At 36.3% G+C, this 144,179-nt stretch overlaps 7 protein-coding genes, 1 long non-coding RNA gene and 1 pseudogene across 10 annotated transcripts; 4 read left to right on the top strand and 5 right to left on the bottom strand.

The window, feature by feature from the left end:
• Nucleotides 1–27,818: 27,818 nt before the first annotated feature.
• On the top strand, nucleotides 27,819–30,436 carry LOC114287434 (putative serine/threonine-protein kinase). Its single transcript, XM_028230766.2, has 6 exons — nucleotides 27,819–28,202; nucleotides 28,305–28,420; nucleotides 28,680–28,896; nucleotides 29,038–29,275; nucleotides 29,380–29,530; nucleotides 29,816–30,436. Exons 1-6 carry the CDS (start codon nucleotides 28,127–28,129, stop codon nucleotides 30,140–30,142), a joined length of 1,125 nt encoding a protein of 374 aa, XP_028086567.1. The 5' UTR covers nucleotides 27,819–28,126; the 3' UTR covers nucleotides 30,143–30,436.
• A 5,418-nt stretch (nucleotides 30,437–35,854) lies between these two features.
• Nucleotides 35,855–44,024, bottom strand: LOC114287408 (serine/threonine-protein kinase-like protein CCR1). The gene is made up of 2 exons (XM_082919344.1): nucleotides 43,002–44,024; nucleotides 35,855–37,616 (listed from the first exon to the last, which is right to left on the bottom strand). The coding sequence occupies exons 1-2, from the start codon at nucleotides 43,875–43,877 to the stop codon at nucleotides 36,180–36,182; spliced, it is 2,313 nt and encodes a 770-aa protein (XP_082775470.1). The 5' UTR covers nucleotides 43,878–44,024; the 3' UTR covers nucleotides 35,855–36,179.
• Nucleotides 44,025–46,616: 2,592 nt separating this feature from the next.
• On the bottom strand, nucleotides 46,617–49,717 carry LOC114287407 (V-type proton ATPase subunit G1). 2 transcript variants are annotated; one of them, XM_028230740.2, is made up of 4 exons: nucleotides 49,584–49,717; nucleotides 48,047–48,148; nucleotides 47,267–47,367; nucleotides 46,617–46,951 (listed from the first exon to the last, which is right to left on the bottom strand). In XM_028230740.2, the coding sequence occupies exons 2-4, from the start codon at nucleotides 48,132–48,134 to the stop codon at nucleotides 46,808–46,810; spliced, it is 333 nt and encodes a 110-aa protein (XP_028086541.2). In that variant the 5' UTR covers nucleotides 48,135–48,148; nucleotides 49,584–49,717; the 3' UTR covers nucleotides 46,617–46,807. The 2 variants fall into 2 exon arrangements, with proteins under 2 accessions (XP_028086541.2, XP_028086542.2); XM_028230741.2 differs by having other exon boundaries at nucleotides 48,047–48,140; nucleotides 49,584–49,710.
• A 1,131-nt stretch (nucleotides 49,718–50,848) lies between these two features.
• Nucleotides 50,849–53,274, bottom strand: LOC114287406 (aquaporin PIP2-4). The gene is made up of 4 exons (XM_028230739.2): nucleotides 52,781–53,274; nucleotides 51,975–52,270; nucleotides 51,267–51,407; nucleotides 50,849–51,188 (listed from the first exon to the last, which is right to left on the bottom strand). The coding sequence occupies exons 1-4, from the start codon at nucleotides 53,088–53,090 to the stop codon at nucleotides 51,075–51,077; spliced, it is 861 nt and encodes a 286-aa protein (XP_028086540.2). The 5' UTR covers nucleotides 53,091–53,274; the 3' UTR covers nucleotides 50,849–51,074.
• Nucleotides 53,275–56,416: 3,142 nt separating this feature from the next.
• On the top strand, nucleotides 56,417–66,371 carry LOC114287404 (aquaporin PIP2-2-like; annotated as a pseudogene). Its single transcript, XR_014363635.1, has 4 exons — nucleotides 56,417–56,994; nucleotides 64,796–65,090; nucleotides 65,765–65,905; nucleotides 65,984–66,371. The product of XR_014363635.1 is annotated as an aquaporin PIP2-2-like (transcript).
• Nucleotides 66,372–72,939: 6,568 nt separating this feature from the next.
• LOC114277712 (uncharacterized) lies at nucleotides 72,940–77,892 on the bottom strand. Its single transcript, XR_014362980.1, has 5 exons — nucleotides 77,802–77,892; nucleotides 77,551–77,637; nucleotides 76,611–76,663; nucleotides 73,970–74,685; nucleotides 72,940–73,290 (listed from the first exon to the last, which is right to left on the bottom strand). It is a non-coding gene; the product is annotated as an uncharacterized LOC114277712 (long non-coding RNA).
• Nucleotides 77,893–107,872: 29,980 nt separating this feature from the next.
• LOC114287403 (large ribosomal subunit protein uL11) lies at nucleotides 107,873–108,736 on the bottom strand. Its single transcript, XM_028230736.2, has one exon. It carries the CDS (start codon nucleotides 108,591–108,593, stop codon nucleotides 108,093–108,095), a length of 501 nt encoding a protein of 166 aa, XP_028086537.1. The 5' UTR covers nucleotides 108,594–108,736; the 3' UTR covers nucleotides 107,873–108,092.
• A 9,942-nt stretch (nucleotides 108,737–118,678) lies between these two features.
• On the top strand, nucleotides 118,679–119,029 carry LOC145821382 (uncharacterized). Its single transcript, XM_082917893.1, has one exon. The coding sequence runs from the start codon at nucleotides 118,679–118,681 to the stop codon at nucleotides 119,027–119,029; it is 351 nt and encodes a 116-aa protein (XP_082774019.1).
• A 142-nt stretch (nucleotides 119,030–119,171) lies between these two features.
• On the top strand, nucleotides 119,172–121,862 carry LOC145821383 (uncharacterized). Its single transcript, XM_082917894.1, has 5 exons — nucleotides 119,172–119,307; nucleotides 119,588–119,821; nucleotides 119,906–121,115; nucleotides 121,276–121,331; nucleotides 121,612–121,862. The coding sequence occupies exons 1-5, from the start codon at nucleotides 119,172–119,174 to the stop codon at nucleotides 121,860–121,862; spliced, it is 1,887 nt and encodes a 628-aa protein (XP_082774020.1).
• The last annotated feature ends 22,317 nt before the right edge of the window (nucleotides 121,863–144,179 follow it).

The following is a 144,179-nucleotide window of genomic DNA, read 5'->3' on the forward strand; positions in this document are numbered from 1 at the left end:
TTCATTTATTCAAATCAACTCATAGATACAATCCCTTGTTATCCAAACAAATCCCAAACAAGGCTACAACTCATTTGTCAATACTTCAATAGCTATCATTTTTCAAACACTTAAATTTTCTTGTCATTTTACGGAACTCTCATCCGAGGGAATCGACACCCATATACATATATATTTATATAAGATTTCGGGACTTTCACCGTGGAGACTCCGGCCAACTTAATTTTCAATGAAGTCCATCCCCTATCTCCCCCCAAACAATGGAGTACATCCCCTATCTCCTCCCAAACAATGATACATATACAATGTATTTAAAAGCGGGTCATATACAATGACTACCAAAGTCCACACATTTAACAATTTAATCAAACTGTCATATTCAATGACACAATACATATGATTAGTTTCAATTTACCTAATCCTCATGCAGTTTCTCCAACAATCATAGCTATCCTCCACCGATAGCCCAAAACAGATATTTTTAAACAGATAAACAAATCTAACCAACAGATAGTTTGTCCAGTTTTTCATAGGTGAATGATTTATCAAATCCAATTACATCATTGATTTATACATCCTCCCAATTCCATATTTCCCAAATCAATTTCATTATTTCTACAAAATAATTATTTAACACAAATTAGGGTGATTCTCCATCTTTTACCAAATATCAATTACAAGTCAAAATTTCATCATTTCAACCTATATAATTCCATCTTCAATACCCTACATATATTTTCATGACCCAAAATAGAGAACCCCTCTTTCAAATCTTAAGCTCAAACCCTAGTTTAATCCAAATACCTCTAAATTCCACCATTTATATAAAATGACAAATACCTAGGTTAAAAATCATACTAAGGTATAGAATATCCCTACCTCAACGTTAGGAGAGCAAAGGAGAAGATGGAGACACTTCAAACACGCCGACATCACGATCTATTCGGATCAACACGAAGCCCTCAAGGTGCTCTACCTTTTTAACAAAGGGACTAGGGTTGAGAGACTCTCAAATCAAGGTGTATTTATATATAGAGAGAGTATTTTAGAGAGAGAATGAGCTGGGCTAGGGTTTTGGGTGAAAGAGATACAAAAAGTGATGTAGAAAAGCTCTGCTGTGAACTAATATACGTGACCTTTACTCGAGCGGAGGAGTTGTCGCTCGAGCGACCAGACACAACAAATGATCTTGCTCGAGCGCAAGAAGCATCGCTCGAACGTGGAATACAAAGCTTCAGGTCTGCCATAGACGCACACGCTTTTGAACGCAAAAAGCCTCGCTCGAGCGAAGAATATGAACCTTCAGGTATTTCTTAGACGCACACCCTTGCTCGAGCGAGCGCAGGAAGTCTCGCTCGAGCGAAGGAACAAATAACACTAGGCTCGCTCGAGCGAAGAATTTCATCCTTCCTAGAAAAGCTACGTTTGGGAGGAAACCTGAGAACTCCTAATCCTCACTCGAGCACAAGAAATCTCACTCGAGTGAAGGAGCAAGTTACAAAAGGCTCGCTCGAGCGCAAGAAGCCTCGCTCGGGCGAAGAAGCCAAAATCTCGGCAACAGCATTCTAGACCAATTAATGATCAACCTGTTCTAAACAAGCCCAACATGTTCCAAAACTCAAACACAAAGAGTCAAAGGAGAAAAAGAAGACATGGACACAATACTAAGCCACGAAACCCGAGTCCGAAATATAACAAAGGCCTGTGACAAAACCGAGATCGCTACTTAGAGTTAAAGTTAAACTTTGAAAAGTTTGAGTTTCGGCCGTGAAGGCAATTTTCGGATTAGTTTTTCCAATTCTGCACAGTGTGGCCAGAGCCCCCGCAAGCGCGGAAATCAAGTTGGTCTCGGTTTTCTCTTCGCTCCATTTTTCTACCTTTCGGGTCTCCATTTGCATACTTTTGAAGTGTTTTTCATGTGCATTTCATGTATTTAAATGAACCGCAAAAGGGAAAATATAGAATTGAATGGGTGAAAAACGAATAGGAATCGAATAAGTAAGCAACTAATTGATTGATTGAATTGTGTATTGAGTGTTTGTGCTTGAATTGTTTGTTTAGGTTATATGGCGCAATTTTAGTGCATCTAAGCACGTATATCGAGGAGCCCACTATGAGTAATACTATTGTAAAGATATGTTTAATCGTATTTATTTTTTGATTGATAAATTATATTGTTTTCTGAAATGATGCTTTTTATCGAGTAAATAATAATCCTATTTTCTGAACTGTATTTGTGGCATCCATAGCATATTGCTATTGTTATTGATATTGTTATCGTTATTATTACAGAGATCTCTGTTAGTTCCAAATTGTCTATTGTTTGATGGCCATCAATTGATTGTTCGGTCTTTAAGACCTATTGTATTGTTACTATTGGATGTACCACCTATGACTTATACGAATATGATTGATTGAATTGAACAATTGAACGATTGATTGACAAAAAGATATTGATTGAAAATGTTCTATTGATAATCGATTGCTTCAAATATTGTAAGGACATCATTCTTAACCTCTTTACATGGCTGTTATTCACTAGGCTTTAGCTCACTATTTATTATATATATGTAGGTGATCGAGCACCAGATCAAAGCTAGTGGCGTCGACTTAAACCCTTGTTTTGTCAAGCCAGCTATTGTACCTCATTGCAAGGTTCCGAACCAACTTGTGTCAAGGCTTTTTGGGTGGTTCAAATTCACCCATTTGATATTACTCAAGTGAAAAAAATGTTTTATGACTTTTGTTAATACTGTTTTTGATAACGATATTTAATTCCCTAACTTGTGTTTTGTTTTGTATATATGTGTTTTATGGATATAAGTGTTTGTGTATATAGCTATGTATATGAAAGTTTATTTCCATTTAGGTTCTCACAGCTCATTGGATGATGTATGTTATTATTGATTGGCTTTCGCTAGTCCCTTTATATTGTATTATTATCATTATTGTTAAACAGGCCTTTGGTAATCACAGATTTACGACGCTAAACTTATAGGGGTGGGTTTGGATCGTGACATATAGATTGTAAGTATTTAATGAAGTTTGAATAAGAAAATGAGTGTTTAGTTATATTGTTTAAGATTGTTCAAATCGTAAAATTATTTTTTTGTCCATTAGTTTAGACTTTCAATGTTACTCATTTGGATCAATTTTCTCTTATTAGATTACATAAACTAAAATCAAAAGCTTATTCTAAGGTCCCTCTCTCATTTTTAATAATAAAATAGATCCACAATATTATTTTGTGATGTCTAAGGTCCCTCAACCCACACTTATATATCACAGAGAAATTTAACTCTCCTAAATTGAACATCATTTCTCTCTCTCTCTCTCTCTCTCTCTCTCTCTCTCTCTCTCTCTCTCTCTCTCTCTCTCTTTTTACCAATTTCTCTATTCTCATATGGGAGACAACAAGCGCAAACGAGACCGAAAGCCCAAAACCGACTGCCTAAATACACCTGCTAGCAGAAGTGGATAGACCTCTTCAGAATAACGTGAAATTAAATAGAAAAAATAAACTTCTTATTTGTTATTTGGAAGGTTAGACACTAGTAAAGTATGGTTCTAGCAATGGTATTTTTTATGAGTCAATGACTGCAATCATCACATTTGCAAAATGCCTTTACACATAATTGGATGCCACACCACTCAGAACACATGCAGTCCTTGTCTTTGTGAGAATATCCTTGTGTTTTGGTTTTCTTCTTCCACCAACAGAAGGCTTGTTTCAGTCAATCTCATATTTGTAGATGCCATTAACACGATCAGAGGACACTCCAACTCTATCTCCATTGCACACATCTTACTACCGAGTTCAATTGTGGCTTTGATCATACTACTGAGTTCTAGAAGATATTATTTTCAATTTGTTTCACTATCTAAATGGTTTTTGAATTTTGTGAGTAGTTGGCTATTGTGTGAATTGTTGAATTGTTTTGACAGGTATAAATTTTAGAGTAGAATTGTTGGATAAGTTAAGACAGAGAGTTTCTTCACAGAGAAATTTGTGAAGAAAGTCAGAGAAATTCTCTATGAACAAAGTCAGAGAAATTTCAATTTTCTTTGAATAAAGTCAGAGATATTTCAATTTTCTGTGGTTTGAACCCAGAGTAATTTTTTGCACGTAATGAGCCAAATTTCTTTGGTTTGGAAAAAATTTCTCTAGAAAGGAGTTTCTTTAGAGAGAATTTCTTAGGGAACGAATTTTTCTGGAGAGTTTTTCTCTGGGAAGTTCAGAGAAATTCTCTGGATCGAATTTTCTCCAAATCAATTTGAGGGATTTTAAACATTATGAAAATATTGGATATCCTTTATGCTATAAAATCTTAATATCAGGTACCCTAAAAAAAAATCCTCCTTACTAAATAGATGAAATCAAAAATTAAAAAAATATCAATAATTTAGAGATATAAATTTTTTTTATCCTCTCTCTAAAAAAAGAGTTTTTTTATTATTTTATTATTTTCTTGTCAGAGAGAAACAAATGTCACTGATTTGGATTAATTGGCGCTGATTAGATTACATGAACTAAAATCAAAAGCTTACTATTGATGAAATCAAAAATTTTAAAAATATCAATAATTTAGAAATACAAATTTTTTTATCCTCTCTCTAAAAATAGAGTTTTTTATTATTTTATTATTTTCTTGTCAAAGCGAAACAAATTGCAACTTTTATTGAGAAGGAATTATGTGAGAGAAGGGAAAGTAAATTTCCAACACAAAGCGTGCAAATATATCTGTGATTGAGTGTAAATGAAAGATTGTAAGGTTGTAAATGTCATTTGCATTGAATTTTTTTTTTCTTGATTCTCCCACTTACATATAAATCTCGTTTAGAAACATATTATTTTAATAAATTTTTATTTTTTATAAAAATATATAAAAGAAATAAAAAGTGATGTGACAATATATAACTTTTTAAATTTTTTGTTTGTACTAAAATATGTAATCATAATCGCCCTTTTAACAAAGCATGGACAGATAGAGGATGAAAATAAAATAAAAATTAAAAATGAATAAGGGGACGGACAGAGTGTCAGAGGACAACAATTCATAAAGAAAAAGATCAAAACTTGTTTTACCCAACATTCATGGCTTATTAGAAAGTCCTTACATGGTTACATGGTAGTTTAAAAAAAATAATAAAAAAGTTATCAAAATTCAAAGTTATGCCCAGAAGTCAAAATCCATGGGCATGTGTTTATAAAGAATTCCACATATATACTTCCTTCTCCTCCTCCCTTATTCTCTCCCTTGTCTCTGTGAATCTAATTTTGCAGTTATACCCTCTCATACCCATATTCTTTAACATGGGAATTCATATGTCAAAACCCAGAATCTAGAAATTCAGACAGATCAAAATTACTATGAAGTTCTCTTTTCATTGCTCAAATTGCTTCTCCTCTACATCAGACTCCAATATTGTCAATAGAAGCAGAAAGGGTATATTCTAAATCATTAACAAATTAGAAGATCAATATTAATAAATATACGGGCAACAATACGATATATTTTAACAAAAACTATATTTAAAAAATTATTCAAAATTCAATGTGTGGATTGCCTTGTTTGATTAATGTGATTAACAGTGAAAGATTAATAATTTTATGAATTAATGTATGATTAGTCATCTAATTAAATTAGTGAGACAACCATTTATTTTATATTCATTTTGTTTTTGTTTTTCCTTTCATACTTGAAATTATAATCCCTAACCCCTCTCAACATTAAAAATTCGCCAATTTCGTCGAATTGGCAAACATGGGATTGTGAGCCCATGGACTAATAATTTCAATCCTATGTTATAATCATACTAATCAAACATGGCCCATAACACACTAAATTTAAATCTACACAATGTGTTTGTTTGGTGTAATTTTTTTCAAGCTAATAGCTAATAGCCGAACCAGAAATTAAAAGCACTTCTCTATCTTTTTCTGAATAATTATCTCTTTTCAATTTATTTAAATTATTTTTGGCACAACTATTTCGTATACCCATGATTTTTGCCACAGTCACTACAAGAAATAATACATTCGGCAACTAATTTTGCCGACTAAACTAAATTTAGTCGCCAAAGGTATATGCATTAGCTACTAAAAATTTGTTTGTTGCCAATGGTACACACATTAGCTACTAAACAATATTTGGTCGCCAAAGGTAGATGCATTAGCTACTAAAATTATTTGGTGGGCAAAAGTCCACTATTTAGCTACTAAAAATAAATTTAGTCGGTAATTGTCTTTACTTTTGGCAACTAATTATGTGTTAGTTGTTAAAAATATTATTTTGGGCGACAAAAAATGAAGTTGGTCGCTAATTGCACAATCTTTAGATATTATAAATTTATTTTATTGATATTTATTTCATTTTTGGCTACTAATTGTGTGTTAGTCGTGTAAAATCAACTTTTGGGCGACTAAATGTTATTTTGGTCTCTAAATCTGCAATCTTTACTGACTATAATTTAGTAGCCAAACGTGACAAAAATTTGTGGAAGGAATATTAAAATTTTCGTAGAAACATTAGCTAGCCTTAGAGTACAATGAGATTTGGAGTTGGAGCGTAGTGACAAACTCCATTTGTTATAATTTAACTTTCCTACTAACATTTAATATTCTAACTTGTGAGAACAAATTTAAGTTGTTTCTCACTAAAAAGGTGCACCAATCATTCTAATGCAACTTTTCAAAAAACAAAAATTATATTATAAGTTATACGAAACAACCTTAATATCTACCCACATTATTTATATGTAAGACTTGTGTTTTGTTTTGGTGATAAAAATTACAAAACTTATAACATTTACATAAATAGAGTTTTATATTCCAAATGACTGAATTGCCCTTTCTGGGGGGGATATGATCCTTTATATGACCAATTCAACCTAATCTATTTTAAGGTTTGTTGAATATGAATGTTTCATGGGTCTTGGGTCATTCAATGCAAATTCTCAAGGTTTGAAGGAACAAATTAGAAAAGGTCTTTACAATTAAGGTCAGAGACGGCTTCTTAAATTTGCACATTTTTGCTATGTTGGGTTTTGGATTTTTTTACTGGCTCTTTAGAAACTTCTTCTTGTATTCATTTTACAAAAACAAAAATGGTCTTACGGGTGAAATTACTTTTGTGGCCTCCAAGCCTTTTGAATTTACTTCCAATAATGAAAGCACCATCAAGTTTAAGGGGTTGCTTGGGTTTTGGATTTTTTTAGTGATTTTTTAAACTTTTTTCTGAGGTGAAAAAAGTTAATGTATCTGAGAATAAATTTTTTAATTGTATGAAAAATATGAATAACTAGTGATTGACTTATTTTTTAGTGATTTTTTAAGTTTTCTCTTTTTGGGTAACTTTTTAAACGTCTTTAACTTAAAGCCAAGTTGCCAAACAATTGATAAATGACTGTCTAGGCATTAACATAGCTGTGATAATGTTCTTGTCATGACTAATTGTCAAATTATAATGTTTGTAAATCACATAAAAGAGAAGAAATAAGTCATTCTTTTGGGATTGGAATTGAAAGTTTTAGTTGGGCAATTATATACACCAATTTTTATATTTTTTAAAAATGGAAATTACACTAACCTCCTTCAGGTTTGGTAAAAATATATTAAGTCCCACATTATTCAAAAAACAACACTAATCATTAAATTTATTTAATTTTAACACTCAACCATGTCACATACGACACTTTCTTTTTTATTTTCTTGCAATTTTTAGAATTATTCAATTTTAACTTTCAACTATGTCACATAAAGACATTTAAATAAATAATAATAATAATAAATAATATATTTTAATCTATTTTATTATATAGATATTGCAAGTATGATTTTTTTTAATAACTATTATACTTATTCAATCTTAACTCTTAATAATATCACATAAAATATTTTTTATTATATAAATGATGATTCTAGCATTATTGTAAGAGCACATCCAATAATGGCATTCTCATTGCCAAATTATGGCAATAAATAGTAAAAAATTATAGAATTATAGTAATAGTACTCCAATAGTCAGTTGGTACTTTGACAAAATCAAACACAAAAACTGGTATGTTCCTAAAAACACTAGTTTCTGTATTTGGTTCTACAAAAATAGAGGCCAGAGGGAAGGAGGGAGAGGTTTTGCTCAATGACAACTGCTAAAACTTGTGTCAAATTTGACACAAATTTTGACATTTGTCAAATTTAACAACTATTACAATCAACCATTAAAGTTCATTTTTTTATTTTTAACTGTCAAATTATAACAATAATAACTCGGATGACAAATAGTTAGATATCCTCTAATTATAATATTCTAGTTGATGTTTATGCCATCTAATTAATGTTATCTAATAGTTGGTCAATGTGTAGAAGAAACCAAGTTGATTGACAGGATTTTAATTTTCAGCCAGTAGCTCTTTTGCATCATCTTTTTATGCAGGAAAGGAAGTGACTTTCTCGAAGTTAGTTTTCCAAATTTATAGTGGGTCTGAATTCTTGTTTGAAGGGGTAATATTAATATAAATGGTCATATTTTTTATTTTTATTTTTATTTTTTTGAATTAGAAAAAAAGGTATTTTTTGGTAGCATAGTTACATCTCTTAAGCTTCGGTGTGTAGGTTAGATTTACCTCAACTCATATGAAGAGATTCACAACCAGAATAAAATGAGAATGCATCAATCTCCAACTCAGAAGGTAGAGTCACGCGCGGAGTACAACATGATCAGTTTCAACCATAAATAAGAAATGCTAGTTATGCCATTAGAAATTGAGTCTTACTCACTTGTGTAAAAGGCCAACACCTTCCACTCTACCACCACTCCGGTGGTATAAATGGCCATATCTAGAAATAGTATTTTTCACGCAATCAATCCTTGACAAGTTTTTCAAATTAGTAGGAGAGTTAGAAAATTTTTCTTAGGGGTAATCTTAAGATGAACGGTCATATGTAAGAATAGTATTTTATACTTGTAAAACAAACTAGAAAATGACTTAGAAATTGTAATCAAATGTCTATATTTAAAGTTATTATTGTGGGAGCACAGTATAAATAAATCTTAACCTTTGATTACAAATTTTACAAATTCTAGACATTTTTTTTTAGTTTATTTTTTTGGATTCTTAGAATTACTGTTTTTCCTACCCTTATCTTGTAAAGCTTAAGAGAAGAAATATATAGAGAAAAATAAGTATTTGATTCAATCATTTCATCAAACAAATAAACATATTACGGACTTGACCCATATATTCATCACTGGGGGTGTGCGCGGTGCGGGTCGGTACGGTTTGAGAGAAAAATAGAAACCGTATGGCGGGTGGTGGGTTGATAAAAGTGTCACTAGAATTTGTCATTTTTCTTATCAAAAACCGGCGGTTCGGTTGGCAAATAATGGCGGATTTGCCTTGGCGGTTCAGGCGGATTGACGATTTATAAAAAATATAATTCAAATTACAAAACTTAAATCAAAGAGTAAAAAAAAGACGAGAGATACTGTGATGTTAAGCATCTTGCGAAGCTTTCTTCTAATGCAGCAAGTGTAGCAACAACATGATAATATCAACGACTATGCCATTAGTTCATTACAAGCATCTGTGGAAGTTACAATGATCAAATACAATACATAAAATTAATATCATTCAGGGTTTACAATATATTGAAAATGCTTACTGTTGAAAAGTATTTAGATTGAAAAGTGAGCTGATGCAAGTTTGCAACATGGCCAGAAAAAAAAAAAAAGTGAATTGGAATCCAACTTTATTTTGGATTACTGACATCTTGAATTCCCTCGAGCAGTAATGTAATACTATATTCTAAGGTATAGAACAACAAGCAATCTTAAGTAAAAAAGAATTTTTAGAATCTTATAAAACATGATTTAATAGCGGTGCGGGTTGGTGCGGTTTGAAAGAAAAATAGAAACCGGCGGATTGATAAAAGTGTCACTAGAATTTACCATTTTTTTTACAAAAAATCGGCAGTTCGATTGGCAAATAATAACGAATTTGCCTTGGTGGTGCGGTTTGGTGCTGTTTTGGCAGTTCCGGCGGTTTCGACAGTATTATGCACACCCCTATTCATCACACACACACGAAAAAAAAAGGAGAAAAGAAAAGAAAAGCATAACAACAATCAATTGAAACCCAAAGCCTAAAGGGACTTTAAAGCAAAATAAAGAGAATTTACAACTTTACAACAATTTAAAACATTTATCAAGGCAATTTGTATAAGGTTTTTTTTCAGATTAACAAAAAAATGAGGGGCATGTGTAAATCAGGGAAATTGCAAATTAGTTGAAGCAATTCAAATTAATTACGACCTTCATAGAAGTGTAAACGAGTAAATATTATGAAAAAAGAAAAAAAAAAGTAAATGAGTACATATTAGTGTAAGAGTATCTCCAACGCTTACTCAGTTTTTTTTTATCAAATTTAAGTAAAACTTGATTTGATATGTTGTGCTCCAATCGTTTCATCGAATCTAGTCGATCGTCTACTTGGTCATTCGGCCGGTCGTCCGGTCTAGAGCAAATTTTTAACAAAACTTTTCCAAGCCAGTTATCTGTCCGGTTGTCCCGTTGGTCATCAACCTGGTTGACCGGCTAGTCATCAACCCGGTCGTCCACCAATGATCGTCTATAAAATTTGATGAAAGATTAAATATTTTTTTAATTTGATGAAAAATCTGACGTTACCCTCATTTGATATGAATTTAATGCCATGGTTGAAGCAGAACAAATGAACGTGTTTAGTCAAATTTCTGAGTAAGCGTCTCTAAGTGAAAATTATGGCAAGAGGCACAACTTTCACTTGCAACTCTTTAAAAAATAATTATTTAGAATTGTTTTGATTTATATACAATTTTCCTTATAAAAGTTTGAGAGGTACAAATTAAAAACCATTTTATAAACATTGATTGACCAATAGTTTTTATAAAGGATAAATTGCAAATACACCTTCTGAGATTTAATTAAAATATGAATCGTTCTCTGTAATTTTGAAAATTACATTCCATCCACTGAGGTTTTTAATTTCATAACAAATCGTCTATTTTATTAATAAATCGTCAAGTCAATTAATAATTTTTAATGATGTTAAAAATATGTTTTAATTAATAATTTAGGTAATTTTATTATTGTATAGGAAAACAATTATGAATTTTATTTTTTTAGTTAATTCTGTTAAATAAAAAATAATAACAAGAAGGTATTTGTAATTTTCCAAACTACAGGAAACAATCTGTATTTTAAGCAAACCTCAGGAGGTGTATTTGTAATTTACCCTTTTATAAAAGTGAGGGTAGCTTCCTTCTTGACCTTATGGAGAGAAATTATTCAGGCCTTATTTGGTTTGCTTTTGAGAAATAAATTTTGAAGAAAATTTTCTAAAATTTTGTTTGGTTTAGTAATTTTGAAAAAAAAAATCCAAAATCACTTTCTCTTTTCCACACATTAATCAATCACTTTTTCTCTCTTCTCTCTCATTCTCAATCACTTTTTCTCCAACACACATCTACTTAATTACAACAAAACATCAAATTATCCCAAATTCCTATACTCCAAAACTATTTCTAAAATATACAACTAAACAAACCAAAAAAATTTCTAAACTCTCTCACGAATTTTTTTTTTTGAAAATTTATCTCCCAAAACCAAACCAAACACACCCTCAATGTTTCTAAAACAGAGATGGGGTCACTGTTGTGCTAAAAGCACAGAAGTGACTGTTGTGCCTCAATTTGAGGTATATTATGAGCTTATTTTTATGATTCGAACCGTTCATTTTATAAGATTTATTGAGTAATTCATGCTTACTAAAAATCATAGTAATCGGATATCAATAACTATATGATCAAATTGCATATTTTTTATGCTATTTCTCAAAAGAAAAATTTATTGTTTATTTTTTTGGTTACGATCATATAGTTATTGATATCTGATTAATATGATTTTTGGTGGACATGTAGTATTCAACAAACCCTACAAAATGACTGGTTCGGATCATAAAAATAAGCCCATAATACATCTCAAATTGAGGCACAATAGTCACTGTTATGTCTTTAGCACAACAGTGACCCCATTTCCTTCTGGAACAAGTATAGGCGGTGCTTTAAATGAATCATTATTGGTTTAAATTATGAGATTCACCACTTTTATGTTAGAGTTGTAGGAGACAAAATGTTAAGTATCAATCTGTAAATGAAATAGAATATTGTTTAAGGAGTATGGAGGATCTTTATATACTTGTAATCAAATCATATAGAGTAATGCTAGAGGTCTCAAAAATTCTATCAAAAGTTTTATCAAATGTCTTACATGGGTGTAGGACCCGCACAATGTGCGTCGCACACCCATGTGAGACATTTGGTAGAACTTTTGGTAGAATTTTTGGGATCTCTAACATTTTTGTAGAAATAAACACTAATTTCCCTTACTCACTATTTGGTTGAAGAAAAATATGATTGTTTGGTTATAATGTAACACCCTAAAAATGCAAATCATAATTATCTGGAAGGGTTCAGGTTGTGTCCAGTCTGAGATTGGATTGGATAGTGCTGTTAGGCCTATGAAGGCCCACCATGGGCCCCATTTTGATAATCTGAACCATGAATGTGTAGAACTCGTTGAGTACTATATATTTGTAAAAAATCAAATTGATTGGATATCAATAGCTATGTGATCAAATTAGTTTTGTATTAAAAAGAATGGACGATGAACAAATTAATAGTTGACAAAAAATTATTTTGATCACATAGCTATCGATATCCGATCAACGTGATTTTTTACAAGCATAGAGTACTCAACGAGTTCTACACATTGAATAGTTCAGATTATCAAAACGGGACCCATGATGCGCTCCCACGGGCCCAACACTACCATCCAGTCCGATCTCGGACTGGACACAAGCTGCTCCCTATCTGGATTACCCATGTGTTAATTGCGGATTATATGATTTAATTTGTGTATATCTGTCCCAATTAAGAAATTATCTGATGAGAATACAACTTTGAAACTGAAATTGATGGCCGAAATGGGTTCAAAAATCGGATTGGAGCATATGGATATGTTAATTGAAATTTTTAGAATCATCTGGGAAATTTAATTAAAAATTGATTTCGTCTGATTCGTAAAATCATGTTTAGCTCTCATTACTTGTATTGAGTTTAGAGATGGATAATTAGAGCCTAATTCACATTAGTGAAATTAAATTTAGTGTAATTGAGACATAATATGTTGAGAATTAATTTAATTAAAGTGAATTTGTTATAATTTAATTCAAGTAATTAATTAGCCAAAAATATACTAAAGTATATAGAATAGGACTTGTTTTTCTAGTCACCCATTTAATAAGAAATATGAGAGGTAGTGGGCATTGTTGAGCCACACTTAGAAAGAGAGAGAGAGAGAGAGACACTTCTGGGGAGGGAATTCTAGAAGGAGAAAAGGAGAAAGAAAATAATTAAGGGAAATTAGGCTTGACATTCACAAATCAACCCTATAAAGTAAGAATTCTCTTCTAATTTCTTGAAATTGAGATGTTACACTCATGAATTTATGGAATTTAAGTTTAATTAAGAAATAATCAAGCTTAATCGGTGTTTTTATGGAGTAAAATGAAGTAGAATATATAAATGAACAAGGTAAGGAGGAAATTGTAAGGATTGAGCTCATATTACATGGTAGATTTGAAGAATTTAGTTCAATATTTTGACATGCATGGTTTCATTTCATGAAATTCTTGTTTAAACACTTTATTTTCTTACATGGTTTCTATGGCTCCTAAGGATTTCAAAAGAATTTCCTTATGGATTTTTAAGTTGAAGCTTCTAACTGTATATTTTATGTTTTTACAAGTTGATTGAAGTTTTGAGCTTTCAATTGGCAAATTGGGTTTGTTTTTGAAGTTGTGATTGTGTTTGAAGTTCAAAATTCATGTCCGTATCTTTAAGTTTTCTTGCATGGCTTAAAGAATTTTCCATGAAAGATGAATTTGGAACTCAAACAATATGTGTTCTATGATTTCATACTTTAATTAAAGTTTGTGCTCTTTTAACTGAAAATTTGGGTTTCGTTTTGAAATCATGATTTTTATTTGAAGTTGGGAATTCATGATTTCTTGCATAGATTTTATGATTTCAGAGAATATTTCTAGAAAATTTAGCTTGGTACTCTCAAATACATGTTTATGATTTTGATATAAACTTAAGTATTTTGACTCCTTGAATTGGAATTGGAATTTGTTTTAAGAGCTATAATTAGCATATGATTGTGGAGTTCTACAAGTTCAAAGTTATTTTAAGAATCTTTGGAGTTGAAATTATAACGCCCTCAAAATATGATGTAAATCAACCATTCATAAGATCCATAAATATAGTAGAAATACTATATTTTCCATTCATCTGAATCTACATTACAAAAGATGTTACATGCATTACACTTTCATAAATGTTCATCTTGAAACTATAGCATATAACTCTAACTGATAACAACAAAATAAATGCCCTACGGGCTTACATCTTTTCAGGACTTTGCTTGGTTACAACAAAAGAAGAGTCTAAGTCTCTATACAAGTAAAGCCCTCGACTCGAATAAACACTTAACATAAAAAGAAGAACAACAAAAGAGAGTCTTCAGCCCCCAAGTCCTCCCAAGTTATACCCTTGGAGGTGGCATGCCACATGTACCTGAAAATGGTTTCCCAAATAGAGTGAGCCAAAACCCAGTAGAGATATACTAACACAATGTATGAAATGTAACTAAGATATATACATTTGATAAATGTTCAACACTTAAAACTAACTGACCGCTTATTTTCAAGACCAAACAATAACGACATAAATGTTCCAAACCGTTTCCATTCATTTATTCAAATCAACTCATAGATACAATCCCTTGTTATCTAAACAAATCCCAAAGAAAGCTACAACTCATTTATCAATACTTCAATAGCTATCATTTTTCAAACACTTAAATTTTCTTACTATTTTACGAAACTCTCATTCGAGGGAATTGGCATCCATATATATATAAGATTTCGGGACTTTCATCGTGGACACTCCGGCCAGCTTAATTTTCAATGGAGTCCATCCCCTATCTCTTTCCAAACAATGGAGTACATCCCCTATCTCCTCCAAATAATGATACATATACAATATATTTAAAAGCGTGTCATATAAAATGACTATCAAAGTCCATACATTCAACAATTTAATCAAACTGTCATATTCAATGACACAATACATATGATTAGTTTCAATTTACCTAATTCTCATGCAGTTTCTATAACAATCATAGCTATCCTCCACCGATAGCTCAAAACAGATTTTTCTAAACAGATAAACAAATCTAACCAACAGATAGTTTGTCCAGTTTTCCATAGGTGAATGATTTATCAAATCCAATTACACCATTCATTTATACATCCTCCCAATTCCATATTTTCCAAATCAATTTCATTATTTCTACAAAATAATTATTTAACACAATTAGGGTGATTCTCCCCCTTTTACCAAATATCAATTACAAGTTAAAATTTCATTATTTCAACCCATATAATTCCATCTTCAATACCCTCCATATATTTTCATGACCCAAAATAGAAAACCCCTCTTTCAAATCTTAAGCTCAAACCCTAGTTTCATCCAAATACCTCCAAATTCCACCATTTATACAAAATGACAAATACCTCGGTTAGAAATCATACTAAGGTTGAGAGACTCCCAAATCAAGGTGTCTTTATAGAGAGAGAGAGAGAGAGAGAGAGAGAGAGAGAGTATTTTAGAGAGAGAAGGGGCTGGGCTAGGATTTTGGGTGAAAGAGATACAAAAAGTGATGTAGAAAAGCTCTGTTGCGAACTGATATATGCAACCTCCGCTCGAGCGAAGGAGTTGTCGCTCGAGCGACCAGACACAACAAATGATCTCATTCGAGTGCAAGAAACTTCGTTCGAGCGTGGAGTGTAAAGATTCAGGTCTGCCATAGACGCACACGCTCACTTGAGCGCAAGAAGCCTCGCTCAAGCGAAGAATATGAACCTTCAGGTATTTCTTAGACGCACACCCTCGCTCGAGTGCAGAAAGCCTCGCTCGAGCGAAGGAACAAATAACACTAGGCTCGCTCGAGCGCAAACAACCTCGCTCAAGTGAAGAACTTCATCATTCCCAGAAAAACTGTGCTTGGGAAGAAACTTGAGAACTCCTAATCCTCGCTCGAGCGAAAGAAATCTCGCTCGAGCGAAGAAGCAAGTTACACAAGGCTCACTCGAGCGCAAGAAGTCTCGCTCGAGCGAAAAAGTCAAAATCTAAATAACAACATTCTAGACCAATTAACGACCAACCTGTTCTAAACACCCCCAACATGTTCCAAAACTCAAACACAAAAAGTCAAAGGAGAAAAACAAGACATGGATACAATACTAAGCCACGAAACCCGAGTTCGGAATACAACAAAGGCCTGGGGCAAAATCGGGATCGCTATAACGTCTCCCCCTTAAAGAATTTTGTCTCTAAAATTTTAGTAGAAGTTTCAAAATCATGGTTATCCAATTCTCAAAATGATTACCATTTAACTCTCATCACCCTGACCTACCCACCAGTCATTCCATTTCTTTATAGGAGAACAAATCCACAATATATGCATAGCCCACCATAATTTACCAATATGCATATTCCAAAAATTTAACAAATTTCAATACATCTTCCTTATTTCCAAAACATATTCAATGTTTATGATATATTTACATTTCCAAAACTCAAACAACATATATAATGTTCAAACTAAATTTGCATTTCTGAAACATATTCAACATTTACAATACTTTCATAATCCAAAACATATACAATGTTTTTTTATAGCTCATAAACAAAACTAAAATTTTCAACACATACTCAAACATCAACAAATAGGTCCAGATATTTCTCTCAGACCTCTAATCCACACTCCCAAGTTGTTTCCTCAATCTTGTGATGTTTCGATAGTACCTTGACCAAGGGAATTGTCTTGCTTCGCAAGACTTGGTCCCGTCTATCCAAGACTCACACCGGTCTCTCCTCATATGTGGCATCATCTTTTACTTCTAAGTTGGTCCAATCCAATACATGCGATGGATCCGGCTCATATTTCCGAAGCATGCTAATATAAATCACGTCATGCACCCCGAAAAGTTATGGCGGTAACGCCAAACGGTAGGCAACCTCCTCAATCCGCTCAAGGATCTCAAAATGGCCAATAAATCAAGGGGATAACTTCTCACTCTTCCCAAACCTCATCAAACCCCGTCTAGGCAATATTTTCAAAAAGACATGATCACCCACTTCTAATGACAAGGGTCTCCTCCTATGGTCGGCATAACTCTTTTGACGACTCTAGATTGCAACCAACCCCTTACGAATAAGCGCCACTTTCTCCGTCGTTTCCGGAACCAACTCTAGACCCAACAAAGGCGTATCACCCACCTCGGCCCAACACACTAGAGATCTACAAGGTCGGCCATACAAGGCCTCAAACGGTGCCATGCCAATATTAGATTGGAAGTTGTTATTGTAGGCAAACTCCACTAAGGGTAGGTGTCTCTTCCACGACCCTTTAAAGTTAAGGACACAGGCTCGGAACATATCCTCAAAGATCTGAATAGTACGCTTGGACTGCTCGTCAGTCTGAGGATGGTAAGCGGTGTTAAAGGTCAGTCTAATGCCTAAGGCACTCTGCAAACTCTGCCACAATCGAGCAGTGAATAGCGATTCTCTATCTGAAACGATCGTTATAGGGACCCCATGTAACCTCACTATGTCCCGAATATACAAGTCAGCAAGGTAATCTACCGAATCTCTTACGCACAAAGGAATAAAGTGCGCCGACTTGGTCAACCGATCAACTACCACCCAAATGGCATTGCTACCCCGTTGAGTCCTCGGAAGACCCACAACAAAATCCATTGTGACATGCTCTTGTTTCCACTCAGTTATAAGCAAGGATTGTAACAAACCCGCTGGCCTTTGATGTTCGGCCTTCACTTGCTGACAAATAAGGCACTTCGATACAAACACTGCCACATCCTTCTTCATACCCCTCCACCAAAACTGGCGACTCAGATCATGATACATCTTTGTGCCTCCCGGGTGCATCGCACGGCGTGAATAGTGAAACTCTCAGAGTACTTCATCTCGGCAAGACTCCAGCACAAACATGCGGTTACGGTATCTCACACTCAGGTCAGAATACACGGTCAAACCCTTCTCTGTCTTCCCACTGGAGATATTCTCCCAGAGGGTTTCTATCCCAATGTCACCCTTCTGCGCTTCTAACACTCGGTTCACAAGTGTAGGTTGTGTAACCACAGAGAACAAGGCTACAAACTCAATAGTCAAATTCACCAAGGGCATCCAACATCTCTCATTCTTGGATAGCAATACAAGCTACACTATTGATGGATTTCTTACTTAGGGCATCGGCGACAACATTGGCCTTTCTTGGGTGATAATGTAACTCGAAATCATAATCTTCTATAAACTCTATCTATCTTCTCTGCCTCAAATTCAAGTCCTTCTGTGTAAACAGATATTTCAGACTCTTATGATCAGAAAACACCTCAAATCTCTCATCATACAGATGGTGCCTCCAAATCTTCAAGGCAAATATCACAGCTACTAACTCTAAGTCGTGAGTAGGGTAGTTCCTCTCGTGTGTTTTTAACTACCGTGAGCCATAGGTTACTAATTTCTCTTCTTACATCAATACACAACCCAAACCCTTTCGTGAGGCGTCACAATACACTGAATAACCCAATCCTCTCTCCAGAATAATCAAAACTGGAGCGGTGGTAAGTCTAACCTTAAGCTCATGGAACGACTTTTCACGAGTGTCACTCCACACAAATTTAACCCCTTTTCTCGTCAGCCTAGTCAAAGGCAAAGCTAATCTGAAGAAATCCTTCACAAACGGACAGTAATACCCGGCCAACCCCAAGAAACTACGAATCTCAAAAGCATTCTTAGGTTGTACCCAATCCTGAACTGCTTCAATTTTGAATGAATCTACAGTCACCCATTCCCCAGATACCACATAGCCTAAGAACTTAACCTCTCTTAGCCAGAACTCACACTTTCCGAACTTAGCATACAGCTCATGGGCTCTAAGCAACTCAAGCACCACTCGCAAGTGTTCATCGTGCTCCTCTTCATAAGGTGAGTAAATCAAGATGTCGTCTACGAAGACGACTACAAAACGGTCTAAAAACTCTCGAAAGATTCGGTTCATCAAGTCCATAAATACCGCTAGGGCATTGGTTAGCCCAAAAGACATGACAAGAAACTCATAATGGCCATATCGCGTACAGAATGCCGTCTTCGGGATATCCTCCTCTCTGACCCTCAACTGGTGGTAACCCAATCTTAGGTCTATCTTGGAGAAACAACAAGACCCTTTCAACTGATTAAACAGATTATCTATACGAGGCATAGGATACTTATTCTTAACCGTAACCCGGTTTAACTTTCGGTAATCAATACAAAATCGCAAGGTTCTATCTTTCTTTTTAGCAAAGAGGGTCGATGCTCCCCAAGGCGAAGTACTAGGGCGAATAAAACCCTTATTTAGTAATTCCTGGAGTTAAATCTTCAACTCACTCAACTCAGCTGCCGTAAACCAATACGACGCCATGGAAATCGGTGTCGTGCCAGGCACTAGATCAATAGAGAACTTGATCTCTCGGTGAGGTGGTAAACTAGTAAGATCCTCGGGAAAGACATCTGAATACTCACAAATCACTTTTGGCAACTTAACCCGGGCCTCATCACATTCACTACTCATAAAGCTAGCGAGAAAAAAACTAAGCTTGCTCTGCCTGCGCGGATCATACACCGGTGGTAAAACTCTATCAACCCAATCCCTTAAGAAATGAAAAAAATCATCGCTTAAGGTACATACAGTAACCCTATGACTGGAGCAATCTATAACAGCTCGGTATGACGATAACCAGACCATACCAAAAATAACATCAAAACCAAACATATCTATCAACACAAAAGAAAAGGGAAGCCAACGATCGGCGACCTCTATATCACAGCCCTGACACCCCTGATTTAGAACCATCTCATCTCTAACAGGTAACACAACACAAATAAGAGATACTAACTGCGCTAACTCCAACCCCAAAACAGATGCAAATGCAGACGAAATAAATAAATGGGATGCACCCGTATTAATCAACACATTAGCAACCGAGTTGCAAAACAAGAAGGTACCTCTCATAACAGATGGAGCTGGTACAAGATTTGGCGCAGTAACACCATACACGCGCCTCGTAGGTCTCTGATCTACCTGCTCACCTCTCGGAGCATAAAACTGCTGCACAAACTGAGCCGAAGAAGCTCCTTGATTGACCCTCGAGGTTTGCACTGACTGAGCTGGCTGGTGACTCTGTGTCTACCTCGAACTAAAAGCACCAGGTGTGCCACCCAACTATGGGCAAAACCTCTTCAAGTGCCCCACCTGCCCACACTGATAACAAGTGAGCGGCTGGCCTCTGCCTTGACTCTGGCTCTGAGAACAAGCAGAAGATGAAACTGCTCATTGCCCTCCTCCCTTCTGTGGGCAAGCTGGAAACTTGTAGCCCAACTGACCACATTCGTAACAGGTGATGCCTCATTGACCACCTCTCTCAAAACCCGAACTCGGCACTGGAAAGGTAGACCACGAATGCGCTCTCTGGGACTACTGAGGATTAGAACCCCTCTGCCTCTTACTGTTCCCCTAGCCGTCCTGACTCCTCATGGAGCCCCTCATTCTCTCATCCTCTACATGCATAATAGTCTCCAAATGGGCTGCAGCCTCCACAAGGCGCCCATAATCCCTAATCATGGATCCAACAACTCTAAACATGAGTCCGATCCTCAGTCTTTTATCGAACTCCAGGCAACGACGCTCCTCAGTCGCTATTAACTCCAGTGCAAACCTAGACAAGCTAGTAAAGGTGGCCTCAAACTCGGCCACTGGTGTATTTAGTTGCACTAACTTGGAGAATTGATCCCTCAACTTCTCCCTGACTATAGCAGGCAGGTACTTTTCCTGGAAGACATCAACAAAAGCTTTCCAAGTCTCTCCAATGCGCCCTCGCGCATACTTCCACCATTGACCCACGTCTCCCTTCAGTTGGAAGGACGCCAAGGTCATTGTCAAACCTCCATATTCGATGCCGAGCATCTCAAACGTCTTCGTCATCTGTTCTAACCACTCATCAGCCTTTAGTGGCTCCTTAGGATCTTCCAAAAACTCGTCCGGGTTGTACCGGAAGAACTCCCTTTTTAAAAAAAGACGGCCCAGCTTTAGCTACTTGGGCCTGGACTTGATTTTTAGCCTTGGGAATGTCTATAGATTCCTTGAAAGCTCCAGCCATCTCGCGAGCTAAGGCGCCCATGGCCTGCTGACGGACCGGTTTGACCACATTGGCCTGACCTATTCTTTCCTTTTGTGGCAAAATTTCATCCGGTATAGGCATCTCGTGCCTTCTAGGCCTACCACGCCTACCACCACGACCTCGTCCTGACATCCTAATAAAGGTAATAAAATAGATTAGTACATTTGCAAATGTGCCGAAGCTATCTCACTCACGTCCTAATATAATGGACAACTGTAATTCACTCCACATAAGCACATATACAAATTTCATTTCTGGATAATGACCGTCCCGTGGCGTTGCTAGAGTTTCAGTTAGAAACGACAGTGATCAAGTGCCTTTCCAACAAGACTTCCAGAAACCCATGGACCCGATCAACATCGCAAAAATTAAATCCCATACCCATATAGTCACATAAACATGTTATCATATAAGCACATAACATCATACTTAAGTCTCTAACAAGCGAGACAAACCCATTGTGGTACTAACCACTTCCCACGTACCCAAAGTATTCAAACCCGGTACGCTCTAATACCAAGTTGTAACACCCTCGAAATATGATGTAAATCAACCATTCATAAGATCCATAAATATAGTAGAAATACTATATTTTCCATTCATTTGAATCTACATTACAAAAGATGTTACATGCATTACACTTTCATAAATGTTCATCTTGAAACTATAGCATGTAACTCTAATTGATAACAACAAAATAAATGTCCTATGGGCTTACATCTTTCCAAGACTTCACTTGGTTACAACAAAAGAAGAGTCTAAGTCTCTATACAAGTAAAGCCCTCGGCTCGAATAAACACTTAACATAAAAAGAAGAACAACAAAAGAGAGTCTTCAGCCCCCAAGTCCTCCCAAGTTATACCCTTGGAGATGGCATGTCACCTGTACCTAAAAATGGTTTCCCAAGTAGAGTGAGCCAAAACCCAGTAGAGATATACTAACACAATGTATGAAATATAACTAAGATATATACATTTGATAAATGTTCAACACTTAAAACTAGCTGACTGCTTATTTTCAAAACCAAACAATAACGACATAAATGTTCTAAACCGTTTCCATTCATTTATTCAAATCAACTCATAGATACAATTCCTCGTTATCTAAACAAATCCCAAACAAGGCTACAACTCATTTATCAATACTTCAATAGCTATTATTTTTCAAGCACTTAAATTTTCTTGCCATTTTACGGAACTCTCATCCGAGGGAATCGACACTCATATATATATATATATATATATAAGATTTTGGGACTTTCACCTTGGAGACTCCAGCCAACTTAATTTTCAATGAAGTCCATCCCCTATCTCCCCCCAAACAATGGAGTACATCCCATATCTCCTCCCAAACAATAATACATATACAATGTATTTAAAAGCGTGTCATATACAATGACTACCAAAGTCCACACATTTAACAATTTAATCAAACTGTCATATTCAATGACACAATACATATGATTAGTTTCAATTTACCTAATTCTCATGCAATTTCTCCAACAATCATAGCTATCCTCCGTCGATAGCCCAAAACAAATATTTTTAAACAGATAAACAAATCTAACGAACAGATAGTTTGTCCAGTTTTTCATAGGTGAATGATTTATCAAATCCAATTACACCAATGATTTATACATCCTCCCAATTCCATATTTCCCAAATCAATTTCATTATTTCTACAAAATAATTATTTAACACAAATTAGGGTGATTCTCCATCTTTTACCAAATATCAATTACAAGTCAAAATTTCATCATTTCAACCTATATAATTCCATCTTCAATACCCTACATATATTTTCATGACCCAAAATAGAGAACCCCTCTTTCAAATCTTAACCTCAAACCTTAGTTTCATCCAAATACCTCTAAATTCCACCATTTATATAAAATGACAAATACCTTGGTTAAAAATCATACTAAGGTGTAGAATATCCCTACCTCAACATTAGGAGAGCAAAGGAGAAGGTGGAGACACTTCAAACACGCCGACATCGCGATCTATTCGGATCAACACGAAGCCCTCAAGGTGCTCTACTTTTTTAACAAAGGGACTAGGGTTGAGAGACTCCCAAATCAAGGTGTATTTATATATAGAAAGAGTATTTTAGAGAGAGAATGAGTTGGGCTAGGGTTTTGGGTGAAAGAGATACAAAAAGTGATGCAGAAAAGCTCTGTTGTGAATTGATATACGCGACCTTTGCTCGAGCGGAGGAGTTGTCGCTCGAGCGACCAGACATGACAAATGATCTCACTCGAGCGCAAAAAGCGTCGCTCGAGCGTGGAATGCAAAGCTTCGGGTCTACCATAGACGCACATGCTTTTGAGCGTAAGAAGCCTCGCTCGAGCGAAGAATATGAACCTTCAGGTATTTCTTAGATGCACACCCTTGCTCGAGCGCAGGAAGTCTCGCTCGAGCGAAGGAACAAATAACACTAGGCTCGCGCTCGAGCGAAGAACTTCATCCTTCCCAGAAAAGCTACGTCTGGAAGGAAACCTAAGAACTCCTAATCCTCGCTCGAGCACAAGAAATCTCGCTCGAGTGAAGGAGCAAGTTACAAAAGGCTCACTCGAGTGCAAGAAGCCTCGCTCGAGCGAAGAAGTCAAAATCTGGGCAACAACATTCTAGACCAATTAATGACCAACATGTTCTAAACACGCCCAACATGTTCCAAAACTCAAACACAAAGAGTCAAAGGAGAAAAAGAAGACATGGACACAACAAGCCACGAAACCCTAGTCCGGAATATAACAAAGGCCTGGGACAAAACCGGGATTGCTACTTAGAGTTAAGGTTAAACTTTGAAAAGTTTGAGTTTCGACCGTGAAGGCAATTTTCAGACTAGTTTTTCCAATTCCGCACAGTGTGGCCAGAGCCCCCGCAAGTGCAGAAATCAAGTTGGTCTCGGTTTTGTCTTCGCTCCATTTTTCTACCTTCCGGGTCTCCATTTGCATAGTTTTGAAGTGTTTTTCATATGCATTTCATGTATTTAAATGAACCACAAAAGTGAAAATATAGAATTGAATGGGTGAAAAACGAATAGGAATCGAATAAGTAAGCAACTAATTGATTGATTGAACTATGTATTGAGTGTTTGTGCTTGAATTGTTTGTTTAGGTTATATGCCGCAATTTTAGTGCATCTAAGCATGTATATCGAGGAGCCCACTATGAGTAATACTATTGTAAAGATATGTTTAATCGTATTTATTTTCTGATTGATAAATTATATTATTTTCTGAAATGATACTTTTTATCGATTAAATGATAATCCTATTTTCTGAACTGTATTTATGGCATCCATAGCATATTGTTATTGTTATTGATATTGTTATCGCTATTGTTACAGAGATCTCTGTTAGTTCCAATGTCTATTGTTTGATGGCCATCACTTGATTGTTCGGTCTTTAAGACCTATTGTATTGTTACTATTGGATGTACCACTTATGACTTATACGAATATGATTGATTGAATTGAACAATTGAACGATTGATTGACAAAAAGATATTGATTGAAAATGTCCTATTGATAATCGATTGTTTCAAATATTGTAAGGACATCATTCTTAACCTCTTTACACGGCTGTTATTCACTAGGCTCTAGCTCACTATTTACTATATATATGTAGGTGATCGAGCACCAGATCAAAGCTAGTGGCGTCGACTTGAACCCTTGTTTTGTCAAGCCAACTATTGTGCCTCATTGCAAGGTTCCGAACCAACTTGTGTCAAGGCTTTTTGGGTGGTTCAAATTCACCCCTTTGATATTACTCAAGTGAAAAAAATGTTTTATGACTTTTGTTAATACTATTTTTGATAACAATATTTAATTCCCTAACTTGTGTTTTGTTTTGTATATATGTGTTTTATGGATATAAGTGTTTGTATATATAGCTATGTATATGAAAGTTTATTTCCATTTAGGTTCTCACAGCTCATTGGATGATGTATGTTATTATTGATTGACTTCCGCTAGTCCCTTTATATTGTATTATTATCATTATGTTAAACAGGCCTTCGGTAATCACAGATTTACGACGCTAAACTTATAGGGGCGGGTTTGGATCGTGACATATAGAGTGTAAGTATTTAATGAAGTTTGAATAAGAAAATGAGTGTTTAGTTATATTGTTTAAGATTGTTCAAATCGTAAAATTATTTTTTTGTCCATTAGTTTAGACTTTCAATGTTACTCATTTGGATCAATTGTCTCTTATTAGATTACATGAACTAAAATCAAAAGCTTATTCTAAGGTCCCTCTCTCATTTTTAATAATAAAAGAGATCCACAATATTATTTTGTGATGTCTAAGGTCCCTCAACTCACACTTATATATCACGGAGAAATTTAACTCTCCTAAATTGAACATCATTTCTCTCTCTCTCTCTCTCTCTCTCTCTCTCTCTCTATTCTCATATGGGAGACAACAAGCGCAAACGAGACCGAAAGCCCAAAAACTGACTCCCCGAATACACCTGCTAGCAGAAGTGGATGGACCTCTTCAGAATAACGTGAAATTAAATAGAAAAAACAAACTTCTTATTTGTTATTTTGAAGGTTAGACACTAGTAAAGTATGGTTCTAGCAATGGTATTTTTTATGAGTCAATGACTGCAATCATCACATTTGCAAAATGCCTTTACACGTAATTGGATGCCACACCACTCAGAACACATGCAGTCCTTGTCTTTGTGACAATATCCTTGTGTTTTGGTTTTCTTCTTCCACCAACAGAAGGCTTGTTTCGGTCAATCTCATATTTGCAGATGCCATTAACACGATCAGAGGACACTCCAACTTTATCTCCATTGCACACATCTTACTACTGAGTTCAATTGTGGCTTTGATCATACTACTGAGTTCTAGAAGATATTATTTTCAATTTGTTTCTCTATTTAAATGGTCTTTGAATTTTGTGATTAGTTGGCTATTGTGTGAATTGTTGAATTGTTTTGACAGGTATAAATTTTAGAGTAGAATTGTTGGATAAGTTAAGACAGAGGCTTTCTTCACAGAAAATTTGTGAAGAAAGTCAGAGAAATTCTCTATGAACAAAGTCAGAGAAATTTTAATTTTCTTTGAACAAAGTCAGAGATATTTCAATTTTCTGTGGTTTGAACCCAGAGTAATTTTCTGCACGTAATGAGCCAAATTTCTTTGGTTTGGAAAAATTTTATCTAGAAAGGAATTTCTTTAGAGAGAATTTCTTAGGGAACGAATTTTTCTAGAGAGTTTTTCTCTGGGAAGTTCAGAGAAGTTCTCTGAATCGAATTTCCTCCAAATCGATTTGAGGGATTTTAAACATTATGAAAATATTGGATATCCTTCATGCTATAAAATCTTAATATCAGGTACCCTAAAAAAAATTCCTTCTTACTAAATAGATGAAATCAAAAATTAAAAAAATATCAATAATATAGAAATATAAATTTTTTTTATCCTCTCTCTGAAAAAGAGTTTTTTTATTATTTTATTATTTTCTTGTCAGAGGGAAACAAATGTCACTTATTAGGATTAATTGGCTCTGATTAGATTACATGAACTAAAATCAAAAGCTTACTATTGATGAAATCAAAAATTTTAAAAATATCAATAATTTAGAAATACAAATTTTTTTATCCTCTCTCTAAAAATAGAATTTTTTTATTATTTTATTATTTTCTTGTCAAATAAAACAAATTGCAACTTTTATCGAGAAGGAATTATGTGAGAGAAGGGAAAGTAAATTTCCAACACACAGCGTGCAAATATATCTGTGATTGAGTATTGTAAGGTTGTAAATGTCATTTGCAATCCTCATTTGTTGAATTTTTTTTTTTTTTTCCTTGATTCTCCAACTTACATATAAATTTCGTTTGGAACATATTATTTTAAGAAAAATGATTGGGAGCATTAATTAGTGCTTCCACTAATTAGGTAGTAGTGGGTCTTGCCATTAATGATGTGATGTTTTGGTCTTGGAATTGTATTATTATTATTATTATTATTTTACTTTTTTAATACCTATTAGTGGTGATGTTTTTAGTGGGATGAATCATTGTTGTTATTTTAATAAATTTTTATTTTTTACAAAAATATATAAAAGAAATAAAAAGTGATGTGACAATATATAACTTTTTAATTTTTTTTTTTACTAAAATATGTAATCATAATCCTCCTTTTAACAACAACAATGATAGAGACCACTAATTTTGGAGCTCTAAAAAGACCACTAATGACATAGCACTTAATAAAAAAAGAAAAAAAATACAGCACCAAGACCAAAATATCAAATTATTTCTAGTAAAGCCCACTATCACATCATTAATAATAGCACTAATTAATACTCTCACTCATTTTCTTTTTAACAAAGCATGGACAGATAGAGGATGAAAAAAAAAATAAAAATTAAAAATGAAAAAGGGAACGGACAGAGTGTCAGAGTACAACAATTCATAAAACTTGTTTTACCCAACATTCATGGCTTATAAGAAAGTCCTTACATGGTAGTTTAAAAAAAAAATTATCAAAATTCAAAGTTATGCCCAGAAGTCAAAATTCATGGGCATGTGTTTATGAAGAATTCCACATATATATACTTGCTTCTCTTCTCCCTTATTCTCTCCCCTGTCTCTGTGAATCTAATTTTGCAGTTATACCCTCTCATACCCATATTCTTTAACATGGGAATTGATATGTCAAAACCCACAATCTAGAAATTCAAACAGATCAAAATTACTATGAAGTTCTCTTTTCGTTGCTCAAATTGCTTCTCCTCTACATCAGACTCCAATATTGTCAATAGAAGCGGAGAGGGTATATTCTAAATCTTCCTCAAAAAAAAAAAAACAAAAACAAAAACAAAACTTCTTTATAATCTTTGTTTTGATGCTAATTATGTAGAAATCTTTGTACCAGGTGAACTGGGTTCTCAGGATTTCCGGGTATTCTCTTACAACGAATTGAAAGCTGCCTCTCATAATTTTCCTTCATCAAACAAGATTGGTGAGGGAGGTTTTGGATCTGTCTACAAGGTGATTGTGAAAATTACTTATTATCAGTGCAAGCTGCTCCTCTTTTTCTTTTTCTTTTTTTTAGGGTGGTGGGGTTAAAATCAGGGATTTACACGTACTGGGTAATTTCCAAAATGCTTCATAAGATTCGAACCCGTGACTTACGCTTGCTGAATTGCCTAACCCATTGACTGACTCATTGTGGTTTATGCAATGCATGTTGTTGTTCTTGTTGCTTTGTTTGTATTATTAACATTAGTTTTGGGTTTGGATTGTTAAGGGCCGGCTTGGAGATGGCACATTTGTGGCTATAAAAGTGCTTGCAGTTGAGCTCGAGTCGATGAGGGGGGAAAGAGAGTTCATATCTGAGTTATCTGCACTTTCTGATATCAAACATGAAAATCTTGTTAAACTTAGAGGATGTTGTGTCAATGGAGCTGAAAGATTTTTGGTTTATGATTACATGGAAAACAATAGTCTCTCCCACACCCTTCTTGGTAAGTTTAAATTCTAATGTATTATTCGTTTGTAATTATTCGTATGTAGAAAACAATTTTACAGTGATATCTACAGAAATGTAATCCCAGATTTTTGCTATAGAGATAAAAACAAATATAGTGTTTTTTTTTGGTTAATAGGTGGAGAGCAAAATAGGGTCAATTTTGGTTGGGCAAGGAGGAGGAAAGTCTCATTAGGGGTTGCTAGAGGACTAACCTATCTCCATGAGGAGGTTGAACCCCGTATCATACACCGTGATATTAAGGCAAGCAATATACTTCTTGATCAGGATTTTACACCTAAAGTCTCAGATTTCGGTCTGTCCAAGCTGTTTGGAGAGAATGCTTCTCATATTAGTACTCGTGTTGCTGGGACAATGTAAGTTGTTAAAACTCTTGTGACAAATGTTTTCCAGTAAACCTGTGTTGGGTTTTTGCCAATTGTGATGCTAACGTGGTTTCTTGCAATCATGAATGGCATAGAGGTTATCTTGCTCCAGAATATGCCATTAGCGGACGTTTGACACGAAAATCAGACATTTACAGTTTTGGAGTACTATTGTTGGAGATAGTCAGTGGTCGGTCAGTTGTGGATTTCGACTTGGAACGTGGAGAGCAGTACCTTGTTGACAAGGTAATTGAAGCAATATGTTCTGTTGTTGAATGACCTGAGCCTTAATGCCTAATTATTAATGCCAAACTATAGTAACTCAAGCCCCAAAGTGAAGGCACCTTAGATTACTCAACATGAATCAAGTTGGGGATGTTTTTGGCCCATCAAATTAAAAAAGTTATTGGCCTTCAATTTTAGATATCAGATAGTTGTGATGATTGGTTACTTTTTATTACAAGACAATGTTGTTCGCTTGGTATATTTATAGTAGTCCTGATGAAGACTTTTGCAAATGTGGAAGTGCAGGCATGGGAAATGTACAAGGCCAACAACCTTGTGGCACTGGTGGACCCTGTGCTAAATGGAGACTTCCCGGAAGAAGAAGCAATCCGATTCTTGAAAGTAGGCCTACTTTGTGTGCAAGAAACGTCGAGTCTACGGCCATCAATGTCAAGTGTGGTTAAAATGTTGACTAATGAGATTGACATCACCAACATTAAAATATCACAGCCGGGGCTTGTTGCTGATCTCATGGACGTTAAAATTGGAGGCCAAAGGCATTCTACACACAGCTTTTTCTCCAGGGGCTCCACCAGTATGAGCACAATGAGCCCCAGAAGCAGCTACGTCTAATTCACCAGATGTTTTGTGCCAGATTGATTAACAATTTATCGTTGGAAGAGAATGTGAACAATACAAACTGTACAGACTGGACCATTTGATGTTTAATCTAACGGATGGGAAGTGCAACAGATGATTAGCGGCTTAGTGCAGTAAGTGAGAATTGTAATTTTGTAATTCAGTTCCTTTTGTGAAATTTATGAATTTTGTGACAGTTGTACATATAGATTCATTATTTGTGAACTTGACCAAGTTACAGTTGCAATTTGATAGAATGAATACCATTTTGTGCTGTGTTGGAAGTTACATTTTTACAGTTGCATTGGCAGTTTTTTTTTTCCTCATTACTTCGACAATACTAATCAACTGATCATTAGCACATACATACATGATTGATGGTGTCTTTTTTTGAACCATTTTTGGGATCTAATTTGCCTGAATTATCACACTAAAAACTTATCATGGTTTAAACCTAAGAGGAGCCAAGGACACATTATGAGCAGAGATTAAATCAACATCTTTACAAAACAATAGTAAGTTAGAAACTGCTGTATGTGTATTGCAATGAAAGCTTGACTCCTAGGCTTGCTGACGCAACGGAATTATCACACAGAATTGGTTATCGTTCTGGTAGATGAAGAATCCTGAATGCATAGAAAGAAAGCCTTGAATCCACAAGGAAGAGAATAATTCTCAAGAGAAATTGAATATTATTGGTAAATGTTCTTTTGCCCTAAGGCATACATGATTACTTAGAATATGAAAAGCCCTAGTTCAATAAGGAAACAACCAATTGGATTAATTCCTGGCTAAGCATGAAATAATAAAAAGAACAGAAAAAGGCCAAAATGGAAAACTTGAGTTAAACCCAATCTCGGATACTAGAAAATACTAGGATCATGCCAAAACAGGTGGCACTAAAGATGGACATCCCAAAATAAAGATATTACTAAAACAAAACTTTCCATAAAGGGAAAAATTTTCAATCTGAGGGCCTAAACAAATGAATTGGTTAAAAATCCACCATGCCATCAGTCTTGTTTAAAACGTCATTTCCAATCAGTTACCAAATTTAAAGGGATTATGAACTCGTCAAAAATTTTACGTTTTTTCCCCTAATTTGATACCTTCTTTGACTTTTGCGGATCCAATTGTTCCATGAATTCTTCAGCTACTTGTTCTACATCGCTTGCACTGTTGCGCATCCAGATGCGGTGTTGTTTAAATATCAACACGTACTCATATATGTCCTGACCAAGATGGTCCTTGCTTTTAATTGTCTTTCATGTTCAACCCCTATCTGAGCATAACAAACTTTGATCCTTGAGGATCATTATACATAGTCAAACACAAGCACAGGCTAGATCAAGAACCCATGTTGAAGTAGAATATTTATAGTCAATATATATAAAGCTCATGGTTTATCTTTCTATGTGGAAAAAAACAAAAATGGAGGAAACATCATTAGTGGATCCTATTGATGGAATTAATATTTTAAAAAAATAAAATAAATAAATAAATAAATCCTCAAAATTGTGGGTCTTGACTCAGAATAACCAAGGTATGGAAACTACCAAGATTCAATGGCTCCTAAATTCTTCATTAAATCTTTGGAAAGTTGAAAAAAGAAAATCATTTTTTATTCCCCTTTGAATTAACAATAAGCAAGCATCGCATTGTAGAACAATGATGTGAAAAGTAGCATATGAAAGTGAGAGGCAGGGAAGGGAGGTCAATCCATCACATGATGGTCTAAACTTTTGGGTTAATTATACAGATACCCTTCAATTATAACAGAATATCACTTTACCCCTCAACTTTAATCACATATTCAAATTCATTAACTATAAAATTCACTTTCACTCCTGCAAAAGGTGTGCAATTAGTGATAGTTGAGGAAATGTTCATAATGTGTTGATTTAAAACATGTCTTCTATGAAATAGAGAGGATCAAAATCTCTTCTACTTATCAAAAACTTTAGTAGTGTGTTCCCTCAATCAACTCATGAGTATCCTGACCCAATAAAAAACGAGTTAAATTGAAGTACCATTACTTTGGTGATAGTGGCGCGTCACACTTGGTATCACCATTCTATTCAATACTTCAATCTCATTCAAATTATACCAGACTTCATTCATGCATATGTGAGAGAGAGGGAGGAGGATGAGAGTTAGCGAGTGCATGCACATAATCAATAGCATGCCATGCATGACTCCTCGCATGCCATCCACGAAGACCACCGGTTTACTGGTGGACTTAACAAATGGCATAGAGGGAGCCAAGCATTAGCATATATATATACAGACACACACAAAAGATGATTCGGTGCACGAGATTCCTGCTAAAGTGATTTTTGGGAAAACAAGAAATAAGGATAAGGAGATTTCGAAGAGCAACAACCTTCATACCTCTAATGGATAGCCTTGTGGCATTGCTTGAACTGGATAGCATAGCACAACTTAGGAACACATAGATATTGATTATGGCGACAATGGGAGTGTAGGGCAGTAGTACTAGTATATATGGAGGGTGGGTAGAGGGACTTGTAGCTGAAGGAAGTGATAATCAAATGGGTTTTTTTTCATGGCTCTGCCCCCATAACTCTTCCTTTTTCCTCCACTTTCTACTCGGACCCTAATCAACTAGCTTTTGAGTTGGCAAATTGGCATCGAAAGCAAAAACTGCTGAAGAAGAAGAAGCCATTTCTCAACTGAACTGCCCACCTCTTTTTCTAACATTCAATTTGTCTCTACACTCAGTGGAGCTAAGAGAGTATGGAGGAAGCTAGGGGGTGTTGTATTGGTAAAATGCCACCACAAGAGAGAGAGATGTCATGTTTTGAAGCAACCTGTGGTTTTTGGGATTTCACCTTCTCTTTTATGGATCAAATAGAGAGGCTTAACCCGCACAGGTAGCCTAGCAGTTAAGAGCCGTGGCAGACTTAGAAACTTTATAACAGAGAGGTTAAGGTAGGAGAAATTATTTAGACAGGGTAAAGGTAAAATTATTTAGATTTTAAAAGGGTCAAATAAAATTTATAAAGTTTTTAAGGGTCTAAATACTTTTATTTTTGTTTTTATAAATAGTCAAAATAATATAGGATTAATGGAAATTTTCAAAAGTTTGGGGCACCGGGCCCTGCACACTATGCATTCAAACTCTAGAGTGAACCATAAATTCGAAACAGTTTGGGTTCCACTTTCGCTGGTGTCTCTCAATTTAACCGATACCTATAATTTGTAAGTTATTACAAGTCAAGAACGACAACAACAACAAAAACAAAAAGACGGTTTTTTTTTTTAAAAAAAAAAATTATTATTATTATTCTTATGAAACTGACTTGTCTGCCAGCTTGGAAGATGAATGGATGACTTGGATGACCATCCCCGAAGAATTTCTTTCCTCTTTCTCTAAAGAAGATACAACTACTCTTTTCTCTTCCTTTGCTTTCCTCATCCATTATCTTTTCCTTACTTTACAATCTGTATTAGAAATTGTTAATTTTATTCTGCTAGATTCCATTTCAAATCACTTGTATATATACGGCACTTTATCCTCATTTCATTGGGGGTGTATATATATTTATTCAATTTATCTATTCTCTTATACAAAGCACAAATCTCAGAGTAGTTTTGAAAATTTATCACGTTATTTGTTCATTTTTTTTTTAAAAGAATGATCATATTGTTAATTGCTCTGATAAATAATTGTTGAAGTTTTCAAATTTAACTCATCTCCGTCATTTATTAATTTGTTAAAAAAATTTAAATATGAAATTATAAACATATCACATTTGCCTTCTCTATATGTATATATGTTTTGAATCGTTAACTGTTACAGAATTTTAATCTATACTTTGTAACTGTTACTGAATTTTAGTCTATACAGCTACTGCATTTTAAGATTTTAAAATGAGAACATTTATCACTCAACACTTTACAGGGTTGAATGGAATCCTTTTGTCAAAAGACAAAACGTGTAACCCCTCAAGAAGAATTGGCCCCCTCTTTGTGTTGGGATTTTTGCATAACCTGTACTCTCTCTCTCTCTCTCTCTCTCTCTCTCTCTCATATGTGCATGCACATGCTTCAATTGAAATGTTTGGATCATAAATTTAGATAAAAGAGTTGAAATGTTTGGATCATAAATTTAGATAAAAGTTTCGAGAAACGAAAGGAAAAAAAGAGAGAAATGTGAATGTAATACAAATTTTTATTTATTTTTTTGTCTTTTTTTAAATCATTAATCAAATTCATGATCCAAACGCAACCTAAGAAGCCCACCAAATGGATCGATGATGGGTGACTTTGGTATGAATTTAATGTAATTTAGGGAATTTCTTAATTTTTATTTTATTTATTTTATTTATTTTTGTGTGTGTGTATGTCAATCAGTAGGAGAATAATTACAAATATGAAAAATATAAAATTCTAGATATTGTTTAAGGTTATGAGGCCGCGATATATGTTATTGAATGGATTTTATTTATTTATTTTAGTTACTACTAGTGTTATTGAAACATATGTATCGTGTAGCATTGTATTACTTTTACGTATTGTATATGATATAATTCATTTAACATATTCATTAAGACTTATTTGGATGTGGTAGTCCCAAACATACTTGTTATATAATTTATTATCATGGTTCAAATATGTTTTCAGCTCAAATTAAGAGTTTAAACCTAACAATATTTATCGAGTCTAAACCTAACAATCTTTATCGGTAAATATTTTATTTTCTTCACCGGAATTAGATCCATGACAATAATTTAATTTATTGTAGTGAAAAGGAGTATAGGAGTCATTTTCTCTTGCAAACATCGTATTGGATTTTCTAAGAACATAATTCATGATTTTCCAATATGGTGATTGATAGTGAAAAAAGTTGTTAATGGGACCAAAATTGACAAAGAAGGTAAAAATTAATTAATCGTGTGATACATGTTGAATCATAATATGAAAGCATATATTAAATTTAACTCATCAACTATACGTGTCTGTATGATTTGTATCTTTCGCCACACGATACGATATAGATGGTACAATCCACACTATAATATTATGCAAACATGTATATATGATTTTTATTGTTTGAATAAATAAAAAAAATTAAAAAGGTGAAATTTATTTCCCTAATAATACCATAACAGAAGTAAAACATTATTAAGCATTACGGCAAAAGACTACTAAAGTTTACAATGATTGTCTAACCAACCAAAACCCTTTTTTTAAAGCTTGAGATTGTATAAAAGATAAGAGACTTTTGATGACATTTTTTTTTTTTTTTTTGGGTAAATACTTTTGATGACGAATTTTCGTGGGATGAGACTGTAAGATTAGTATAGAATGTTTGACAGCAAAGAAACATGGTCAGAAAGTTAGAGTGATTGAAAAGGGGCATCAAGATAAGCTTAAATAAAGCTGCATTTATTTCAATTCCAAATGTTTTCCTCTGCAAAAAGTATTTTAGTTATGATTTTGAGACTAATGTACTAGTAGTGATATTAGTTTTTACATCCTTACATGAATGGTAAGAAAATTTTAAAAAATAAAAATTAAAAAATCCCAACTTCATCATCACCTTCCCAAGACAAAATAGTTAAAGAACTAATCAAGACAAATATCATTTTCAGATAGATGAAGTAAACCCAAATTGTGAGAATTGTTGCTGTTATCAAATCATCATCATCATCATCATCATCATCATAAAAAATCAGAACATGGCTAAAAAAACTTCACTGAAATGTTATTCGCGACAAGCATGCTAGTAAACAAATTTAATGGACAAGTCCAAAGTTATTGTATAAGCTTCCAAAACATAACAAATGTAGGCTGGCAACAACAATTTTAACCTCATTCACTTTGTGACAAGAGGGGGAAAAAAAGCTAAACAATTTTTCTTCTTCTTCTTTTGTTTGGGAAGAGATGGGTGACTTAAGCAACGTGATGTACAAGAAGCTCATAGAAATGTGCAGCTGCAGAAGAGCATTACTCACCTAAAGCTAAGGTCTTATGTTTTTTTTTTTCAATCAATTTAATTTGGAATCTACAAGATCAATCCATCCTTCGCAAGTTGCTCCAAAGACGCTGCCACGACTGACATATCAGGACGCTCGCTAGGATTTTCCCTCACAGTGAGCTCCACTATATCAGCAAGTTCAAGTAAAGGATCGACGTTTCTTGGAAGAGCCACAAATCTATCAATCAGTGCAGCTGCCTTACCCTTTCTAATATGTGGCACTGCCCAGTCAACTATGCTGGGGGGCGTGCAATCTCTATCATAAGCTTTCCTCCCGCTAAGAATCTCCAGCAATACAATACCAAAGTTGTAAATATCATCTTTCATGTCTTGGTTAAGATCTTTCTCATTTGGAGCAAGAAGGCAAAAATCTGCAATTCGCGCACCCCAATCACTGTCCAAAAGAATATTTGAACTCTTAACATCACGATGGACAATTGGGGGCACGACTTTGTTGTGAAGGTACTCAAGCCCTTTTCCAGCCTGCATTGCAATCTTTAACTGGAGACTCCAATTAAGTGAAGAGAGACCCTCGTGGAGATGATCATGAAGTGTTCCATGAGGCATGAACTCGTAAACAAGCAATCTTTCCCCCATTTCGGTACAGTAACCTAACAAGTTCACAATATTGCTATGGCGGATATTGCAAAGGATTTCCAACTTCATTTCAAATTCCCAGCTGTTGATTTGAATTATTGTGGCTGCATTTGCTCTTTTTACTGCCACTTGCCTCCCATCTGCAAGGATGGCTTTGTAAACAAATCCGTAGCTTCCCCTGCCAAGCTCGTTGAACTCCTTGAATCCATTAGTCGCATCCTTTAGTTCTGAGAGCCTGAAAACTTCAATGATTGCAGGACACAGGACTGGTGGAGCAGCAAGATGCGGATCCATATTTGTGTCCTTTTCTAGCTCGGTTGTGCCAATGCAGAACACAAATTGTTTTTTCTTCCCTTTGTTTTTGGTGGGTAAAACACAACAACAGATTACAATCAGTATAAAACCAAAAGCAGAAGACCCAATTATCAGAACTAATTTATAAAATTGATGGTCATGCTTTCGCTGCTTTTCTGGTGACGATTGAAGGTGACAAGCATCCCAACAAGAACTGTTCTGGCAAAGAGAGCAAGCCGTGCATACTCTACTAGCATTCTCAGTACAAGAACTAGAAGGGAAAAACCCTTGAGTACAATTCGATCCACAAGGCGAACAAATCTTTAGATCTTTCCGAACACACAAGCTCGTAAGATCTGGCTCATTGAGAATGCTTGCATTGAATGAAAACATCCCTTCGCCACAAGAACGGGAAGTACATAGACCTGGACTACACAACTGCAATGGAGGATTATAATTTGGTTCAAATGATGAATTAGCAAACCAACAATCAAGTACCAAATCGTCTTCCCTAATACCACATGTAATAAATTCAGATGAACCAATAGCAAAAAACCCAGAACTTTTCGGTATGTGTTGAGTATCGGGGGCACACCAGGGAACTCAAACAAGCAATAACACACAAGTTTTAACGTGGTTCGGCGAGTCGCCTACGTCCACGGGCAGCGGATTCACTATATTGAACAAAATGGTAAGAATTACACACTCTCTGTAATTCTCTCTCTCTTTGCTCTCAACTCACACCTCTCAGCTCCAATTTCTAATATCTATATCCTCTCCCTCCCGTCTCTATTTATACACAAAGGAGTAGGTGGGAGAGCCTTCATTCTTGACTTTTGACATGGTTGGTGGCCACCAAGCTTGACTTGGTTGGTTGCCTTCCATTGTTGACATGAGGATCACCCCTTTCACATGGGGTGACCTCCATAATCTGTAGCCAATATTCAACAAATCTCCACCTTGGCGAGGATTCTCTTATCCAACATAGTGATCGATCAACACTGCCATGCACCCGAAGGTGCTTAGTTCCGAGAGATGTTGACCAAGTCCAAACAATGTTGGAACTTGATCCCAGAAACTACCTTTGTGAGCATATCGGCTGGATTATCTGCAGTACCAATCTTTTGAAGCAGAATATCCCCTTCATTCACTATTTCTCGGATGAAATGGAAACGGACATCAATGTGCTTGGTGCGGGCATGATGAACCTGGTTCTTTGCCAAACAAATGGCACTCTGACTGTCACAAAACACCTCAACGTGCTTCTGAACAATTCCCAAGTCTTCAATCAATCCATGTAGCCAAATAGCTTCCTTAAAGGCTTCCGTTACTGCCATGTACTCTGCCTCTTTAGTAGACAAAGCCACCGTTGACTGAAGTGTTGACCTCCAACTTACCGGCCCTTTAGCAAGCGTAAATAAATACCCTGTTGTTGACCGGCGTTTGTCTAAGTCACCAGCATAATCTGAGTCCACATATCCTTCCAAATTCTGCCCGAGTCGGTTATCTCTCTCGAACTTCAATCCCAGATTGACCGTGCCATGTATGTACCTTAGGATCCATTTCACTGCCTGCCAGTGATCTTTTCCTGGATCATGCATATACCTGCTTACCATACTCACAGCATGCGAGATGTCAGGCCGTGTACAAACCATAGCATACATTAATGCACCAACTGCATTTGCATATGGAACCTGTGCCATATGCTTCCGTTCTTCTTCTGTACGTGGAGACAACGAAGCACTAAGCTTGAAATGAGGGGCCAATGGTGTACTTACAGCTTTGGTTTTCCCATTGATGCCAAATCTGTCTAACACCTTTTTCAGATACTGGGTTTGTGTCAGACAAACCGTGCCCTTCTTCTTGTCTCTCTTGATCTCCATGCCAAGAACTTTCTTTGCTTCTCCCAAATCCTTCATTTCAAACTCCCTTGCTAACTGTGCCTTGAGTTTGTCAATCTCCACCTTGCTCGTAGATGCAATCAGCATATCATCTACATATAAGAGCAAATAGATGAAGGAACCGTCGGGAAGCTTACGGAAATATACACAATGATCAAATTGACTTCTTGTGTATTCTGTCTCCATCATGAACCGATCAAATCGCTTGTACCACTGTCTCGGGGATTGCTTCAATCCGTACAACGATTTGTTCAGCTTACAGGCCCAATTCTCTTTTTCAGCAATTTTGAAACCATCTGGCTGGGACATGTATATCTCCTCTTCAAGATCTCCATGTAAGAAGGCAGTTTTGACGTTGAGTTGGGCGAGCTCGAGATCAAACTGTGCAACCAAAGCTAACAAGATGCGAATAGACGTGTGCTTCACAACAGGTGAGAATACCTCATTGTAGTCTATTCCTTCCTTCTGAGCATAGCCTTTAGCTATCAATCTAGCTTTGAATCTGATGTTGTCTCTGCCTGGAATGCCTTCCTTCTTGGTGTAAACCCACTTACACCCAATTGCTTTCTTGCCTTTTGGAAGTTGCACCAACTCCCAAGTCTAGTTCTTGTGAAGTGACCCGATCTCTTCATCCATAGCTTCCTTCCATTTGACACTTTCTGCATTATGCACGGCTTCTTTGAAAGTGCACGGAACATTGTCTTCAATGATTGGAAGTGCATAGGCTACCATATCGGTCATCCAACTGGGTTTCTTAGTAACCCTTTTCCCTTTCCTGATTGCAATGGGTTCTGATTGTTGCGGAGCCTCTGGATCTTCATTTTCATCTGAACTCTCTTCAGAGCTATCCTCTGAGACTTCTTCAGGATGGTTGATTGGCTGACTAGTCTTTGTTGGAGTCTCAAACTCCACCTGCACTAACTTCTTCAATGCTTCCTCATTCTGTTGAGGATCTGATTGCTTCAGCATTGCAGACTCATCAAAGGTAACGTCTCTTCTGATGAGAACTTTCTTTGATTCAGGGCACCACAGTCTGTATCCCTTGACACCGTCACCGAAGCCCAAGAAGATGGCTTTCTTGGCTCTTGGATCCAACTTAGATTCTGTAACATGAAAATATGCTGGACATCCAAAGATACGTAACTGATCATAATCAGTAACTGGGACTCCTGACCATACCTCCATGGGAGTCTTCCCATCTAATGCTGCAGTAGGTAGTCTGTTGACAAGATGACGAGCATAGTTCAATGCCTCGCCCCAAAATGCCTTGCTCAATCCAGACTGTGACAGCATACACCGGACTTTCTCCACCAAAGTGCGGTTCATGCGTTCTGCAACTCCATTCTGCTACGGTGTTCCAGGAACTGTGAAATGTCTCACTATCCCTGCATTCTGGCAAACCTCAAAGAAGGGATCTGATGTATATTCTCCACCATTGTCAGATCTGAGCTTCTTGATCCGTCTGCCTGTTTGGGACTCAACATCCGAGGCATTAACAGTCAGAGGCAGAACAAATAACAGAAGAAATACAAGGCGAGGAAAGTCTCGCTCAAAATCCAGAGGGAAACCTTCAGACAAAAGACGTCTTGCAAAAGACGAGTGTGCAGCTTGTCACGAGAAGGGACATTGGGCAAAAGATTGTCCAAATAAAGACAAGACAGAAGAGAAGGTGAATATTGCACGAGATGGAGATAATGATGAAGGAGGAGCCTTCACAGTTTCATCATATGGCCAGTCGGATGAATGGATAATAGATTCCGGATGTTCATTCCATATGTGTCCTAACAAGCAGTGGTTCTCGAGCTTACGAGAGTTCGATGGAGGAGTTGTGCTGATGGGCAACGACCAAGCTTGCCAGACAAAGGGGATTGGAACAATTAAACTGAAGATCCATGATGGAACAATCAGAATTCTTGAAGATGTACGGTATGTACCAGATCTAACCAAGAATCTCATCTCAGTGGGAGTTTTAGACTCCAAAGGTTACAGAGTAACCATGGAAGGTGAAGTCCTTAAAGTTGTTCGAGGAGCATTGGTTGCAATGAAGGGTACTCGACAGGGAAATTTATATTTCCTAGATGGCTCTACAGTCACAAGGAGAGTGGCTGTCTCCACCAGCTCAGAAGATGATGCATCTGACACTTCCAAACTTTGGCACATGCGCCTAGGGCATGTCGGTGAGAAGGCTTTACAAGGGTTGGTAAAGCAAGGCCTGTTGAAAGGCGCCAAGATGGGGAAGCTTGAGTTCTGCGAGCATTGTGTATTGGGCAAGCAAACAAGAATCAAGTTTGGTACTGCAATTCACCGTACCAAAGGGATTCTAGACTACGTCCACACCGACGTATGGGGTCCTTCCAAGACTGCTTCGTTGGGAGGTAAACACTACTTTGTGTCGTTCATTGATGATTTCTCTAGAAGAGTTTGGATTTATACAATGAAACACAAAGATGAAGTCTTAGACATCTTTCTTATCAGACAAACCGTGCCCTTCTTCTTGTCTCTCTTGATCTCCATGCCAAGAACTTTCTTTGCTTCTCCCAAATCCTTCATTTCAAACTCCCTTGCTAACTGTGCCTTGAGTTTGTCAATCTCCACCTTGCTCGTAGATGCAATCAGCATATCATCTACATATAAGAGCAAATAGATGAAGGAACCGTCGGGAAGCTTACGGAAATATACACAATGATCAAATTGACTTCTTGTGTATTCTGTCTCCATCATGAACCGATCAAATCGCTTGTACCACTGTCTCGGGGATTGCTTCAATCCGTACAACGATTTGTTCAGCTTACAGGCCCAATTCTCTTTTCCAGCAATTTTGAAACCATCTGGCTGGGACATGTATATCTCCTCTTCAAGATCTCCATGTAAGAAGGCAGTTTTGACGTCGAGTTGGGCGAGCTCGAGATCAAACTGTGCAACCAAAGCTAACAAGATGCGAATAGACGTGTGCTTCACAACAGGTGAGAATACCTCATTGTAGTCTATTCCTTCCTTCTGAGCATAGCCTTTAGCTATCAATCTAGCTTTGAATCTGATGTTGTCTCTGCCTGGAATGCCTTCCTTCTTGGTGTAAACCCACTTACACCCAATTGCTTTCTTGCCTTTTGGAAGTTGCACCAACTCCCAACGAAGCAGTCTTGGAAGGATATGTGGACTCAGATTATGCTGGTGACTTAGACAAACGCCGGTCAACAACAGGGTATTTATTTACGCTTGCTAAAGGGCCGGTAAGTTGGAGGTCAACGCTTCAGTCAACGGTGGCTTTGTCTACTACAGAGGCAGAGTACATGGCAGTAACGGAAGCCTTTAAGGAAGCTATTTGGCTACATGGATTGATTGAAGACTTGGGAATTGTTCAGAAGCACGTTGAGGTGTTTTGTGACAGTCAGAGTGCCATTTGTTTGGCAAAGAACCAGGTTCATCATGCCCGCACCAAGCACATTGATGTCCGTTTCCATTTCATCCGAGAAATAGTGAATGAAGGGGATATTCTGCTTCAAAAGATTGGTACTGCAGATAATCCGGCCGATATGCTCACAAAGGTAGTTTCTGGGATCAAGTTCCAACATTGTTTGGACTTGGTCAACATCTCTCGGAACTAAGCACCTTCGGGTGCATGGCAGTGTTGATCGATCACTATGTTGGATAAGAGAATCCTCGCCAAGGTGGAGATTTGTTGAATATTGGCTACAGATTCTGGAGGTCACCCCATGTGAAAGGGGTGATCCTCATGTCAACAATGGAAGGCAACCAACCAAGTCAAGCTTGGTGGCCACCAACCATGTCAAAAGTCAAGAATGAAGGCTTTCCCACCTACTCCTTTGTGTATAAATAGAGACGGGAGGGAGAGGATATAGATATCAGAAATTGGAGCTGAGAGGTGTGAGTTGAGAGCAAAGAGAGAGAGAATTACAGAGAGTGTGTAATTCTTACCATTTTGTTCAATATAGTGAATCCGCTGCCCGTGGACGTAGGCGACTCGCCGAACCACGTTAAAACTTGTGTGTTATTGCTTGTTTGAGTTTCCTGGTGTGCCCCCGATACTCAACAGTATGGAGGATGAATTAAAGCTCCCCCAACAATCAACCCCATGATCATCCTCTCGAATCCCACAAAAATGTTTTGCGCCAGCTGCCAATGACACGAATCGAGTTCCAACAGGAGGATTGAGAAATGAATCAGCATTGCCCCAACACTTGACCTCACCAGAAACTTCAAAAACACCACAAAGAGAACCAATCCCTGAAGCTAAGGCTTTGAAATTATCTGAAACCCCAGAAAGTTCTAAACTTGCAGAGTTTGGTCCCCAACAAACTAACCCACCTTCTCTAACACCACCACAAGAAAACCCATCACCAGAAACAACTTTCTTGAAAGCAAGTGTACTAACATTGCGATCATAAAACACAGTACTCTGTTTTGAACTCAAACTTTTATTCGAATTCCTAACAATGTCCCAACAATCAACAGTACCCGAATCGTTATCCGAATAATAAGGACCTCTAATTGCACACACATGATTCTTACCAGCAGCGATATGTAAATAAGCAGTGGTTTTGAAGATCCGAGGGACGAGATCGGTGCTCGAACTGTTCGAGTTCCAGCAAAACGCCTGCGAAGTGTTCGCTAAAATGCCGCACATAAATCCATCGCCGCCAGAGAGAGCCACCATCGGAGGGATATCGGAGTAATCAAGAGATGGGTTTTGCGAAGATGAAAATGAAGATCTTGTGGCATTCTTGCCCCAGCAGATGAGGGCTTGTTTGCCGCTGGCATCGATGGCGCAGAAGAAGCTATCATCGCCGCCAAATGCGGCAGAGATTGGCCCCATTGAGCCGAACCCAGATGCGAATCTTGCGAATGTGAGGAGGAGGAGGAGGAGAGGTGGAAATTGAGAGAACCCAAAAAGGGTTTTGGGAATTGTGGTCATGTTTTGATGATTGGGATGTGATGGATTCGAATCAGTACTGTCATGAGAAGAAGATAGTTGTTGTTGGTGTTTGTGCTCTGCTTTGAAGAAGTTGGAATGATTGCTGTGATGGTGGTGATGAGAGTGAACGTGTTTGTGTTGCTATTTTTACAGTTTTTGATGGACCGTTACAAGTAGAAAGCACCGCCCTTGTTAATAGACCCAGAAAGAGAGAAAGAGAACAGCACAGTCACGGCTGTTTACAATCATTAGGTTACTAATCATTGTATGCACTTTCATGGATATGACTAGTGGGGATTTTACGCGACAACGCTGCTCGGTTGAGCTACGAGGTAAACAGCTAAGCAAGATACACAGGCGGCGTTTAGACAGTCGTCACATTTGTCCGGTCAAGTGTTTAAATGTTGGGACGGCCAAGTTCCAATGAACGATGGATGAAGTGAGAGATAAGTAGACAATAGTTGAATAACACTTACCACTCAAGAAAAATATGACATAATCTTACCTAAGACCAAGTACGGTGAGAAAATAATTGCACAATACTCTCAATGGTGAAGTCTGAAGGTATAGAAGAATTACCAAACTCCAAGAAGTACGTATGCAATCAGAAAAAATAACACTTACATTGTATTAATAGTTCAACATGGGATATTGAGGCTTATTTTGGCAATTAGAAATAAAAATGAGTTTATTGTTTTATTTAAGTCATATTAACTCTTTATTTTATTTATTTATTTATTTATTGTACATTCAAAAAAAAATTAAATTTTTTTTTTTTTTTCTCTCAAAATAAGTGTAAATAAAGTATCGGAGTCTTTCAGGTTCACTACACCAACCAACAAAGGCGCACGTGTTGGTTGTTGTAGGTCATAAGAAAGCACATTAACATTGTTATTACTGTTCTCATTAGTTTATTTAGTGTGATTCAATTTTCCATATGCAATAATCATTTTCCTTAAAGGATTGTCTCTGATTTACTAAAGTAAACTAAAACATGCGGAATGATCCGTTGAGTCTACGACAGGTTTTACTCGGGTAATTTGGATTAGTTATTTTGTAAATAATGTACATAGATCATTTATATATAAATATATAAATAAATAAATAAGATTCGACAGTCATAATAACATGATTTTATCATTTTATTTTTTAAAAAAATATTTATGAATATTAAATTAGTCTATTTTTCATTATTATTTATAAATGGTAAGTGATTTGAGCATTCTTAAAAAAAAAAAATTGATACATGTAGCTCTCTTATTTGAGTTTTTAATGAGGCATATTGGCTTTTTTGCTATCATTTAAAAAAAAATTGAATGATGGTATACTATTTTGATTAGAAAAAAACACTTTTCTCGTGATAATATAAACCAAAAGAGTACTGACTTTTATCATAAAATATGGTACACTTACAAAAATTAGAACTTAGATTCTCCTCAGTCCATTGTGGACTGGACCATGTAGTTCAGATATATGACATTTATTACGAGTTCTGTTTCGATAATCTAAATCATTCAATATGTAAAGTTCATCGAGTATTTCATTCATGAAAAAAATCACATTGATCGGATATCGATAGCTACTTAATCGGATTATATTTTTGTCAATAATTTATTTTAAAAATTATATTTGCAGTTGAATCAAATATGATTTTTTTTTATTCAAGAAAAATAAAATAAAATATGATTTGATCACGTGGCTATCGATACCCAATTAATGTAATTTTTTACAGAGATGAAATAATCAACAAGTTCTACACATTGAATTATTCAGATTATCGAAACAGAACTTGTGGTATGCCCCCATAGGGCCATGGGCCCTCTTGTACTGAAAAGAAGCTGACTGTTTCAATTAATAAATGATTGCATATTGTTTTGGTTAGAAAAACTATTTTTTCTCATTGTAGTATCATTGCCAAAGAATATTGGATTTTATCGCACTACGTAGTTTTAGGGGTGGTTTGTGATGTCCTAAATGAGTGTATTTTTTGGCTTTTTATAAAATGATGTGTGGAAAAATAGAGAGAAGATGTTGATTGATGTGATCTAAAAAAGATAAATAGATAAAAAGATGAACTAAAATAAGTTATGCCAAACAAGACTTAAATTTCAAACATTTCTTGAAGAACCTCCAACGTAATCATCCACCATTGTTAAATTTATTTTTATTTATTTAATATTATTATTATTTTTTTATGACGATGAACCTCTAAAGAATAAATTCTGAGACACTAGTGAGAATTGAATCTCGAATGTCTAGATGTACAGTTTATTCCGGGATCCAACGCTTTGACGGTAGGTGGCAACATATGTTTAATCTATCACTCTATCCATTCAATTATATTTATATGGTGGATAAAATGCACCTCTAGTTCTAAAAAATATGTTCCTTGTTACTTTAGGCTTCAAAAATTTAATTTTGTTAATTTTATTTTTGAAAGTTTCAATTTAAGTTAAATTAATCCAATTTCAAATGATCACCTAAATCGTTGACAACAAATATACCTATAGTCGTGTTTTGCAACATTTTGGTCTCGAGAATTTTCAATTTTGTCACTTTAATCAAGAAACATAGCTTTTAGTGTTTAAGAATAGGTAAATTGTATAACTTTTTGTTTATGATTTAGATAACCATCTAATTAGATCAATTTACTTTATTTTTGCTATAACTAAGCAAGGCTTTTGTTTACAATAAGCAAAACAATTAGAATAACAAGAGATTGCTCCAATATCCACAACATTTATTTGTGACCAAAAAAAAAAAAATTAATTCCTTTGGCAAAGCCCAGTGCAAAATCCACAAAATAAATGCTTCAAGAATGTCGATAGAAACTAATATACCAATAGCATTCGATGCAAAATAATCATCCGATCATATTCGATCATATCCTAAATAGAGAATGACACTAATGTAACAAACCATCAAGAAGCTTAGACTTTAACAGTTGTAACATGGTTCAAAAGCATGTGAGACACATCCCGAGATATTTTCCCAGCCTCGGTTTTCAAGTGATGGATCTTCCCATCTGTCTCTTGTTTGAGGCGCTTGACGTTGGCACCTGAATCTCCGCTGCTCTGTTTTTATGACCATTTGGACAATTCAAAAGGCTGAATTAGCACACCCATAACAGTTTGTGGAGTCCATGAATTCATTGTTTGATGTATGAAATTTTTACTAAAATTTTCAAAGCAAACATCAGATAACAATTGCTAACCGAGTCATGAACACACAAGACTATGATTAAGTTCACCAATTGTTGTTTGATGTTAGCAATTCTCAAAATTTTGCAAGGCAAACATAAAATTGGTGGGAACAATTGATGGAAGGTGAGACTCAGAATGCTTAGTAAATATAGATCTACACAAAGTGATTTACGAATGTATGTTTACCTCGGTGACTTTTCTTTGAAACTCGAGTTCCATTTGGGATCGGTATTCAGCTACCTCCTTTTCAACCTCTTCTTTGGCTTGTTTTAGTCTAGCCATTTTTTCTTAAGACAGAAGACCAAAGTCATTAGCAAATAAGTTTCAGAAATCATTCATCAATCATCATGCAGTATTAAGGTATAACTATTTAAAAAATAAATAAATAAATAAACTGAACTTTTACTATTTATAATATTCTTGTATGCTTAGCAGGTAGTATGTTTTAGTAGTCAGATTACAGCGCAGGCCAATGTCTCTCCATAGATTCGAACCTGAAATCTAACACTCCTTGGCACCTAAGTGCCCTCTCCATGACCACTTGGGCAATTGCCGGGGGTCATTGTATTGTTACTAGTACGATAGTATCTAAAACTGGGAATTGTTGACACTTGCACTATGTGCATGAAACCACTGATTTCAAGAGAATGACATACACTGAAGATGAGAAAATTAGATAGAAGTCATTGAACAACTTCACCCCGTAAGGTATGATCCCAAAGCTTGAAAACAATAAATGTGCTAAATCTATCAGCACCCTGTATTTTTTGTTTTAAGAACATACTTCCATAAGACAAAAGGAAAAGATTTTTAAGAAGTCTGTTAATCCTTGTATTGAAGAGTCCTATTAAGTGTATATACAAGAACCATCCCATAGATGTATATTCTTGTCTAAATTTATATATAATTATAAACTGACTCAAATAAAAATCGAATAGGAATCAAGTGAGGGAAATCGCAGTTTACCACTTCTGGCAGCATTGACAATTTGCTGAGCTTCTTGTTCAGCAGCTAGCAGTCTTTGAATTCCACCTTTACTCCTATTAGTATTCATACTTCACTGCAGTTCTACATGGAATTTCAAAATAATAGTTAATATCAGGATAGAACCAAATGCAACAAAGAAATGTGTATGGATCAAACAGTCAGTAGTCCAACATGTTTAGTTGAACATTTTCTTAGTAATTCAAGTTAATCACAAAACTACGAATAAGCACTCTAGGTCACATATCCAAACTATTATGAAATTGAAATTGTAATAATTCGTGCATAGTTAGTACTCTAGTTTTTCAAATTTTTATCAAATTAACATATTCCCTAAAAAAATAAGTAAACTGACAATTAATATTCACTAATATCTAATTCCTAAAGAATGATTTTCACTATTCTTTGAGCTCATGTATAATATAACATTAAAAATTATAATTTCTTGACGAATGTTGTCTATACCCATATCTTATTTTTTTAAAAAAATTTGTCTTATCGTTGTATCCGTATCTATATCCATGCTTCATAAAAAATCTAAGGAGGAGACTCCTAGAAATTCTTCCAAATTAGTCTCCCTGGCATTATAACAGAGAAAGCCTTATTATGCAAAAAAGGAGGAGGAGAATCTATATTTCCTCCATTCACTCCTTCAGAATATGGCATAAAAAAGTATGAGGATTTGATTTTAAATCCACAATAATCTCAAGGCTTGTTTGATTGGGTGAATTATACTATAGGATGAGGATTATAAATCCATGGGACTCGCATTCAATTATTTGATTGCAAATTTTATTATTCAGATTAGATTCTAATGGCAATTCCATCCAACAAAATTGACAAATTTTTCAATCCTACAACTAATAACGCAAAACATACATATAGTTAAGATTATATATTTCCATATCTATTGCAAAAAAAAAAATGTGGACAAGAGGAAATTATGTATCTCACTAATCCAGATGAATAACCAATCCTACACTACTCTAATCTCATGGATTGTTAATCTCCTCACCATTAATCGTGCTAATCAAACAAGCCCTCAGTTCTCAAGATCCAATCATCTGTGCACAAACCCCACAAAGAAATCTTTCTAAGCATTGTTAATTCCCTATCGATTCCTACCCGTTCTCCAAATCAATTGAAACCTATAATTTAAAACAAAATTTGAAAAAAAGGCTGAGAATTGAACTCGGCGAACAAAAAGGAATTGAAAGCAACAAAAACCAAATTCAAAACCCATATAAAAAATAATAATAAACACATTAAATAAAATCAAACCCTTTCAAATTGGTCCACTAATTTACCTTATCTTCCATTATTAATCACCACCTATTTTTGTACAGTCAAAAAAGGTTTTTTATTTTTTTATTTTCAGGAGATCCAAGAAACAAACTAAAAGGATTTGATTGATTAAGCAATAATGGTAAGATGGATACAAAGATAAAAACACAACAACACAAAGTGAAGACGAGATTGAATAGAGAATGAGAGAGAAAGTTGGGTTTGAAAGAAGTACCTGGGAAGGCTGCAGGGTCGGTGAAGATTCAAAGGAAAGAGGATACAACGGAGAGAGAGAGAGACGAGGACGACGAGAGATACTGCTTTTACCCTCCTTTGCTTTGTTTGTTGTCAACCCTTTTTCAACTAGAACTCGAATCTGTTGATAATGACGTCCAAACGTCGTCGTTTATTGTTGCCAATAATCTGTCGTTTTGCTTGGTTTTGATATCAACTATTCTAAACCTTTGTTTGGGATCTTTTTAATTATTTTAGTCTCAGACTTAAGAATGTCGTACTTAAGAATCTCATTTAGAATAGATTTTTTTTTTATTTTTATTTTTATGAGAGAAAAAATAAAATAAAATAATTATAATTTAAATTTAATATTTTTTATCTTGAGACTGAAAATAATTTATATTTTTGTGACTATTTTAGTCTCAACCCACCCTCACCTAACTTCCCAAACCAGTGCTAAAATTTTATTAATTTTTTATCATTTTTTTTTTAAAAGGTCTTCTCTTATCTAAATTTTTCTTTTCATTAAATTTGATAAAAATATATCTATATATATATTTCCAATACTTTATCTTTCTAAGTTTTCATTAAATTCTAATTTGATAAAGATTTAATGAATTCTCAATTTGATGAAAATATTTCTTTCTTGATTTGATGAACATTTATAAATAGATTAAAAATAATTTTTATCACTTTTTCATCAAATTTAAATTTAGTAGAAAAAAAATTAAAAATCAGAGATACTCTAATGTTGTTACCATTATCGAATTTACCAATTCCTTGTATTTATTCGCAATTATAGATGCCAACGAATGAGAGAGATGAGTAATTTCAGTGATTGAGATTTTTAGTATGCCAATTTTTTATTTTTATTTTTCATTGTGTTATTTTAGAACTATAATAGTGTTATTTTTTTAAAGATAGGGATACAACAATATTATTTATTCAAATTTATTATTTTAAAATAATACGAGTGCGAGTGTCACATGTTATGTGTTGTTTTTTATCTATCAACCATCACTCATTTTTACTTTAAAAAAAATATAAAAAATCACTCATTCTTGAACAACTATTTACTTAAATAATGTTTTTAATTTATAATTTAAGTCAAAAGTTTTATTTAAATAATGTTTTAATTTATATTGATTTATTTAAATTCAATTAGCTCTCACACACTCAATTTGTTAAACGACACCTATGTGTTCAGTGTTGATTTTGTGTCTAAAATATTTTTTAAATAATTAGAATTATAGTATAGATACAAAATGAAACAAAGAACCAGATGATTATTTTATTAATGCTTAGAATACCATCAACAAAATAAAAGCAAAACATAGTAAACAACAACATTTGGGCACAACAAAAACAAGTGCCAACACAATTAACACACCTTCCTCACCAACACTTATTTACAACTTTCCCATAATTCCAATTCCCCTCTTGCAAAGATTACATTGAAAGTCCTCATAGAATTCCCATAACAAAATGCACATTAAGTAGTGCTCCTGAAAGATCCCAGAGCTTTAACCGCCGCCGCTCTCAAGATGTACTGGTGGTAGAACGCGGCTATGGCTGCACCAATGAACGGTCCGACCCAGAAGATCCATTGTCAACAATACATTTAACATGAGGGATATCGGGATTGATCACTAGAACAAACATGAAAGCTGAGTTATATACATACCTGATCATCCCAGGCTTTTTGTTTGCCATAGATCACAGCAGCCCCAAAGCTTCGTGCTGGGTTAATGCCAGTGCCGGTGATTGGGATCGTGGCCAAGTGAACCATGAACACCGCGAATCCAATAGGGAGGGGTGCCAAAACCTATATTGCAAAAGAGAAACATGTCACTATGATGAACTTCAATTGACAATTTTTTTGTTCTTCAATCACTATAATAATCTTGTGACATTGCTAATATTTGGGAGAGTATATAGTTATTTTTGGACCTATATTTCAATCCTTTAAATTACATATATCTTTTTTGAAAAAAGACCCAGACCTCCTTTTTCCCCCACCCCTTGACCCCCTCTTGATTTGATTGATCAGATTTTCTTTTTTTTTGTTTTGTTTTTTCCTTCTCTTCCAATCACCACCCGCCACGTATGTGTGCGGTGGTAGAGGTGGTGATTGGAGGGGATCTCTATCAAAGCCCATCTTTTTTATGTTCATTGTACAAAAATCCAATGACAAAGTCTAACATAAAGGGGCTTTTTGGTTAGCTTGATATTTAGTAGTCTAAGACCAATCTAGCACGCTGACATGGATCTTTGTTTCTTTTAAAAAATTTCACAATTTCGTTGTTTTACATAATTTCTTATTTTTTTATTTTGAAAGTGAAAATTTGCGTAGTTTCAACTCGAAACAGATAAATTGCATAGTGATACGTACAGGTACATGAGAATCTCGGGCGTTTCTCTTGGGATCTGTGGCAGAGAAGACGGTGTAAACAAGAACAAAGGTACCGATAATCTCAGCTGCGAGTCCAGTGCCGGTGCTATACCCAACAGAGAGCTCGTTGGCTCCACCACCATAATTGACATAGTAGGCCTTTTGGAATGACTTCACCAACCCACATCCACAGATGGCCCCCAAACACTGAGCCACCATGTACATGATGGCCCGGGCCAGAGACACCTTCCTAGCCAAGAACAACCCAAAAGTCACAGCCGGGTTAATATGCCCTCCTGCACATTTCCACCAAAACAATCATCTTTTGTTTTTTGGTTACATTCACCAAAACAATCATCAACATCGCCAAACTAAGCATAACAAAATCTCATTAAAAAAAACACATAAAAACCATTAAGGCCAATTACACTTTCGGTTTAAAAATATTAGTCTTGTCTCATTTTGGTCGGTTAACATTTAACAAACATAATTTCTCGTCTTTGGTAGCGGGTCAAAGGTTTTGGAAACCTTAGTCCAAAAATTAAAATGAGGCCTTAATTTATTAGGCTTTCAAGAAATTTTGGACTTTCAATAATAGAAATTTTTTTAGGATTTTCTTAATAAGGCTTAGACGACAGACTAAGTGACCTAATGATTGAGTCACCGTTATTAAACCAAGTAGGCTAATGATTGAGCTACCGTTTTCGTCCCTAAAACTTCAATAAATTACTAATAATTATTGCGATTTTAACATTTTGTAGAACAATTGTTTCAGTATGACAGTCTTGAAAGGGTAGCGTACTCACCAGAGATGCCGGCAGTGCAGTAAACTAGGACGAAGATCATGCCACCGAAGGACCAAGCGATGCCGAGGATGCCGACCCCGCCGCACTGGTCGGTAGTCTTGGTAGGGTGAGTTTGGGTCTTGTAACCAATCACAGTCAAGACAGTAATGTAGAGGAACAAGAGTGTTGCAATGAACTCGGCGATTATGGCCCTGTAGAATGACCACTTTGTCAATTCCTCGGAGTCGATCAGCGGCACTGGTGGTGGGTCTTGATAGTCCTTGGATGTGAACTCGCCACCATGCTGGCCGACTTCAATGTCCTTTGCCATTTCTCTTTGTTTTGTGTGTGTGTGTGTGTGTGTGTGTGTATGAGAGTGAGAGAGAGAGAAAGAGAGAGAGAGAGAGAGAAACTGTGTGAGAGTGATGTGTTTTTGGTGTTGTTGAGAAGAGAGAGTCGCTTCCGTGTGTGCTTTGAGAAGTGAACTTAAGTGGGTATTTATGGGGAGGCCTGACATTGGTGAAGCCAAATTGTGTTCTGCCGCCCCATTTTGATTTGGAAAATTTTAGAATTCTTTCACTTTCAATGATTAATGACCCAAAAAAGATTTGTTCACATAAAAATATTAAGAAAATAACTGTGTAGTTGAGAGATTTTATTCATATATTTTTGTGAATGAATTTTATGTACCTAGTTTTGTTGTAAATAACACCTTTCATAATTGTCATGCTTTTTCTATTGTAAAAAATATTTTGGTTCCTTATTACAATTTTATTTATTATTCTTATGAATCATATTTAATTATGTCGTGTGTAATTTTCTTTCTTTCTTTTTTTCTTTTTCTTTTTTTTAAGGGCTGGTTTGGGGTGTCCTAAAAAAGTGCACTTTTTATCTTTTTGGACTAAAAAAGTTGAGAAAAAAATATGGAGGTTTGGGTTAACTTTTTGACTTTTTATAGAAAAATGTGTATTAAAAAATTGTATAAAAAAAGTGTGTAAGAGATGATTAGAGAGAGGTGGCCCCAGCCGTACAACCGGCTGGAGTGAATTGGGGTTGGAAATTATTGGCTAATTTTTGTACAAAGCATTGGACGGTTTTGTTTGGCCCGTGAGGGTCATCACGGGTCCCATTTTAATAATCTGAACCGTTCAATGTGTGTAACTCGTCGAACACTATGTACCAATAAAAAATCACGTTAATCGGATATCGATAGCTATCTGATCAAATTTATTTATTTTTCAATCATTAATTATAACACCATCCATTTGTTGTACATAACTGATTTGATCATATAGTTATCGATATCCGATCAATTTGATTTTTTGCAGACATATAGTACTTGACGATTTCTACATATTGAACGGTTCAGATTATCAAAACGGGACCCGTGATGACCTCCATGGGACGAACAACGGTGTGTGTAAAAACCACACCCAATCATTTCTTTTTCCTCCACTGCCGCACACAGCACTGCCGCACGGTGAATAGTGATTTTGAAGACAATTGATTTTTTAATTTTTTTTTTTTTTTGGTAAATAGTGATATATTTTTAGATTTTGGAATAACTTTTTGACTTTTTGACTTATATAGGATAAGCCAAATCAGCCCTTAATGAGAGAATATATAAAGGAAAAGTTAATTTTATCAAAAACTAACAAAGTCACAATCGAGACATCATTGTTAAAATATAACAATTTATTAGTAAATGTAACAATAACTAACAATTTAAATATTAAATCATTGGGGATGTTTTTAATCTAAATTAATCGACATAATCACCAACTAATTAGGTCTTGTTTATTGGTTTTTTTTAATTTATTTTTATTTTTATAGGTTATAGATTTTATGATGTTGTTAGTATATTATCATATGATGGCTGTTAGCAATTTATATAGGCTTGGTTTGGGAAGTAGGTTGGCTTTTTGGCTTTTTGGCTTTTTTGGTTATTTTAGCCTGGGCTAAAAAGCTTGGTTTGGGAAGGGCTTTTTGGCTTTTTGGCTTTTTTGACTTTTTTTGTGAGAGAAGAATGTAATGATTATAGGTTGGATATGATGTTTTGTTTGTTATGGCTAAAATAGCCTATTTTGTTTTTTGTGGCTAAAATAGCCAAAAAAACCTGAAAACCATCTTGCCAAACAAAGGCATAATTAAATTCGCACTGCCCTATTAAAAAAAAAAAAAAATTACCATCATCAAGAGAAATTGCTTTAATTTATACTAAAATTTAAATTAGAATATTTTATTTATTTTTTTAATTGTGTGATGTATACTATAAATTGTGGATGAAACAGTGACACGTGTCATAATAAATGAGTGGTGATGAACGACAAGTCATTTCATCAAGAACCGACCATGAACCATCCATTTATCACCATTGACATTCATCAAATGAACAGCAACATAAAAAACACGTTGCGCTACCATCACCACCGTCCACGCCGAACTCACACAGTCCCACTCCACATCCACCGTGCAAGGATTTCCTCTTTACTCTCCTCTTTAACTTCTTACTTAATGAGTTATTAGGTTTATTTTTTTGGTCTAATTTTGATAGTTTATACTGTTCGTATTTTAAAATTTATCATATATATCATATTTTTAAAAAATTAAATTAATTGAATATCGAAAAAATTAAAAATTGTTTATTAAAAAAATTTAATAAACAACTTTATTATTTAATAAAACTTTTAATTTATCTAATTTTTGATATCTGATCGATTTAATTTTTTACAATTATAATATATATAACAAATTTTAAAATATAAATTGTTAAGATCATCAAAATTAGATTAAAAAATTGGTTCAATAACCCATTAAGCCTCCGTTTGGGAAGTGGGTTGGCTTTTTGACTTTTTGGCTTTTTTTACTATTTTAGCCTGGGCTAAAAAGCTTAGTTTGGGAAGGACTTTTTGGCTTTTTGGCTTTTTTGACTTTTTTTGTGAGAGAAAAATGTAATGATTATAGGTTGGATGTGATATTTTGTTTGTTATGACTAAAATAGCCTATTTTATTTTTTGTGGCTAAAATAACAAAAAAATTTGAAAAAACCCTGCCAAACACAGGCTAAATAAAAAGTTAAGTAGAAAAGTCAAAGAGACATCTTACTCACATCCACCACCTACTTTGAAAACCCTAACCACTCACGTCCTGCCACGTCTATCCAACTCGGCCCCACCTTCCCTCCATAACCCTACACCCAAATGCTTATCTCAAATTTCTCAATTTAATTTCCTAGACTCGACACCCATAATTTTTTGCGAAATTTTTTTTATAGTTTTTTTTTAAAAAAATTAAATTTTAAATTTTACTTTATTAAAACCAAAAATAAAAAATTAAATAAAAAAAATTTCACTAAAAAAATGAAAAAGGTCAACTTGACTTTTTAAATTTTTTTTTTAATTTTTAGTAGACTTGTTTTAGATTTTAGTTTTTTTTTAATAATTTTTTAGTTTCAGACAAACCTAAAAGGTCAAAAAAAAAATACCAAATATATATATTTTTTTTACCAAAAAAAAAAAAATCAATAAAGACCAACCTAAAAATTGAACCATTTTTAAGCCTGTGAATTCGTTATAAGTATACTTATTGCCATTATCTAATTCATTCATCTCCTAAATGTATTAAATAAACTAAATATTTGAGAGAAGCCTCTTCATTGATTTTTTAAGCCTGTGAACCATAGCTCCACCGCGACCAAGGAGAGGATTCAAACTCAGTGGCAGAAGCCTCTTCTCCTTTTCACTTCCACCCCGAAAAAAAAAAAAACAAACAAACAAACAAACTAGCCTGTCCAATGTTAGACCTCCACCTATAAATACTCCCTTTAGCCCACCCTCAAAGTACACACTCAACGGCTCTCTCTTCTCAACACCCATAACACTCTCTCTCTCTCTCTCTCTCTCTCTCTCAAAACAAAGAGAAATGGCGAAGGACATTGAAGTTGGCGAGCACGGCAGAGATTTCACATCCAAGGACTACCAAGACCCACCGCCAATACCGCTGATTGACGCCGAGGAATTGAGAAAGTGGTCATTCTACAGGGCAATAATCACCGAGTTCATTGCGACACTCTTGTTCCTCTACATTACTGTATTGACTGTGACTAGTTACAAGACCCAAATGACCCAATCTAAGACTACCGACCAGCACGGCGACGCCGGCATCCTCGGCATCACTTGGTCCTTCAGCGGCATGATCTTTGTCCTTGTTCACTGCACCGCCAGCATCTCTAGTGAGTAGAGTACCTTTTCAAGACTGTTATATTGTGACAATTGTTTTACAAATGTTGAAATTACAATAATAATAAGCAATTTAATGAATTTTTATTGAAAAAATATTCATGTTATTAAAAATGTTATAAGAGCCAAAATGCATATTTTAAACCAAAAGTGTAATTAGCCTCACTGGTTTTTATATGCTTTTTACGAGATTTTGTTATGCTTAATTTGGTATGTTGATTGTTAGTATATATTATATACATTAGCTGTAAGTTGTAGAGGATGTAAAGACACACTTTCATTATTATGTCTACATAGTGCATAGCTTTAATTATGTTGTCTATTTCTTCTTTCGGTTCTCCTCTCTATAAATGAGAATCATCTTCACCTTGTAAACATATACTGAATATGACAAATACTCTTCATTCAGTCTCTCTCTCTCTCTACCAAACTTACATGGTATCAGAGCCCAGTTCTACACTCCTGGCATTTTTTATTTTTGGTGCTTAGTCCCGTACACAATGGCACTACACCACCCTGCTTGGAATCATCTCACGATTCCAACGGCACCACCCTCATCACCAGAATCACCATTACGCGCCATCACGCGCCGCTTTTGTGTTCGGCACGTCTCAGCTTCCACTATCACTCGCACACGCGCCATTCACCCACTCCTCTGTTGCTTGCTCACGTCAACATCTGACGTCAGCCATGTGCTTGCGTGCATCGCACCTACTGTTGTGCGCTTTACGTGTGCCGTTTTGCTATTTTACACCCGCGTGCGCCGTTCTGCTACGGTACGCCACGCGCCCTTCCTGTTATTGTGCATCGCTGACGTCATTTCCTCTCTGCTGACGTCATCTCTGCACAACAGCTCCTTTTCTAGCTATTTTCAACCTTCCGGACTCACTGGTACGCTCTGTTTTACCAAATTTTGCTCCTACAGGCCTGCTCCTATATATTTAGTCTTACTCCACTTTTAATATGGATCGCCATAATGCCTCCCATCCAATTTCTGTTCTTCTTAATGGTTCCAATTATGTACTGTGGGCCCAAGCCATGTCTTCCTTCCTTAAAGGATGGAAACTTTGGCGTATTATCACCGGAGATGTGACCAAACCGGTGAAAGAGGACGCTGAACCTACTGCCACATATGCAGACCAACTCGAAGATTGGGACAGTAAGAACTAGCAGATCATTACTTGGCTTTGGAATACCTCTGTTCCCTCTATTAGTCTTCAGTTTGGCCGTTTTCAACTTGACTCTGTTTCTGATCTTGCTAAAGACATTTGGGATTTTTTGAGAGATCGATACCAGACTACCAGTCTTGCCCATTAGTATCAACTTCAGAGTCAACTTCACCGCATGCATCAAGAATCTAGTCGATCTACTAATGACTTTCTTTCTCAAATGTATTATGTTTGGGACCAGCTTGCTCTCTCAGAACCGACATGGCCTCACCGAGAAGATACTGCTTTATTCACTACCTATCGTAATCAGCAGCGATTGGTCCACTTTCTCATGGCTCTCGCTTTCTCTTTTGAGCCCGTGCGTGCCTCTCTTCTTCATCGCCTTCCATTGCCCACTCTTGCTGAGGAGACTCGTCTTGGTACTCTCCAGACTCATTATGTGGACTCTGTTCTTGCCACTCCTCAGTCACGGACCTCACCGACCGAACGGTCTACTATTTGCATCTATTGTCAGAATCGGGGCCTTCATTCTACTCATCTTTTGGTTCATTACCCTGTCCGATCCTGTCGATATTGCAAAAAACTTGGTCCTAGTCATCTGCAGCAGGATTGTTTTTGCAATCCATCCCGGTCATCTTCCACTAGCCACTCCTCTCGTGGTGGCTCTTTTAGGGGGAGCTCTCATCGTCAGTTTAATCGCACTGCTGCTGCTGCCTCTGAGGATTTCTTTAAGTCTCCTGCTCCGTCTGCCCTTGTTTTTTCTCAAACTAATGTTGAGGCCATGTTCAAACAGCTTCTCTCCACCTCTGGTACACCTCCTCCTACTGCTTTGTCTGTGACTCCAGGTAACTCTTCTTGGTATTTTGACTCCGCCTGTTGTAATTATATGACTTCCAGCTCTACTATATTCTCTTACATCTCTCCCTCTACTCATCTTCCCTCCATTCATATTGCTGATGGTTTTCTCATGTCTGTCAGTCATGTTGGGACTGTTTCCACATCTCAATTATCTTTACTTCAAGTTTATCATATCTCTGCTTTAACCTTAAACCTTATCTCTATTAGTCAATTATGTGAGCTTGGTCTAATCGTCACATTTTCTACTAATGGTTGTTTGGTGCAGGACCCTCAGACAAGACAGACTATTAGGATCGGCCATAAGCATGGACGTCTCTATGAACTCATTCAACTTCATGTTCCGGACTCCCCACAGATCGCTGCATCTGCTTCCTCTTTATCTCCTTTTCATCTTTGGCATTGTTGCTTAGGACATCTTTTTGTTAGTCGCTTAAAGTCTTTGGTTTCTAATGGTCAATTAGGTCATGTACTTCACGATACTTTTGATTGTATACCCTGTCAACTTGCAAAACAACATGTTTTATCATTCAATAAAAGTATTTCTGTTTCTCGTGCTCCTTTTGATCTCATGCATTCAGATATTTGGGGCCGATCCCCTACTACTACCATGGGGGGATCTCGTTATTTTGTTATTTTTATTGATGATTATTCACGGTTTACTTGGCTTTTTATCATGAAAACTCGATTTGAACTTAAACATCTTTATTATAGCTTTGCCAAAATGGTCCACACCCAATTTTCAAAATCTATTAAAAATTTTCTCTCTGACAATGCTATGGAATATTGGGATACCGATTTCCTTTCCTTTCTTCAGAGTCATGGTACTCAGCGTCATTGTTCCTGTGTTGGCACGTTCCAACAAAATAGACATGCTGAACGGAAACATAGACATATTCTTGACACTACTCATGCTCTCCTTCTCTCGTCTTCCTGTCCTGAAAACTTTTGGGGGAGAAGCTGCCCTTACTGCTGTGTACACTATCAATTGTGTTCCTTCCGCTGTCATCCATAATCAAACTCCCTTTGAACATCTACGTGGCACTCCCCCTCCATACACAAATCTTCGGGTTTTTGGCTCTGTCTGCTTTATTCTGCTTCAATCCTATGAGCACACCAAGCTTGAACCTCGTTCTCGTCTTTGCTGCTTTCTTGGATATGGGATTGAACATAAAGGCTTTCATTGTTGGGATCCTCTCTCTAAGCGTCTTCGTATCTCCCGCTATGTAGATCTCTAGGAGCACAAAATGTTTTCCTCTCTCTCCTCCTTTCACTTACCCGCACTCTCTACTCCGATCATATTTACTAATCCTTCCCTAGATCTCTTCTCTAATAACTTTGATACAGATTCCTCCTTCATCGAGACACCCTTGTTGATCCTTGATCCCGTCCAGACTGTTTTCCCTAATGGTCCATCTCTCATTGCACCTTCTTGTCACGACTCAAACCCGCCTCTATGGGTTTAGCATCACAACCGGCCAGTAATCCGTGAGTACCGAAGGCCTGTTTAACAGTAATAACAGTAATACAGAGTAAAGGGGCTGGCGGAAGCCAAAACAATAAATAAAAGATGTCCAATGAGCTGTGACAATCTGAATGCAAAAAGATTTTTTTGAACATATTCACATTGAAAACCAAAACAGTATATAGACATTCAGGTTAGGGACCAAATCCCTACCATAACAGTACAATGCAAGTCTTAAATAGTACAACAAAACGGAGACAGAAGAGTGAGCTAAGACACCCCAAAAAGACTTAGCTTGAACAGACTCGGAACCTCGAAGTGAGGCACAAAGGTTGGCTTGACAAAAGGGAGTTAAACCGACGCATCTAGCTCCGGTCCGGTGCCTGAACACCTACATATAAATATAAACAGTGAGCTAAAACCTAGTGAATAACATATGCGTAAAGGGGTTAAGAATGAATGTCCTTTCAGTATTTAAACAGTCATATCAATCACTTAGAAACCATAACTGTTATTTGTTGTACATCCAATAGCAAAACAGTACAGTAGGTCTTAACAAACCGAACAGTCAATTGATAGCTATCATAACAGTAACAATAGTGGTTCCAAAAATGGGAACCGACAGAGATCTCTGTGTCAGTAGCAGTAACAATACAGTAACAATAAATTGCTATGGATGCCACGAATACAGTTTACAAACAGGACAAATATTCATTCATTAAATAATAACGTTTCAGTAAGCAGAACAGTTGATCATTCAGAAAATAATCATAATTGAACATATCTTTACAACATTGTTACTCACAGAGCACTGGGCTATAAGCAGCTAATCAGCGTCCTCGGATGCCAACCCTACACAGTTACAGAACGAACACACACTAAGTTACACACTTGGGAATCAACAACTTAGTCCTTATCTTGACTCGGTGTGGTTCTACATCAATATTCTCAATAAGATGCCTTAAACATAGCCTAGGAATGCCTCGGATGGAAAGAGGATGCAAAGATGCACTTTAAAACACTTTTCAAAATTTTCAGAAAACAGGGGTCTCGCTCGAGTGTGGCTTTCCACGCTCGAGCGGACATGCAAACAAAGGAGCTCCGCTCGAGCATGACTTCCTTCGTTCGAGCGGACTGCAAACTTCATGAAAAGTACTGGATGCATGCAATTCACGCTCAACGGACGCTCGACCTCCGCTCGAGCGTGAGACTCAGCTCCTCGCTCGAGCGTGAACTTTCTCGCTCGAGCGGACTGTAAAACACATGAACTTCTAGGCATATGTATTTCACGCTCGAGTGTGACTTTCTACGCTCAAGCGGAGATACACGACTCAGAGTATACGCTCGAGCGTGAAGTCCTACGCTCGAGCGTGGGTCCAAAATCTAAAATTTCCAGATTCATCCCCAAGCACAAAACTCAACTTTAAAAGCCTCAAATTCGATCATTTTGGGCCAATTTTCTGAAAAACACTTTAAACCCATAATATAACATGTGTTGAAGATCAATTTGAAAAATCAAAGCCCAAAGGTAAGTCAATTAAACACAAATTTCAAATAACCTTCAAGAACAAGATGTACATTTAACATGCATGTATTCAATTGAGTTCAAAGTTTCTAAAACATGATCAAACGAGTCAATCCCTCCAAAATCATGATGAATTCATGAACTACAACTAGAAAATGGACATGCATGTGACGATTCTTTAAAAACAACCTCAAATTCCAAGAACGTGTACATGCATGCATGAATTAGCTACTCAAATCAACTCTTTAAGTCAATTCTTGACTTAGATCACCAATTTTACCATGGGCCATGCAAGTAACAACTTAAATACACAATTGAGAGGATGAATTCCTTACCTAGGTTTTGAATTCCAAGTATTGAAGCTTCAATTACACAATCTCTCTTCAATTTCTCCTAAGTTCCAAGCCAAACTTTGTTGAATTAATTCTTTCCTTCCAATTCTCTCTCTCTCGCACGTTTGGTCTCAAAGATGAAATGGATGGAATATCAAACATGAGTGAAGTAGAAAAAGAATGGTCTTGAATCAAGCCACTAAGTGGCAATTGTGTAAATATTGCAACTAATGTAATTTAATTTTATTTAATTTAATTTAATCATACCAAATCACATTTCAATTAAATCCACCATAAAATCATATAAATTCTAATTAGTATAAAATACCAATCAATTTCAGATTCGGCCGCCAATAAGACCTTCAATTCGCAATTCAAAGTTAAAACGTGAACAGATCAATCAATGGCAAATAGATAGAAAATGCAATTAAGGTAGCATACTCATGCAATCAGTTCAGAATTTCGGTCCAATCAATTACTTATCATGCTTAATCAGAGATTAGCACTAATCAGAGGTGAGGGTTGTCACACTTCTAGTCCGTCTCCTCCTTCTTCGCCAGCTCTTCCCCTACCGATCCTCTCACGGGTCGGCAGCACCGGGTAACTCAACCACCTATTCATCTTCGTGATTATATTGTTGGGTCTGCTGTCTTTTCTACTTATGAACCTACCTCCTATCGTGAGGCTTGTACTAATCCTCTTTGGCAGCAAGCTATAACTGATAAACTTCAGGCTTTGGACAAAACTCATATTTGGGATGTTGTTGATCCTCCTCCTGGCAAGATTGCAATAGGCTACAAATGGGTCTACAAAATCAAAACTCATTCTGATGGCTCTATTGAGCGCTACAAAGCTTGTCTTGTTGCCAAGGGTTTCAACCAGGAATATAGCATTGATTATGAGGAGACCTTCTACTCTGTTACTTGACTTACCTCTGCTCGCAGTTTGCTTGCTATTGCTGCTGCTTGCCACTGGGAGCTCTTTCAGATGGATGTCAAGAATGCCTTCCTTAATGGTAATCTTCTTGAGGAGGTCTACATGCAACCTCCACCTGGGTCTACTTATCCAACTCATAAGGTTTGCAAACTACAGCGTGCCCCCTATGGTCTCAAGCAAGCACCCCGCGCTTGGTTTGCTAAGTTTAGTTCTATCATTCATGACTTCGGGTTCACCTCTAGCTGCTATGACTCTGCTTTATTTATACGGACTACTCTTCATGGTACCTCTCTTCTCCTTCTTTATGTGGATGATATGATTATCGCTGGTAATGATGCAGCTGGTATTCTTTACCTCAAACGTTTTCTCCACCGTCAGTTTGAGATAAAGGACCTTGGTACTCTTAACTACTTCTTAGACCTTGAAGTCTCCCATGATTCTACTGGTTCCTATTTGTCCCAGGCCAAATATGTATCTGATCTTCTGGCTCGTGCTGGTCTTACTGATTGCAAAACTACCTCTACTCCAGTTGATCCTCAGATTCGTCTCACTTCTCTTGATGAGGATCTCCTCTCTGATGCTACTCTTTATCGCCAGCTAGTCGGTAGTCTTGTCTATCTCACTATGACTCGTCCTGACATTGCCTATGTTGTTCACATTGTTAGTCAGTACATGTCGGCTCCTCGCACTCTCCATTATACTGCTCTACTCTGTATTCTTCGCTACCTTAAAGACACTCTGTTCCATGGTCTTCACTACTCTGCTTCCTCCTCTCTTGAACTGTGTGCCTTTTATGATGATGATTAGGCTGGGGATCCTACGGATCGACACTCTACCACGGGTTTCTGTTTCTTTTTAGGGGATTCTCTTCTTACTTTGCGCAGCAAGAAATAATCCCTCACTGCCCGCTCTAGTACCGAAGCTGAATACCGAGCTCTTATTGATACTACTCAGGAACTTCTCTAGCTTCGCTGGCTCCTTAATAATATGGGTGTTTCTTCTTCTGGTGCTACCTCTCTCTATTGTGACAATCAAAGTGACATTCAGATTGCTCACAATGATGTTTTTCATGATCGCACCAAGCATATTAAGATTGATTGTCATTTCATTCGACAGCATGTTACACGTGGTACTGTTCTTCTTCTCCCTATTGATTTTGCTGATTAACCTGCTGATATTTTCACCAAGGCTCATCCTCATGGGCGCTTCAGTGATCTCGTTTCCAAACTCAACTTGGTGGATGCCTACCCTCCTTGAGTTTGTGGGGAGATGTTAATATATATTATATACATTAGCTGTAAGCTGTAAAGGATGTAAAGACACATTTTCATTATTATGTCTACATAGTGCATAGCTTTAATTATGTTGTTTATTTCTTCTTTCGGTTCTCCTCTCTATAAATGAGATTCATCTTCACCTTGTAAACATATACTGAATATAACAAATACACTTCATTCAGTCTCTCTCTCTCTACCAAACTTACATTGATGATGGTTTTGGTGGAAATGTATGCAAGAGGACATATTAACCCGGCTGTGACTCTTGGGTTGTTCTTGGCTCGGAAGGTGTCTTTGGTCTGAGCCATCATGTACATGGTGGCTCAGTGCTTAGGGGCCATTTGTGGATGTGGGTTGGTGAAGTCATTCCAAAAGGCGTACTATGTCAATTATGGAGGTGGAGCCAACGAGCTCTCTGCTGGGTACAATACCGATACAGGACTCGCAGCTGAGATTATCGGTACCTTTGTCCTTGTTTACACAGTCTTCTCTGCCACAGATCCCAAAAGAAATGTCCGAGATTCTCATGTCCCTGTAAGTATTGTTAAAATTATCTAATTTTAACATTTATTATAATCATAAAAAATTGATACAGAGTACTAACACCTTGAACAATTGAAAATTATTTGGTAAATGTTTGGATTACTATTGTACGAGGTATGCGTGGTTCTTCCAATCAATAAAGCTGAGTAAAAATGGATGAATGAAGTTGACTTTGTTTTTCACGTTTCACTGTCTATCGATTTAGATGGTCAAGTCAACACTCCTGAAATTTCTCAATTTCAAAACTCCGGAATTTCTCTTTTTCGAACTGAAATTGTGAAAATTTTCACTTTCAAAATAAAGAAGTATAGAATTATGTTTATAAAATAATGTGATTTTTTTTAAAATTTGTCAGTTTCAAAGGATCATGTCAACATTTAGATTCGCTAGGGACTACTAAAAAAATCAATCTAACCAAAAAGCCCCTCTATGTTAGGTTCTGTCATTGGATTTTAGTACAGTGAACATAAAAAAGGCAGATCAATTCTAAATGCACCAGAAAATTGGGGATTGTGTTGGGAAAGGAGATAATTTTTGCATCAGAAACCAAATTGTTCACTAATTGTTAGCAGTTTCACAAAATTAAAGTGACTGTAGATTATAAAGAACAAAAAAATTTGTCAATTGAAGTTCATTCGATGACATGCTTGTCTTTTGAATTAAAGGTTTTGGCACCACTCCCTATTGGATTCGCGGTGTTCATGGTTCACTTGGCCACGATCCCGATCACTGGCACTGGCATTAACCCAGCACGAAGCTTCGGCGCTGCTGTGATCTATGGCAAACAAAGAGCCTGGGCTGATCAGGTATGTATATAACTCAGCTTTCATGTTTGTTCTAGTGATCAATCCCGACATCATTCATGTTAAATTTATTGTTGACAGTGGATCTTCTGGGTCGGACCGTTCATTGGTGCAGCCATTGTTGCCTTCTACCACCAGTACATCCTTAGAGCGGCGGCGGTTAAAGCTCTGGGATCTTTCAGGAGCACTGCCTAATGTGCATTTTGTTATGGAAATTCATTGAGGAATTCAATGTAATCTTTGCAAGAGGGAATTGGAATTTTGGGAAAGTTGTAAATAGGTGTTGGTGAGGAGGGTGTGATAATTGTGTTGGGATTGTGGTTCTGGGTTGGCACTTGTTTTTGTTGTGCCCAAATGTTGTTTGTCTGCTCTATTGTCCTTTTCTCCTTCTTTGCAAGTTTTCCTTTGTTGTTGCATCATGGTATTCTAAGCAAGCATTAATATAATAAATCATCTAGTGCTTTTGTCATTTTGTATCTATGCTATAATTCTTATTATTTTAGAGTTAACCAACCATTGAAGAAAAATTTCACTATCTCAACAAAGATAATGTATTACTTATATTCCTGAGGAGGTAATCAAGTTGGTAACGGGTTTACTCTTCACATGTCCAAGTTCGGTTCAACTCTAAATGATCTCTTTTGTTTGTTCGGATCATGTAATTAGGGAATGTCGCTTAATTCTCGAATTTATACTCATGTAGTGGGTTCAAGGACATGTTTTACTCAATTTTAAAAAATAAAAATAAAAATATATATTGGTTATACATACCCAATCTCTAAACATAAACCAATCTCTAAACATAAACAATTGATTGAAGATGAGGGGGAAAAAATCAAAATAGATCCCAAGCTCATTCACTTATCACTAGAAAGAACTTGAAAAAGCTTTTCTTTGAACCTAAAAGCTTCTTAGTTAGTTAAGTTACAAACTTACAATTCATCTTCCCCCACACTACTATATTGACGATGTCTCAACATCAGACTTCATCGAAGATATGCCTTCACCAACTTCAAGTGTTATTGCCATGAAGCCTATGAACACTATCGCCGATTAGAAATGCCTTCATGAAGATATGTCTTTGTTAAAAGTTGTCTTCATCGTTCAAAAATCTTCCTCTGTTTTAGCAAGATTGTCATTCAATATGAGGAGCACTAAAAGATAACCTTCAATATATTTCACAATAAAAAAGAAAAAATTGTCTATAAATTGAGTAGGCATGCATTTCTCATGTCCTTTATGTATAAGAAAAATTGGTTTTGAGGATTTTATGCATTAAAAAATATGAGTTACCCTTTTACTGTTAGAATTTACCATAATATATCATCACCTACCACCTCCACTCAACTCACCTACCACACACACTCACCTACTCCCCAATCCTCTCCTATCCTCTCCTATATAATTAGTACCTCACCATCTGTAATTTACACATCAATACATCAATCAATATCAATAAGATATCAATCAATAATATACATCAGTTTATTTTACATGGTATCAGAGCAAGGTTAAGAAGTTAATAATTCTGCTTCACCGGCGGGCGGCAGCCTCGCCTTGGCCGCCCGCCGGACCTCTACACATGCCTTCACTCCATCTCTTCCCTCTCTCCGTCAGTATTGCAGCCTGCTCACGCTTCGCCGCCGCCACCTCCGCCGCAGCTGATTTTGTTTTGTAGTCACTGGGTGCTGCAACGTGTATGTATTAGATGTTTTGCTCACAGCAGTACCAACATCAGTTTCATTTCCAGCAGGACGAGCCCCCAATGAAGCCCGTTTTTCAGTTGCCAGAGCAAATGGCCGTGGAACAGTGTGATTTGTTCGAGCATTACCGGAACCAGGTTTGGATGCAGGTTTCGCAGAAGATTTAGAATTCTTCTTTTCATCCTTTCTTGTCTGATCTTCAAATTTCATCTTCTCATAGTCATCGTTGCAATTTGAGCTCAGTACAATTTCCTCCTTACATTTTTCAACTTGACAGAGTTCAGAAATCTCTACAGATTTTTCAGCAGTGCATTCCTTTACTTCGAACTCTTTAACTTCTGCATTCTCTTCCGACACCTGCGGTTCTGGATCTCCATTAATACGCTCATATGACTTTGCGTTTGTTAAGTCTCTCTCTCGCTCACTCTCAAGTCGGCTATTTTTGGTGTTTTCGACTCGGTTACTGTACCGCTGCTTTCCTCTCTCTTATCCTCCTTTCTTTTCCTTTTGTTTTTTTTAATCACACCGCCCAACCTTTCTTTTCATTATTCTAACTTCTAATTTCTTTACTCACACCCACCCACCACCCATCATCACTTTTTTTTTCTTGTAATATGCTGTCTCCCCTCCTTTTGGTATTACTGAGACCCATCCTCTACTCCACTTTCTTTTTCATCTTTTTTCCATTATTATTATTATTATTATTATTATTAAAAAAAAAAAAAAAAACAAACAAACAAACCAAAAAAAAAAAAAAACAAAAAAAAAAACAAAAAAAAAAAAAAGAAAGAAGAAAAAGGCAGAAGATGAACTGCACACCCAACTCATTTTATTCATGTCGGGGCTCACCCCGATCACCATTTTACACCAAAAAAATAAATAAATAAATAAATAAATAAAAAAAAAAACAAAAATTTCAACCACACACACCCACACCCACAGTGGGATTTTTCTTCTCTACTCTGCTGCAGGTCTCTTCTTCTTGCCTCCGTCCTGAGCGGGCCTTGACGGTGTTGCCTCCGTGCTTCCTAGGCCACCAAGCAAGTTGCCTCCTGCCTGCTCCTCCACTGCAGTATATGGCGGCCCTCCAAATCGGAACATCACGGTGGTCTTCCGTTTCAGCTCCTTATTTTCTGCTTTCAGCACACTTATCTCTGCTCGCGCATCCTTATACATGCGTTGGAGCAGAGCCAGTTGGCCGTTCAAATGCTGCACCTCATTTGTTCTACTCTGCAGCCGGTTCGACAAATTTGTAACCGCAGTCATGGTTTCCACACATGACTTCAGTGTATATTGATTGGCTTCAATATCTGTTTGCCCTGCCATTTTTTGCTCCACAGACCGCATCGGAAAGTTCAACGGAGCAAAACCAGCGGTGTTTGGTTGAGGTTCACTGGCCACCGCACCAGTTATCTCTCTTGTTGACTCGTTGAGGTCGGGAAAAAGAGTGAGCAGACTCCGGGAAGATGAAGCCATTTTTCTGGGCTACAAAGTGTTCCACAGTTTCTCTCTCCGAAGAGGCAGAGTTTTTCAGAGAAGGGTTGGTTTCAGAGGTTTCAGAATGGTATGCCTCAGCCTCAGCCTTCGTCTTGGTTAAATAGGCAAGGCAGCCACGCGTATCGCGTGCCCCTTGCCGCCAGACGACAAATGGGCACGCCAACCAAGGCACTCACGTGCCTCGCCATCATGTCCGGCACACCTTTTGATAAAGTGGGCACGCCTTTTGATGGCACGCCTTTTGACAACATTGGGCACACCTTTTGAGGGTGCAACTTTTTCAACGGTCCGACATGACCCCATAAACTGTCCCGACATTTGATTCCGGTTAGCATCTAGTGTCCTCTACAATGTTATGACACCACCATACAGTGTCCTCTACACCGTTATGACACCCCCTCCAGTGTCCTCTACACCGTTATGACACCCCCCTACAGTGTCCTCTACCCGTTATGACACCACCATCCAGTGTCCTCTACACCGTTATGGCACACCCATCCAGTGTCCTCTACCACGTTATGGCACCACCTTTCAGAGTCTTCACCAACGGTCTGACACGACCATACCGTGTCCCCTATCTTCTTTTTTTTTATTATTATTTTTATGTATTTTCTTGTTTTGTAAACTCTCTCCAAACTCAAGTTGGTTAGTTCCTATCCTCCTTGAGTTTGCGGGGGGCTGTTAGAATTTACCATAATATATCATCACCTACCACCTCCACTCAACTCACCTACCACACACACTCACCTACTCCCCAATCCTCTCCTATCCTCTCCTATATAATTAGTACCTCACCATCTGTAATTTACACATCAATACATCAATCAATATCAATAAGATATCAATCAATAATATACATCAGTTTATTTTACATTTACTATAGAAAACTATGTTAAGCAATTTTCAACGTTTTTTTATTTTTATTTTTTATTTTTTATTTTTGAAGTTGAAAAGATAATTTTTAAAATAATTTCAAATGACATATTGAGTTGAGTATAAAGGATGAACCTTGAAGATGGCTTCCTTTCACTTGATGATTTTAAAATAATATTCTACATCATTTCTGAGTTAACAATTATTTAGTTATTTGACAAAAATTTAAAATAAAAAAAAAAGAAAAAATAATATTAAATCCCGTCATTTCAATCAATAAAAATTTATAATTTTTCTTAATTATTGAAATGGACAAAAAGGTAGTCATGGTGAATAGTGAGCCACGTGTAAATTAGACATGATACATTGTAGTGGTTGGTGGTCTTTTGGATCATTGCTGGGCTTTCAATCATTGACCATTGACCATATGTGAACTCTATGCTCATCAATTGTAGCCCAATCAATATATAGATCTGTTTGTTTTTAGCCCAATTGTGTAATTGCTAGGAAACTCTTGATAAATTATAAACATATTTTTTAAAACTTGTTAAAAATATAGATTATTCTCTGTAATTTTAAAAATTATAAATACTTTTTTTATTTGAATTTTTTATTTAATAAAATTAATAAAAAATAAAATTTTTAACGACTCTTATGTACAATAATAAAAGAGCAATGCTACATCTACGGAATTTTAGTTTGCCTAAATCGTCTAAATTTGTGCATAAGGGTCATCCAGCCAGTCATCTAACAACAAGGGTGATAGTCGTGATTGATAAGGGTTGCACTAGTCATCCAGGTGGTTGTTCGGGAGTCGACTGACATGCACAAATTCAGCGATTCAGACAAATTCAAATTTAATGAATAAATCATTTTCGATAATAAAATTATCTAAATTGGTAATTGAAATATTTATTTAACTTAATAATTTATTAATAAAATAAGTCATTTATTATGTAATTAAAATTTTAAAAAATATATAATATAATTTTTAAAATTACATAAGATAATCTATAAGATAATCTATATTTGAAGTAAATTTCAAAAAATATACTCTTATATGCTTTCAATATGATTGTGTTGGGCCCTTTTGGATGAGCACCTCCCGACATTTATTATAAAAAAAAAAAAAAAAAGGGAAAAAGAAAAGAGAAGTACATATTTACCTTTTTTTGTTTCCACCGACAATCTATTATTTATTTTGAAAAAAATATTTTTACCAAACACATATATATTGTGTTAGTTTTTAATCTACTTTAGATCTAATCATGTGATAGAAAAATATATAATAAAGAGATAGTTTGTGACAAAAACATAATGATGGAGGATTCATCAATTTCTTCTAAACCGAATCAAGGATTTAGAAAAGGTTTTATGAAGGGAAAGATAAAATAATGAGAAAAGTTCATAAATTAAAAGTCAATTTTATTTTAATTTTTTTTACTTTTTCCTTCTCTTTTTTTTTATTTTTTATTTTTTATTTTTTTTAAAAAAAAATCCTACAAACAGCCTCAATTCACCTATAACACAAATTCCACACATACAAACAAGGAAGAGAGAATTATCCAAAGAAGTGGACACAAAAAAGACTGTATTGTATTGATAAATTTTACAACACAGCAAGGCCTGTATTGCTCCAGAACCCAAAAACAAAAAACATGATAAAAGCCTAACTTGGAATACCAAATGGTCTCTCTCTGCTTTTAGTCTTAATAATGGAATTACACCATGAACAGACCAGCAGAAGCCCTACAAATTAGCTCAATTAACTCTACAAATTCTCGGCAGAGTCCTCGGAGTCGTCGTGGTCCTCTTCGGGAATAGTCTCCAACTTGGGAGAATTGGAAATCTTAATGGGAGAAATGACGAGTGAAGGCGCAGCCTCAATCCAGGATGAGTATTTCAAATCTTTGATCGAGTTCGCCATTGAATTGATAATAGAATGACTTTCTGGTGTGGGTTGAGGAGGAAAGAGAATCATGTATGGATCTGAAGAAATTAGATAACAAAATTGAGTATTCTGTGGAGTTGAATTTGATTGAGGAGTAGAGTGAGGAGATGAGGAAGAGAGACTACTATTTGTTTGCAGTATTGTTGTGGTTGTTGTGAGTGACAAACAGACTTAGCTAGTTGGGTCTTTATAATGGGGGCTTGCTTGGTTTGATTGAGGGCTACGAAGCATGTGACCGGTGGCATCGCGGAAACTCACTCGGCAATAATTTAAAAATAATAATAATAGATAGAGTAAATCAGATTTTGTATCTCTACTCTCTGTATTAAATTTCACTTTGATTATTACATATGAAATTATAATGGTCAATCTTTTATATTTTTTGTTAAATTTTATTTTGATTTCTACACATGAAATCGTGATAGTTAATCATCTGTACTTTTACTCAAATCCCACTTTGATCCTTATACAAGTGTCAATATTTTTCTTTTGTTATTTCATTTTTAAATCTTTAATAAAATCCAGTCATGTGACAAAAATGTGATAATCAACCCTTTGTACTTTTACTCAAATCCCACTTTGATCCTTACACAAGTGTCAATATCTCTCTTTTGTTATTTCATTTTTTAATTTTTAATAAAATCCAATCATGTGACAAAAATGTGACTACGAAATGAGGGCAAGAGAGGAAAATCATTCATATTTCTTACAATACACTTTGTCCTACGTGATAAGTACATGAGAGTTATATAATACGATATATATATATACTAGTGTATGCCCGTGCCTAAAGGCACGGTGTAAATAATATTTTGTTTGAATAATTTTCATATGTCATTCTCTCTTAAGCTAGGAACACTGAGAATCAAGTATACCTAATCTGTTTTCCCATGACATACAAAAAATGAATAGATAACATACATTTGAGCAAGGGAATCCCCTCTATTATAAACACAACTTCAAATAAAAAGAACAACAAAATGGTGTTCTCCCTTTGGAGCACACCATGCCAATACGAAAATAGTATTATTGATCAAAATCTAAATAACAAACACCTCCAAATGTTCACCTCTCAAACCAAACCAAATTTATATAAGTTTACACAACGTTAATCTATCATAATCTTTAACTTTATACAACGCCAATCATTTTCAAAGTTTGTCAACGACAAAACCAAAAATAGTGTAAATTCTGCCCTCGAGATTGCTGCTCACTCGAGATACAGGAAAATCAGGGGTTATATCTTAAAATTTTTCCACTAATATCCAAAAGGAAAAAAAAAATGGAATGAGAATCTTTGGCTTTACCAATGTTGATCCTCTTATTCCAGCTGCAGCATGTGAGAGCATAGCAAATGGTGTCATCTGTTTGACGAAATGTTGAAGAAGACAATGAAAATAAAGTTCTTGGCAATTGAAACATAAGAACTATCAATGATAAAGCAGCAACCAATGTCCAAAGGAAGATTAAGAACATGAAAATGCACATTCTGCTGCAATCACACATAAATAAATTGATATTCATGGGATTCCTTAATTTGGGTAAATTCTCAAAGACTTTGAACATATCCATAATATCTTCTCTTTTTAAATGAAAGATAGAAAAGGAAAAGAAAAGACAAATAAAAACAACATCGTAATGTTTAACTATGACAAATTATGCACATTTTCTAACATGCGTATAAAAAGGTTAAGGCTTTCAAGTCAAACAAAATTGTAAGCACTCTTAGCATATATCTACTAAAGCTATGCAAGTGGTGCAATATGGTAACATGCCATAATAATATTGCCTTTCAGGTGTTTAAATTTAACAGTTTCTATAAGATATTAGGGAGAAAGTTGGGTTGTTTACAAAAGTATCAAATGGAATAAAAAAATAAAGGCGAGGCCAATGCTTTCAATCAGCTAAGCAGTCTTAACATGTAGATAAAGAAACATATTCATGTGTTTTCATATTCATGTATGGTAATGTCCATGCACTACATATTGAAAAAATGGTAATGTCTTTGCACCGTCTATGTTCTATACTTTTTAAAGGATTTACCTTCTCAATTTTTTGATATCTTGATGAGCCCTTCCATCTTTATGCCAGTTTCCATGCAACTTTTGATCTAGGATCAAACTCTTCTTTTGTTCAACCAGTTGACCATGCAGGAATTTAGACACTAATTTCAGCACCACTTCTGATCTATAGTTTGGGAAACATGAATTGCTAACAACTTGAACGTTAAGAAGCACCACCAAAGTTGAGGCTTTAGGCGCAAGCCCACAAAGTGTTCAAGCCATGCAAGGAGATTAGTGGGACTGGACTTCATCATGTTCCACCGACATGTAATGGGAATAAGGTAAATCTTTATACAGAATTGCAAATACTAAAGTAGATTATTAGAGGGATCCTTAAATATGCCATATCAGAAGCAAATGATTACAGCAAGAGAGGAGAGATCAATTATACATACCAGTTTTTGTATGACAGATAACAACTATCATAATCAAAATCCTCATTTGTAAGTGAACTGAATTTTATATTTCGTGAAGCTCCTTTCCAAAATGCACTCGCAAGTAATGGAAAAATAAATAAATAAAATTAAAAATTAAAAATAAAATAAAATAAAAAATGAAATAAAAGGACATGGATGATCACAGCAAGAGAGGAGTGATCAACTATACATACCAATTTTGGTATGACAGATAACAACTTCCACAATCAAAGTCCTCACTTGTAAGTGAACTGAATTTTATATTTCATGAAGCTCCTTTCTAAAATGCACTTGCAAGTAATGGAAAAATAAATAAATAAATAAAATTAAAAATTAAATGATATAAAATAAAATAAAAAATGAAATAAAAGGACAGACTGCACGGTGTAAATAATATTAAGATTAAAATGCAGTTATAAAAATATATTTAACAGACTGTACTTTACAATTCCAAACAAATCAAATATAAAAAAAAAAATTAAATATCAAATAATGCACACCAACCAATGCTCTGCAATTTAAACGAAATTAAAATTAAAATGCACACCAGTTAGTGCTACTGTTGCCAATCAAATTATAACTACATAAGAAAATTTTAATTGCTCATAATTTTTTGGCTTGGTAATTGACTGTCAACTGCTCATAATTTTTTGATGATACATTTTCCTTTTTATTCCATTATGATGATACATTTTCCTTTTTATTTTCAACATGTGTACATGTAGAATAACCTTTAAAAGGAAAATCACTTTATAACTATTATTACATTTTTAGGAATCACCAAGTTGATGGTCCTCCAAAGTGATTATGAGGCCAAATATGATGTTTTCATAATCCTGTTTCATATGTCATACTGATTCAACATTACAGTTTCATATATATCTATATACAAACATACACGCACAAGTCACTGTTGGAAACCTTATTCATATCCAAATGCATGTAATGTGAAGCACATAATGATTTAGTCGAAGATTCAAATGGCTCTCTCTCTAAACTCCAAAAAACTAACTAATTCTCTTAGTCAAAAGATATCAGACAATTATATTATTCAATATACCATATGAACAGGCAAATAAATCAAATCTGCATGATTTACAAAATATGGATGCTAACATCCATCACAACTTCTTGCATAAAAAATTTTATGCAATAGACAACAATAAAGGAAGATGGGAAGCAAAAATGTCAAAAAAACATGTAGTTAAAGTATAATGTCAAAAAAATTTCAAAAGAGAAAAAAGGAAGTTCATAGAGATACACATATAAAATCCAAAAATCATGCCACCTAAAACATAAAATACAAAATGTCATATTAAAGTATTAAATTCGGATGAGAAAAATTTGAACACACATATGAATATATATCTACATGTGGAAATTAGAAACGTCAAAAAAAAAAGCGCACATTAACTACAATCAGAAATAATACTGAAACAAAACACTCGAGTTGCCTCCACTCCTAAATACTTGATGTAGGCAGCATGAAATCTTTCCCACCCCATTCAACATGCAAAACTCTACTGTTCTTAAATCTTTTCCACCCCATTTAACATGCAAAACTACACTCCAATGTAATAAACTAAAAAAATTCCTTAGTATATTTTGTATAAGGATTGGTGAGAAATACGTATAAGGATGGGTGAGAAATATGTATTATTTTGCCCGTGCAATAAAAATAATTATACTAATATACTATCCATTTTATTTTTAGAGATATTAGAACCATTATACTATACACATTTTAATATACTATCCCATGTTAATATACTATCCATAGAACCATTATACTATACCCATTTTAATTCTAATAAATCTAGAGAAATATCCATTTTAATAGAATTATTATATTTTCAAATACTGAATTAATATTTCTCACCCATCCTTAATTATGTTTATCATCATTCAATATGTTCTAGATGTATAAGATATTGAATGTCTCTAATATTGTAGAGTATAGTCAGATATTGAATGTTTCTCTAATATTAGTATAATGTTTCTCTAATATGGTCCCAAATTCTACTTAATCGAGTGTGCTACTGGATATAGATCTAATGTCAAGACCCATGCCTGACAACACAAAAAAGTAAAACAATTACATATTAGTTTAAGGTTTAGAAATACCAATCCAAATAAATTGAAAGCTACGTAAATAAAAAATGAAAAAGAAACATAACAAAGAGAAGATTGTGAAGATCATCAAACCTGCAAGAGCTTCGAAGCAGAATTCAAAAACTCAGAACTAAACCCATTGCTAACTGAAAGAAGTCAGTAATTCCCTCAATTACTCAATTACTCTCTAGAATGTTTAACCAAATATAAAAACACATCTCACAATTTGAACACACACATACTCTATACTAACTATTAATAAAAAAAATTTAACTTATACAAATATGTTATTAATCAATCAATAAAAACAAATAATCAAAAAGAGAAACAACCTCGTGAGAAGCTCAAACAATAAATTTCATATGTACGCAACCACCAAACAATAAACCAGAAACAGAAATGATGATAAACAAAAACATCAATTCCACCAACAAATAACAATTTATCCAACTAAAACTTGAAGCATAGAGAAGCATAGAGAGAAAGAGAGAGAGAGAGAGAGGGACAGAGTTCACAAAAAAAGTTTACGAAAAAAGTAGTAGTTAAAGGTTGTTACATAGTTATGTGAAGAGATAATTCATCAAACACCTTATAAGCATAAGCCAAGATTAATCCCATCTGTATCATCTACTTACGTTAGGTAAAAATGGTGATTTCCAAGAAGTTACATGTAATAAAATATAGAAACAGAAATTTATGACAATCCATAATCAGCCATGACCTTTTCCTATTAATTACTCATTATATTTTCCTATTGATTACTCAATTTTGTAATAGCAATGATTCTCAAATTTTTTATGGATAACAGGAAACTTTACACAACTTTGCCCCCAAATAAATATATACTATTTGAAATAGTTAATAGTAAATAAAATATTCATAAAACATGCAGATGAGATGTGCCATCAAATTTTTTCTTTGTTTTTTTCTTAAATAATTACAAAATTTATACAAAAATTTTAAAAAAAAATTTAAATAAACAATCTGAGGTGTATTTTGATACTTCAAAAATAAATAATAAATAAATAAATACCATTAACAGCCCAAACGATTTTTCGGTGGAAAGAAGTGGCCAATCAATCCTTTGCGGGCTCTGTCTTCCACATATTTTGTTGCATTCCTATTGAAAAAAATAATAATATATCAAAACAATTTGAATATATAATCAAAGCCCAATCCCATACGATTTGTAAGATTTGGCCTCTGTTAGTCTGTTACTCTTTACTTTGGTATCTCTCCCGAATAACTACACAAAATATATAATCAAAGCCACAAAATAAATACCATTAACAGCCCAAATGATTTGTCCGTGGAAAGAAGTGGCCACTCAGTCCTTTGCGGGCTCTGTCTTCCACATATTTTGTTGCATTCCTACTGAAAAAATTAATAATATATCAAAACAATTTGAATATATAATCAAAGACCAATCCCATACGATTTGTAAGATTTGGCCTCTGTTAGTCTGTTACTCTTTAGTTTGGTATCTCTCCCAAATCACTACACAAAATATATAATCAAAGCCACAAAATATATGATAAAACCAAATCATCAAACCCAGCTGAGTAATTATCAAAGCCCAAACAAAAATAACACCAAATCCACTTGAGTGATGTTGCAACCTGAGCTACTGAGTTGCCGAAGTGGTTGGAGTGATGTTGGAACAGAGCTGCTGTCGGATTGAACGACAGTCGGAGTGAGCTCTGATGAAGGCAGAGATCGAAATGGGGACAGAGAGAAATGGGTGCAGAGAGGGAGTTTCAAATTTGAAATCAGTTGGGCGGGAACCATCATTTAATCTCAGCAGTTAGATGTTGATTAGGTACCTTAACCATGATACAAAATGTATCTCTTGAACATTTTATTAAGAGAATTGGGTACAAACAAAACTACTTCCATAAAAATTCTCTTTTTTCTGGCAATAACAAACAAAATTGGGTACAAACAATTCAACATAATTTGAAACACATCAACTATACATAAACACAATTACAAACTAATCGAAACCCAAAATGGAATTGAAGTCACTATTTTTCGGAAACAGAGAGCTCTGAAACCGAAATGGTATTTTTCGGAGAATGATTTCTAGGGTTTGAGAGAGAGAGAAAGAGGAGAGGAGCAAACAGAGGAGCGAACTTGGTGAGCAATCGAAGCATAGTTTCGTAGTTCTCAATCAGATCAATTGAAAACCCTACCAAAACACTGAAGTGGGGAAAAAAACTCAAAAGTTCCAACAAACTAAAAAATGAGTACTCTGTTATACCTAAAAAACACAGTTTCGTAGAGCAATCCAAATACCTAAAAAACCCTAATTAACAAATCAATTTAAGGTTTAGAAAAACAAAAATCAAAATGAGTACTCTGTTATACGATCAAAGCCCCAACTCTTCTGGATATATGATCAAAGCCACAAAACTATACTGAAATCGAAAAGGGTTGTACGGGAATCTTACCTTGCGATGAACAGGAGCGTGACGAATGAGGAAGAGGAGGAGCGTCGGTAGCGAAGTGGATGGGGGTCGATGAAGAGAATTGAAATCGAACGGTTGATGAAGAGGAGCGTGACGAAGAAGGAGCATCGGTAGCGAAGAGGGTGGGGTATTTTGCTTCTGTCGAAGAACAGAGAGTGACAGAGAGAGAGAGAGAGAGAGAAAGAGAGAGAGGGACGATGGAGATGATGGGGTCAGACGTGGGTATATCATTTGAACCAATCTGAACCGTAGATATAAACTTAAGATTCATCTCGCCCGTTAATATCAAATGTATCTCACATACATTTTGATACATTTTTCAAAAAGCCTCTTGCCTTATTATATAGATATATATATATAAATATTCGTATAGTAAAAATTGAGACAAAATGGCAAGAAAGTAGAACTTTTGAAATTAAAAAAATGCGACAAAAAAATCAAAAAGAAAGAAAGATGAATAGACAAAGTTTCATGATTTCAATTTATGCAAAACCTTAATTCATCTTCTTATTTGTTCACAATTTACATTTTATTTTAGTCTAATGCAATCATATTTTAATATAAATTTTGGGATAAAGTGTATATTGATAAAAAAATATTGATAATTTTCCTTTCTTATCTTCATGTCGCAATCACATTCTTATTATATAACTAAATTCTATTAAAGATGTAAATAATAAAGTAACAGAAAATTGGACATTAATACTTGTGTAAAAACCAAAGCAAGATTTTATTAAAAGTACACGGAATTGACTATCACAATTTCATGTGTAAAGATTAAAGTGAGATTTGATTAAAAATTTAAGAAATTAACTGTCATAATTTTATATATAGAAATTAAAATAAAATTTAATAGTAAGTGTAAGGATGCAAAATATAATTTATTCGAATAAATAAATAAATAAAAGTAGAAGATGGGGAATGTGGAAGGTGTGCTCATCATGGGCGAAGATGGGCACGCAGATGTTGATATTTGACGAACCACTGTTTCTACCATACACGTGTCCATATGGGACTCAGTCTTATATATTTAAATCAGTGATATTTTTGGGAACATTGTAAATTAGTGATATTTTTATATATTTAATTATTAAAATTGATAAAATTTTATCACTGTTTTGTAATCTTTTTTTTTTTATAAACATGGATTAAAGTGCAATTTTTCCCATGATTTTCTAACTTTTTTACTTTTATTAATAATGTTATATATAAATTAAAACATATTAAATATGAGTAAATATGATAGATCTTATTTACATGTTTGCTCATTTTTGTTAGATAGTTAAGAAATAAAATTAGACAGTGAAAGAAAAATTATCCTCTCTATAAAATCTTTCTTGATGGAAGTTTGATATACAAAAAATACTTGTACTACACATACGCATGAGAGACTTACATTCCATGAAAATATAATGTTGTTACACTCCCAATTATTTGAAATTTTCCCAAAGAATAGCTCCCCTTTTTTTTTTCTTTTTTTTTTTCAACTAATCAAGGATGGATCCGGGGGGGGGGGACGTTCCAAAAATTTGAAAAATATTATTTTAAAATAATTTAAAATTATAGGAGTTCGCATCCCTAATTTTTTTTTAGATAATTTCAAAATTATATAGAGTAGTCCCCAATTTTTTAAACTATTTGGAAGCTTTGTTTTTTTGAATTATTTAACATATATAATAATCTATTTTAAATTTCATGTATTTGTATTTTTTAAATTAAGTCACGATGAAAGCAAAATTTTAGAAACTTTAGTGGGTCAAAGTGTAAAATATGAAATTTTACATATATATATATATATAAGCTTGCTGGAGAAGCTTTAAACACTAAGATTAAAATAAAGTAAAGAAAACAACTGATCTGTTCTGCGAAAGAGAGAGGCGTAAACAGACGAGCGATATGGAGTGCAACCGTGGATATCTCTTCGAATCAGACGAAATTATCTGATATTCACAAACGAAGAGTAAGGAATTGCATTGTGGTTTGACAAAAAAATAAGTTATGAATCTGAAAGGATATCAAGAGACAACCTCGATTCCATGCCTGGAAAGCTTGACAGCAAACGCCTAGCCCTTGCTCTCAAGAAGGTAATCAAATTAGCTCTCAACTGTAATATTCTCATATTTGATCTTTGTGGCTTTGGGGGGATTAAAGTTATATGGGTTTGCTTTAATTTGTTGATTTTGGATGCTTAGAGTGAAGGGTATTAAATAAATTTGCATACAGTTGGCTCAATTGTGAGATAGTGATGAATTGAGCTTTTATTATACTCATATTTCTATCTTTGTTGGTTGAAGTTTCAATAATTTATGTCTGAGATTAATTGGGATTTATGCAATATGTTTTCTTTTTTTTCTTCAGTATGGTATTTTGTAACTTTGAACATGGGTGCCCCATTTGATTGTTAGTTTTTTATTCAAATACAATTATTATTTATGTCTAAGAATTAATGGGCTTATTTGAGGTGATTTTTTTCATATTTATGTTTGTTGATTGAAGTTTTAATCCTTCTAGCTTGAGATTGATTGGGAGTCAAGGAGATTTTTCTTATGTATGTTTGTTTCCAGTAAAGGGTGTTCTGTAAATTTGAATATGGGTGGTCCAATTGTCTTCTAGTTTGTGATTCAGGTATAGTTGTTAAGTTAATCATGGCGACCAAAAAAATTGATTCGTTCTTTAAGAAAAGAGGTTCTAAAAATATCGTTCAAAGTTCCACCAATAATGTTCAAACTTCAACTCCTCTGAAACAACGTCCTTCTAAACTTCCAAGAGTCGAATCTAAAGATGTTGATACATCTTGTTTGGTGAGGGATCCGGGGTTGCGTTAAGAAATATGGGATTACCCGGTATCTGAACGTAATGAGATCAGACATGCTTATATCACATCCGGGCCATATCAACCCAAGGCTCCGAACAATCAACCTTTTGAAACTGATAAGCATGGGCGTCGTTTTTTAGATTCTTGGTACAAGTTATTTCCGGATTGGTTGGAATACTCTCCAACAAAAAATCGTACATTTTGCCTTCCATGTTTTCTTTTTACTAAGCCAACTGGACGCCCTGGATCTAGTGCTTTTACAGTCGAGGAATTTTCTTCTTGGAAGAAAGTCAATGAAGGGAAGAATTGTCCTTTGTTATCGCATATGGACAAGGATCCTAACTCATCGCATAGAGTTGCTGTCAAATGTTGTTGTGATTTAACAAATCAAGCGCAACATATTAAGGCAATTGTTGAAAAACAAGCTTCCATACAAATTGCTAGAAATTGTTTGCGATTGAAGACCTCGATAGATGTGATTAAATGGTTAACTTTCCAAGCCTGCGCTTTTAGAGGTCGTGATGAACGCCACGAATCTAACAACCGAGGGAATGTTATTGAGTTGATAAAGCTCTTGGCTTCTTATAATGAGGATGTGGCAGTAGTGGTTTTGAAAAATGCACCTCAAAATGCTTCCTATCATTCCCATGGGATTCAAAAGCAGATTCTTAGTATTTTCTCTAATAAGATACAAAAATTCATTCGTGAGGAGATTAATGATGGGAATTTTTGCATTCTAGTTGATGAATCTGAAGATGAATCGAAAAGAGAGCAAATGGCAATTGTTTTGAGATTTGTTGATAAATATGGTTTTATAAAAGAGCGTTTCTTTGACATAGTTCATGTGTTAGATACCACGTCGGCAACTTTGAAAGAAAAATTTGTATTGTCCTTTCTCATCATAACCTTAGTGTGCAAAATATTCGTAGTCAGAGATATAATGGTGCCAGTAACATGTCTGGAGAATGGACTGGGTTGCAGGCTCTATTTTGTGCTGAGTGTCCATTCGCATATTATGTTCATTGCTTTGCTCATCGGCTCCAATTGGCTTTAGTATGAGCATCTAAACAAGTTATATCTATCAATCAATTTTTATCTTACTTGACTCGAGCAATTAATATAGTTGGCTCATCTTGCAAAAGACATGATTAATTAAGAGCTGCTCAGGCTGCAGATATTGCTGAAAAGCTTACCAGTGATGATGAATTCGAGACTAGTAAAGGAAAAATCAGATCGAAACATTGAAACGGGCTGGAGATACTCTATGGGGTTCTCATTTGGGTTCCATTTGTAGTTTGATAAACATGTTCAGTGCTACTTGTACAGTCCCAAGAAACATAATTAATGATGGAAGTAAATCGAATCAACGAGCTGAGGCAGATGGAGTTTATGATTCCATTACATCTTTTGAGTTTGTCTTCATCTTACATCTTATGAGGGATATCATGGAGATTACTGATGATCTTTGCCAAGCTTTGCAAAGTAAATCTCAAGATATATTAAATGCAATGCATTTGGTGTCTACAACGATGATACTTACTCAAAAATTTAGAGAAAATGGATGGGTTCCATTGTTAGAGAAAATTAAATTATTTTCTAATGATCATGGTATACAGATTCCTGATATGAGTTGTCCTTATAAAAGAGGCCGAGGTCGGTCTCGTTCTAAAAGAGATCAGCTCACCATGGAACATCATTTTCGAGTTGATATTTTTATGGTTACAGTTGATTCCCAGCTACAAAAATTAAACAATAGGTTTAAGAAAGATGTAATGGAATTGCTTGTTCTTAGCTCAGCTTTGGATCCTAGGGATAGTTATAAATCATTCAACATTAAGGATATTTGCAAACTTGCAAATAAATTTTATCCCATGGATTTCTCCGAGCAAGAAAAATTGCATTTGAAGTATCAGTTGGAAAACTATAAGCTTGATATTTCCATACTTCCCGAGTTTCAGAAGCTGTCAACCATTTCTAAGTTGTGTCAAATGTTGGCAAAAACAAAAATGTTGACAAGTTATCCTCTTATTGATAGATTGATCCGTCTTGTGTTGACTTTACCTGTTTCAACTGCTAAATCGGAACGTGCATTTTTAGCTATGAAACTCGTTAAGTCTAAATTACGCAATAGGATGGAAAATGGTTTTCTGGTTAGTTACTTGATTACGTACATTGAAAAAGACATTGCTCGAGGGTTTGAGGTAGACTCTATCATCCATGGTTTTGATATTATGAAAGAGCGTCGAGCTCAATTGAAGATGCCTAATTTTAGTAAATAAATGCATGTAGAAATAGTTACTACTTTTTATAAGCGAATATGGGCAAATAGATATCGATATCCGATGAACGTGATTTTTTACAGGCATATAGTACTCGACGAGTTCTACACATTGAACGGTTCAGATTATCAAAACGGGACCCGTGGTGGGCCCCCACAGGGCCAATAGAACGGTCCAGTCCGATCCCGGACTGGACAGAAGCCATACCCTTTTGTTAAATCTCACTTTAGTCTCTACGGTGATAATCAACCCTCTGTACTTTTACTCAAATTCCACTTTGATCCTTACGTAAGTGTCAATATCTCTCTTTTGTTATTTCGTTTTTAAATCTTTAACAAAATCTAGTCATGTGACAAAAATGTGACTACGAAATGAGGATAAAAGAGAAAAATCATCCATATTTGTTACTAATACATTTTGCATATGCAAGTTATATAATATAATATAATATAATATAATATATATATATATATATATATATTCGTATGGTAAAAATTGAGACAAAATGACAAGAAAGTAAAACTTTTGAAATTAAAAAAAAATGTGACAAAGATATCAAAGAGAAAGAAAGATGAATAGACAGAGTTTCGTGATTTCAATTTATGCAAAACCTTAATTCATCTTCTTAATTGTTCACAATTTACATTTTGTGGGGAAGTGGTTTGGAAATGCTCTTCCGGTCTTGGGGGACACTTGTGATCCTCAGCTAGTTACCTGAAAAGGAATGAACACTCCGGTCGGGGGTGCCTAAATTAGCACTCCGACGGATAAGTCAGTGCATACTCTCTTGATTACTTGTATCTTAAGTTAAGTTCACTTGTTCTCACATACCTTTCTCTGACTGATGGTCTCGTATTTATAGTGTTCTCTTTGGGCCTTAGGGCCAGGATCATTCTTGATCCTTTACATGTACTTCTACTCGGCCTTTGTTCTATTGGCTGGAGTGCCGGTTATTTTATTCGGCTCTTCGATTGACTAAGATCAGTGCCGAATAGAGGTTACGTTCTGGACCGGACGGATCCATTTGTCCCTATTGATCCAGTTAAATTCGGCTCCCACAATTGCCCCCTAAACACCCTACTAGCATCAGTTAGTCGGCGTGTTTGGCTTCTAGCCTGGGAAGTCAAAAATTCGGCGGTTAACCCTCTTCCCAATGCATGTCAGAACGCGTACACGCTTTTTGGTCATTGTAACGCTTTCATACCCCTTTGTACACTACCTCCATTTAATGTGATTTGAAATTGTCTTTTCGAATGTATGTTTTGAATACTCAAAGATATTTGGTTCGCCTTCTAGTGCAACTCCTTCACTTCGCGGCTTCTGCAACTCCTTGTTTCTCGTTTTTCCCTTCGCCCCTGTTAGTTTTCTTCTCCTTCACTTTCGATCCGGCTTCCTTGTTTGCTTTTAGTTTTCCATAATCCTTGTGTTAGCCAAGATAGTGAAACATCTGAAGGAGCTCCTATCAGCGGATCGAATCTCCAGCTTTCGTCGCCATTTTTTCATCCCCGATGACGTCCATTTGTCACTTTTGGCAAACAGCACCACTGATATGAAGAGGGATGACGAGAGCACAATCGTCTTTCCCCTTCTGTCAATTGCTGAGGGAGGAGTCCGCTTTCCCCTTCATCCATTTTTTAGGGCTGTTCAACGATACTGGGGTCTAATTCCTTCCCAGCCCAACGTGAATTTCTTTCATATCATAATGGAAATTGTAAAGCTAAATCGGCATCTTAGGATTAATTTAGGTATACCCGCCGTTCGGCATTGTTATGTCCTAGCCAAATCTACTGGCTGGCTAAGACGCTACTTTTTTAGAGCCAAGGATACTGATCATCACTTAGTGACGATGCTTACCAGCTCTGGCAAGCGAGTCGATGACGTGATGGTCGTCATCCGCGACAATTGGAAATTCGGCGAAGGTGAAGATCGCCTAGACCGTATGCCAAGGCGAAAAGGTGAACCAGGTGGCCGATTAGATCACTTTTATTTCTGTTATTTCCATATCTGAATTCGACCTTATATACATCTAATCGCTTTGTTTATGCAGGAAGCGACTTGAAGAAAATGTTGGTCTCAAACGACAATGCTATACTTGCAGAAATCAAAAACGCACTACAGTTTGTTGGCCATCCCAACCTTCAAAAACAAGGGAGGGCCGCCCATATTTTTCTGCGCCGACTTACACGACATTTTCGGCAGTAGACAACATTACGATCTCGAAAGGTGACAACTATCTTACGGCCCTTATCTTCCCCAGCTTAAAAAACTTGGGACAGATTGGTTTAGAAGCATCCGATTCGGAACAAGTAGAAGAACAAGGGGCCGAACCAATCGCCGAGGACCCGAACCAGTTGGCGGCGGAGATTGACGAAGCTCTTAATTCGGCCTTTGAGGAAGCTGGACTCAACTCGTCCGACCCTCCGTCCACACCAGGCCAAGGGGATGTCTCCTTTGAAGATATTTTTACGAATTTGGGAGACCTTCCCGGCACTTATTCTGAGGGCATGGCTGGGCAAAGCCTCACGCAGTTGGCACGAAAAAAAAGCCGAACGCATGGCCGTCCGACGGAAAGTCGAGGCCACCCGTTCTGGACCTACCCCGACTAAATCTTCCAAACCCATTATAGTGGAAGAAATGGCTCAAGTTCATGCAGCCGAGACGGAGAAGGATGCCGAGAGGCCGATGACAGAAGAACGACTGATTTCAGAAGATTGGGGAGGAAAACGTACCACCGAGAGCGAGGCCGGCTCCGAGGAGGGCCCCGCTAACAAACGGCCACGCTTAGAGGAGTCGGGTGTGGTTGCTCCTTTCGTTGTCGAACCAAAGATAAAAAACATGCCGATCTCCTCTGAAGCGTCGGCTTTGAAAGATCCGGCTGTGGCTCTGAGTTTGGCTGCATCGGTCTCCTTGCCGGCTGAGAAGGTAACCTTTTGTGCCGAACCAAATTTTGTAGCAATAGCATTAGCTGCCCAGTCGGCCCTTCTGGTATGTGACTTGATCTTTTTTATGCCTTGTTTGGTTTGGTTTGCATACGATATTTCTTGGTATGTGACGATCTTATCTCCTTGTTTTGCAGACAGTTGGAAGGATAGTCGAACTAGGCCGCCGCCAGTACGATGCCATTGAAAGAATTGACCGCTTGAAGTCAAAAACTGAAGGTGAGAGGAGTAGGGCCGAGTTCGAGGCAGCGAGAGCCACAATGGACAGTGCGAGAGTCAAAACTGAGAATGAGAGGGCTCGGACTGCTGACCAGCTCAGATTCGACGTCGAGGAGAGGGCAAACCCGAGCCAAGAATCGCTCAAGTTAGCCAAGGAGGCGCTTGCCAAGGTGGAGGCCGAGTTAGAAGAGTTGAAGAAGGCCAAGGAAAAAGCCGACTCTGAGGCTTCTGCGACATTCGAGGCTGGAAAAAGCGCCGCCCTTGAAAACTACGTAGAAGAAGTCCCCAAATTTGAGAATCGGGGATTCAAACACGAGTGGCTCAAAGCCCTTGCTGTCGCTGGAGTTACATTGGCCATGTCAATTCCATACGAGCAAGTGGACGTTAAGCCGCTTGAGTCTGATCCCGAGGCTTGATTTGGGAGACATTTTAGTTTTATTAAGTATTTTCAATTTCAATGTATGTTTTTGTTTAGTAGATTTCTGTTAGTTCAAGGTAATTTTCATGTATAAATTAGTTACTATCTGTGCTCAATTTATTAATGAAAATTTCCTTGTAATTTCACTATTAGTTGTACGCAGTTTTTGATATTAATGAAGAGTTTTACTTTTCACTACTTTGGATAAAATGATTACTGTCTGTTGTGCATGCTAACTATCGATCCGATAGGAAGTAGGATCATGAGATGAGTAAATTAAATATCCCACTGCATAGTTGCCGATTAGATAACAGTGTAACTTGGCAATTAATTTAACCTTAATTTAACTGAACAAGTAAATCGACTCAAGGCCCAGTCGTATGGCCGATCGGATTAATAAATCTACCCCTGCCCTAGCTAATGTATGAACTCCGAAAGCCGAATAGGACTAGTTGACGAAGTGGCTACGGCACAAATCGAACGGCATTGGGCTTAGGTATTTGGCCTATCAAATTAATAAATCTACCCTTACCCCAGCCAATGTATGAACTTCGAAAGCCGAATAGGACTAGTTCATAGAGTGGCTGCGGCACAAATCGATCGGCATTGGGCTTGGGTATTTGGCCGATCAGATTAATAAATCTGCCTCAGCCCCAGCCCCAGCCAATGTATGAATTCCGAAAGCCGAATAGGACTAGTTCATGGAGTGGTTGCGACAACAATCGATCGGCATTGGGCTTAGGTATTTGGCCGATCAGATTAATAAATCTGCTCCTGCCCCTGCCCCTACCCCAGCCAATGTATGAACTCCGAAAGCTGAATAGGACTAGTTCATGGAGTGGCTGCGGCACAAATCGATCGGCATTGGGCTTGGGTATTTGGCCAATTAGATTAATAAATCTGCCCCTACCCCAGCCAATGTATGAACTCCAAAAGCCGAATAGGACTAGTTCATAGAGTGGCTGCGGCACAAATCGATCAGCATTGGGCTTAGGCATTTGGCCGATCAGATTAATAAATCTGCCCTTGCCCCAGCCAATGTATAAACTCTAAAAGTCGAATAGGACTAGTTCATGGAGTGGTTGCGGCACAAATCGATCGGCATTGGGCTTAGGTATTTGGCCGATCAGATTAATAAATATGCCCTGCCCCAGCCAATGTATGAACTCCGAAAGCTGAATAGGACTATTTTATGGAGTGGTTGCGGCACAAATCGATCGGCATTGGGCCTAGGTATTTGGCCAATCAGATTAATAAATCTGCCCCTGCCCCAGCCAATGTATGAACTCCGAAAGCCGAATAGGACTAGTTTATGGAGTGAGTTCGGCACAAAACCTGCCCCCAGCCAATGTATGAACTCCGAAAGCCGTGTAGGACTTCTAAATCGGAATGAATCAGTAATGTTGAATATTGGTGGTTACTGGAGTGCGCGCATTGATGATGTCGCCTCGGGAGTGGGGTGCACTCCTGAGTGATTAAAAAGGGGTTGAGCGCTTCCATTTGGGTTTCATAAAGCAACTCGATTTTGCTCGTCTTTCGTGGCCGGGAAAGTGTGAATGTCAACCAAACTTTTCTTTAATAGTAAGGGAGAAGGCAGGACTTTGGCGGAGCTGGACTCATCAATGAATCGAGGTGGCGAGCTGCCCTGTACGGGAGGTAGGGCATCTGCAGAGCACGAGAGGTGCCACTCTCCGCGTCGACGAAGCCGAAGAAGAAGAAGTGCCAGCGGGGGAGCTCCCCTCGTTCGCGAAGTGAGGCCAGTGGACCACCACGCCCATTGAGCTTTTCTATTTTCGTTGGGAACAGACCGATGACAGAGGCAGATTCCATCATCCGGGACGCGAACGTGGCGGTCGAATTTGCACGACAGATTTTTTCGCCGGAAGTACAGCAATCGATGGTTGGTCGACCTAACTTCGAGGTGTTTCGAGAGGGCATTCATGGGATGGTGAAAGGGCTGTACACCGCCTATGAAATCAGCATGTGGCTTCGTGCTACGTGACGAGAAATAGAGAAGGATAAACGCATTCGAAGCTTGGAAGCTCACGTGAAAGCGGCTGAGCGCGAGCTAAGGAAGGTCAAGGCCGCTCAGATACAACCAGCCGGACAGGCTAACCCAATCATGGAAGAAAAAGTGACCCAGCGGCTCATCAGTACCGTACTTGCCGATCGTGATACGGCGAGCCTGTTTGCAATAGAGTCCGCGAAGGGGAGGGCCTATGAAAAAGGCTTCCATGAAGGCCGGAAAGTAGGGATACAGAAGACCAGGGAGACGCTCGCTGAGGAAGTTTGCCGATGTGAAAATCGTGGATTTAAACATGGTTGGATCAAGGCACTTCAAGCCGAGGAAGCTCTCTGAGCAGCGGGCGTTAATTCGGCGTTCCCGCTATACCAACGTGATCTCTTCCCCTTTTCCGCCTTCGAAGTTGAGAAGAGTGAAAATGAAGGAGATGCTGGACAATAATAGACATTGTAACGCTCAAACGCAGATTGCGTGCAAGATTATGTAATCATCGTCTAATTGAATAAAATGTTTTATTTTAAATGTTTGTATTTCATTCTGAATTTTTACATGCTTAATTAGGCATCCCATTTCGAATGTTGGCATGTTTTGTTTTGTTCATGCGGTTGGACCGGCCCAAGTCAGCTAATTGTTTCATTTTGAATGTTTATATGCTTTGATGTGTAAATGGTTTTTGCCGGCTCAACTTAACGGAGCATCCCACTTTGATGTGTAAATGTTTCATGTTTTAATCTTCGCGGTGAAGAGCGCTCTGAATTCGGAAAATTATTCAGCCCATGAGCGTTATGGACTGATGGGCTCCGAATTCGGACTCTATTTGGCCAGTCAAATCCGAAGGCTTAACCGGCCGAAAGGCGTCATACGTCGATGGCGCTACAAATTTAGAGCCTTATGCAGAGGCTTAACCTGCCGAAAGGCGTCATGCGCTGACAGGGCTCCGAATCTGAAGACGCCAATCGTGATATCCACAAAAGGCGCTCCGAATCCGGAGGCTTTATCAGCCCAAAGGCGTCATGCGTCGATGGGGCTCCGAATCCGAAGACTTTATTTGGCCAATCGTGATATCTACAAAAGGGGCGCTCCGAATCCGGAGGCTTTATTTGGCCAATCGTGATATCTACGAAGGGCGCTTCGAATCCGGAGGCTTTATCGGTCCAAAGGCGTCATGCGCCGATAGGGCTCCGAATCCAAAGACTATTTGGCCAATCGTGATATCTACGAAGAGCGCTCCAAATCCGAAGGATTTATCGGCCCAAAGGCGTCATGTGCCGATGGAACTCCGAATCCAGAGACTTTATTTGGCTAATCGTGATATCCACGAAGGGCGCTCCGAATCCGAAGGCTTTATTTGGCCAATTGTGATATCCACGAAGGGCACTCTAAATTCGGAGGCTTTATCGGCCCAAAGGCGTCAGGCGCCGATGGGGCTCCAAATCCAGAGACTTTATTTGGCCAATCGTGATATCCACGAAGGGCGCTCCGAATCCGGAGGCTTTATTGGCCCAAATGCGTTATGCGCCGATGGGGCTCCGAATCTGGAGACTTTGAACGGAAAAATTTTGAACTGGATTTCGCAGTGAGTAAACAGGAATATTTGCATTACAAAACTGGAATGTGTACATGGTAAGCCATTCAAAACTAGTATCATTCCCCACAGGTTGGGTTTAATGATAGAATTTACGCAAGTGCGTTGAATTCCAAGGCCGTGGCAAACTCTTTCCAGACATGTCTTTAAGCCGATATGCCCCTACTCCCGCGATCGAATCGACCTGATAGGGGCTGTCCCAGTTAGGACCCAATTTTTCATCAGCTGGTTTCCTGGCAGCTATGAGTACTTTCTTCAGAACCAACTCTCCTGGTGTGTAGCGCTGCAGCTGGATATGTTGATTATACGACTTAGCAGGCTGCTGCTGATACCGCGCCATGGATGCAAGGGCACGATCTGTTCGTTCTTCAATCAGAATCAAATCCAAGGCCAACATCATGTCGTTTTGGCCCATATCAAAGACTTTCGATTTCAAGGTTGGAAGGCCGATCTCCAAGGGTATGATTGCCTGGGTTCTAAAGCATAGATCCAACGGCGTCTCCCTAGTAAATTGCCTCGGCGTAGTTCGATGAGCCCACAACACACTCGGCAATTCTTCGACCCATTCGCCTTTAGCTTTCTCCAGCCTTTTCCTGATGCCGTCTAAGATGGATTTGTTAGAGGCTTCAGCTTGACCATTGCTTTGTGGATAAGCCGGCGTGGAAAAGTAAGGCCGGATATCATACTTGCTGCACAACTCTCGGTAGACGCCACAATCAAACTAGGTGCCGTTGTCTGAAATGAGTGCTCTTGGAATACCGAATCGTGTTATGATATTTCTCCAAATGAAACGCTTCACGTCGGTATCTCAGATGTGCGTTAGTGCCTCCGCTTCTACCCATTTTGTAAAATAATGTATCGCGATAATCAAAAATCAGTTGTTACCCGGGGCACGAGGCAGTGGTCCGACGATGTCAAGTCCCCATTGGGCGAATGGCCAAGTACTGGTTATGGAGCTTAACTCTTCAGCAGGTAGGTGGGTCAAAGGAGAGAACTTCTGGCACTATTCACACTTTTTCATGTAACATTCGGCATCGGCTCTCATTGTCAGCCAGTAATACCCCTGTGTCATGGCTCGATGAGCCAAAGAGCGCCCGCCAGAATGGGTGCCACAACTGCCTTCATGTATTTCAGTCAAAAGCTCTTCGACTTTGTCCGAATGCACGCATTTCAAGTATAGACCAGAATGGGATTTCTTGTAAAGCTTTCCTTGCGGATCTAAGTAGTATCGCAGGGCTTTGTTTCGCAGCTTGTGCGCTTTTTTCTTTTTCTCTGGGAGCTGTTTGGAAGACAAGAATGCAGTAATGGGATCCATCCAACTTGGTCCAAATTCTATAACGTTGACCTGGACTTCCCCCGAAGGGCCAATGCTCGGCTCCAGGATGAAACCTACTTCGATGGTCCGTTTAATTTCTGAGGTAATGGCAGAGGCTAGGCAAGCCAGGGCATCTGCATGTGTGTTCTGATCACGTGTTATCTGATTCAATTCATGATGGTCAAATTTTGCCAGCAAGGAGTTAGTCGTTTTCATGTAAACTGCCATACGGTCATTTCTTGCCGTGTACTCCCCCTTTAGCTGATTGATCACCAGTTTTGAATCCCAAAATACAAGCAAACACCGAGCACCTAGAAGATATGCATTACGCAAACCGGTTCAAGGGACTTTGTATTTGGCTTCGTTATTTGATGCTTCGAAGCCAAGCTTGACGGCCTGCTCAATTATTGCGCCATCAGGAGCCATGATTACTACTCCGGCTCCACTGCCCCCGTTGATTGGATGATCCATCACAGTACAACTGCCAAATGTCCCCAACATAAATTCTCCAGTTCGGCTTAGGTCAAATTTCATCAGGCTTGAAGTCGGTAAGACCCCTTGTGAATTCGGCATCAAAGTCGGCAAACACCTGTCCCTTGATTGAGGTTCTAGATAGAAACTGAATATCGTACTGGCCGAGTTCAAGAGCCCACTTTAAAATGCGTCCTGATGCTTCTGCACTTCGTAGTACTGATCGGAGGGGGTAATCTGTTAGCACCCCGATACTATGCTCCTGGAAGTAATGCATCAGTTTTCTTGCTGCCATGACAAGGGCCAAAATGAGTTTTTCCAATGGAAGGTAGCTTGTTTCGGCGTCAACCATTGCTTTGCTCACATAATACACTGGCCGCTGCTCCCCAGTTCTTCCTTTATCAGTACGGCACTGACGGCCCGGTCGGAAATTGCCAAATACAAAATGAGCGGGTCACCTGCCGAAGGTGTTGTCAAGAGTGGATCGGAGGTAGGTTTTGAGACCGTTGAACGTGGATTTATACTCAGCGGACCATTCAAAAGCCTTGCCCTGCCGTAGTGTATGAAAGAATTGTCGGCAGCGCTCTGGAGACCGACTGATGAACCTGTTAAGTGCCACGGCCATCCCCATTAACTTTTGAACCTCTTTTACTGAACGAGGGGAGCCGAGTTCCAAGATTGCTGTGATTTGTCTCGGGTTGGCTTCGATTCCTCGGTGGTTGACAATGTAACCCAAGAACTTGCCAGAGCTGATCCCAAACGCACATTTGGAAGCATTCAGCTTCATTTTGTTTGCGTAAGATGCCGAATGTCTCTTCCAGATCGGCTAGATGGGTTTGCTCTTCTTTGGACTTGACCACCATGTCATCAATGTACACTTCCATAGTGTGGCCGAGTTTCTCCTTGAACATGGTAGTGACCAGTCTTTGGTAAGTTACCCCTACATTCTTCAACCCAAAAGGCATAACCTTATAGAGTAGGTTCCTTTTGGGGTGAGGAATGCAGTTTTGTCTTGGTCCTCCGGATGCATGGCGATTTGATAGTAGCCTCTGCAAGCATCGAGAAAGCTCATACGCTAATGGCGTGCCTTCGCATCTACAAGTTGGTCAATTCTGGGTAGGGGAAAACAATCCTTGGGATAGGCTTTATTTAGGTCCGTGAAATCAACACACACTCGCCAAGTCTCATTTTTCTTCTTCACAACCACAGTATTAGAGAGCCACGTAGGGTAGTTCACTTCCCTGATTGCCCCGGCGTCAAGCAACCTATCAACCTCTTCAAGAACAGTGACAGTGTGATATGCGGCTAACCGTCGGCTTTTCTGAATTATCAGCTTACATTTAGGGTCAACATTCAGATGATGCTGCGAAACAGACGGATCTATACCCGGCATCTCATATAGAGTTTGTGCAAAGACATCAAGGTTGCTGAGTAGGAAGGAAATTAGCTGCTGTCTATCGGCTTAATTCAGGGAGGCGCCGACCATGAAGAACATGTTTGGGTTTTCGTCGATTTCAACTCGATTTAGGGTTTCCGTGGCCTTTTCACTCGGGAGGTACCCAACATCATCGAGGCTCTCCCGATCTGGTACCTCAATGGAATTCACTTGCAACTCCTTTGGCGTCTTCCCAACAAGGAGATAGCATGCTTGTGTCGACTTCTGTAAACCACGGATTTGCTCAATACCGCGCTCTATCGGAAAGCGAAGCAGCTGATGATAAGTGCTTGGCACAACCTGCATAGTATGCAACCAAGTTGGCCCCATGATGAGATTATACGGCGATGACAGCTTGACAACCAAGAATTCCACATCTACTGTTCGGGAGCCCGCTCGAACGGGTAATGTGATTTTCCCCAACGGGTATTCTGGATTGGCGTTGAAGCCGAATAGTGGATAAGGAGCTGGACAGAGATCCGATTCGGAGAAACCGAGTTTGATGAATGTCTTGTAGTACATAACTGTCGATGTGCTCCCCGGATCAATGAGTACGCGCTCAACGGTGAATCGGTTTACGCATAACTCGATTACCAAGGGATCTATGTGAGAGAGTGTCACTCCGGCCAAATCTGAATCATCAAAAGCAATGCATGCAGCTTCATGGGGCCGTTTAGCTGGAGTGAGTTAATTTTGAGGGTCGGGATTCGACTGAATCGTGTGCACTGCGGACAATATTGGCAGGCTGTATATCATGTGAATCACGCCGAGCGGAGGAGAGTCCTGTCTTAAGGCTATTGCTTTGGTTGAGCTTCCTTTTCGGATAAACTGTTGTAGCCGATCATCTTGTACCAATTCCTTCAATTGATCTTTCAATGCGTAACAACTCTCAGTATCATGGCCGTGATCTTTGTGATACTCGCACCGCCTATCCCGTCGTCTGGTTTCGGGAGGTCCTACCATTTTGGACGGCCATTTGAAGAACGGAAGGTGTTGGATTTTGGACATAACCGCGCTGATCGGCTCTGACAACTCTGTATATTTCTTATCGGCACGCCTTGTGCGCTTGCCATCGACTTGCAGTTGTTCATTTGCACGATGGGGAGATTGGTCGTTTGATCGGCGAGAATCCTGTCTCTTGTCTCGTGTAGCCCGATGTCGCAGTTCAGGGCTCTGAGGTGGTAAAGAGTTTAACGGCTGAGCAATTGCAGAAGGAGCTGTCTTGTTGGTCACGTTCCCAGCTTTAACCTGCAAGGCTTCATCTTCTACTTTACGGTATTCCTCAACTTTCTTTATCAACAACCAGACTGTTTTGGGGGGCCGTTTGGTCAAAGAGCTGCCGAGGGTACTGTCAGGATGCAATCCCATCTTGAAGGCGGTAATGGCCATGGAGTCATTGCAAGCATCATCTACCAGATTAAAACACTCCCAATACCGTGCCGAATACGCACAAAGGGTTTCCCCCAGTTGAATCTGCATTGCCCAGAGGGAGTCGGCTTGCTTTGGCTGGACTTCATTAGTGATAAACCTTGCCCTGAAGGATTTTTTGAGCTGGTGAAAGCTCTTGATCGAAGTCGGCTCCAATTTATAATACCACCTGACAGCCAGTGGTCCCAAACTACTCGGAAATATTCTGCACATGAGAGCCTCGTCGTTTGCATGCAGCGTCATAGCTTGCTTGTAATGGCAGATGTGATCGGTGGGGTATGATTTATCGTCGTACAAGGTGAATGACAGTGCTTTGAATTTCTTGGGTAGCACTGCCCTTGTAATCCGTCGTACAAAGGGATCGTACTGGTCTTCGTCTGAACTGTTTCTTCTTCGCTTATGCCTTATACGTGGACTTTTTTCAGAGGAACTGGTAGTTTCGGGTCGTCCCTTCTTCTTAGACTCCGGGGATAATGAGTCAGAGTCGCTATCAGGGCCTTCTTGTCAGGTTCGAGGCCATCGACCACCTGTCCTCAGAGGTCGTTCCGGCTCTGGGCGGACAGCTTGGTTGGACTTCGCCACTTCCAAGGCCAAATCTTGACGGAGACGTTCGTTTTTAGCGATCATGTTCTCCAACCTCTGTTCGTTTTGCTTTGCTTGTTCCATGATCGCTTGCATTGTCTCATGTTGTGACGTCGAGGGTGAGGCGAAGTTCAGGGCGTATCTGACGGCGATAGTCTTCGGTCCAAGCATGTTTGTTAGAGTGAGGTCGTCTCTCTGTGTGGATTCATCAGTGACTATCGGAGGGTCATCCGTTACGCCCGCCATGGATGTATTTGAGTATTCTTACAGACAGCGCCAGTTGTGGGGAAGTGGTTTGGATATACTCTTCCGGTCCTTGGGGACGCTTGTGATCCTCAGCTAGTCACTTGAAAATGAATGAACACTCCGGTCGGGGGTGCCTGAATTAGCACTCCGACGGATAAGTCAGTATATACTCTCTTGATTACTTGTATCTTAAGTTAAGTTCACTAGTTCTCACATACCTTTCTCTGACTGATGGTCCCGTATTTATAGTGTTCTCTTTGGGCCTTAGGGCCAAGCCCATCCTTAATCCTTTACATGTACTTCTACTCGGTCTTTGTTCTACTGGCTAGAGTGCCGGTTATTTTATTCGGCTCTTCGATTGACTATGATTAGTGCCGAATAGAGGTTACGTTCGGAACCGAACGGGTCCATTCCTCCCTATTGATCCAGTTAAATTTGGCTCCCACACATTTTATTTTAGTCTAATATAGCCACATTTTAATATAAATTTTGGGATAAAGTGTATATTGTGGAAAATGTTAATAATTTTCCTTGATAAAGTGTATATTGTGGAAAATGTTAATAATTTTCCCTTCTTACTTTCATGTTGTAATCACACTCTTATCATATAACTAAATTCGATTAAAAATGTAAACAATAGAGTAACAGAAAATTAGACATTGATACTTGTGTAGGAACCAAAGTAAGATTGAACCAAAAGCATACGAGATTGACTATCACAATTTCATATGTGAGGATTAAAATGAGATTTGACCAAAAATATAAGGAGTTAACTATTATAATTTTATATATAGAAATTAAAGTAAAATTAAATAGTAATGTAAGGATACAAAATGTAATTTATCCAAATAAATAAATAAATAAAAGTAGAAGATGGGGAATGTGAAAGGTGTGCTCATCATGGAGATGGGAACGCAGATGTTGATATTTGACCAACCACTGTTTCTACCATACACGTGTCCATATGGGACTCAATCTTAAATATTTAAATCAGTGATATTTTTGAGAACATTGTAAATCAGTGATAGTTTTATATATTTAATTATTAAAATTGATAAAATTTTATCACTGTTTTGTAATTTTTTTTTTTTTGAAAACATGGATTAAAGTGCAATTTTTCCTATGATTTTCTAACTTTTTTTACTTTTATTAATAATGTTATATATAAATTAAAACACATTAAATATGAGTAAATATGAAAGATTTTATTTACATGTTTGCTTATTTTTGTAAAATTAGACAGCGAAAGAAAAATTAACCTCACGATAAAATCTTTCTTGATGGAAGTTTGATACACAAAAAATACTTGTATCTCACATACGCATGAGAGACTTACATCCCATGAAAATATTTTTTTACACTCCCAGTTATTTGAAATTTTCCCAAAGAATAACTCACCTCTTTTTTTTTTTTTTTTTTAGCAGCTAATAATTCACTTATATGTGTTGAAATTTTTTCATTTGTAAACAATATCATATAGTCAATACTATATATATATTTTTTCTACATTATCTAATGATTTTTTCATTATACAACCCGATGTTTGGTTAAAATAGTAAGGGATTGGTTCTTCCAACAAAAGTTGTCCTTATATCTCAATTTAGGGAAATAGTATGCTACATACTTCCTAAAAGATGTGTATCCCATACACTTTATAATTAAATAAAAAATTATATAATTTTATATTTTCTAAGTCGTAACTTAAAAAAAAAATATGTCATAATCAAATATAACATGAAACATAACTAAAAATTCATAAACAAAAACTAAAATAATGTAATGACTAAAAGAAAAAAAAATGACATAAATTAGAATTGTGGGATGTTTTAGAAAGCTGATAAAAAATTGATTTTTTAGTTTGGAAAAAGATTGGTAGCTCGAGAAATGTGGCTCAAATAGTGGCTCGAATAGACAAAACGACGTCGTTTTGTCTACTTTTTTTTTTCATTCTTTCTTTCTTTTTCTTTTTCTTTTTCTTGCTTTTTGAATCAGAAGACAGAAAAGAGATAGAGAGAGAGGAGAAAAGAGGAAGAGAGAAAGAAGAGGAAGAGATGAGAAGAAAAGAAGAGGAAGAGCCATCATCGGTGAGTCATCATCGGTGCCATCACCGCCATCAGAGGCGCTCGCCATCACCGGCGACTGCCATTACCGATCTGAAGATGATGATGTTGATCTGAAGAAGATGATGATGTTGATTTGGAGATGATGAGTATTTTTTTTTTTTTTAGTTCTAGATCTGAATCTGTTTTTTGTATATTTATTTATTTTTTACTTGTTCTGGATCTGAAAAAAACAAAAAAAATTGTTGATGTTGTATATCTAAATCTGTTTTGATGATGTTGATGTTGTATATCTGAATATGTTTTCTGTAAATTTTAATATATGAATCTATTTTAATATCTGTTTTGATGAGTTTGGGTTTGAAAAACTTGTTTCTTCTTTCTTGGAAATAAGCTTCAGTGGGTTTGAAAAACTTGTAGCTAGGAAAGAAGATTTTATCATAAAATTAGCAAGTGCCTAATCTTCGTCATATTTACAAGTTTTTCAGTGGGTTTGATGAAGAAAAAGCTATTTTTGATTTGGGTTTTTCTGAACAAATTTTTGTGTTGATTATGGAACGATTTTTTTTTAAAAAAATTCGTCAACAAATTTTTTCATGAACAAATTTTTTCTGAACAAATTTTTGTGATGATGTTTAATCTGGGTTTCTCTGGAACATCATCAAGAACAAATTGCTTGAACACCATCATCTGGGTTGCTCCTTCTCTTCTTCTTCTTCTTCTTCTTCAGCTTTCTTCTTCTTCTTCAGTTCAGAAAAACGCGAAAAAAAAAAAAAAAAAAAGACACCAAAACGACGTCGTTTTGATGTCGAGCCAAATTCGGGCCACCGAATTTCGAGCTACGTAGCGGGGTTGTTTTAGTTTTTTTAGCTTATTTTGTCTTTTTGTAGATAAATTATGTGAAAGGTGATGTGACCAAAAATGAATAAAAAGTTAAAAATTAACTTTTTATTAGCTTCTCGAAAGACTCCTGTATATGATATACCGCTTTTAAGAGTGTGCATATTAAAATTTCCTCACAAGTTATTTAATGTCGTTGAACTATGCCGCCAAATTATTGTACTGAGAAATTCATGCATCATCTAATAACTTCAAACGAATTGGGACAAAAAGGTTTTAAAACATAGATAATATTATACATATAAAAAAAATTAAAGAATTTAAATTTGTAACGTAGATAAATAAATTTAAAAGTGTGTTTTTATTTTTTCTATTTTGGTAACATTTTTGTAGTTTCTAAATCTCAGCACAATTTACAAAAACTACTCAAAATCCAAGCTAAAAATCTTTGGTACAAACCTTTGTCGTCCTTACATTTTGTTGATATATAAACAAAACTTTCGTACAAATAAGTATGACATTTTACTTATAAACAAAATACCGTGAAGATGACTTTTATTTACAAGACACAGTTATTTTTCTAATATTTTTTGTATGAAATTTTCCTTCTAAAAACCATCAAAATGGTGCAGCCAAAGAAACCTTGGATATGTGAATTAGATAAATTACACTTTGTCCATTTTATACTTGACTACATCTCACTTTAGTTATTAATGCTTATTTTTTCTCATTTTAACCTTTCATGTTTCAAATTTTTCTTAGTATACTTCTAAAGTTAATTTTATTAAAAATTAGATAAAAAATGACACATTAACAGTCATGTCACATAAAAATATTTTATTATGAATGTTAATATTGATGTATTATTGATTGATATTTGTTGATTGTTGTTATATTTACAATTCCTATATATAGAAGAAAATGTGGTAGTAGGTGTAGGTGGTAGGTGGAGTGAAGTGGAGGTGGTAGGTGGAGTGTGTGGTAGTGGAGATGGTAGGTGGAGTTGGTGGTGTGGTAATTTACACAATTTACATTTTACATTAACAGCCCCCCTCAAACTCAAGGAGGATAGGTACTAGCCAACTTGAGTTTGGAGAGAGTAACAAAACAGAAAAATAAGCTGACAATTAAAAATGGGATAGGAGACACTGTATGGTCGTGTCGGACCGTTGTAGCAGACAGTTTACGGGGTCATGTCGGACCGTTGTAGCAGACACTGTGTGGTCGTGTCAGACCGATGTAGAAGACAGTTTATGGGGTCATGTCGGACCGTTGTAGCAGGACAGTTTATGGGGTCATGTCGGACCGTTGTAGCAGGACAGTTTACGGGGTCATGTCGGACCGTTGTAGAAGACAGTTTACGGGGTCATGTCGGACCGTTGTAGAAGACAGTTTACGGGGTCATGTCGGACCGTTGTAGCAGACACTGTGTGGTCGTGTCAGACCGATGTAGAAGACAGTTTATGGGGTCATGTCGGACCGATGTAGAAGACAGTTTATGGGGTCATGTCGGACCGTTGTAGCAGAGGTTGTGGTGGTGCACCAAGGGGGCGACTTAGGGAGTGCGCCATGAGCGACTTATACATGATACTGTGTATAACCCCCCCTCAAACTCAAATAGGTGTGAAGATAGAAACCTATTTGAGGGTGAAACAAAGGGATTGATAAAGCTGACCGGTGTAGAAGACACTGTATGAGTGTGTATATAGGCTGCCCAAAAAATATACATGGATGTAGATATCGAGCCCTCAAAAGTCGTGCCCTTAAAAGGTGTGCCCAATCCGTCAAAAGGCGTGCCATCAAAAGGCATGCCCGATGCATCAAAAGGCGTGCCAGATATGATGGCGAGGCACGTGAGTGCCTTGGCTGGCGTGCCCGTTTGTCTGGCGTCAAGAGGCGCGCGATGCGCGTGGCTGCCTCGACTATTTAACCAAGACGGAGCCTGAGGCCGAGGCAGAAGACAAACAACTTGCGAAGAAAAACTTCTGAAAAACGCTTCGTTGTGCTGAGAGAGATACTCTGTAACACTCTGTTGCGAGAGATATTCTGTAACACTCTGTGGCCCAGAAAATGGCTTCGTCGTCCCGCCCTCTGCTTACTCTCTTTCCCGACCTCAACGAGTCCACAAGAGAGATAACTGGTGCGGTGTCCCGTGAACCTCAACCAAACACCACTGGGTTTGCTCCGTTGAACTTTCCGATGCAGTCAGTGGAGCAAAAAATGGCAGTGCAAACGGATGTGGAGGCTAATCAGTATACTTTGAAGGCATGTGTGGAAACCATGACTGCGGTGACAAACTTGTCGAACCGGCTGCAAAGTAGGGCAAATGAGGTGCAGCAGTTAAACTCCCAGCTGGCTCTGCTCCAACGCATGTATAAGGATGCGCGAGCAGAGATAAGTGTACTAAAGGCAGAAAACAAGGAGCTGAAGCGGAAGGCCACCGTGATGTTCCGATTTGGAGGTCCGCCATATGCTGCAGTGGAGGAGTATGGAGGAGTGAACGTGCCCAGTGTAGTGGGAAACACGGAGGCAACACCGTCAAGGGCCGCCCAGGACGGAGGCAAGAAGAAAAGACCGGCGGCAGAGTAGAGAAGAAAAATCCCACTGTGGGTGTGGTGGTTTTGTTTGTGCGGTTTTTTTTTTTTTTTTTTTGTTTTGATGTAAAATGGTGAACGGGGGGAGCCCCGACATGAATAAAAGGAGTGTGGTGTGCAAGTTCGTCTTCCGCCTTTTTTTTTTTTTTTTTTTGGAAACTATAGGCTGGGTGTGATCAAAACCGTGGGCTGGAAAGTGAGAGAGAGAGAAGAGGATGATGGTCTGTGCAATATATTAAAATAAACATAGATATAGATATATAGAGATATATTAAAATTAGAGAAAGTGGAGTGGGGTTGATTAAAAATAAAGAGTTTGATATGTGTAAATAAAAGAAGAGAGTGGGGTGTGGTGAGAGTGGGGGAATAAAGTAAAAACATAACATAAAATAAAAATAAAAAGGAGGAGTGGGGAACCGAATGGGGGTGTGGTGAGAGTGGTGGAATAAATATATATATAAAAAAGAAAAATGATGGGAGCATTGGCATGTGTTTTCAAACTGCCAAAAGGAAGAGAGAGGTGTGGTGTTAAAGGAAGGGGAATCATGGAGATAATTAAAAAGGGGTCTAGTGGAGAGAAAGGGACCAAACCACCAACTCTTCTCGGCTGCATAACCGGCTTTAGCAGAAGACAATTCATCAAAATCTGCGCTGTCAACAATGCTAGTTGGTGCAGTCAAAATCGTGGCAAACAGATAGCCAGATTACCAGGACCAAAAGTAATAGGATTCCGAGAACAACCACCTTAAATTTTTTTTTTTTTTTTTTTTTTTTTTTTTGAAATCAGCCCTCATACGTTCCAAATATGCAATAGAAGTCTGCTTCCCAACAGATTCTTTGGCAACGACACAATAAGCGTAACCGTCCTCGACGAGAAAGTTGAAGGTGTGATGGTCACAGTTGTAGGTGAACTTGTTGTTGCCCGAAGGGAGTCTCTGGAGGCACTGTGTCGCGATCGCGGCTATAATGTTCAAAAGGAATGGAGGGCAGTACACTAGGTGTATGGGCTGCACATGGTGAGGGACGAGCATATTTCCCTGATGATGGTGTTTTGGACCGTGTTCTTGACTTTGGATCGGACGGCGGAGGGGGCGGCGCGGTGATTGGTGGTGTGGTGGCTGTGCCCAGCTCACCAAATCAACCACATCACCATACACAGTGCTCAGTAGAAGCACTGATGAGAGCTGTATGAGGACAAGAGCTTTGACTGGGAAATCAGGACAGCCAAGCCAGGTTGGCGGCACGTATCGCCCGCACGAACAATGGGTGAGAAATGATCTGGGCAGACCAACACCGCGTTGAATGGGCGGCGTGGTCGTCGCTGGCCAGGGGCAACTGAAAGTTATGATAGATCCAGGTTTGGTTCTCGGCGAGGTGGTGAAGCAGAGTGAAGGTATGTGTAGCAAAATTCTAGCGGACTAGGTTGAGGTCCGGCGGACGGCTAAGGTGAGGTTGCCGCCCGCCGGTGAAGCGGAAATACTAGGTTCTAAACCTGCTCTGATACCATGTTAATATTGATGTATTATTGATTGATATTTGTTGATTGTTGTTATATTTACAATTCCTATATATAGAAGAAAATGTGGTAGTAGGTGTAGGTGGTAGGTGGAGTGAAGTGGAGGTGGTAGGTGGAGTGTGTGGTAGTGGAGATGGTAGGTGGAGTTGGTGGTGTGGTAATTTACACAATTTACATTTTACATTAACAATGAAAAATGTTAATCTTACATAAAATTCATACATAAAACTTGACAAAAATAATATAACAATAGTATTCTTGCAATTATAAACCAAAGTAATACGCATTTAGACTTCTAATGAATGGTTATTAATAAGACATATTATTCTGTATGAATTTTTTGTCTAAAAATTTTGTTTGTATGTGTGTTTGGTAACGTTTACGTTTTCAGTTTATATTTACAAAAATTTTATAAACTGGTTTTTGTTTATTTTTTGTTTATTTTTAGAAAAACATAAACTACAAACGCGTTTGGTAATTGACAAAATGTTTAAAAAATTTTAAAAATATAAAAAAGAGTGAGAAATAGCAAGTGGTGGCCAGTGGCGGCGGAAGACAGTGGTGGAAAGTGGCGACAGTGGGTGGTAGTAGGTGGTGGCGGGTGGATGTGGGTGGTGGTGGTGGGTGGGTGGGTGGGTGGGTGGATGACAGTGGTAGGTGGTGGGTGGTAACGGGTGGGTGGTGGTGGTGGTGGTGGTGGTAGCGGCGGGTGGTGGGTGGCGGTGGCAGGTGGGTGGCGGATAGCGGGTGGTGGTGGTGGTGGCGGCGGGTGGTGGGTGGCGGTGGCAGGTGGGTGGCGGATAGCGAGTGGTGGCGGGTAAGTGGTGGTGGCGGTTAGGTGGTGAGTGGTGGTGGTTGTGGATTGGTGGGTGACGGTGGCGGGTGGTGGCTGGTAGCGAGTGGGTAGTGGTGGTGGTGGTGGTGACGGGTGGTGGGTGGTGGTGGCAGATGGATGGCAGATGGCGGGTGGTGGTGGGTGGTGACGGGTGGGTGGTGGGTGGTGATGGTGGGTGGTAATGATGGGTGACGGTGTTGGGTGGTAGGTGGTAGCGAGTGGGTAGTGGTAGTGGTGGTGGAGGGTGGGTGGCTGGTGGCAGGTGGTGGCAGGTGGTGACGGTAGCGAGTGGGTGGGTAACAGTGGCGGGTGGTAGGTGGTAGCGAGTGGGTGGTGGTGGTGGTGGGTGGTGGTGGTGGTGGTGGGTGGTGGTGGCAGGTGGGTGGCGGGTGGATGGCAGGTGGCAGGTGGTGGATGGTAGTGGCAGGTGGGTGGTGAGTGGTGGTGGCAAGTAGGTGGCGGGCGGTGAATGGTAGTGGCAGGTGGTGGGTATTGACGGGTGGATGGTAGGTGGGTGGTGGGTAGTGGTGGGGGTGGTGGTGGTGGTGGTGGCGGCGGTGGCGGCGAGGGGTGGGTGGTGGTGGCGAGTGGATGGTGGTGGCAAGTGGTGGGTGATGGTGGCAGGTGGTGGGTGGTGGTAGTGGAAGACGGTGGTGGAAAATGGTGGTGGGTGGTGGCTAGTGTTGGGTGGTAAAAAAAAAAAAAACTGAAAACTCAAAATGGAAACACATTTTTTGTGTTTTCATTTTTTAGCCAAATTTATAAACTGAGACCATTGATTTATAAATCAAAAATTTTACCAAACAAGTTTTTATTTGAATTTTTAAAATTTTTGTAAATATAAACAGAAAACTGAAAACGTAAGTGTTACCAAACATCACCTTACTGTTTTATTATATATAACTCACATCTCTGACATAAACTTAAACATTAATATAATAACATATAATTTTATGTTATGTAACAGTTATTACGATATTTTATGTCTAATTTTGAACCGAAATTAACTTTAAGAGTAAATTAGAAAACTTAAAACATAAAAGACCAAAATGACAAAATGACCAAACATAAAATTCGCAAAATATAATTTACCCATGTTAATATGTTTATGTAGTCTTAGCCAAAGAGATATTGGTTGTTAAACCATGGAGATCAAAAATAAATTATTTTTCACAAGTTCTCCGAAATTATTTCCTTCCACAGACTATTGGTCCCAACGAATTAAATAGCCTTGATTTAAATTCTAATATTTGGTACAAAAGCCTAGTTTGGCTTGCAACACTTTTAATCTAAAAATTAAAAAATTATTAAAAAAACTTATAATTGATATCAAAAAGTTAAAAGTTGCGTTTGGTTGTATTTTGTAATTATGATTTCAGAGTATGAATTGTATTTTGAGTTTGTGAAGTTTGAAATTATGATTTGAGTGTAGAAAATTTATTTGGTAAAGAGTTTTGAAAAGAGTTTTGATTTGAGTGGAAAATAGTTAATGTGACATTTGATATTTGATACAAAAATTTACAACTCATAATTAAACATACAACTCAAAATTATTTTAAAGCACATAAAAAATTCAGAAAATATTTTTTTCAATTATATAAAAATTAACATACAAATTGCAAAAAAAAAAAAAAAAAAAAAAATCACTATTCCAGTCAACTGGCCGGACAAAATTTTCAAAAAAAAAATCTTGAAAACAGCGGCTAAGACAAAGCGCTCTACATAGTTTTCGAAAGGTAATTACAAAACACCTACCAAACATCATACGTGAGTGATGTTGCTGAATCATGATTTCAAAACATAACCAAACACAGCCAAAAATTCTCTTTTTTTCTTTACTTTTTGCATATTTTTCATAAAAATTCAAAAATTCATTCTAAACATACTAGTCTTCTTATTTCATATTTTAATTAAAAAATCAAAAAATTACTAAAATAGTTAATTCCCAAACTAGAGCTAGTCCAACTTTGTACTGCTATTGTAGACAAACCCATAAAACTTTTTCCCAAATAACTGAAAATTTGATATGCATATCATGAACTACACCACCAAGGAGTTAGCACCAAAAATACAATATAATAATAACAAAAAAAATTTATTTACATTAAAAAAATGCTACACATGCACAATAATAGTGCATACTTGCATGAAGGCATGCCCACGACTCCATTCGGACATAATTTTCCTCTCATGCAATTTTCTATACAAATCTAAACACAAGATATAGAGAAAAAGCAAGGAAGATTCCAAAATCATGAATCTTCATCATGTTCCTCATGCCTTTCTTCAACGATAGTCTCCAGTTCTGGAGAATTAGAAGGCTTATGAGGGTAGACAATGAGCGATGGAGCAACCTCCATCCAAGGATTTAAGCTCCTAATCATCTTGTTAGCCATTGTAGCTTAGCGTGACAACAAGAAGTTTCTTTGGACTAATTATGATGCAGTGAAAAATATGAACAACTCGAAGAATCTGCAGGATCAAATCTGTGAAGGGCCAGATTGTCTCTCTTCCTCCTCCTGCAGAAACAGAAGAAAGAGAGATGGAAGGTGAAGCTACTTTGTGTAATTCCAAAGGGCTCTGCTTTTGTTCTTGAATAGAGATTGTGTGATGGATTGAGAGGTCTATGAATGTAGAGGCCCTTTATATAGTTGGGATTAAGGGGAAGAAAGGGTAAAATTGCACATGGCCAATGAGAAAATGGATGGTAATGAAAATGCCAAGGAAAAGGATGGTAGTGAAAGTGGCATTAATGCCACAATTAATGGAAATGCAATAGAGGCAACTTGAGTGGCCACAAGAGGTTTGAGCCATTTTTAGGTTCCCCCTAACATTGAACCTTTTAGGAGCAAATCCCGACCCTGAAGCTAATTGTTTTGAGCCATTTTTAGGTTGTCCCAAACATTGAACATTTATGGATCAAATCCAACTACAAGACTAAAGTGAGAACAGTTTCGGATTTATACATACACTTCCAAATTGAGCTTCACAATAGTTCAAAGACAATGATTTGCATAACCTTGCTATGTAAGTGCAAACAAATTGGAAATGAATTCATTGCATATCCCTGAAGTTAGAAATCAATATTCAGTTTAGTCCCAAAAAAATCCAAAACAAAACCAGTATCAGTAATAGTAATAGTAATAGTAATGAACACAATCTGAATCACTTCACCATAATTAAGCTTAACTTGGCAACAATCTAATATCACCATGCAAAATCACATTTAGCAAAAACCCATAACAATTCAATGTTGAATGACCCTTGTAATGAAAACTAAAGATTCATTTGCACCAAATTTAATCATCAGATTTTATCAAATTTATGATCCGAATTATCATCACGTCCAAAAACCCTAAACATAAAATTTACATCTCCTCAAATGAAAAAATTCAAGCTCAAATCATCAAAAATCGGAGACATAAAAACTCAAACCCATAATTTCAAATTCCAAAAAAAAAAAAAAACAGAATCTTGGAACAAACCCTAAAAAGAAACCTAACCAAATCAATCCAGGGGAATCTCAACATCTCCATCATCGATCTCCTGCTGCAGATCCTTAGGGCTCTTCCCATCAACCGTACACCCAACAGAAACACACGTACCCAAAATCTCCTTCACAGTACCACTGAGATCTTTAGCCATCGATCTCGGCTTCATGACCTTGGCGATCTCGATAACATCATCGAGAGAGATGTTTCCAGTGTGCTTGATGTTCTTCGTCTTCTTGCGATCGCGCTCGGGCTCTTTCAGGGCCTTGATGACGAGCGCGGCGGCGGAGGGGACGACGGAGACTTTGGCCTGGCGGTTCTGGACGGTGAGCTTCACGGTGACTCGGAGGCCCTTCCAATCCTTCGCGGTCTCTTTGGCGATGTCTTCGCCGATTTTCTTGGGGGAGAGACCTAAAGGGCCGATTTTGGGGGCGAGTGAACTAGCTGCGCCGACTTCGCCGCCGGTTACCCGGACGTAGACGTCGACAACCTGTGATGGGTCGAACTTCGGCGGCATTTTCCGGCGACGCGGCGGCGGCGGTTCTGGAGAGAGATAGGAGAGAGAGTAGGGTTGGGTGCGGCGTTCAGAGGAGTGGAAGAGTGGGTTTTAGGGTTGATATAAAATTAGGGTTTTGCAGATGGAGACCGGGAAATTACTGATTTGTCATTGGACTAGTGAATTTTGGGTTGATGGGCTATTTGTTTGGGGGGTTGGTCTTTTTTATGGCCCAATTTTGGCAATTATGGGCCCAATCCAAAACATTATCAGTTTTGGATTTGGGTTCAGCCCAGGACATTTAGATTTAGGATTTGTTTGGTTTATAGATTTTTAGTGAGGCATTTATAAAAGAAAGGAAAGAAAAAATATAAGTGAAATATTAATGAAATATAATTATATTTTATATATAATTTTTCTTTTCATTTCCAAATCTTTTTCTAAATTCATAAACAAAACACAGCCTTAGGATTGGTTTTGCAATTATTTTTGTAGAGGATTTTTTTTTTTATCTTGTTCCCTTTTTATTTCTTCCTTTAGCCCATTCACTTTTATATTATAATTTTTATTTTTTGGATAAAATTTACACAGTGATTTTGGCAAGATAGTAAAAATGCCTTTATGGTTTAAATGTAATATTTTATCTTATTGATTTTTTAATATATTTTATCTTTTGTGATTATTTTAGCCCAAAAACTATATGCCAAACGAAACTAAACAACAAATTAAACCGTAACCAAAAAAATTCATCACGATGTAAGTAAATTACAAATATATCTTTGCTATATCATTCAGATAAAATTTTGTGTATGAATAAATTTTCTCTTTCCATTTTAACCCAAATTTCAAATCTATACAGAAATATAATGCAAAACAATCTCAATTGCTTTACTTCTTGTTTCCTCTTAACCTCATTTAAACTTACATATAACAAGTTGAAATCCTTCAATTCGAATATGAGTTTGTCTTATCCAACTTTACCTTTATTTTTTATTTTTTTATTGTAAGTAGTGAATTCATTTAACATATATAAAGACCTTTCTTTTGTAATTTACTTTTAATTATTTAATGTGAGACTTTTCTGGTTCACAGATAGTATGGCAAACACAATAATTTCATCAATTTTCTGCCCCAGTAAATTGGGAATGTTGCATGAAGTGGGTAACAATATGAAAGTCGCCATAATGTTAAAATACACTCTTTTTTTTACCGTATTTTATTTAGAAAAAATATAAAAATACAAAAATCGATCACAGAATTAAATACAAACTTTTCACATAAAAGAACTATTTTACTAGTCATCTAATGTAGCGCGCACAGGTGTCATTAATATTCAATTAATATGTATGTCACATAAAATGAAACATAGAGTGTAATAGAACAAATATAATCGTTGTAATATTACTCTTTCTTTTATCACACTAGTGTCTTTTTTTAAAATCTATTTCCATACCTTGCTGTTTTTAAACTTATGTGATTTTGCGAAATGTGATTGCATTAATTTATTATAAAACTTACTAAAATTTGTGTTTTAAATATGGGCCATGGCTGCGTGTGGATGTTCAAAAGACCAGACCTCGCCCTACGTCTCCTGTTGCGAGTCGTAGCTGGAGGAGGGGTAAGGATGGTGCTGCTGGGATGTCGGTGTCGGCGCTGGCGCCAACGCCAAAAATCCGCCGAGAGGAGGGACCAAGTGTGTCACGACCCCAAACCTCCCCTAGTAGTTTGGTACCGTGATGGCTAGTAATTCGAGATTACCGAAGGCCAACTTTCAAAATTCACACACAATCAGAGTATAAATGTATGGGGCTCACAAGTGCGGAAGCAATAATTTAAAATACAAGTGGTTCATAAGAGCAGTGCATAAGTCAAATGGAATGGCATACATCTTTACATAGGTTTAAAACTTGAATACAAATAAAATGAGGTACAAAAATATATATTACATCTTGATAAAAGGCTTCTCGAGCCGACATGTTCAAAATACATAAACTTCAAGATTGCCGACATAAACAAAAACACTCGAGCCACAAATCATAAAACATAATCTTCCAGTTTGCCGACATCCTCACTGCCGATATAACATACATGCAAAACACACACACATCTCGGCGTAGCCGACTTCTTGCTTGTTACCTACATATATACATAGGGAGGGTGAGTTTGGATACTCAGTGAATGGTATTAATAAAGGGGTTAAATGAATGATACCCGAGATCTTTACAAAACAATACATATTATATCCTTGTCAAAACCATACATAACATAGCTTAGCTTGGCTTGAAGTAAAACGTCATTCGAAGCTTGGTCTTTCAGAACTTACTTACTTACTTAACATATGTCAAATCTTCAAACATAACCTCGGCATAACCTCGGTCTTTCAAATCAAAAGCATAACCTCGGCATCGAGCACACCTGTTCATAGTCCGTCGGTGGCCGATATCTTAACAAGGGTGCTACTTAGGCTTAAGGTCCCCTAGCACGAAAGGACGGTGCTACTTAGGCTTAAGGTCCCCTAGCACGAAAGGACCCTCAAAACAAGATGTGCTGTGACAGTTTAGAGTGCTCCAGCACAAGGGACTTTCAAAACAAGATGTGCTGCGAAAGTTTAGAATCCTCCAGCACAAGGGACCTATGTTACAAAGGCCCGTAGCCCTTTAACACTAGAGTACAAATCAAGGGTGCTGCGAAAGTTTAGAGTCCTCCAGCACAAGGGACTTTCAAAACAAGATGTGCTGCGAAAGTTTAGAGTCCTCCAGCACAAGGGACTTTCCGAAAATGTCATCAAAACAAAACTTATACTTGATACACAAAACTTATACTTGATACATAAAAATAGGGGTAATCATTCATGCTTGATCAAATACTTTTATCAAAACGAAACAAGGCTTTATCAAATCTTTATAACATAACTTTATTAAAAATACCACTCACATTAGTTCTTGGGACGTCGGGATCAGGGCAAGGTCCAAGTCCTACAAACACATGGCAAATATACTGAGCATACTTCTCAAAACAGGTCTCACATGCACGCAATGATCTCGGAAAAACATGCTGGAAGTCAAAACACTGTTTTACATGTCAGGAAGACATGCTGGGTACCAACCAGGTCATTGCCGAGGTCCCACACCTCCTGGCCGAGGTGTGGCTACCTAGGCTTCGGCGTGCGGCTGCATGCCGTGGTGCGCTCAAGACGACTAAAGGTGTAAATGATCATGCAAAGTAGGCCAAGGTGAGATACGATGCTTGGCCTAAGTGTGAGGTCTAGGCGAGAGTGATCTCGGCGACTACACCTCGGGAAGTGAGGTCTGGAGATCTAGGTTTCCACCCATGAAGAACAGGAAGAACATGAGCATGAAGATCATGAAGAACATTGATGCCAAAATCATAACTTCTTTATTTACAAAATCTGGGATTTCATGCTATGAGTTCGAAAACATGGACCTGGGTACCCATACTTGAAAATCATGTGAAAACAAATACAAAAACATGGATCTTGGCATGAGGTTTCGGATCAAAACATGACTTTTCTTGAAGAACACATGAATGCTATTTCCTCTTTCTAAAACCGAACTTCAAAGCAATGCATGGCTTACAAATCATATTTAATCATGCAATGCAATAACATAAACATAAAGAACGACAAGAGCAGATCAAGAATCTAACCTTAGAACACGGATCTAACGGTTCGATATCTAAGAATCAAGCTTAGAAATCCATTCTCCCTCAAAAACTCTTCTTCCTCTCTTAAAGCTTCTCTCTCCTCTTCAAAACAAAGATACAACAAATGATAGGTTTCTCTCTCTGCCGGCTGACTTAACACTCAGCTCGGACACGTGGCAACGGCTGGTTGGTTCTCCTAAAAAAGATGATAGATTGACAAGACAAGACTATGACAAAGCGTATCTAACAAGCTACTCGGTAAGGCAATCCGGCAAGGGGTGACATCGGCTAAGGACAAAGCTTCGGCAACTAAGGTGACAATGACCTCGGCTAGGAAGGACAACACTTGACTAAGCTGTGCCATACCTTGGCCTAGATATGCCACACCTCGGTCTAGGTCATACCACTCCAGGACAAGATCGCTTAGGTGCAAAGGTAACATCTCGGCTAATACACATCTCGGCCTTGGTGATCCACACCTCGGCCTAGATAATTACATCTCGGCCAATAGGTCAAGGCGAAGGTAGAGGTCAAACAAAGGGGTTCCAAGGCAATTTCTATGTTGAAGGTGACCTCGGCTTGGAATGATCTAGGTTTAACATAACCTAGGCTTGGCATGACCTAGGCTTAATATAACTTAGGCTTGGCATGTCCTCGGCTTAACATCAAGGAGGGAGCAAAGCATGCACACAACACTTAAGCAAATCACATGAACACAAAACAAGGCATGGACCTTACTTAGGCAAAACAAGTCAAAAACATACAAATGCAAGCTTAACGAGTCGTAATCATACAAATGATCATGAACATGACTAAGACATGAATACGGGTTGTTACATCCTTCCCCCCTTAAAGAAGTTTGGTCCCCAAACTTCGCTTACCTTGTTCCCAAAACGGCTCCGGATGTCGAGTTATCATCTCTTCTGATCATCTCTAGCTTTTACCTTGGGACAATCTTTAATGCGATGACCTCTCTCGCCGCATCCGAAACAAGCTCCAGTTGCCCGAAGACAAACCCCAAAATGTAGCTTCCCACAACTCCCACATGTCGGCCTGGTGCCACCTTCTTGATTCGCGCTGTTGGGACTATCCTCCTCTGTCTTCTCCTCGGCATCATTCGGGTCTGCCTCTTCTTCGCGATTATCGTAGGTCTGCCTCTTCCTCTGATTCTTCCCCAAACTTTGACTTCTATTCAGGTTAGCTTCTGCAAGGATGGCTTTATCTAACACTCCAGCATACGTCGGCATGTTGAGCAAATTAACTTGATCTTGTATCGGCCCTCGAAGTCCACTCTCAAACTTCTTAGCTTTTCTGTATTCGTTGTCGACCATGTGAGGTGCATACCTTGCCAACTCGGTGAACGCACGATCATACTCTGCCACTGTTTTGCTACCCTGTGCCAACATCTGAAATTCTGTGGTCTTGCGATCTCGGACACTGAGTGGAAAATGGTTGTCATAGAACAGCTCCGAAAATCTGGCCCAAGTCAAGTCTGGGTTACCTTTTCGGATCATCATCCACTATCTACGAGCGTCGTCTTCCAATGTGAATGCTGCTAATGACACCTTCTGAGCGTCAGTGCTGGGAAAAACCTCGAATAACTTCTCCATTTCAAGAACCCACGCTTCTGCCTTCATCAGCTCTATACCTCCATGGAACTTCGGCGGTTTCATCTTCTTGAATTCTCTGATCAGGGTCAATGTGTCATCTCCATACAAAGCTGGATGTGGAGGCACTTGTGGTACTGGCGGTGGTGGAACTACATGTCGACCATCCGTCTGCGCGGCCTGGGTGGAGGTGGTACCGGTGTTCTGTTGCCTTGCCTGCCTTAACTCATCGGCCAAACTTTCAACCAATCTTTCTAATCTGTCTATTCTGTCCTCGGATTGATCTCGGCCAACTAGGGTTCTACTTCTTCTCATGATGCTAGGAGTATGCAGGATGTGACTCTTAAAAAAAAATGAACAAATGAGCATGTATGCAAGTGAACATGATCATGCCGATGTAACAAATGCTCATGCCGAGATGATGCACACCTTGTCAAGTAGCAAGCAATATGATGCAATCCTAAAATCATTCTAAGGGACATCCTATGCTCTTTAGGACTCAAAGTGTGTGAATAACGTACTATAAGGAACTTGTGCTCTGATACCATTCTGTCACAACCCCAAACCGCCCCTAGTAGTTTGGTGCCGTGATGGCCAGTAATCCGAGATTATCGAAGGCCAACTTTCAAAATTCACACACAATCAGAGTATAAATGTATGGGACTCACAAGTGCGAAAACAATAATTTAAAATACAAATGGTTCATAAGAGCAGTGTATAAGTCAAATGGAATGGCATACATCTTTACATAGCTTTAAAACTTGAATATAAATAAAATGAGGTACAAAAATACATATTACATCTTGATAAAAGGCTTCTTGAGCCGACATGTTCAAAATACATAAACTTCAAGATTGCTGACATAAACAAAAATACCTGAGCCATAAATCATGAAACATAATCTTCCAGTTTGCCGACATCCTCACTGCCGACATAACATACATGCAAAACACACACACATCTCGGCGTAGCCGACTTCTTGCTTGTTACCTACATATATACATAGGGAGGGTGAGTTTGGATACTCAGTGAATGGTATAAGTAATAAAGGGGTTAAATGAATGATACCCGAGATCTTTACAAAACAATACATATTATATCCTTGTCAAAACCATACATAACATAGCTTAGCTTGGCTTGAAATAAAACGTCATTTGAAACTTGGTCTTTCAGAACTTACTTACTTACTTAACATATGTCAAATCTTAAAACATAACCTCGGCATAACCTCGGTCTTTCAAATCAAAAGCATAACCTCGGCATCGAGCACACCCGTTCATAGTCCGTCGGTGGCCGATATCTTAACAAGGGTGCTACTTAGGCTTAACGTCCCCTAGCACGAAAGGACGGTGCTACTTAGGCTTAAGGTCCCCTAGCACGAAAGGACCCTCAAAACAAGATGTGCTGCGACAGTTTAGAGTCCTCCAGCACAAGGGACTTTCAAAACAAGATGTACTGCGAAAGTTTAGAGTCCTCCAGTACAAGGGACCTATGTTACAAAGACCCGTAGCCCTTTAACACTAGAGTACAAATCAAGGGTGCTACAAAAGTTTAGAGTCCTCCAGCACAAGGGACTTTCAAAACAAGATGTGCTGCGAAAGTTTAGAGTCCTCTAGCACAAGGGACTTTCAAAACAAGATGTGCTGCGAAAGTTTAGAGTCCTCCAGCACAAGGGACTTTCCGAAAATGTCATCAAAACAAAACTTATACTTGATACGCAAAACTTATACTTGATACATAAAAATAGGGGTAATCATTCATACTTGATCAAATATTTTTATCAGAACGAAACAAGGCTTTATCAAATCTTTATAATATAACTTTATTAAAAATACCACTCACATTAGTTCTTGGGACGTCGGGATCAAGTCAAGGTCCAAGTCCTACAAACACACGGCAAATATACTGAGCATACTTCTCAAAACAGGTCTCACATGCATGCAATGATCTCGGAAAAACATGCTGGAAGTCAAAACACTATTTTACATGTCAGAAAGACATGCTGGGTACCAACCAGGTCATTGCCGTGGTCCCACACCTCCTACCTGAGGTGTGGCTACCTAGGCTTCGGCGTGCAGCTGCATGCCGAGGTCCGCTCAAGACGACTAAAGGTGTAAATGATCGTGCAAGGTAGGCCAAGGTGAGATATGATGCTTGGCCTAAGTGTGAGGTCTAGGCGAGAGTGATCTCGGCGACTACACCTCGGGAAGTGAGGTCTGGAGATCTGGGTTTCCACCCGTGAAGAACAGGAAGAACATGTACATGAAGATCATGAAGAACATGGATGCCAAAATCATAACTTCTTTATTTACAAAATCTGGAATTTCATGCTATGAGTTCGAAAACATGGACCTGGGTACCCATACTTGAAAATCATGTGAAAACAAACACAAAAACATGGATCTTGGCATGAGGTTTCTGATCAAAACATGATTTTTCTTGAAGAACACGTGAATGCTATTTCCTCTTTCTAAAACCGAACTTCAAAGCAATGCATGGCTTACAAATCATATTCAATCATGCAATGCAATAATATAAACATAAAGAACGACAAGAGCAGATCAAGATTCTAACCTTAGAACACGAACCTAACGATTCGATCTCTAGGAATCAAGCTTAGAAATCCACTCTCCCTCAAGAACTCTTCTTCCTCTCTTAAAGCTTCTCTCTCCTCTTCAAAACAAAGATACAACAAATGATAGGTTTCTCTCTCTGTCGGCTGACTTAACACTCAGCTCGGACACGTGGCAACGGCTGGTTGGTTCTCCTAAAAAAGGTGATAGATTGACAAGACAAGACTATGACAAAACGTATCTAACAAGCTCGAGTGTAAGGCACTCCGGCAAGGGGTGACATTGGCTAAGGACAAAGCTTCGGCAACTAAGGTGACAACGACCTCGGCTAGGAAGGACAACACTTGACTAAGCTATGCCACACCTTGGCCTAGATGTGCCACACCTCGGTCTAGGTCATACCACTCCAGGACAAGATCGCTTAGGTGCAAAGGTAACATCTCGGCCTAGATAATACACATCTCGACCTTAGTGATCCACACCTCGGCCTAGATAATGACATCTCGGCCAATATGTCAAGGGTGGAGGTCAAACAAAGGGGTTCCAAGGCAATTTCTATGCTGAAGGTGACCTCGGCTTGGAATGATCTAGGCTTAACATAACCTAGGCTTGGCATGACCTAGGCTTAACATAACTTAGGCTTGGTATGTCCTAGGCTTAACATCAAGGAAGGAGCAAAGCATGCACACAACACTTAAGCAAATCACATGAACACAAAACAAGGCATGGACCTTACTTAGGCAAAACAAGTCAAAAACATGCAAATGCAAGCTTAACGAGTCGTAATCATACAAATGCTCATGAACATGACTAAGACATGAATACGGGTTGTTACAAAGTGTGGGTGTGTCATATCCTAGTTTGGAAGGAGCCTCTCGGTTGGAAAAGGATGGTCAATTCGCGTATAAGCAGGAGAAGATTTTGGCGATGATGGGGGACGTTGGGGATTTATTGCCTTCCCAGGAGGAGGGTGAACGGGAACGGTTGCTGAACCCTGAGGTTTTGAAATCTGGGCCTAAACATTGTGGGCTAGTGGTGGTGGAGGTGGACTCATCTCAAAAGAAGCTCAATCAGGATAGCGTGTTACTTCATAATGAAACCCATGAGGCTTACTCTATGGGGTCCAACTTTGCTTTGACTAAATGGTACACTGCGAGGTTGGACTCATCTGGATTGGCTAAGTGTGTAGGCCCATCTTTACCCTCTCATTTGATGGATATAGATAAAGGGTTAGTGTTGTCAAAACCAGATTTGGTGATCAGATAGGAGCCTCTTGTGTCCTTAGCCCTAGCTGGTAGGGTGGGGAAGAAATAGAAGAAAATAGGTCGTAATCAAAATGGGGCTACTAGGTCTGGTGAGTTACAAGTGGGTGTGAAGCGGAGTTTGATTGGTGAGGAGGTGAATGCAAATGAAGGATTTTCAAAGGAGAAACGGGTTCGGCTTGATGTTATCATGGTCGGTTCTGATTCAACGGCGGTGGCTGGGCCCCAGCCCCGCCAAAAGCAATGAAAACCATCTGTTGGAACTGCCGTAGGCTTGGGAACCCATGGACAGTTCGTTTTCTTCAACTTTTGTTGAAGAAGGAAGTGCCTGCTCTGGTTTTCCTGGTGGAAACCAATCTTAATACTAGAGCTATGGAGCGAATTTGCTGTAAACTTGGTATGCAGGGGTGTTTTACGGTTGATCGAGTGGGGCTCTTGGGTGGTTTAGCATTATTATGGGTTTGTGAGATTCGGTTACAGATTAAAATCTATTCAAAGGGACATGTTGATTCCATAATCCTCTCTGAGTCTGGAGCTGCATCATGGTGTTTTACAGGGTTCTATGGAAATCCGATCGTTTCTCTGAGGGGTGATTCTTGGGAACTGTTGAACGACTTCAGGATCATATGAATTTGTCGTGGGTGTGAGTTGGAGATTTTAATGAAATTTTGTATGCTCATGAAAAGTCTGGGATGGCGGCGAGAAGTCAAAGGCAGATGGATGGGTTCCGGCAGGTTCTCTCGGATTGTGACTTAGCTGATCTGGGCTTTGAAGGGGCGACTTTTACGTGGTGCAATGGTCGGAAAGGCGGAGCCATGATCCGAGAATGATTGGATAGATGTGTGGCTAATGGGAGGTGGCTTACTTCTTTTCCACTGGCTAGGGTCTACCACTTGGGAGGTACATCGTCTAACCATCTCCCTATATTGTTAAATCTGGAAGGAGTTAAAGCTCAGGTGGCTCAAAGGCCGAAATGTCAGAAGTTGTATCACTTTAAAGCAATGTGGTTACGAGAGGATGATTGTGAAGGAATAATTACAAGGGAATGGAATCAGGATAGTAATCTCTCTGGAATTGAGCTGGTGTCAGGTAAAATGAAGGCGGTGGTTTCTCAATTGCAAAATTGGAATTGGCGGGTTCTAGGTAATATGAAACGTAAGTTGCAACTAAAATTGGCCGCTATTCAACGGTTTCAAGCCCTGCCTATTCTTAGTGATGCTGATATGGACGAGTTGCGTCAAGTCCAATTGGAGGTGGATGAGCTTCTTGAAAAAGAATCGGTGACGTGGGCTCAACGGGCTCGTGCGAATTGGCTGAAGGATGGGGATAGAAACACTGTTTTTTTTCCATGAGAAAGCATCCCAACGGCAGAAGAAGAAGGTAATATCAGGTCTGGAAAATGAAAGGGGTGAGTGGTGCTCGAAGCCAGCTGAATTAGAGGAGATTGTGATAAACTATTTTAAAGATTTGTTTACCACCCGTAATCCTAGTCGTATGGATGAGGTAGTTGACTGTATCACTCCATCTATAACTGAAGGAATGGCTCAGCGGTTGAATAGGCTTTTTGTGGCAAATGAGGTTTGTCTAGCTTTGTTCCAAATGCACCCCACAAAGGCCTCTGGGCCTGATGGTACTCCAGCTCTCTTTTTTCAAAAATTTCTGGGACTTGGTGAGCGGAGACGTGTGTTGGGCTGTTTTGGGAATTCTAAATGAGGGGCGAGATGTTCCTTTGATTAATGATACATATATTGTTCTCATTCCAAAATTGAAAAACCCACAACTGCCTAGTCAATTTCGTCCAATTAGCCTGTGCAATGTCGTGTATAAGCTAGTTTCGAAGGTCTTAGCTAATCGGCTTAAGGAGGTGTTGGAAATGGTAGTGTCAATAAATCAGAGTGCCTTTGTTCCAGGACGGGCTATTATTGATAATGTGTTAATGGCTTTCGAAGTGTTCCACTACCTTAAGAATAAAAGATTGGGCAGTACCGGGTATTTTGCGTTAAAGCTTGATATGAGTAAAGCCTACGACCGGGTGGAGTGGGGCTTTTTGGAGGTAGTGATGGTCAAGATGGGCTTCCCGTTAAAATTTGTTGATTTGGTGATGCACTGTGTATCGAGTGTCTCTTATTCAATGCTTCTGAATGGTAAGCCAATACATTTTTTTCAACCCTCGCGGGGCCTTCGGTAAGGTGATCCTATCTCCCCGTATGTCTTCTTGCTGTGTCCAGAGGCATTATCGGCTCTGATACGGCGGGCCGAAATAGAGGGACAACTTTCTGGCATATCAATTACTCGAGGGGGACCTCAAATTTCCCATCTTTTTTTTGCCGATGATAGATTGTTGTTTGCTAAGCCGACTGACCAGTCATTGACTACCGTTCAAGCTATGTTGCGGAAATATGAATGGCAAAAAGTCAATTTTGAAAAATCAAGGATATGTTTCAGTCCGAATGTGCGGATGACGAAGCAGGTACGTTTTTCAGCTGTGGTGGGTATGGGCCAATTGGTGACTAACGGGAAATACTTGGGGATGCCGTCTATTGTGGGTCGGACCAAAAAGGCAATGTTTGGTTATATAAAGGATAGACTGTGGCAGTGTCTCAATGGCTGGAACGAAAAATCTTTGTCGGCAGCGGGAAGAGAAATTCTTATTAAGGTAGTCGTTCAAGCTATCCCAACTTACATCATGTCCTGTTTTGAATTGCCAGATGGGCTGTGCCGTGAGATTAGTGGTATGATTGCACGATTCTGGTGGGGTCAATGTGAGGAACGGCGCAAGATTCACTGGTGCAGTTGGCAGACTCTTTGTAAGGTGAAACCTGAAGGCGGGATGGGTTTTCGATCTCTTGTGGCTTTTAATAAAGCTTTGCTAGCTAAGCAATCTTGGCGACTCCTTCAATTCCCGAATAGTTTGGTGGCCCAGGTTTTGAAAGCTAAATATTATCCGCAGTGCTCGATTCTTGATACACCTCTGGGGGCAAGTCTATCTTTTTCGTGGAGGAGTATTTGGAATGCGCGACCTCTCTTGGTAGAAGGTTTACGATGGAGAGTGGAGAATGGGGCTCAAAATCGCATTTCGAAGGACAAATGGGTTCTGCAGCCTTTTTCTTTCAAAATCTGCTCCATTTCTTCTTACCTGGGCGTCGATGCTAAGGTGAGTGCCCTGATTGATCATGATTTGGGGAACTGGGATGAGCTAGTGCTTGGTGCTTGCTTCCCACCTTTTGAGATTGAGGTTATTAAATTGATACCTATTTGTCCATACTTGGCGGAGGATACACTAGTGTGGCATTACACAAAACAGGGGCAGTTTTCGGTTAGATCGGCTTACCATCTTGCAATGGGCATCCGCAGCAGGACTGCACATGCTTCGTCATCGAATGGTAGCCAAGAACGGGCTGGTTTTTGGAAGACTTTTCTGGAATATGTGGATTCCTGGTAAGATTAAGTTTTCGGCTGGAAAATGTGTTTGGAAATTTTGCTAGTGCGATCTAAATTATGGGCACGGAAGGTATTAACTAATGCTGATTGTGGTCTTTGCCATCAAGTTGTTGAATCAATTCATCACTGTTTTTTTGATTGCCTTTTTGCAAAAAAGGTGTGGGCATGTAGCAGCTTTGCCCTGGTTGCTCATCGATAACGGGGTGGGACTTTGTTTGACTGGATTATAGAGGTCATTTCATTTTTTGATTTATCAACTGGGGAGTTGTTTTGGGTAATGTGCTGGTGCATCTGGACACATCGCAACCAAATGATGTTCAATAATAAGGCCCAATCTGAGGTGGAGCTTGCTCAGTATGCATATGAATATTACCAAGAAGTTTGTGCAGTCCACTGTCGTGTTTGGGTGTCGCAGCATGTTCACATGCCAATTTATTGGATTCCCCCAGAGGTAGGGCTGTTTAAAGCTAATTTTGATGGGCTTGCTTTGTAGTCGAAGGCTTTATTGGTGTTGGGGTTGTGGTTCGAGACCATAAGGGTGCAGTCATTGCTGTCATGTCAGCCAAAAGGGCGTCAGCGATGGATGTGGATTGTATTGAGGCCTTTGCAGCGCTTGCAGCTATTCAGTTCGCGTTGGATCTGGGGTTGCACCACATAATTATTGAAGGTGACTCACTAACGATAGTTTGCGCCTTTCACTCAGCTTTGAAGTCCTTGGCTTCATTTGGGCATTTTGTGGCGTAAGCTCAATCTCTGCTGCCCAGATTCCAGTCCTGGACTGTTCAGCATGTGAAACGGGAAGGGAATTCGGTAGCCCATTGTCTAGTTAGGTTGGCGTTTGCTAGGGAGAACTTTTCCATATGGATGGAGGAGGTTCCGTTGTCTTTACGCTCCCTTATTAGGAGGGAGGCGTCTCTTTGATTTTGCATTTCTTGTTCCATTATTATTTTGACCATCTAAAAAAAAAATACGATTTTATAAGATAACTTCACTTTAGAAAATAAGTTCAATGGTGTCTCTTTTGTCAAAGAAATATACATCGAAACACACACTTCTAGAAAAAAATGAGTATGTAGAATTTTCATCCATATATCTACACTGCACTGTTTTTCTTAATATTTTTCTATGTACGAATTCTGATTCTCTAATGTTGTGTTTGGTTGAGGGATTTGGAAAGGGATTTTGAAAGGAAAATGGAAAAGGTAGGTGAAATGTGAATAAAATATGCCTATATTTCACCTAATTTCACACACTTTTTCTCTTTCCCTTTTCAAATCCATCCTCAAATCCCCTAACCAAACACAGTAATAGTACTGTTTTACCCCACCAAAGGCAAAGCAACAATAACAAAAGATCACAGACAATAATTAATCACTTCATTAGACATTAACCACAAAAAAAAAAAAAAAAAAAAAAACATTTGTTTGGCAATATGTAAACCATCAATCATGGATCAATCCACCAGTCATCTGTTTATACATTTGATTGCTAATCCATAGTTGGTAAATAATGGACCCCCTGAGTCTCTCTTCATCATCTCATGTTAAGCTTTTAAAGGACAAGAAGCACGTTACGTAACCACAAACAAATGTTTTTCGTTAGAACACATCGAAATAGCCAAAATGGATCAAATGAAATCTATATTATTATTATTATAAGTCTTTACGTAATCAACCTAATTAATTAATTCAGAATCTTCACTTTGGCGAATGATTGTGGAGTCTAACACCTGTCTATTGGAAGCTCTGTCTCCCCCTCCTCTACCTACTAGATAAGAGATTTGGACTGACTTATTTTTAAAGGTAAAATGAAAGGGATTCGTAGTTAGAGGATCAATAGTAAAAAGATTATAAGTGAAGGAATTAAGTAAAATTATATTTTTTTTATGATAGTTGTTAATGTAAGAATTGTTAAATTATTTTTATATAAAATAAAAATACAAAAATATTAAACATTAATGTTCAAAAAAAAAACGCCTAACATGTAAAAAATAAAAAAATAAATAAAACAAATAAAACTGTGATTTTTACTTAACAAAAAATTAAACATTAATGTTCAAATAAAATGACCATCATGTAAAAAAAAAAAAAATAGTCTTCCGTACTATTTTCTAATACCAAGTCCTAAGCCTCTATTCTATTCCTCTCCCCAGGACCCATCCTAATCCGGAGAAGATTATAAATCCTCTCCATCTCCCAAAATAAATACAAAATTAATGGATCCCACCACCATCTCAATTCCAATTTCTCCTTCTATCTTTCAAAACAAACTGAGTCCAAGGGAGCAATAGATTGAGGCGGCCAGCCACCCCCTCAAAGTTTCAAAAATTCTTCCTATTATAGTATTAATTAAAAATATTTTCAAAATATATTAGTTCTACCTTAAGAATACTTTGGAAAATTTAATAACCATCCCATAAATTATTAATTTTTTTAAAATATTATTAGTACTGTAGGTATTAATGTACAATTTTTTTAGTGGCATATACACCTCGTTCATAAATTATAATCTTAGTCCTGTATATGTTTCCAATAATGATGATGTCAATTTATGATAACCTCACTTTCTTAATATTTTTTTAAATAATAAATAAATCTCAAATGATGAAGATTTTTTTTTGAACAGAAAATGATGAAGATGATTGTCATGTTATGTCAACCTGTGCTAACCGTCAACTTACTCCTCTCTTTTTTTTTTAATTTTATTTTCAAAAATCATTTCAATGATGATGATGATTTAAATAAGGGAGATTTACCAATAAATCTTAAAATGTAAATTTATGAACTCACTACAAAATTTTCTTAGTTTAGTGACATTTGAAAGTGTCACAAAACTATTCTTCTAATGACATTTTTTGGTCTTGTGGCATTTTGAACAAGTGCCACTTCTATCGGTGCCACGGTAGATACGAGTGTCACGGTAGATACTTGCAAGTGCCACTGTACCATCATGGCTGAAAACTTTCAATGACATTTTAATGTCATGGTAGATATTATTTGTGGCACTATCAAGCGCCATTAAAAAAAGAGTTAGTGACACTTGTAAGTGTCATTACACCATTAAGACTAAAACCTTTCAGTGACACTTTAATGTCATGGTAGGCACTATTCGTGACGCTATCAAGTACCATTCATGACGATAATTCGTTGTAGAACAATTTGATCCGCTCTTGCAGAGACTCGAACCGCCAACTTTCCCCACCATAAACCTTATACACCACACTCTTCCCACTATACCTCTATAGCACCACATGATTATATATGTAACATATATTATTTATATAGTACATACATCCATATTAATATAAAAGTATATGTATAAACATAATTATTTTGTTGAACATAATTTATGTAAAATAAACTATTTACTGCCAAAATAAAAAAAAAAGACCACTTTTGGCAACTAAAAATATTTTTCAGTCGCTAATTCTATACTTTTGGCTACTAATTGTTTTTTAGTTGCTAAAAAACTTAACTTTTATCGACCAAAATCGGATTTGGTCGTCAAAGATGCACTTTTAGCTACCAAAATTTTGGTCACCAAAAAATTTTATTCCCGCTTTAGGATTTTAGTTCTCCCGCGCTAAAAATGACTACTTTTGGCAACTAAACTTATTTTTTAGTCGCCAATTGTAGACTTTTGGCTACTAAAATTTTTTTTGGCACCAAAAAGCTTTACTTTTGGCTACTAAATTTTTTTTAGTCGGTAAAACCCATATAATCAGCGACCAAACTTATTTTTGGTCGCCAATTGTAGACTTTTGGTTACTAAATTTTTTTAGTCGCCAAAAAGCTTTACTTTTGGCATCTAATACTGTTTTGGTCGCTGAAAGCTATACTTTCAGCGACCAAATTTTTTTGGTCAGGAAGTTTAGTCGCCGAATATGCTTTTTTCGATAGTGTATATTGAGTTTAATTCATTTATTTTTAATCATTTACTGCATTTTAAAAATTTAGAAAATATATTGACATTTTTTTGTTTTTTCAAAAATGTCATTATAAGCTTGGAAAGTTTTTGGCTTAGTGGCATTTCTCAAAATGTTATAAAATATTTGTTTATGACACTTTTCACTCAAGTGCTATAAAAAGTAATTTGCACCTATCTAGTGTCCTGACATTTTTTAAAAAATGCCATTGCAACTAAAGTTTAGTGGCATCTGTTGGTAAATGTCACGAACATAATATTTTGTGTCATTATTTTATAAAATGTCATAAAATTGATGTGACATTTCTTTATTGAAATGCCACTAGAGCCTTATATGTTTTGTGGTTCTGTGGCATTTTTCTAAAACATTTAATGCCAATTTTTATTTTTGTGGCATTTTCTAAAAACATGCTACTAATGTAGTGTCACTAAAGTGCAAATTTGTTGTAGTGACATTTTTGTTGTAGTGAAGTAATACTTTTTTTAATTGAAATGCCACTAGAGCCTGTTTGTTTGTGGCTCTATGACATTTTCTAAAAAATACCACCAAATATTCTTTTTGTGACATTTTTTAAGAACATGCCACTAGTATGGTGTCACTAAAATATGTTTTGGTTGTAGTGTTGTGACACTTGTTCATTGAAATATCACTAGAGCCTTTTATGCTTGTCGTTTTGTGGCATTTTTCAAAAACGTGCCACTAAATATCATTTTTGTGGCATTTTCTAAAAATATGCCACTAGTGTAGTGCCACTAAAGTATGTTTTTGTTGTAGTTTTGTGACACTTGTTCATTGAAATGTCACTAGAGCCTTTTATGTTTGTCGTTTTGTGGCATTTTTAAAAAACATGCCACTAAATATCATTTTTTGTGGCATTTTCTAAAAATATGCCACTAGTGTAGTGCCACTAAAGTATGTTTTTGTTATAGTGACTAATTGGTCTCATTTTTATTCTAGTAAACCGTTTAGTCCTGGGAAATTCTAAGGGACGTAATTACCCTCATTTAGACGTTATTAGTCAGATGCGGTTGCTAGGCATGTTTTGGGTGTGGCGCGTGTGTGTGTTTCACCTGCGTAATTAATGAATAGATGTGTGGTGTGTTGCATGTGATACATTGTGAGGGTGTCACAGAATGCCAAATCGTATAAGGGGTTTTTTTGGGCTGGGTTGGTGTGTTTGGGGTTTACCACAAGGCCCACAACACAATTTGGAAGGGATTCCAATTGTGACGGATTGGACACCTACATACCCACAACCCGTTCAAGGTTAACCCATTCTGCAACACACTCACTCATCTCTCTCAGCATTCTCTCTCTCTCACATGGAGACCCTGCCACACACATATCTCCTCTCTTTAGCAGACACAAGACACCATTAACACACACACCCAGCAGCCACACTCATACATACCATACACACAACACACACACACACAACACACACACAGCACACACCAAACCCAGCTCTCTCTTCTCTCTCTAAGACACACCCAGCGCATAACACACACACAACACAAAGGAGACTCACACACACAACTGACACACACAGCAGACACCACAGCTGCCATTACCCATCACCACCACCTTCCTCACCATCCTCCAGACAACACCACCAGTTGTTCCTCCTACTACTCCTCCACCGATTGTTCCTCTACCTGCACCACTTGCTCCACCGGCGCCACTAGCACTGTATTGAGGTGTTGAAGCATATAATGATAATGGATTAGTGCCTCGAGCGATACGGTTGCTTAAAGACAAGTATCCTGATCTTGTTATCTACACTGCTGTCATCGAGTTCTCTCTTACTATGGTATGGTTAAGGATGATTATGTGATGATCAAGGAACGTTGTCTTGGCCCAAAGAAGGGGGTTGTTACGCTTCATTAGACTCTGCTCGCACAGACGTCTCATTTGGCCCTCGAGGAGATACCAGGTAGAGAATGGCGTATACACGGCAGTTTTCCGAGTCTCTGGGGGTGTGTCACACAGCCGTCAGTAAGAAAGAAACACATTTGAATTCGAAAACCCTACCTCACAATGGCTGAAATGTATTTGAATGTATCATCAAAATTAGCCAAATCGGAATGTGCAACGTTTTCAAAAAAAGAATCGACCCCGCAAAACAATACCACATTAATCCAAGGGCACGCTCGTCCACACAGTGATACCAAAAATGAGAAAAAAAACAAAAATGACCAAATCAACCTACCAGCAGGACTCACGAGTACAAAAGAATAAAAGTGGGACTATTTGATATAACAGTTTGTGAAATAGAATTTATTGGTAAATAATCCTTTAAAGAACCCATAGCACAAGCCTTGACCCCTGGACTCCCCAAAGGGAGTTTTTGTAGAACAGTGACCAATGATAGAGAAATGTAAAAAACAATTAACTGAGAAGCTATGTATATACCAATTTGGGCTAACAAATATACCTTTATTATTTATTTTTTTGAGAAAAGGCCAACAAATGAACATAAAATGTAGCAAATGATCACAAACTTGGTACAACAAATATGCATTGTTTTTAAAAAAAATAATGTCACTGAAAAGTAATATACAAAGCTACAAAGTGGTAAGAACATTTATGAGGTAAACTATTAATTGGTCATAATAATTGGACTTAATTTTTATCAAATTTTATTTAAAATAAGTCCTAATAAAATCGTCACTAAAAATAATTTTTTGTGATGCTTTTGCATATGTCGCTAAAATTTTATAATTAATGACTTTTTTGTCACGATTTTTATAAATTGTCACTAAAAATTACAATTAGTGATATTTTTCTATTATGAATTTTTCAAATTGTCGCTAAAAGTTATATATTAGTGACTATCGTTGCTAATACTTATAATTTGTGACATTTTTTGTAAAAAAAAATTTAAAGTGTCGCTGAAAATTAACAATTTGTGATGTTCTGTAATAGTATTTGATGAAAAATACTAGTAATTTTCGTAGAATTTATTGGACAATAACACCTCTATTGGAGTCTACATGTAAGTGCCTCATGTTTATGAATGTAAGTTATTAACTTATTAGTGTGTTTTTCAACACATTAAAATGTTATTTATGAATAATTTTGATCTTCTACAAAATGATATATTCTCACTTGTTTGTTTGGGATAAGGTCATAGGATTTAATTATGTGTCATAATCAAATTTCTTTTGGCACTGGCTAATAAGTCATTTATTGGCTAAAAAAACTTGTTTTGCTAAAAAAAAAGTTTTAGGCCATTTGACACACTCATTTTTTGCGTAAAATTTCAACTTTAGCCACATTAAAAAGTCAATTATTATTATTATTATTATTATTATTATTATTTTATAAAAAGTTATAAATATACCGGAAGAATCAATTTTTTAGTATCAATTTTTTGTTAACTTATTTTTAATTAATAAATGAGCTTTTTAGCAAACTCCAAAGGAAGCCTCAATCTTAAATTTTATGTTTGGAAATTAAAGTAGATCTTCGAATTGACAGTTTCCTAGGCTGTATATATCTCTCATTGGGGGACTATAAGTCCCTTGGGGAAGTAAGATACACATTGGGAAGATTAAAAGAATTTGAATTAAAGGTTTAAAAGATTAAAATGCCTTCTACTATAACCATTACATTATGTAAGCTATGTCTAGTGATTCCGAACAATCATATGACAGAATAAAATTCTACTAACCCCCTTTCCTCATACAAAATCCTAAATGATTAATAATTTAATACTAATAATCACATATAATCTAGTCTAATGAAACAAACACGACTTATCTGCATAAGAAAGTGCAAAGAAAAATTAATATGTGATCAAGGTTGATTACTACTGTCATCTCCACCATATTTGGAATGAATTTATATCATATATTGATTTTTCTCTGAATATTTTTGGTGCATTGTGCATTCCTCCTTTTTTAACTTTTTAATGAGTTCATAATGGAGTAAGATGCTTTATTTATTAATTATGAAGATAATTAATTTTGTATGAGAAATACTAGATAAGATAGTTATATGTTATTAAGGGCTATTTTAGCTTTTACCCACTTCCTCCCCTCACAAAAAAAAGTCAAAAAATTAAAAAGTAGAGCATTATTATTGTTAATAAAAACATATGATAGTTCTGAGAACATTATTCCTTTAATTATTGCAGTAATTTGGATCCATATAAAAACAAGCTATGGAATCATATATTTTTTTGTAAAAGCATTTTTGAGACTTGAATCATATCTGCTCAAGATTTTTCATCTCTTTAACCCATGTATGGATTTTGGGAAGTTGGTTTTTAGTCACTTTTTTTTGATTTGTAACAAAAGTCAAAAATTAGTTTTTTTGAATTTTTTTTCATTTGAGAAGTTGGTTTTTAGTCAATAGTAAAATTATAATTCTACCCCTCATGGGTCAAATTGTGTTATATGAGTGAAGTTGTAAATATTTTAAACTAAATGGGGGTAGTTTGGTCATTTTATTATGATTTGACATCATAAATAAATATTAATAAAAAAAGTCAAAACTAACTTTTTACTAACTTTCCAAATCATTTGTCTAAAAAAATTAAAAATTTGGTTAAAAGTCAAAAAGTTACTTTTTACCATCTTCTCAAAATAATGTTGCGTTTGGATTTTGTTTTCTTTCTCATCGGCATTATTGCATTATTGTTAAACCAACCAATCTATGTGTAAATGAACAGTCATTATGAACAATTATACACATTGTTCTTAATAAAAATAAATAAATAAAAACCGACACACCGTTAGTATTCTAAATCCTCATACTACTAAAAACAGTTATTTTATTTTATTTTTCTCTCCAGTTTATCTGATATATAAAGGGTGGTTTAAATTATGATACCACATTTAATTACGTAATTACAAAGTTCTTATAAATTTAAAACGTGGTTAAACACATTAAATTTTCTGGACTTTAACTTATAAAAAAAATTGTGTACACATGCGTGCATACTTTGGTCTTGTTTTATTTACCAATTAATAATGTTTTGAGAAATGTGAATATAGAAATGAAGCACATGGTTTTAGAAATTTTATAATGAGAGTTTGAACACAATAAGCAACTTGAATTAAATATAAGTTATACTGTCAACAGTTTGGTAAAGATTTGGCCAAATTTTGCTGTATATTTATTTATTAGAAAAATGGCGATGCAATTTCTTATTTGGTTGTTTTTACAATAATTTGTTTGGTTTGGTTTTTTAGGATTCACATTTTAGAAAATTAATTTTTTTTATTTTTTGTGTTTTTTGTTTTCACTAATTTTTTTTTAAAATTTTAAATACACCTAACATAAATACACTTACAAGTATAATATTTTTGATTTTTTTTTTAAAAAATTCACTAAATACAAAAAATACAAAAAAAAAAAAATCAGAATCTAGCACATTTTTCGTATTCTTGTGTATTTATTGATTTTTTAAAATAATTTTTTATAAATATTTTACCTTTTAGATACAACTAACTAAGGTGCATCTAAAAAAATATTTTAAACAAAAATGGCTTAAAATTTTAAAAATATTCATTAAAAATTAAAAAAAAATATATGAAAAACAAAAAAACTCAATGTTAACTAAATTTATAAAAGAAATTTACTCTCTTGGCATTTTTTTCTAAACATAAACAATATTAAGGGTTCGTTTAGAAAGTAGGTTGACTTTTTAGTTTTTTGGATTTTTGATTTTTTGGCTAAAAAGCCTTGTTTGGGAATGACTATTTGACTTTTTTTGACTTTTTGTGATGGAAATAATATAATAATTATAGATTGGATGTAATATTTTGTCTTATTGAACTAAAGCCTCGTTTGGGAACCCCCCATTTTAATCAAAAAGTTACAAAATTAACCAAAAAGCCAACAACCCATAATATCAAAAAGTCAAAAATTCTTTTTTCTTTCTACTTTTTGCACATCTTTTCGTAAAAAATCAAAAAGTCATCCAAACATACTAGTTTTTTTTAGCTCATATTTTAGCCAAATAGCCAAAAAGTTACGAAATTAGCATGTTCCCAAATGAGGCTTAAAAAGTCTATTTTATCTTTTTGTGACTAAAATAACCCCCATACCCAACTCAACCCATCTTCCCAAACAGAGGCTAAATAAGTCAATCAGCAACAGCAATTGCTTTGTTTGATATACTTTCTATTAAGTTAAAAAAATTGATAAACTAAACATATAAATTAAAAATATTTTCTTTTCAATTTCTCGGTGATTAATTTTTCTTCAAATTACTTAAATTATTTTCTTTATAATTATAATTTGTAAGTAAAAGTTGTAGGATCTTATTAACTTATACATTAGATACATTTTAAGATAGCTGTAATATACATGAAGTTTTCAATAAAAACGTATCATTTTTTTAAACTTCTTAACAATCAAACATTAACAAAATCTAAACTATAGATTAACAATTCCATCATTAAAAATGCCTTTCGTGTGAACTAAAGTTGGATCTAACAGTTGATTTTCAGTGGCTTTATAATTTTTGACCTTTTGAGATAAAATTATTGTTAAATGAAGATGGTGCATTTGGTAAGCACTTCAGTTTAAGGATTTGTTTGGTTTGTTTCTCAAGCCCTAATTTTTTAGAAAATTTTTTAAAATTGTTTTGGTTTAAATTTTTTGAAAAAAAAAATCAAAATTACTTTCTCTCTTACACATCAACCAATCACTTTTTCTCTCTCCTCTCTCATTCTCAATCACTTTTTCTGGAGTCTTCCAGTTTTTTATCTATTTTGGGTCATATCACTTCTCACATAACTTACCTACAAAAAGACAAAATAAACTAAAAAGTCAAAAAGTCAATTTTTTACCAATTTTTCAAAACACCTTCTATCACACACATCTACTCAACTACAACAAAATATCAAATCATTTCAAACTTCCAAACTCCAAAACTATTTTCAAACTATTTTTTGGGTGAATACTATTTGTTATTTTCAAATTATACAACCAAACAAACAATAAAACAAACAAATTTAAACGTGAAAAGATGTAAATTACAATTGCAACATTCATATATACTTGACCACGCAAACATAAAGAAAGCGTGTGATACCCGCATGTATGCGATCCACACATTCATTACACAATTTTTTTTTTTTTACTGATTTTTTTCTTTTCAAAATCTCATAGATTAAAGGAACTGAAATAGAAAAAAAAATTAATATAAATTTTTTAACAGGATTAACAAAAACAAAAATAAAATTTCAATTAGTATTTTATGTCACAATAAAATTATTAGACCTGATAATTTAAATATATTTATGATATTATTAAAAATTATTAATTAACTTAATAATTTATTTTAAAAAAGGGATAATTTATCATATGATTAAAAATCAAACGAGGATATTTAAAATTTTCAAAATTACAAAAAATAATTTATCTTTTACTTAAATTTCACAAGATGTGATGATGTGGCTTGTTCTAAATGGAACGGATCAGATTGATCCGAGCTTCCCGAACGGGTACTCAGGGGCCGAGCTCAACAAGAAACCTGCACAAGAGTTCAATAAGGAACGGAGAGTCCCTCAGCAAACCCTCCGACGAACAAGTTAGAGAGAAGGAGAAGTGATAGAATATGGAGATAGGATGATAATAGAAAAGCTTAACCTTTTGCCTTGTCTTCGAAACCTGCTTATATTCTCTGCTAATCACTTCCTTGTCCCTTCCAACTTGTCACGTTGGTCGAAAGTCTATGTTCTACCTTGCCGTGTTCATCGTGAGGCCGTTCTATTTCGACGAGAAGGGGTTATCGCAATAAATGCTGCAGGGAATCTCATTAATGGCTGATGTGTGGTGCAATAACTTTGCATGATCTTTGTCTGCTAATGTGGCCGGTTCTACTCTTGACAGCTGTCTGGATGTCATTGGTTCTTAATGCCACGTTGAGCTCCAGCACTGTTGGATTTTAGTGTTTGAATTATGTATTGGGCTCTAAGTGATGGGCCAAACGCTCCTATAGGCCCACCTATGTCAAGATGTATTCTGTATGTTTTGTTTCAGTTTTCTGAATTCGATTTTCTGACAATTGAGTTTTTTATTTTTCATATTTTTTTTTGTTTTTAGTAATATTTTTAAAATTTTAAGTAATTTTTTTTTTACTTTTTTAGATGCACCTTATTTAGATGTATCTAAATAATAAAATATTTGTGAAAAAATATTTTTAAAAATTAATAAATATACAAAAATAAGATAAATGTACTTAATTTTCATTTTTTTTATATTTTTAGTATTTAGTTAATTTTTTAAAGATTGTTTTTCACAAATATTATATTTTTTAAATGTATTTATGTTACTTGTGTTTAAAAATTAAAAAAATTATTTAAAATATTAAAAACTTCATTAAAAAAATGAAAAAATAAAAAAGTAAATTTTTTGAAAATCAAAACCAAACAAATTGATTTGTAATTTGACTTAAATATTTGTTTGCATAACTTTATTATTATTCTTTAGTATTTAGGCCTAATTTGACAAGTGACTTTTTTAATCAAAAAGTCAAAAAGTTACTAAAAAAATCAAAAAGCCAACAACCCATACAAAAAAGTCAAAGATTCTCTTTTCTCTCTAATTTTTGTACATCTTTTCGTAAAAAGCTAAAAAGTTATCTCAAACATACTAGTTTTTTTTAACTCATATTTTAGCCAAATAACCAAAAAGTTTATAAATTAGCATGTTCCCAAATGAGGCCTAAGAGCTTGTTCAGATGTGAGTTGACTTTTTAGTTTTTAACTTTTTAGTTATTCTAGTATGAGACTAAAAAGTTTCATTTGGGATAATTTTTTTGATTTTTTTGACTTTTGTGATAAAAGAAATATAATAATTATGAATTTGATTTAACATTTTATTCTATTTAAATAATTTATTTTATCTTATATAACTCTTTTAGCTCCAAACAACATGCCAAACCAACACTAAAAAAAGGCCAAACGAGGCCTAAAGAAACGGATCTCCAATCTCCAAGTGCCAGCGCACGATTATTGAAGCAGTGAGTCGTCTCACATCCATTTAAGAGCGGGTCACAGCAGATTCTTTCCCGATGAGAAGGAGAAGAAGAAAGACCCTAATCTCATGTCGCGACAAAAAAATGATATAGTACGACACCACAGTATGACAAAATTTCGTACAATGACGCGTCTCGATAAGGACGATCTGATCCTGACAGCACGACTGTGATGGGCTGTGGGCCCCCACTTCTTGAATTTTTGCCACCAATGAATGAATTCAACTGAGTAGTTGAACTGCCATACTATTGGTCCACCTGTCCTGCTGCTTCATTGGATAAACACCCCATGATATCTTTTCCAATTACTAATTTCATCCACTTTGATTGGACGACACAAAAAACAAAAACCCAAAAAAACCTAAACAAATCTGCTGTGTACACGTGTCATTCTGTGAATAGGTGAGGGATTTTGGGTTTGAGCAAGGTTTTTGTGGCACCAACCCATCAAAATTGTGATAATGTATAAAATTCAGGCCTCGTTTATTTTATTTTATTTTATTTTTTCAACTCTTCCGGCCTCTTTGATAATATGTTATTTTAATAATTTTTTATATTTTTAATTAAAATATAAAGTAAAAATATAAATATATTTAAAACAATTTTTAATTTTTTACAAAAGAATATGTAAAAAATAGAGAAAAAATGAAACCTTTAATTTTTGTGTATAGCTTATTGACTTTTTAAGTAATTTAAGCCTTGTTTGGAAATAAATTTTTTTAGTAACTTTTTGATTTTTTAATTAAAATATGTTGTAAAAAAAATTAATATGTTTGAGATGATTTTTTTTTTTTTTTACAAAAAGATGTGCAAAATGTAAAGAGAAAATAGAATTTTTAACTTTTTGGTATAGATCGTTAGCTTTTAAGTTTTTTTAGTGACTTTTTTATTTTTAGGTTAAAAAGTGATGTTACCAAATAACATCTTAGTACTAATTTTTTAACTTTTAAGCTAAAAAGAAGGTTCCCAAATCATTGTTCCAATTAATAAATATAAAATGTGTGATATATCACTACAACAAAATATACTTTTGGCGACTAAAAAAAATTTAGTCACCAAAAGTTGTGGAATTGGCGACTAAAAATAATATTAGTCGGCAAAAGTCAAATATTTAGCTACTAATTTTTTTTAGTCAAGAAAAATTGATTATTGGCGACAAAAAAAAAATTTAGTCGCTAAAAATATTACAATTGGCGACTAAAAAATTTTTTAGTAGCCGTATAAGCTAGTTTTGGCTATTAAAATTGTTCAATTTTAGTAGCCAAATGAAAAGAAAAAAATTATTTTTTTTATCTTTAGCGACCAAACTTTTGTTTCCCAAAAGTATATTTTCAGCGACAAAAGAATATTTTAGTAGCCGTATAATTAGTTTTAGTTATTAATATTGTTTAGTAGCCGAATGAAAGAAAAAAAAATTATTTTTTATCTTCAGTGACCAAAATTTTGGTTGCCAAAAGTATATTTTCAACGATAAAAGAATATTTTAGTAGCCCTATAGTTAATTTTAGCTACTAAAATTGTTTAATAGCCAAATGAAAAAAAAAAAAATTATCTTTAGAATATTTTAGTCGCCAAAAAACTAAAATATTTCGAGGGAGATTTCAAATTTTGGAGGGATTAAAAAAGTAATTAGCAACTAAAAAGTCTTATATATATGTTTTGTTTCCAATCCAAACCGTAACAAACCATCAACTCTATTTACATTTTTATTTATTTATAGAAAATTATTAATACTATCAAAACAAATAATTTATATAATGTAAGAGAAATGCAACTATAGTAGTCTTGACAATTTATGAGTGAAAATAAAAAAAGTAAGATTTTATATTATTTGTATATGAAATATATATTCAACATGATTTAATAATCTAAATTACTTTAATATCATGCAATGACTAATAATTTATATGTATATTTAATATATTTATATATCTATATATGTACAATTCGAGTTTCAGGTTGCTCGAGTTGTTTGACGTCTTTGTCTAAGCTCGCCTAAATTTAATTCAGGCTTCTGAATTTTTTTCGAAACTTGTACCGAATTTGAAAATATCTTGTCAAAGCCCTAAAAAAATTCGGATTGGGTTCAGGTTTGTTAGGTTGAGCCCACCCAAGTTGCACCCTTATGTGATATTTTCCCTTTCAAAAATGTTAACAACATATAATAAATTGATCACATTACACTAAAATTGAAAATATGAGGTTTAAATATTTCTAAAATTACGAAAATTAAAGTGATATGTAATTTACCTCATCCTCATTAACTGGGAAGTATGAATCCTTAGACTTGAATTTTACAAGTCCTATATTCCTCCCCCTTTACCTACTATCATTCAAGTATTGTTCAAATTTTACAAGGACTTTTTTGTTCATAAATTAAGCTTTAAAAGTTATTAATTTGGATAGTTGTCTTCAATTGTACCACATAAGTTGACATAAAAAATTCTTATAAATAAATAAATGAAAGTAATAACTTAAGGGTGAAAATAATAATAATAATAATAATAAATTATGGGATAAAGGTTATTTTTTAGACCTCTTAAATTATTGAGAAGTATTACTTTGTCCCTAAATTGTAAAAATATATAAATAAATCCCCTAAACTATTGATATGTTTCACTTTGACCCCTTCTATTAGGAGGTTCAATTGATACATTTTTATAATTAAGAAGTTTATTTGTACACTTTTACAGTTTACATATAGCATTGTTGTATATATAGATATTTTCCCTTATCTTATAAATAATTTAATTATTTATTTTATTTTAATTTTTTAACAACTCTTATCCTACTCCGTAAAAAAACAAAAAAAAAAACTCTTTATCATCTTGATGCCCTCTTTTTTTAACCGTTGGCCATTTGGTTGAATTTTTTTTTGCCTATACTACAATTGATTTTTTTTTTTATATATATATTTTTTAGTGAATTTTATAAATATTTATTTTTTAGATTCACTTTATCTAAATATGCTTAAAAAATATAATATCTGTGAAACTTTTTTTAAAAAATTCAACAAATACAAAGAATATTAAAAAAAATAAATTTTAATACATTTTCGTATTTTATTGTATTCAATAAATTTTTTAAAGATTTTTGTATAAATTTCATACTTTTTAATATATCAAGATTAAACGGATTTAAAAAGTTAAAAAAAATGATTAAAATATTTTTAAAAATTACTAAAAATATAAGAATACAAATTGAAAACACAAAAAAATATTTTTAAAAATTCCAAACAGTAACTAGTTCATCTCCCCCTTATTGTACTTTGCGCCTCTTTTACCGACTAAAATTATATTTGGTCGCCAAAAATACTTTGGGCGATAAAAATTTTAGTCGCCGTTAATTTGTCTTCAGCTACAAAATAGAATAATCGGCATATATATTTCATTTGCCGACAAAAAATTGATTTAGTCGCTAAAAATGATAAAAGTTTTGGGAGGGAAACAATTGTTGCCCGCGCTTCCCCTGTTAGACGAAATGATATTCAAACTTTCTCACACCTAAACTGTCTCACCAATAAACTTCACGCGATATCACTTCACCGCAGCCCACCGTACAAAGGACGTCGGCACGGCCACTCACAGCCGGAAATCACCACCGCCACAGCCGCAGATCACGGGTTCTCTCTCTCACTCTCGGTCTGTCTGTGTGTGTCTCTCTCTCACTCACAATCTCTCTCTGTCTATCTCTCTTTCTCTTGCTCTCTTTTTCTCTCTCTCTCTCTCTCATCCTTTGTCTCCCCCTTTTCTGATTGTTCATTTAGGGTTTAAATTTCCCTTGGCTGTGCGGTGTCCCCTGTTTATATATAGTTTATTTCAGTTTTATAGCTTCAACTTTTCTCACAACCTTTAGGTTTGGAAGTTGCTCTATTTTATGCCCAAATGATTGGATCCATATATTTTTCATTTTGTTAATCACTTATGTATTGCTCACAAGATGTTTGACGAAATAATTTAGTGTTATACGGGTTTACATAGATGAATTTTTTTATATTAAGTGTGTCCCCTGAACATGTCATTCCTAGTGTTGTTGAAAAACTGATTGTGTATACCAATAGTATGCAAGAGTAGAATCCTAAACCTTAGTAAGCAAAAGACAGTACAAAGTAATAAGTGCAGAAAAATTTAGGATTGCAAAAATAGTGAATATCTCCAGTCCAATATTCCGTTATAAGTTGAAAACAATGTTATTTATATAAATTGGAGAGGAAAGTCAATGGCCAGGAATACAATTAGCCAAAAAGGTAATCCATTGAAGCTGGAAAAAATCAGGAAAAAAAAAGAAGTCAATTTCCAAACGAATCCTATGATGTATAGTAAATGATGACATTCTATTTGAACAAGCAAAATTGAAGCTGGAAGGCTCTGATCAATTACAACACAAATTATGATAATATATATTCCCCCATCTTCAAAAACTAATAATTTTAGTTTAATTTGATCACATTACATTTTAGTTATTTCATTTGTTGTTTGCTTATTCATTATTTCGAATGATCTTTCTTGGTCCAATGGCGTTCCATTTTTGTTATTTGTCTTTATATTGAATACATAATTGTTACTTGTAATTCTCAGTGCATGAATTCTTGGTGCTTGAATGGTTGAAGATTCAGAAATCTTGCTGGAAGCTTTGTCCCTTTCATTTCTTTATTATTTATGTAATAGAAGGATCCAATTGATTCAACATTGATGTTTAGGCACTCTATTACATTCAACTGTCACATCTATCATTTCAATTGGTTTCTTAAGTTAATTCATTCTTTAAAGGCAATTTTGTATATTCCAATATAACAGGAAAATAATTTATCAATTGTATGTGAAAGGTAAAATAGAAGTGGAAACCCAATTACCTATCACATATTGGCCCTGTTTGGTACAGCTTAATTTCAGCTTATTTCAGCTTTCAGCTTAATTTAAGCTATTTTGATGTGTTTGGTTTAGCTTAACAATACAGCTTATAGCTTTTTGTAAGTCAGAAATCAACTTATTCTTTGAGTGGGACAGGAGAAACTTAATTTATAAGTCAGAAATCAGCTTATGTTCATAGTTATAAGCTATAAGCTGTTAAGGTATAAGCTATAAGTACTTTCCCACAGCTCTACCAAACAGGGCTATTAAATCTTATGGTTATATCAGGTTGTTATCTATCTAAATTGCTTTTTATATAAATATGCTGCATTTAATCTTTTGTTGACTGATTTCTTGTTAGATCATGAACATGCCTGATTCTTATATGTGACATATATGAATGCATACCAATGAAAAACACCATTGTATTTTAGTTTACAATTTCATGTCGTTATTTTTTTACAGGCTGATGTTCTAGAGTACTATGATCAAACTGTAAACTCTCCTAGTGGATCCTTGTACATACCTGTCGTACTAAGGGTACGCAATTAAGGCACATTCATGGTTGATCAGATTACTACAAATTTCTTGGAATTCAATCATTGCTACATATCCTCTCATCATTATCTGATTATTTTTCTCTCATTTCGTTAATTTGTTTGTTCTTAATCTCGTTTCCTCGTATAATGAGTAGCCCTGAGACTTGATAATCTCCATTCTTCCAGGTTCCACATTTACAATAAGTTGTCAAGAGAAGAATCAAAAACACCCTAAGTCGTAAAAATGTATTCAAGGTCATTGATGCTCAGGTATTAATCAATATCAGTTTTGAAGTTGTTTGTGATGTGAGTTTTGACATTGTTCCTGTAAAATGGACAGTCCCCCAACCACCGTGTGGCTATCATGAACAGCTTCCTCATCACAAATAGGACATGTGACAACAGACGGAACATAATTTGCACTTGTAGGTTGGGAGTTAGAGCCCAAAACGCCTCAAACTTAATCGAAAAAGCGCGTTAAGGGGGGCAAAACTATAAAATAGCCCCCGAACCACCATGTGGCTATCACGAATAGCTTCCCCATCACAAATAGGACCTGTGACAACAGACGGAATGTAATTTGCACTTGTAAGTTGGGAGTTAGAACCCAAAACGTCTCAAACTTAATCGAAAAAGGGCGTTAAGGGGGGGGCAAAACTATAAAACAACCCCCGAACCATCATGTGGCTGTCACAAATAGCTTTCCTATCACAAATAGGATCTGTGAAAATAGACATAATGTAATTTGCACTTGTAAGTTGGGAGTTAGAGCCCAAAACGCCTCAAACTTAACCGAAAAAAAGCGTTAAGGGGGCGAAACTATGAAACAGCCCCTGAGCCACTGTGTGGCTGTCACGAACAGCTTCTCCATCACAAATAAGACCTGTGACAATAGACGGAATGTAATTTGCACTTGTAGGTTGGGAGTTAGAGCCAAAAACACCTCAAACTTAACCGAAAAAATGACGTTAAGGGGGCAAAATTACGAAACAACCCCCGAACCACCGTGTGGCTTCATGAATAGCTTCCCCATCACAAATAGGACCTGTGACAATAGATGAAATGTAAATAGTGCACGTAGGTTGGGTGCTCACCCCTACATCTTGTAAAGGTACAAGAAGTGCCACATGACAAACTGATCAAAGCTATGTTGCTACGTGTTTAACTTTTCTGTGGTTTCATTATAGGAGTTCACCTCACGATATGATGATTGGCCTCTCAAAGTCAAACATAACAAATTACATATTGTATACGTCTAAGGCACCGACTTTTGTAACATAGATAATCTTAATATCAGAGCAAGATTATTTCTTTCGCTTTCTGTTAGATAAAAATAACAATATGAAGTTTCGAGACATTGGTCATCTATGAAAATAACAATATGAACTCAAAATGGTATGACAATAGAAAGCTGCTTCTCCATGATGTAGAATAAGTTTACAACCACTACAATTTACAACCACAACTACGACATGTAGATAAAAGGTAAACCTCACCAACTGTAGTTTAAAAACTGACAACTTTATGAAAATAACATCCACAGATTCTAATAATTACCTTTGTATATTTATAGGCTGATGAAATTATAGAAAAGATTTTTTATGCAGTTGGTTGGAATAAATATTGCATAATACATATATATGCTTTTATTTCCAAGAAGGCATAGATAGATTTTTCTACCTTAAATGCATGTTACAACATTTTCCCTATGTCTAGATCAATTGATATTTTGTAACCAATTGTTATCTTTATTTTGTAGATGGCTTTTCGCGTGGACTTGTGGATAATCCATTTTGGTGTATAGAGAAAAAATTACACTTTTGTATACAACTAATACTTTTGTCATCCTCGACTTTTGTGTAGTTCACTATTATTGATACAAAAAACTTTTGGAAACCAACTGATAATACCGGCCGTGGAACATACATTACCTTTTGTCGTGGTACATATATCACCTTTTTGTCATGGTACATAGATTATCTTTTGTCGTGGTACATATTACAATGGTAATTTGTACCATGCCAAATGGCCATTTCGCATGCTAATACATGTATTTTTTGTATATGGAGGGCTTGAATTTTTGTATGATTCTATGTGAGTGTTTGGGAAGTGGGTTTTTTTTGTAGGTTTTTTTAGTTGTAGGATATTATTGGAGAATTTTGCTTTTGTGTTTAGGAAGATAGTTGGATTTTTTTGTGGTTGAATGTGATGTTTGTGAGAGAAAAAGTAAAATGATTATGGGGTTTGATGTGATATTTTGTTTGGATTTGTTTTTTTTTTTATTTTATAACCAATTTGTCTTTTAGTAAAAAAAAAAAAAAAAAACACAACCTAAAACCCAAAACCCAACTTCCCAAATAGCGCCTATATTTTTTATGGAATTATTATTTTAGTTTAGACAATAGTTGGTTGGGGTACTTACGTGTAGGTCCTAATTAGTGGATTTATTGTCTAATAGGTTCTATCGAAAAAATTTATTATAAAAAAGTCACTAATTGTAAATTTTAGTGACAATTTATAAAAATCATAACAAAAAAAAGTCACTAATTGTCAATTTTTAGCGACATATATAAAAAATTGTCACAAAAAAATTATTTTGAGCGACAATTTTACCAAAACTTATTTTCAATAGGACTTGATGAGAATTAAGTCCAACTATTAGGACCTATTGATAGTTTACCCTAGTTGGTTTGTATGGACTTTGACATTTAATGTTATTCATTTTTTGTATACAGATGCAGATGTGAAATGATGGGTAGTATATGTATTGTTTTGTTTATATATGTATTATAGGTTGCATGAAATATAGACAGGTTGTGAATAAATTATAATTTTGCGATGAAACATAAGATCATGTTTTTGGCGACTAAATTGTTAGTAACTAAAAAAAAATTTCGAAAAATAGTTTTCGCTACTAAAAGTTTAGTAGCCAAAAAAAAAAAAATCAAACATTTAGTGACTAAAATATTTTGTAGCAAAAAACAATCAAACATATGGCGACTAAAATATGTCGTAGCTAAAAAAATAAGCTGAAGAAATAAAAAAACTTTTGGCGACTAAAACTTTAGTAGCAAAAAATTGTGAGACTTTAGGCGACCAAATGTTTAGTAGCCAAAACACAAAATGTTTGCCGACTAAAATCTTAGTAGCTAAAAACATAAGGCCTTAAACCTTTAGTAGGCAAAAAAATTTGACTTTAGGCGAGTAAAATCTTAGTAGCCAAAACATTATTATTTACTTATGGCCACTAATATATTTAGTAGCTAAAACTCTTTTCCGCGGCCAAATGCTTAGTCATTAAAAATAACTGAACTTTTAGCGACAAAAAAATTAGTCGCCGAAATATGATATTTAATTTTATTTCAAACCTTTTGGCGACTAAAAACTTAGTCGACAATGTAGTACATTTGGCGACTAAAATAATTTCAGTCGCCAATGATCTTTCCCGACAATTCTTCCACGACTTTTTTTGCGACCAAATATTGTTGTCGCTAAAAGCCTTTGGCAAATACTGACTTTTGGCGACTAAAAATTTAGCCGCCAAAAGTGAAAATTCTTGTAGTGTATGGTTGTAGGCAAACTTGAGACACTTCTAATCCATCAAAAATTCAATCTTTTTTTAAATTTTTTTTATTGAAATATATATATTGATGGAAAATGATATTTGTGTATAATTTTTGGTAAGAATATTTTAACACTAACATTATGGTTGCTTTAAAATAATAAAATGAAAACTTGTCACATTATTTTATATTGATTTTATGAACAAATTTTCTGTTTATATATATGATTACTTTTTAGAGTTATATAGATTTACAATTTAGAATTAAAATAACAATACTGCATACCTAAAAAAAAATTTACAATTCAAAATGTGTAAATCAAATCTATTTTGAATGGAATAACACTAGTGTTTGTTTGGGAAATAGGTTGGCTTTTTAATTTTTTGACTTTTTAGCCTGGGGCTAAAAAGTCTTGTTTAGAAAGGATTTTTTAGTTTTTTTGACTTTTTGTAAGAGAAAGAATGTAATAATTATAGGCTGTATGTGATATTTTGTCTTATTGGGTTAAAAAACATATTTTGTCTTTTTTGTGACTAAAATAGCCCCAAACCCAACCCAACCCTTCTTCCCAAACGAAGCCTAAGCTAAAACTAAATTATCACTTTTGAATATTTTTTAATTAATTTCACTTGTATCCATTAAATTATTGTTAATTTTTCTATTTCATTCTTAAATTTTTTATTTTATTTATTTAGTCCCTAAACTTTAAATTTCAATTAATATGGTCCATAAAAAAGATGGTTCTCCAAATCAATAATCACTAAGGCATAATTTGATGGGTAAAAATATTATTTTAAATTAAAAATCTTAAACCCATTTTTTTCTTAATTTACTAAATTTGATGAGTATTTTATTTTGTAATTTAAGTTATTCAAATTATAAAATTGTCATTTTGTCCATTAAATAAGGTTTTTTCCATTGTTGATTTGGATTGATTCGAACCATACAACTGAAATAATAAATGTTGTGGACCAAATAAATGAAGGTGATAATTTAAAAATAAAATTAAAAATAATGATAATAATTTAAGTCAAGAAAGTGAAATTAACATTCTCTTTCTTTTTTTCTTTTTCTTTTTTAATTCATAGCTAACATGTGGGTTATTTTGAAAATTTTGTTAAAAGTTAATTTTTTAATTTTTTAAACTTTTTTAAAAAATATATAAAAAATAAAAAATAATATGACTTTA

The sequence above is a fragment of the Camellia sinensis genome, chromosome 3 (genome assembly GCF_055761805.1).
Source record: "Camellia sinensis isolate YWXY chromosome 3, ASM5576180v1, whole genome shotgun sequence".
Taxonomy (NCBI): Eukaryota; Viridiplantae; Streptophyta; class Magnoliopsida; order Ericales; family Theaceae; genus Camellia; species Camellia sinensis.

Excerpts from the sequence above, each read along its gene's own strand:
- LOC114287434 (XM_028230766.2), top strand. The coding sequence starts at position 28,127 with ATGAAGTTCTCTTTTCGTTGCTCAAATTGCTTCTCCTCTACATCAGAC. Across the intron at positions 28,421-28,679 it reads GTTTTGGATCTGTCTACAAG|GGCCGGCTTGGAGATGGCAC; the intron begins GTGATTGTGAAA and ends TGGATTGTTAAG. Across the intron at positions 28,897-29,037 it reads TCTCTCCCACACCCTTCTTG|GTGGAGAGCAAAATAGGGTC; the intron begins GTAAGTTTAAAT and ends TTTGGTTAATAG.
- LOC114287408 (XM_082919344.1), bottom strand. The coding sequence starts at position 43,877 with ATGACCACAATTCCCAAAACCCTTTTTGGGTTCTCTCAATTTCCACCT. Across the intron at positions 37,617-43,001 it reads GGAGCTTTAATTCATCCTCC|ATACCGAAAAGTTCTGGGTT; the intron begins ATACTGTTGAGT and ends GATACTCAACAC.
- LOC114287407 (XM_028230740.2), bottom strand. The coding sequence starts at position 48,134 with ATGAATACTAATAGGAGTAAAGGTGGAATTCAAAGACTGCTAGCTGCT. Across the intron at positions 47,368-48,046 it reads TGTCAATGCTGCCAGAAGTG|AAAAAATGGCTAGACTAAAA; the intron begins GTAAACTGCGAT and ends TTCTGTCTTAAG. Across the intron at positions 46,952-47,266 it reads TTCAAAGAAAAGTCACCGAG|AGCAGCGGAGATTCAGGTGC; the intron begins GTAAACATACAT and ends TCATAAAAACAG.
- LOC114287406 (XM_028230739.2), bottom strand. The coding sequence starts at position 53,090 with ATGGCAAAGGACATTGAAGTCGGCCAGCATGGTGGCGAGTTCACATCC. Across the intron at positions 52,271-52,780 it reads CTGCACTGCCGGCATCTCTG|GAGGGCATATTAACCCGGCT; the intron begins GTGAGTACGCTA and ends GGAAATGTGCAG. Across the intron at positions 51,189-51,266 it reads AAAAAGCCTGGGATGATCAG|TGGATCTTCTGGGTCGGACC; the intron begins GTATGTATATAA and ends TATTGTTGACAA.
- LOC114287403 (XM_028230736.2), bottom strand. The coding sequence starts at position 108,593 with ATGCCGCCGAAGTTCGACCCATCACAGGTTGTCGACGTCTACGTCCGG.
- LOC145821382 (XM_082917893.1), top strand. The coding sequence starts at position 118,679 with ATGTGGTTACGAGAGGATGATTGTGAAGGAATAATTACAAGGGAATGG.
- LOC145821383 (XM_082917894.1), top strand. The coding sequence starts at position 119,172 with ATGGATGAGGTAGTTGACTGTATCACTCCATCTATAACTGAAGGAATG. Across the intron at positions 119,822-119,905 it reads TTATTCAATGCTTCTGAATG|AGGCATTATCGGCTCTGATA; the intron begins GTAAGCCAATAC and ends TGCTGTGTCCAG. Across the intron at positions 121,332-121,611 it reads CGATAACGGGGTGGGACTTT|TCGAAGGCTTTATTGGTGTT; the intron begins GTTTGACTGGAT and ends CTTGCTTTGTAG.